Source organism: Aotus nancymaae, unplaced genomic scaffold (assembly GCF_030222135.1).
Source record: "Aotus nancymaae isolate 86718 unplaced genomic scaffold, 86718_ANA_hifiasm-v0.15.2.pri h1tg000029l, whole genome shotgun sequence".
NCBI lineage: Eukaryota > Metazoa > Chordata > Mammalia > Primates > Aotidae > Aotus > Aotus nancymaae.
The window spans coordinates 28,565,854-28,697,626 of record NW_026988442.1 but is presented as its reverse complement, the minus strand read 5'-3'; the positions used below and the strand labels follow the sequence as shown (position 1 = coordinate 28,697,626).

Here is a 131,773-nt window from a genome sequence, read left to right as displayed (position 1 = left end):
AGACAATCAAGCTAGCAGAAAATAGAACAGACACTAGAATCAGACATCTGTTCATTCAAGTATCATCTAACAGCTAATAGGTCTTGTTTATATCAGAATATTCAGCCAGAGAGTGAAAGAGGTAGAATCTTAAATGAGATCAGACACATGCAAAGCACTTAGAAGAGGGCCTGGTATGCAGTAAGTGCTCAATAAATGTAAGCTGATATTATGGTTGCTAGCATTGCTATTACTCTTCTTTTAATGAGTACTTACTACTTAGGCAAGGTGCAAAACACTTTCTATACATTATCTTTTTACCTCCTTCAGCAACCCTGATAGGAAGATTCCATCATCACCCCGTTTTTACTTATGGTTATGATTATTATTTTGGGGTGTGACAAAAGAGAGATGGGTAAGAAGACTGGAGTCCAAGCTGACGGAAAATTCCCTCAGGCTGCTGGAGCTCTGTCTGAGCAAGGTCACAGCAAAGAGCAGTTGTCCTGAGTGACATCCACTCAGAGATGTAATGATTTTCCTTGAGGCTTTGGGTACCCCTATAACCACCCTCATAAAGCAATTATTCTTATCCAGGAATTCATGGGGGAAGGGGGATTAATTAGCCTTTCTCAGTGCCCAGATGTGCCAAAAAACCTGAGTAGGAGACTCAGTGGGATTATGAATAAATGATGACAGGTATTACGGAGTCCAAGAGGAAGAAAAAACCCTGACTTCAAGTGCACACGTCCCTTGCCAGCACCTTTTAAAGGGGATATCACTTGTATTTACACGGATGAATTGGGTTGACTTGACCTCACTCAGCGTCTAAGGAAAACATCTCAACACTTCTCAGCAGAGGACTTCTGCAGAGAGGATTGAGCCGAAAGCATTTTGAGAGGGTGTTACCCTGGGAGTCGGGTGCTTGGGTGCTGGTACTTGCCTGCCCACTCACTGGCTGCCCAGTGGGATCCTGTTCCCCTAAATCAGCTTTTTATTTCCCCATCTTTAAATAAATGGCTGTACTTGAGATCTTTTATTTTATTTTATTTTTATTTTTTGAGACAGAGTCTTGTTCTGTCATCCAGGCTAGAGTGCAGTGGTGCAGTCTCCGCTCCCTGCAACCTCAGCCTCCTGGGTTCAAGTGATCCTCCCACCTCAGCCTTCCAGGTTGCTGGGACTACATGCATACACCACCACACCTGACTAATTCTTGATTCTTTGTAGCGACGTGTTTCACCATATTGCCCAGGCTGGTCTCAAACTCCTCAGCTCAGCCAGCTGCCCACCTCGGCCTCCCAAAGTGTTGGTATTATAGATGTGTACCACCACAACCAGCCTGTACTTGAGATCTCATTGGGGTGGGGTATCCCTTCTCTATAGAATATTCTGCTTTTTATTACTTTTTGCCCTGTTTCTTATAAGTATATATAGGGCTCAAGTAGATTACAACTGGCCGAGTGCAGTGGCTCATGCCTGCAATCCCAGCACTTTGGGAGGCAGAGGTGGGCAGATTTCTTGAGCCCAAGAGTTCAAGATCAGCCTAGCCAATACGGTGAAACTGCATCTCTATTATTCTAAAAATACAAAAATTTGCTAGGCATGGTGGTTTATGCCTGTGATCCCAGCTACTCAGGAGGCTGAGGTGGGAGGATTGCTTGAGCCCAGGAGGTCAAGGCTGTGGTGATGATGTCACTGCACTCTAGCCTGGGTGACAGAGTGAGACCTTGTCTCAGAAAAAGTAGATTATAACCTTCTGGTCACTGGAAAGAGGATTATATCAGCTGAGCTCTTTTGGATATAGATGACGCAATCACGACTCAACTTGGCTTAGGTAAAAAGGAGAATTTACAAGCTCGTGTAACTGGAAAATCCAGTGGCACCCAACTTTCCCCTGTAATGGCTTTATTTCTAGGTAGTCTCTCCTCTTATGATGGCAGAAAATTGTTAGAGAAGAAGGCTATGTGCCTTCAAATAACTTATAGTCTTTTCATTCAGAAAATGAAAATTCTAAATCGGGTGCCGTGCAGTCTGGGGAAACAGAGAGAGGCAAGATGACCTCTTGGGAGTCCCTTGGCTTTTGCATGCAAGAAGCACAGACTCAAATTTATACCAGGATCAGGCAGGTAACGTAAATAAGAAAAGTGAGGCTGGGCGCAGTGGCTCACGCCTGTAATCCCAGCACTTTGGGAGACTGAGGCAGGTGGATCACTTGAGGTCAGGAGTTTGAGACCAGCCTGGCCAACATGGTGAAACTGTCTCTACTGAAAATACAAAATTAGCCAGGCTTGGTGTCACGCGCCTGTAATCCCAGCTACTTGGGAGGATAAGGCAGGAGAGTCTCTTGAGCCCAGGAGGCAGAGGTTGCAGTGAGCTGAGATCACACCATTGCACTCCAGCCTGGGTGACAGAGTAAGACTCTGTCAAGGAAAGAAGAAAGAAAGAAAGAAAGAGAGAGAGAGAGAGGGAGGGAGGGAGGGAAGGAAGGAGACTTGAGTGAGGGGCTTTAGGGAGAGGTGGAGACTGTAGCAAACAGGAGAGCATGTCCTGCTTTAAAGGAGCAGCTGTGACTCGGGCAGCCAGTACCCTGTGCCAGCCATAATTGCCATACTACGCAAGAAAGTAGTTCCAGTGTTAATCAGATCCTTTCATTTTTCAAGTGATGTTATAAATCCATATTTTACGTAAACTCCTCTGATATTTCAATATTGATTCAAATTTTTAAAAATACTATGATGGCCAAACAACACAATTCCACAGTCCACCAGCTCATGCCCTCTGCTATTTGGAAGAGGGATTGCCTAGAGGGCTGCAACACTGCTTACGTACCAGTCATTTCTGTTTCTTTTCCCCCCCAGTAACTTTTGCAGAATAGCCATTTTTTTTTTTTTTTTTTTTTTTTTTTTTTGAGACAGAGTTTCGCTCTTGTTACCCAGGCTGGAGTGCAATGGCGCAATCTCGGCTCACCGCAACCTCCGCCTCCTGGGTTCAGGCAATTCTCCTGCCTCAGCCTCCTGAGTAGCTGGGATTACAGGCACACACCACCATGCCCAGCTAATTTTTTGTATTTTTAGTAGAGACGGGGTTTCACCATGCTGGCCAGGATGGTCTTGATTTCTTGACCTCGTGATCCGCCCGCCTCAGCCTCCCAAAGTGCTCGGATTACAGGCGTGAGCCACCGTGCCCGGCTTTTTTTTTTTTTTTTTAAGATATATACAAATGTCAGTTGAGATATTGAGATCTTAAATGATCTCAGGGTGTCTCCTCATCAAAGCCTTGGAGTTGGGGAGAGGGCCAATAAGAGATATCATTGCCAAATTTATTTCTCTGTACCTTATCCCAACTAATAGAATTGGATACCCTTGAGGTCAGAGATGTGTCTTATTCATAAACTTCTTTATTTGTTTTATTTTTATTATTTTTTTTTTTTTTTTGAGAAGAAGTCTCGCATTGTCACCCAGGCTGTAGTGCAGGGGCGTGATCTCGACTCACTGCAATCTCTGCCTCCTGGGTTCAAGCAATTCTCCTGCCTCAGCCTCCTGAATAGTTGGGACTACCGGCATGCACCACCATGCCTAGCTAATGTTTTTTGTATTTTTAGTAGAGACAGGGTTTCGCCATGCTGGCCAGGATGGTCTCGATCACCTGACCTCATGATCCTCCCGCCTCGGCCTCCCAGAGTGCTGGGATTACAGGCGTGAGCCACTGTGCCTGGCCCTTGTTTTTAATTTTTATGGTTACATAGTAAGAGTATATATATTTATGGGGTACATGAGATGTTTTGATACAGGCATGCAAAGTGAAATAAGCACATCATAGAGGATGGGATACCCATCCCCTCAAGCATTTTAGCTTTCAAGTTACAAACAATCCAACTACACTCTTTATTTAAAAATGTTCACTTAAGTTATTATTGACTATAGTCACCCTCTGTGCTGTCACATAGTAGGTCCCATTCATTCTTTTTATTTTTTTAAATCCATTAACCATCCCCACCTCCCCCTCCCCAAGTTCTCACTCCACTTCCCAGCCTGTAGGAACCATCCTTCTACTCTCTATGTCCATGAGTTCAATTGTTTTGGTGTTTAGATCCCACCAATAAGTGAGAACACGTGATGTTTACCTTTCTGTGCCTGGTTTATTTCACTTAACACAATGATCTCCAGTTCTACCCATGTTGTTGCAAATGACAGGATCTCATTCTTTTTTATGGCTGAATAGTACTCCATTGTGTATATGTACCACATGGTCTTTATTCATTCATCTGTTGTTGGATGCTTGGGTCGCTTCCAAATCTTAGCTATTATAAACAGTGCTGCAATAAACATGAGCATATATCTCTTTGATATACTAATTTCCTTTTTCTGGGAGGTATATACCCAACAATGGTATTGCTAGATCATATAGTAGCTCAATTTTTAGTTTTTTTGAGGAAGCTCCCAACTGTTCCACAAGCTTCTTATATGCCCTCAAATAAGACGGTTTATTTATTCATTCAAACACATTTGTCCAACAGTTACTTTGTAATAGGGGTTGTGCTGGGCACTGAGGAACAGTATGGCAGACACCGCTGGCTGCCCCCGCAACTTCTGTCTTTACTTCTTCCTTATTAAAGGAACTTGAATTTTGTCAATACAGAAATAATCTCATCCTATGGGGTGAATCCTGTTCCCTTTGCTAGTGATTGGTCTCGAGGTGGCTATATGACCCAGTTCCAGCCAATGAGATAGTAGGGGAAGTTGGCAGTAGGTGGCAGGATTACAAAAAAAGAGAGAGTGAGAGAAATGAGAGTTATATTGGCCATCCTTGTCACCTCCTTCTTCCTGCCTTTCAACATAATTTTATGAAGATTGATGCCTGGTGTGATAGCAGCCATTTTGTAGCTATGAGGTAACAATCCTGGGCGCAAAAAGCCCACATATATAGGGAGGGAGAACAAAAGGGTGGAAGAAACCTGGGTCCTTAATAACATAGTTCAGCTGCTGAATCAACTCTCATACCATCCTCCTCTTAACTTTTTATGTGAGATAAGTAAATATCTGCATTCTCTGAGTCTCTATTAATTAAGCATTCTGTTACTTGAGATGAGCAAGACAGACCAGCTTCTGCCCTTAGGTGGCCTACAGTTACCAGACAATGACAGCTAGTGATGATTAAGTGCTTTCTACAAATTCCTCATAATAACCCTATAGAGCAAGTACTCTTTTTATTATCACCCTATATTTCAGATGAGAACATTGAGGCTCAGAGAGGTTAGGGCACTTGCCCAAAGTCACTCTGCATGTAAGTAATGGCACCATTCTGACTCCAAAATCCTCCTCTGAGCCACAGGTCACACTGCCATCCTGAGCCATTTGGCACCAAATCCTTGTTGAGTAAATGAACAGACAAGTAGTCGCAACATGGCTGTTTGTTAGCTGAAAAGTGACAGAGCCATTCCCACCGCCTGCAGTTGCAAGCTCCAGGTGTACCCAGATGTTCTTCATCCAAATCTGGAGCCATACTTGGTAAAAATTGGGCCACTAGTGGGTAAGAATCTGAATGATGTGAAATATCTAGCACTGGTCCTTGGGCTAGGGACCTTTACCTTCCATTTAATTAAACTAAGGTTTCTCAAGCTTGCCATTATTGACATTTGGGGCTGGAAATTTTTTTCTTTTTTTTGACACAGAGTCTCTCCTGTCATCCAGGCTGGAGTGCAGTGGCGTGATCTTGACTGCAGCCTCTGCTTCCTGGGTTCAAGCAATTCTCCTGCCTCAGCCTTCTGAGTATCTGGGACTACAGGCACATGCCGCCACACTTGGCTATTTGTGTTTTTAGTAGAGACGGGGTTTCACCATATTGGACAGGCTGGCTTCAAACTCCTGAACTCAAGTGATCTGCCTGCTTCAGCCTCCCAAAGTGCTGGGATTACAAGCACGAGCCACCGCACCCATCAATAATTATTTATAGTGGGGGGCTGTGCTGAGCACTGCATGGTGTTCAGCAGCATCCCTGGCCCCAACCCGCCAGGTACCAGTCTCCCATCAGAGACTTGTGGCTGTGAAATTGCCCAGCCATCCTTGCCACTATCATCCCAGTCCAAATCCCATTACCTTTGCCCTGGACAATTGGAAAAGTCTCATTGTGGGTTTTCCTTCCACCATCTTTTGTCCTCAAATACTTCACAGTGCACACAGCAGCTGGAGCCATACCTCAAAACGTATCAGTGCATGGGACTTCTTTGCTTAAAACACTACCATGGCTTCCCATTACAATTCGAAAAAACTCAAACTCCTCCCTTAACCCTGAAAATACAATCCCAGACAGGCAGTGCATGGCTTGGTCCTGGCATCCATGCATTCTTAGAACACACCAAGCCCATCCCCACCTTAGGGCCTTTGCTTATGCTGTTCCCTTGCCTGTACCTCCTTCCTCAGAACTTCATATGGTTGGCTTTTTCTACCCCCAAGTTCTCAGTTTAGACATACTGCCTCCTCCAGGAAGTCTTCCTTGACCACTCTATCTTAAGTTGCTGACGTCTCTCTCAGTTAGGCTCTATTGTTTCCTCCTGTTTACTTTTTTCACTGTGTTCATCACAAGCTGAATGATCTGACTTATTTACTTGATTATTAACTATATCTCCCACCAGGATATAAGTCAATGAGTGCAGAACTGTCTGTTTTATTTACCCTGTAGCTCCAGTATCTAGAGTATTGTTTGGCACATAGTAGGTTCTCATTAATGATTGATTGAAGAACAGCATTTCCAGACTGGGAAACACCTTTGCCTTCCATGTAATTGATCTAGGGTTTCACAATCTTGTCACTATTGAGATTTGGGGCTGGAGAATTCTTTATAGTTGGGGGCTGTCCTGGGCCACGCATGGTGCTTAGCACCATCCCTGGACTCTACCCACTAGATACCAGGATGACCACTCTCCCTCCCCTCTGGGGTTATGACAATTGAAAATATCCCCAGACATTCTAACATATCCCCTATTTGTTTTGCAGATGAAAAAACATAATAACATCAAAATATCTGTCTTACTCGTTTTTGTGGGAAATTACTTTCCTTGGCTTTCCAAGCTGATTGGAAGGTTTGCCCTAGATTTCTTTAGAGGGACCTGCCTGTCCACATTTGCATTAGTCAAGGTTCCTCAGAGGAACAGAACTAATAGCATAGATGTATATGTGAAAGGGAGTTTATTAAGGAGAATTGACTCACATAATCACAAGGTGAAGTCCCACAATAGGCTGTCTGCAAGTTGAGGAGCAAGGAAGCCAGTAGTGGCTCAATACAAGTCCCCAAACCTCAAAAGTAGGGTAGCTGACAGTGCAGCCTTCAGTCTGTGACGAAAGGCCTGAGAGCCACTGATGTAAGTTCGAGGGTCCAAAAGTCAAAGAACTTGGAGTCCAATGTTCCAGGGCAGGAAGCATCCTGCACAGGAGAAAGATGAAGGCCAGAAGACTCAGCAAGTCAGCTTCTCCCACCTTCTCCCGTCTGCTCTATTCTGGCCATGCTGGCAATTGATCAGATGGTGCCCACCCACATTGAGGATGGGTCTGCTTCTCCCAGTCCACTGACTCAAATGTTAATCTCCTTTGGCAACACCCTCACAGACACACCCAGGAGCAGTATTTTGCATCCTTCAATTCAATCAAGTTGTCACTTAGTATCAACCATGGCAACATTCCTTAGGGTTTCACTGGGCAGAGGAGCTGTGGGTATGCTTTGGTGACAGATTGGTGATCAAGATTAGGAGATGAGGGCAAGGGAAGAGAAACTGTCCCTTAATAAACTTACTAAAAAGTTTGTAGAGAGTATTAAAGGTCCATAAATAGCTAAGTCTGCCCTAAAAAAAGAACAAAGAAGAGATACAAGGGCTACAGGCACTAAAGCACACTATAAAGCCCTAACAATGAACAGGACCACAGTGCATAAGCACAAGTAGCCCAATAGAGCAGAGTGGGGAGTGCAGGAGGCTTCACATGACAAGGGCGACCCTCAGATCAGCTGGGGAAAGGACAGGTTATTTCACAGGTGGTTTTCAGTAAACTAGCCAACTATAGGGAATTAATGAAGTTGGCTCCCTACCAAATAACACACACACACACACACACACACACACACACACACACACACACACCTTGTTAAAGACCTAAAGTAAAAAATAAAAATACAAAATTAATAAACAAAAATGTTTGCAACTTAGGGGCAGGGGAGGACTCAAACAAAAACTTTAAAAGCACAAACCATATAGCCAAAAATAGATGATCTTGATCACATTAAAAGGATTTCTGCTTAAGAAAGGACGCCATAGGCAAAGTTAATAGATAGGTGACAGAGCAGAAGGAGATTTCTGCAATGTCTAAAAGTCCGCAAGGGACTTAAAATCTACATTATACAAAAGGAATCCTGATAGAAAAATGGGCCACTATGTGCACAGGCAACTTACACAAGAGAACAACAAGCACATGAAGAGAGTGTCGGACTCATTAGTAATCAGAGAAATGCAAATTTAAACATACTGACATGTTACTTTGTACATGTTAGACTGTCAAAACCTGGATATCTGGATAATAACAAATGCTGGCTGGGATGTGGAGCTGTAGGAACTCCCAACACTGCTGGTGAGATGCATCCTGGAACAGACATCTTTCGGGAGACTTGGGTGTGCTTAGTTAAATTAAGTGCATACATACATACTCTGTGATGTGTCCATTCTAAACCTGCAGGAAATGTTTTTAAAAAAATAATCACACTGGCTCATAAACAGCCATGTGGGAGGATGTCCATGGATGTATTCGTTGCGGTGGTGGGAGTTGGATAGGGGGTAGACAGTGGAGAGGGGACATTGTGTCATCGTGAACAACTGTGCAGATATTAGGAGCAGCAGGCTGGGTGTGTACCCACAGCAACATGAATGGATCTTAGAGAAAAACAAATAGGATGTGATGTATAACACAAAACATGTATGTAAGTTTTAAAACGCATGAAAACATCAAACACAGTTTTCAACAACTCATACATACAAACAAAGCAATATACAGGCCAGGCACAGTGGCTCACACCTGTAATCCCAACACTGGGAGGCCAGGGCAGGAGGTTTACTGGAGCCCAGGAGTTTTAGGTTGCAGTGAGCCATGATCATGCCACTGCACTCCAACCTGGATGACAGAGTGAGTCCCCATCTCTATGAGCAAAAACAAAAACAAGCCCAAACAAAACAATACATGATTGACACATGACAATCATTTCCTATGGGCTAGAAAGGGTAGCAGGAGGGGAATGCAGATAAAAGGGAATTTTAAAATGAATAAAATAATACAGAAGAAAAACAAGTATCAGGTTTTCTGTCTGTTCCTGGCCTTGGCAAGAGAGGTGTGTAGCTCCATGAGGTCAGGGACCATGTCAGTTATTCATCCTCAATTCCCAGCACCAACACCCATGCTGAGGCACATAGTAGATGCTCAGTAAACATCTAGAATGATTCCATTAATCAGTAAATGAACTGATGGAGGAAGGACTTTGCAGAGAGGCTGCTCTGGCATTTGGATAGCCTGTTGATTTTGGAGTCAAACAAGAGATTCCCATATCTGGTTGTGCCAGCACTCGCCAGTAAGATATTGGGCAAGGCACCTTCTCTAGGAGCTTCAGCTTCCACATCTATAAATAACCTCCTCTGTTATTTACAGATATGGATGCTGACTGATGTTACACCTTCAGAGGACTCTTTGTAGTAGGTGCCCAACAAACATTCATCCCCACTCCTTGGCTATATGAATTGGAGAAGAACTGCACTTCTAGGTGTTATTTTAGCTGTACCTGGAAGGCACAGTAATGCCTGTAGTGATGCCTGCAATTTCACCATTGGAAATTGGAATGGAAATTTCACCATTGTAGAGTCATTTTTTTCTTCTCATCAGGAAGGATTTACTGCTTTCTGCAGCCTCCTGTGGGAATGCCCAGATCTCTGGGGAAAGGTTCCCTTCAGCAGCTTAGGCTTATAGAGGGGCAAGCTGAGAACCCTTTCTGACCCTAGGAAAGCCAAACTGAAGCAGGAGGGAATGTGATTGTTCTCTCTCACACCCCACATCCAAACTATCAGAAAATCCTTACAGCACTACCCTTGATACAGACCCTGCGTGACCACTTTTTTTCCACTACCACCATCCTGGATCAAGCCACCATCATCTCTTGCCTGGGCAACTACAACAGCTTCCTTGCTGGTCTCCCCACTCCTACCCCTGCTCCCCACTGTCTGTTCTCCAGAGTGTCCTGAGTCTAACCTAAGTCACTCTGCTCAAAACTTCCAGTGACTTTCCCGGAATAAAAGTCAAAGCTCTTGCCATGGCCCATATAAGCCTGCAAAGTTCCTGCCCCACCATCATGGTCCCTCCTGCCTCCTCTGTTCCAAACGCTCTGGTTGCCTTGCTGTTCCTTAAACATAGCTCATTCCCCTTTCCAGCCCAGGGCATCTGCACTTGCTGTTTCCTCCACCTGGAATGCCCTTTCCTTATTTTCTCTGTGGCTAGTCCCTTCTTATCGTTCAAGTCTCTATTCATCTCCTCCGAGACACCCTCCCTAACCACCCTGTGTAAAACTAGCAGCTTGGTCCCTTTCCACGCCACCATGATGTTCCATTTCCTTTATAACACTCAGCGTAGCCTGAAACTCTCGTTTTAAAAATTCACCTTTTTAGTTGCTTGTCTTTCTCCACTGGTCTACAAGCTCAGAGAAGGGGGCAGGGCTGAATTAGGGCAATAGGTCAGAAGTTTAGGTTTTAGTATAAAGCAAGGGAAAGTCCTGGGAAGGTTTTAAGCAGATGAGAAACATGGTCCAATTTATGAAATGTAGCAGTTGTTCCAGTGGCCACAAGGAGAATGAACTGTAGGAGACCAAGGCAAGAGCCAGGGAGGCCAGGTTGCAGGGAGACAAGACGATGGCACATTGGACAAGGGTCACGATCATGGAGATGATAAGTGGACAGGTTAAAAATATATAATAATATTATGTGCAGCTCTATGGAAACAAACCCCTTAATTTTGGAAATGAAGAAAAGGACCAGAGAGGAACCCTTGCTGGGACCTGTATCTTGTTTAGTTTTTGCCCTCCAAGGCAGGGAGCTCACTGCTGTACCCATCTCTGGCACCTTTTTTTTTTTTTTTTTTTTTTGAGGCAGGGTCTCACTCTGTTATCCAGAGGTGCAATCACAGCTTACTGCAGCTTCGACCTCCTGGGCTCAAGTGATCCTCCTGTCTCAGCCTCCTGAGTAGCTGAAACCACAGGTACGCACCACCATGCCCAGCTAATTTTTTAGTTTTTGGCAGAGATGGGGTCTCACTATGTTGCCCAGGCTGGTCTCCAACTCCTGGGCTCAAGCCATCCTCCTCCTGCCTCAGCCTCCCAAAGCGCTGAGATTACAAGGCCCAACTGTGGCATCCTTAGGAAACCCTTGCCAGTCTCTCCAGGTACCTCCTCCAGTTCTATATTCATTTCTGGTATTATCTGATGGGTTTTGCCTCCCCCACTGCATAGGGAGCTCCAGGGGGAAGACTTTTCCTTCACAGAGCCTGGCATTCTGCTTGCACATAGGAAGCTGTCAATAACCAGATGTCCAACTTAACATGAATAAATGAATGAATGAATGAATGAATCACCAGACTATATAAGCCAGCTCACTCCTCACTCTTCCTCCCACCTCGCTTTATTTTTCTTCTTAGCGATTATCACCACCTGTCACATTGCATATGTACTGATGTGCTCATTGTCCCTGCCCCCCCACCCCCCACCCCCCACCCCGTTAAAATCTAGAATGGAAGCTCATGAAAGCAAAGGCTATTTACAGTTCGGATCTGCCCCCTCTCACTCTCTGACCCTCCTTACTGCTTCATTATTTCCCCAGGCGCTTGTCACCACCTCATATATCCTTTTGCTTTTTTGTTTATGATCTGTTTCCAACCAGCTCCACGAGGGCCGGATGTTTGTGTTTGATTCACAGCTGTATCTCAGACGCCTGTCACCGTGCCCCGCACCGCGCCTCGCACCCGGGAGGCGTTCAACCCACGTTGTTTACGGGACGAAGGAAGGCAAGATCGCGAGGCCAGCAGTGCAGGTGTCCTGGTGGAGAGGGATGCACGGCCACGCGCGTCTCCTTTGCCGGAGCCCAGAGCCCGCCCCCGGCCTCCCCGGCAGGCGGGGCCGGGCAGGCAGGAGTTAAGCGGCGCGCGCGCTTCCGACCCGCAGGTGGCGCCGTCCCGCCTCGGTGCCCGGCTCCGGGCGCTCCGAAGTGCGGGACAGAATTGCAGCGAGCGCGGAGCCGAAGCTCAGCCCGACTTGTTGATCTCGCCCAGGCAGCCGCCGCCGCCGCCGAGCGAGCAGGAGGAGGAGGAGGTGGAGGAGGCGCCGCGCGGCCACGGTCCTGCCCCCGCGCCCCCGGCGCCCGCCCGCGCCCCCCGCCTCGGAGAGCGCTTCCCGGCCCCGCGGCGCCTGCAGCCCGGCCGCGTCGCCTGCCCGGCCAGGGTAGGCCCGGCCCAGCCCGGCCCCGGGACCGCCGCTGCCCACGGGCGGGGGCGCCCGGGCGGCCGGGACGATGCGCGGTCCCTGGCCCCGGGAGGCGGCCGCCCTGGGGGTGAGTGTTGGGGCGTACGGCCTTCTCTGCGGGTGCTTGGGGACACGGGCGGGGGGCTTGCCTGCCGCAGCTCGGCCTGTTGGTCTGCCCAGGCTCCGTGGATCCAGGCTGGAGGGGAGCGGGGTGGGGGCAGACAAGGGCTGAGGCCGGGGAGGGGGCGCGATCCCCATTCTGGGGCGAAGGCGTGAGCCCTACATGCAGGCAGTGCTCAGGGAAACCCCCCGAAATCACCAGTGCGCGGTAGGAGGGCACGTTTTGAAAAGGCCAGAAAATTTAGCTCATTTCCCCGCCTCCCACCTCCCCCACCCCTTCCCTTCCAAGCCCGGGGAAAGGCGCAGAACCCGGAGTTATAAAAAGCCTTCGCAGGAGAGGAGCGAGGAGGAGAGGAGGAGGAGGAGGAGGAGGAGGAGGAGGAGGAGGAGGAGGGAGAGGGAGAGGAGAAGGGAAGGAGGAGGAGGAGGAGGAGGGGAAGGGGGCGGGGAAGGAACAAGGGGAGGACAGAGCAGGCGGATCCCGAGGACTCTGCCCGCTCCTCCTGCGGTAGGGTTGGGGGCACAGAGGGAGGGGCGAGTTTTCCTCCTCGCAGCTCACCTCGTAGCTGGAGCGACCTCAGGAGATGCTCCGGTGTTTGGGGAAAGGGGTCGCTCCAGGGCAGAGGCACTGTTGTGCACACCCCGTCTGTTGTGATCTCGGACAGGTGGGCACCTGGAACCCCAGAATTCTCCCAAATCTTTTAAGATTTAGAAAGAAACTCACTGCCATTCTCCCACCCCCAAAATCGTGATTATATCGAGCAGGGGAAGGAAACGATGAGAACTCCTTTTAAAAAAAGAAGGAAGAAAGAAAGAAAAACATAAAGTTTTCATGCAGCTCCCCCTCTGTCCCCTTGGCGGGGCCAGGCTCAGGATTCGATCAGGAGCCCTATAGAGAAGCAAGTTTCAGCACTCTAAAGGGCGGACAGTGCCCCAGGCGGCGGGGTTGCGCCTGGGCCGCGGAAGCCCGGGGTGGGGCCTGCCTGGCTCCAGGGGCATCTCTTGGGGCCCTCTCCCCGCCCTGAGGGGCGGCCCCTCCCTGCATCCATGGGGTGGGGCGGACTTCAGCACCGGCGGGAGGGACAGCGCCCATCCGTCCTACCCCACTGAGCCGCTTAAGCGCAGGGAAGGTCAAGGCCGGCTGGGAGCCTGGTGGACAGGTTAGGGGGGCGGCATGCCCAGCTCCCCGTTTGCTGACCCGCGTCCGCTTTCGCTTTCTGCCTCGCAGCCGTCGGGATGGAGGTGAGAAGACGGCCGTGACGCGCGCCCGCGCTGCCCCCTGCACCCCCAGCAGCCCACAGCGCTCCCTGCCCCCCTCCCCTGCAGCAGCGGGCCTTGCCGTCGAGTGACAGCGGCCTGGGGGGGCAGGGGGGGCGGGGGCGGCCGGAACAGCGATGCCGGCGGGCATGACGAAGCATGGCTCCCGCTCCACCAGCTCGCTGCCGCCCGAGCCCATGGAGATCGTGCGAAGCAAGGCGTGCTCTCGGCGGGTCCGCCTCAACGTCGGGGGGCTGGCACACGAGGTGCTCTGGCGTACCCTGGACCGCCTGCCCCGCACGCGGCTGGGCAAGCTCCGTGACTGCAACACGCATGACTCACTGCTCGAGGTGTGCGACGACTACAGCCTCGACGACAACGAGTACTTCTTTGATCGCCACCCGGGCGCCTTCACCTCCATCCTCAACTTCTACCGCACGGGACGACTGCACATGATGGAGGAGATGTGCGCGCTCAGCTTCAGCCAAGAGCTCGACTACTGGGGCATCGACGAGATCTACCTGGAGTCCTGCTGCCAGGCCCGATACCACCAGAAGAAGGAGCAGATGAACGAGGAGCTCAAGCGCGAGGCCGAGACCCTACGGGAGCGGGAAGGCGAGGAGTTCGATAACACGTGCTGCGCAGAGAAGAGGAAAAAACTCTGGGACCTACTGGAGAAGCCCAATTCCTCTGTGGCTGCCAAGGTGAGTCTGGGATCTGGGGGCTTCTGGACTGGGGGGATCTGCCTGCATCCCCATATTGAGGACTACGGCTGGAGGACTCTGGCTTAGTTCCCAAAGATGAAGATTAGTAATGGGAAGGGGACAGGACTGAGTCCCCAGAGGTGAGGACCAACCCCCTCAGACCTTTCCCATGTGGCACTCGTCACTCCATCTTTTTGTTATCCAATACTGTTAAACCCCTACTTTGTTGAGAGAGGGTTTTACAGGGACCCATAAAAAGCCACAGCAAGAAGATGGACACTGATGAATAAGAGAGAGAGCACAGAGAGACAACAGAGGCTTGCTGGGTGGAGTAGAGTTTGGTTCCCTGTGAAGTCCCAGACTTAGACTGGATTGGGTCACCCTGTGATTTTAATATCTCCATATTTATAACCTCACTTTGCCCCAGGAAGGGAATAAAAGCAGCTTAAAGACACACTTACAGGACATTGAGATACTGTCAGGTAGTTTAAACATAAGTAAGAAGGGACCCTGAGGGGTGGGTGTGGACCCACATGACACACGCAGTTTTGGTTGTGGATGCTTGTGGGCAAGGGGTCACCCCCTGGTTACTTGTTTATTTCAAGAATGGTTTGGTGCAGCTTGTAAAGATGCTTCGGCTCTTGGAACAAGATGTAAATTTCAAAATAGGAGAGAAAAATGAGGCAATGTGAAAAATAAAGGAGGAGGAGGAGGAGGCAGGAATGAGTTTGAACACACAGAGTGGGCCAGAGAGTCCTTGGTGCTGCTGGGTAATGGCAGGGGCTGTAGGGGACTGAGGAAGGCTTGGGGTGTGGGCCAAGGCAGGGCGGGAGGGCATTGGTTGATCAGCAACTTCTCCGCGTCAGACTGGGATTCTGGGTTGCCTGGGAGAGATGGGGCCTGTCTTCATGTGCCCAAAGTGCTGGGTGCTGGGAGCAAATGACAAAACAGTGTGTGCAAGGCTACAAAAGAGGTTGTGTGAGGTTCACGGGGAACCCAGAAAAGAGAGGTGTTGATGTTGAAATCCAACAAGACCAAATTGGGAAACATGGGGAGAATGTAACTGAGTGTGGGGTCTAAAAAAGGGGTCAGGTACATAGATTTGTAGCAAAAGAAACAGGAAAGTACATATCCGGCCATATTTTACTAGGTAAGCTGGCTCCTCTCCAGCCTGGCCTCTCACTGTGGGGTCTCTGGCTCAGTCTCTGGCTCACTGAAGGCCCATCTTCAGGTCCGGTTTGAAGGGGGACTCCGTGAGGTCCCTCCTCCAGATCTGGCCACCCAAAGAGAGGCCCCTGAAAGTGGATGGAAAAGGGGTGGCTGGTAAGAGGGGGGGAGGGAAACCCACGTGTGTTTTTCATTTCCCTGTTGGCCCTAACAAGGATGTAGAGGTTCCGGGGCCTGGCTTCCTCCTCTGAGGCTGTGGGCCGTCTCTCTCCATAATCCCGCCCCCGATTTTGTGTCCAAAAAGCCTCCTCTTAAGACAGAGTCACTCACCCTTAATCAGCTTAGGATCAACAGACTTATTTTGCTATTTCCAGGCATGACACAGGTTCTCCCACTCCACACCCCATTTAGGCCCAAACATGACTCTCCCTCCCTGTCTTGTCCCTAAGACATGAGAACAAGGTACAGGGAATTGGATGATTTGCCCTCCTGCAGAAGAAGCAGGCACAGGGCCATGTTTGGGTCTGGCAGCAAGACCCAGGAGCTGGGACTTGCAAGAGGTGCTGTTTGGGAATAAAGAACCTCTCCTTTCCCTTGGGTTAATCCGCTAGCAGGGACAGCCTCGTGACCTCTCCATGATCCCAGTCTGGGGCTGCCGGCTCACATTCCTGGCAGATGGACCATCTAGGATTTTCTGCAGCCAGAGCTGAAATGGGGAGGCAGGCAGGCTCACTGGCCCTCAGAATAGAAATCCTGGCTGCCATTGATCAAACACCTACTGTGTATGGAGTCTAGCAACACAACTCTGTTATTATCCCACCTTTCGCAAACAGCGAGGCTCAAATAGGTTAAGTAACTTGCCTAAGGTTATACCACAGGCAGACAGGAGTAGCCAGAAATCCAAACCCGGGTGTTCTTTCCATAATGATCAAGTGCCGCAGCCTTCTCCCCAGTCTCTCTGCTTCCACTTTTGCCCCTGCAATCCATTCCCCACATAGCAGCCAAAGTGAGCTTTTCAAAATGTAAATTGGATCACATTATTCATCTGCTTAAGATCCTCCAGAAGTTTCCCATCACACTCAAAATAAAATCCAGACTTTTCATCCTGGCATACAAGGCCCTGGCAGAATCTGGCCCCCATGACCTCTCTGAGCTCATCTCTTTTGATCTCCTCTGGTTCACTCGGCTCCAGCCCCACTGGCCTTGCTGTTCGGTAAACAGGCCAGGGTTTATCTGGCTTCAGGACCATTGCACTTGCTATTCCTGCTGCCTGGAATGCTCTTCCCCAGATTCCCCCTTGGTCCACCCCTTCTTCCCCTTCCTCATTTGAGCAGGTCCCTGCTCACGTGTCCCCTCCTCAGACAGACCTTCCTTGACCGCTGTTCAAAACAGTTTCCCTCCTCTCACTCTCTGTTGCATCATGCGTTGTCTTTCCTGCAGAGGCCTTAAGCGCCATCTGAAATTATATCTGCTTCTTTGTGTTTCTCTGTTTCACACCCACAAGAATTTGAGTGCCATGAATTGATTCACTGCTTGATTCCCAGCACCCATCATGGTGCCTGGCACCGAGGAGCTCCAAATAACTGCATGTGGAATGAATGAATGAATGAATGAATGAAGCAAGCAATCAGTCAGTCATTCAGGGTTTGGGGACCTGTCATCTCTTCTCACTGCCCATCTGCAACCCAGGTCCCTGTGCCTCTGGCCTCCTTTCAGTCATCTGCACTTTGCCCACCCCATCCCCACCCATCCCCCCAGCTTGGATGCCTTGCTTGTCAAAACAAGCAAGGCCTGTGGAAATTTCTTAGCACTCACAGACTGACAGGACCAAATAGAGGCTCATTTCCGGGTGGTTGTAAGGTACAAAAGTGGCCATATCTCATCTGCTGAAGAGCAAGGACGGATCTGGTTCTGCGCCGCTCCCCACTTCCCTAGTTTTTAGCTTTAGGCAGTTTCTCCAACTTTCCAAGTCCCAACCTTCCACCTGTAAAATGGAGATAAAAGGCTCACCTTGCAGGGTCTTCATGAAATCACATTTGTCAAAATTTTGCTCAGAGCCTAGCACATAGCAGGTGAGGACTGTTTTTATAAATGCTAAGGAAAAGAGTCCTTTTTCTAGGGCTGGGTGGGCCGAGTTGCTGCAAACCCTTTCCTTCTGATAGCAGCAGTGCCAGGGAGACTGAGCTGACGCTGTTAATAATTGATGGGGTGTTCTGGCAACTTGGAGGCAAACCAAAGCACAGGCCCCAGGCTTTGCCATCAGGGGAGCGAAAATCAAAACCCATTAGGCAAAAGGCAGTGTGATTGATTCTTGTTTAGAGGAAGGGGTCAGCCCCATCAGGGTGATAGGATTGCGGTGCTGAGGATACCAAGGGGTTTTGGCTTTCTTGGAAAACTTGACAGGCTTTTCTCAGTAAGAGAGACAGGGAACTGATTTGCCAGCTCAGGCATGTCTGTGATCCCTGGGATGGTCTCAGGGTTAAAGCCCTGAGATAACTTCCTAATTTCCAGAGTAGCTGATGTTTGTTGTGCTCAGCACTGATTAGTGGTACTTTATTTCTGCTATCTCATTGAAATTCCTCTAACAATACAACCAGTTAGTATGCTGGTTAGGGATGCTTTGGGCTGCAGGTAGCAGAATAGAAAACTCAAAGCAGCTTCAGTAAGGAGGAAGATGCATCATTTAACATAATATGAATTTCTAAGATAGCTGGTTTTTGATTGAGTTAATGGCTTAATGATGCCACCAGGATTCCAGATTCTTTTCATCTCTCTGCTCCTCTGTTCCCTAACCCCTGCAAGTGGCTTGATCCTCATGCTTGATGCTTCATATCACAAGATGGCTGCCCAGTTCCAGCCCTCAGATGTAAATTCAGTGATGTTTAACCCATGAAGGGAGGCATTTTCTCCTATGCTCCACTTTCTTTTCTTTTCTTTTTTTCAAATGGAGTCTCACTTTGTCACCCAGGCTGGAGTACAGTGGCACGATCTCAGCTCACTGCAACCTCTGCCTCCTGGGTTCAAGCAATTCTCCTGCCTCAGCCTCTTACTGAGTAGCTGGGGTTTGCAGACATGTACCCCCATGCTCAGCTAATTTTTTGATTTTTATTAGAGACGGAGTTCCACCATGTTGGCCAGGCTGATCTCAAATTCCTGACCTCAAGTGATCTGCCCACCTTGGCCTCCCATAGTGCTGGGATTACAGGTGCAAGCCACAGTGCCTGGCCCACTTTCTCTTTTTTTCTGAGAGGAAACCCTTTCCCAGGAGCACCCTAGCAGATTTCTTTTAAAATCCCATTGGCTAGGACGGGTCACATGCTCATGCTCTAGCTATGGGGGAACCTGAGAAAGCAAGTGTCTGGCATTTTCAGATGAGGGAAGGAATGAATTTGATGAGTGGTACAAAGACTCTTTCACAGAAGAGGAAATGGAGGCTCTGAGAGGTGAAGTCACTTGCCTGAGCCCACACAGCTATGTTCTCAGTAAATAGTTGTTGAAGGAATGAAAATGGCAGAGCCAAGGTTTGAACTCAAGTTCGTCTGGTCCCTAAGCCTGTGTTTCTAAATCCTGGGACCTTGGGTGGATCATTTTAGCTCTCTGAGCTTTAGTGAATTCATCTGCCCGATGGTAATAATAGTCATGGCTCCGTTTCAGGGCTGTTTTGATGATTCAATCAGATTTCTGATGTGAATGTAATTTGTAAATGGAAAGTATTTTATAAGCATCAATTATTATTGTGTTCAAAAGGGGGAGTGGCCTTTATTTATCTACTTTTGATTTTTTGACTTTTTTCTTTTTTTTTTAGAGACAGGGTCTCACTCTGTCACCCAGGCTGGAGTGCAGTGGTGCAGTCATAGCTCACTGTAACCTCAAACTCCTGGGCTCAAGTGATCCTCTTGCCCCAGCCTCCTGAGTAGCTGGGACTACAGGTGCACACCATCATTCCCAGCTACATTAAAAAATTTTTTTGGTAGAGACAGGGTTTTGCTACATTGCCCTGGCTGGTCTCAAACTCCTGGCCTCAAGTGATCCTCCCATCTAATCCTCCCAAAGCACTGGGATTAATGGTGGGAGCCATCATGCCCAGCTTAGAGTGGCCTTTGTTTAGGAACAGTGGTCAATATTTTTCCCACCACAGACTTGATTAAGAATCAGCTGTGGAGTCCAACAGATGCAGTTGATTTCTTGTCTCCATTGCTTACCACGAATATGACCTTGGACAAGCCCCTTTCCTTCTCTGAGTGTCAGTTACCTTATCTAGGAAATGAGAATTATAATGGAGGCAACGATGATGGGCCGTTAGGAGATGTCCCTGATGCAAAGAGCCTAGCCCAGCACCCAACTCATGGGGAGCATTCAGTAAGTGGCAGCAACGATTATTAGTGTTATCACTGAATTCCTCTGCTCCAGCTACACGTCTCTAGTGTAATGAGGTTCCAGATTCCTTGATCTGAGCCACAAAGATCTGTGTATTATCATCAAAAGAAATGAGGGAACCAACTCAGAATCCATGGGACCCTTTCAGTGTGATGAGTCATCTGCTTAGGCTCTTGCTGGCCCCAGCTTGGTCAACGCAGATGCCTGTTTTTATCCTGGCAGATAATATGCCAGCGATTCTGAATCCCAGCTGTGGGGTCACACAGACCTGGCTTTGAATCCCAGCCCAGTCTTGTCCTAGCTGTGGACTTTGGCCAATTTGCTTCACCTCTCATCACTTCCATTTCCTAATCTGTAAGTGAGGGTGACAATAAAACCCATTCCACAGGGTTGTCTGAAGGATGAAGGATGATAGTGATGATGCCTGATAAATCCTGCATCCCCACTCGATAAAGAAACCCAGAGGCCCAGGATGCTCCAGTGACCTGCCTGAGACCACATAGACCATCATTGCCTTTCAGACCCCCTGAGAGACCAGCTGCCAAGAGATGATCCTGGTCAACACCTGAAGTAACAGAAAGATCCCTGAGCATCAGTGGGTACTGGTGACGGGGCTAGAAGGGCCTGAGAATGGCCCCTGATCTTTCACCTACTTGCTGTGTGAATGTGAAATGCTTAGGAAGAAAAAGAGCTGGTCAAATGAGCAGGTTGGCCAAAGCTTAATTAACTGGAAGGGAACAAGCATACATTAGGCACCAACTCCATACCCAGCACTTTGTGTACTTCCCATACTTGATGACATCATCAGGATGAGAAGCGCTTGACCTTAGTGCTGGATTGCCCAAGTTCAGAGTTTGGCTCCTCTTCTCACTAACCGTGTGATTTGGGTCAACTATTGCAGCTTTCTGTGTCCTGCTTCCTTCAGCCAAAAGCAATTTTGGGCCAATCACTGTGTCTGTCTCACTAGATTGAGTTAAATGAGTTAACGTATACAAAGCTCTTAGACTAGGGCCTGGCACATAGAAAGCCCTCAATAATGATTAGGATTTTTTTTTTTTATTGTCCTCTCATGTAATCCTCCTGACAATGCTGCAAGATAAATAAGCTCCTTTTCAAAAAAAAAATTGCTCTTATTTTAAAATGATACCTGCTCATTGTAAGGCTAGAGGCTTTCTCTGGCCACTGGAGTCCAGTAAAGGCAGGGCGCTAACACCCCAGCGGGAACTAATGGGATATCACCTCCTGGCTGATGGGGAAGGTGTATATATGCTTCTCCCCTGGCTGGGGGTGCAACTCAGAGGTGTCTGTTCTACACTAGTCCCCAGAGCAGCTCCAGTTGCTCACAGCAATTACTTGCTTGACAACAGACCCTGTTTGACCTCTTTCCCATCCCTGTCTCATGTTCCCTCTCCCCTTTAGAGTTTTCTGGGATCACTTATCATATAAGCCACTGTACTCAGAATCTTGTCTTAGGGTCTGGTTCTGGGGAAACCAACCAAGGCTCTGTGGGACACCTCATTTATTCAGAATGGCCTGCTGCTGTATTATAAACAGCCCCCGATAGAGACAACTTCTCTTGGGGGTTGTCATAAAAGAAGAAATTCTAGGTCTGGCAGGGCACAGTCAGCGTCATCTCCGTCTCTTGGATAATATGAAAATCACAGCAGTGGCAGCAACAGCTAACACTGAGTGCTTACAATGTGCTTGCCTGGCACAGTGCAAAGGGCATTAAATGCCCGTCACATCTGATTTTCACAGCCCCCTCATAAGGGAGGGATAACTATCCTCATCTGACAGCCATGGAAACTGAGGCTCAGAGAGGGGAAACGTCTGGCCCAGGGTCACACAGTGAATAGAAGGCTGGGACAGATCCCACCCAGGACTCCCTGACTGCCCAGCCCATGACTTTGACCTCTGTGTTGTATGAGTGGCCTTCAGAAAGTGAGAAGCAAGATCTCAGTGTTCCCTTCTCATGCTGGGGCAATGCTGAGAGGTAAGAGATTTTTCCAGAATCGGATAACTTGAGAGTGTTCCTAGCTCTGGGTCTAGGATGGCTTTACCCCAAAAAGCTCCTGGATGGGACTATCGGAGACACAGATTTAGCATTGAGCATTATTTTAATAGATGCATACGGTCCTACCTTTTCCCTGAGGTGAAATCATCTTGATTTTGGTGTCTCCGGCAGGAGTGGGCATGACCAGGTGGGGCCGGGGACTGGGAGGAATCTCTCAGGCCTCCATATTGGTAGTGGGTGGGGTGGGAGCTAGAATTCTCATGTTAATATCCAGGGTGCCAATTCTCTTTAAATGTTTTCTCTGATGACATAAATAACAAACAAGACATAACGTTGCCATGTGAGACATACTTCTGTAGGCCTGGGTTCAAATCCCACCTCCTCTGCTTCCTGGCTATATGAGCCTCCAAGACATCTCACCTCTCTGAGACTGGGAGGCGGGGATAATACCTGGGCACCTCACACAGTAGCACTTCTCCGTGCTGGCTGCACATCAGGATCACCTGGACTTTGCAAAATACTCATGCCTAGGCCCCACAATTGAAACACACCCCCAAGTGGTTTCTTTTTAGTTCTGGTAAAATACACATGACATGAAATTTGCCGTCTTAACCATTTTTAAATGCATAGTTCAGTAAAATATATTCACATTGTTGTGCAACCGAGCCCCAGAACTTTTTCATTTTGCAAAACTGAAACTCTGTGGCCATTAAATGCTGTCTCCCAGGCCTACCTCCGAGGCCCTGGCAACCCCCTTCCACTTTCTGTCCCTTTGAACCGAACTGCTCTAGGTACCTCATGTAAGTGGAATCACACAGTGTTTGTCCTTTCGTGACTGACTTATTTCACTTATCATAATGTCCTCCAGCTTTGTCCATGTTGTAGTGTTTCAAAATTTCCTTCCTTTTAAAGACTGAACAATTTTCCATTGTATATATACACTACATTTTGTTTACCTATTCATCCATTCACAGACACTTGGTTGCTTCAGCCTCTTGGCTATTGTGAATAATGCTGCTATTCACAGGGGGTTCAGATATCTCTTAGAGTTCATGCTTTCAATTCTTCTGAGTTTGGATAAGCAGAGACCAACTAGAATTTTTAAAACTTCTTTTGGGTATATACCCAGAAGTCAAATTGCTGAATCATATGGTAATTCCGTTTTGAATGTTTTGAAGAGCTGCTGTACTGTTTTTCATAGTGACTGTGCCATTCTACATTCCCATCAGTGGTGTACATGGGTTCCAATTTCTCCATATCTGTATTAGTCCATTGCTATAAAGAAAAACCAGAGGCTGGGTAATTTATAAAGAAGAGAGTTCTTTATACATTCACAGTTCTGCAGACTGTACTAGAAGCATAGTGCTGGCATCTGCTTCTGATGGGCCTCAAGAAGCTTACAGTCATTACTGCAGAAGGCAAAGGGGAAGCACGTGTGTCACATAAAGGGAGAGGGAGCAAGAGAGAAGCCAGGTTCTTAAACAAGCAGATCTCACGTGAACTCATTACCGTAGGGAGGGCATCAAGCCATCCATGAGGGATACACCCCCATGACCCAAAGGCCTCCCACTAGGCAGGCCCCTCTTTCAACACTGGGGATCACATTTCAACATGAAATTTGGAGGGGACAAATAGCCACTATATCAACATCCTTGTCAATGCTTGCTATTTGTTTGTGTACATTTTTTTTTTTTTAATAGCTATCCAAGTGGGCATGAGGTGGTATCTCATTGCAGTCTCAGTTTGCATTTCCCTAATGATTAGTGATGCTGAGCATCTTTTCATGTGTTTTTTGGCCATTTCTATATACTAGCACCCCCTTTTCAGGATGCCTAAACCTCAGAAAGCACCAAACACTATGTATCCTACACATAATACCTATGATAAAGTTTAATTTGTAAATTAGGCAAGGTAAGAGATTAACAACAATAACTAATAATAAAATAGATTACAACAAACTACTATAATAAAAGTTATGTGAAAGTGATCTTGCTTTCTCAAAATATCTTACTGTCTGTAATATTTTTGGACCACAGCTGGCTGCAGGTAACTGAAACCTTGGAAAGTGATATTGCTGATAAGAGGGGATTACTGTATTTTCTTTGGAGAAATGTCTACTCGAGTACTTTGCCTATTTTAAAATTGGGGTTTTTTGCTGTTGTTATTGAATTGTAAGAACTCTTTATATGTTCTGGATATTAATCCCTCATAAGCTCTACGATTTGCAAACATTTTCTCCCATTCCACCGGTTGTCTTTGTCCTCTATTGATTTTGTCCTTCAGTACACAGAAGTCTTTCATTTTGTTGTCTGTTTTTACTTTTGTTGCCTGTGTTTTGGTATTATACTCAAGGAATCTTTGGCAATAGGGGGAAATTGTAAAGCTTTTCCCCCATTTTCTTCTGAGAGTTTGATAGTTGTAGGTCTTACTTTTAGGTCTTTGCATGTGGTATGTAAGATAAGGAACCAGCTTCATCCGTTGCATGGGGATATCCCCATGTTCCCCACACCATTTGTAGGAAGGGTCAGGAAGGGCCAGGAAGCCCAGCCACAGAAGACAACATGGGATGGTGGGAATCAGAGGTGCTAAGATGTGGAGCACTGAGTACAGTGCTGGGAACAGAGGGAGTCGCCGTCTGGAGCAGCTGCTGTTATTGTTGCTGGGATAAGGGGTGATCTGTGACACACCCAGCATGGTTCACCCCTTCCTCTTCCACTCAGTACAGCTTCACAGAATGCGAGTGAGAGACAGTGAGATACAAGTGTGAGTGACACGTGTCCAGGTTGTAGCCACTTCTTGCCACCCCACCGTTGTCTTCCTGACCCCATCCTCTCCCTCCCAGACCATTGCAGGAGCCTCCAGTCCCATCTGCGGCCTCCAGCCTCACATCCCCAGTCTGGTCTACACATACAGCAACTCATGCCCCTGCTCAAAACCTGCCTATGGCTCCTGCCTCACTCAGAGAAAAAGTCTAAGTCCTCAGTCCCACTCATAGGGCCCATGATCTGTCATCTTCTCCCTTTTCCCAGGACCCTTACAGCCTCCTTCCCTATCACTCTCCCTCTCTATCACTCTGTTGCACCCACAGTGCCCTTCTTGCTGTTCTAGGGACCCTCTCACCTCAGGGCCCTTGCACTTACTGTCCATCCCTTCTGCCTGGTATGGTCTTCCTGCAGACGCCACAAGACTCACCCTTCAACATTGTTCAAGTCTCAGTTGAAATGTCATCTCAGCGAGGCCATCCTTGACCACGATATATAAAATAGCACTATTCATTCCCTGTGGCTGCTTTATTTATCTCAACCTGACGTGTAATTATTTAATTGCATGATTCCTTTCTCTCTCCCCCACTTTGATATAAGCTTCAAAGGGCAAGGGTTTTGTATGTTTTGTTCACTGTTGTATCTTCAGTACCTTCCATAGAGCAGGCATGAAATACAGCCATTGAATAAATGAATGAATGATGTTATCCTAGAGATAATTGGGAATACTAATTGATGAAAAAGGAATTTGTTTACAAACTTTGGGCCTTTCACGCTTATTACTAACACATTGCTAAAAGTCTGACTGTCAGCTGCTTCTGTCAGGCTCTGGATGAAGAATGTGTCTGGCTTTTCAACCAGAGTCCAGTTTCTCAACCTCAGTGCTACTGATATTTGGGGATGGAGAATTCTTTGCTGTGGGGCTGTCCTGTGCATTGGAGGATGTTTGGCAATGTCCCTGGCCTCCACCCACTGGATGTCTTTTGGAGAATGGGCATTCGAGAAAGATGGGATGAGCCAATACTAGGAGAATATTGCATTATTCCAGGCAAGAGAAGAAAGATGATAGCCCAGAAGAAGGTGGTGGCAGGGAAGTCGGTGAAAAGTGGCTGGACTCTGGATATAAAGTGTGGAGGCGGCTTCTGGGAAGCCACAACCCCCCGCCTCCACCAGTGGTCACAGACACCCAGGCTGTGCAATGGGTCTTAAGCCTTGGCCCTTTTTTTTTCCCAGCTGTGAGTCCTTAGGTCACATCGCTGTTTCCTCATCTGTAAAATGGACCTAATCACAGCACCTACCTCATAAGGAAATTGTAAGGATCCAATGAGATAATTATGGCAAATAATAGTAACAGACACATAATGCCCAACAGGTCAATAATAAGCTTTTAGTATCATAATTCGTTGTGTATGTTCATTCAGTGGAATTTATTGAGCACCTACTATGTGCTGAGCACTGTGCTGGGGACACAGCAGAGATCAAAACAAAGATCCCAGCTCTCATGGCACTGATATTCCAGTAGGCAAAAGAGCAAGACCATTAAAAAATAAACATAGATATAGATTAGACCAAAACAACCATGAGAAAGAAATCATGAGACTGTAAGACAAACAGGGAAAGAAAGATGAATGCTAACTGACTATTTGAAGTTACTGAGGAATGAATGCTGTTTTTTAGGTGTCACAATGCTATTATGACTATGTTTTAAAATCTTTATCTTTTAGGAACACATACTGAAGTGTTTATGGATGAAATGACAAGATCGAATCATGATGTAATTTTTTTTTTTTTTTTTTTTTTTTTTTTTTTGTTTGAGACGAGTCTTGCTCTGTCACCCAGGCTGGAGGGCAGTGGTGCGATCTTGGCTCACTGTAACCTCCGCCTCCCAGGTTCAAGCAATTCTCCTTCGTCAGCCTCCTGGGTAGCTGGGATTACAGGCGCTCGCCACCACGCCCAACTAATTTTTTGTATTTTTAGTAGAGATGGGGTTTCACCATGTTGGACAGGCTGGGATTACAGGTGTGAGCCACCGTGCCCAGCCTGTGGAGACGTTCTGGATGACACTGTGGAGAAAGTTCTGCAGGGAAGAAGGGGAGTGCTGGGGCTTAACCAGGCTGGTCAAGAAAGGAGAAGGTGCTAAGTAAGCAAAGACCTGCAGAAAGGGAGACAGGCATGCGGGCATGTGGGGGAAGAGTGCTCTGGGTGGGGAGAAAAGCAGTGCTAGAGCCCTGGGACAGGAGCGGGCCTGCTCCAGGTGTCAATGTGGTTGGAGCAGAGTGTGCCGGAGGTAGGAGAGTACGAGGTGAGATCGGAGGTGCGACCTTGTGGATCACTGCTGAACTCTGACCTTTCCTGGGAGCCTCTGAGTTCCCAACATGGGTTCCCTGCTTCCAGCCTTTTCCATCCAGTCCAACCTCTGCAGAGCAGCCGGAGACATCTTTCTCAAATGCAGTCTGCTTACCTTAACTATCCCCTACCCAAAACTTCCATAGGTCCCAGTGCCCCCGGGATACTCCACGCTCTTAGCCTGGCTTTCAGGCTCCCAGCTCACCTCTCCACTTTCATCTCCTCCCTGTCCGTTCTCCAGACACCTTCTGCAATCACCACACTGATGTTTCTGCATTCCCCAAATACTCCAGCCATCCTCAGTGCCAGTCACCCTCTTGCCCAAGCTGTTCCTCTGCCTTTCACCCCTTTCTTTCTCTTCTCTGCTTGCAGCCTCTCTCTCTATACCTTCAAGGCTCAGCTTCCCCACCACCTCCTCTGTGAAGCCTTCTTTAACCACCCCCCGCCCCCATACCACCACCTACACTTCCCTTCAGGCGGCACTGACTGCTCCCTCCTCTGTGCACCGGAAACCTGACGTTCATACCTTCCTCGCACAAAACGTTGTGAAGATTTGCTTGTGGGTTGTTCTGTGGATGCCAGGCCTGGCCCACAGAGAGATAGGGAGGCTTAAGCATGCAGGCTGTGCAGGCTGACTGCCTGGGTTCAAATCCCAGCTCAGCCACTTTTGAACTGTGTGCCCTTTGGGGAATGATGTGACTTCTCTGGATTTCAACGTCCTGATCCGTAATTTGGAAAGCCTCATAACAACCGGGGTTGTTGGACAAATTCTATATGAAACACTTGAGCCGTGCCTGTGGCACTCAGCAAGTGATCAGTATACTTCACTATTACTATTGTTATTGCAGGTAGGTGTTAGTAAATGTTTGTTGAGTGAATAAATGAGCAAATATGCATGATATTGTGATGACTGATCAGGGGATCTTCCTTAAAAGGTGAGGGTGTCGCAGGTACACCCCCCTCCTTCTACCTTCCTTGTCTCTCTACCTGCCTGCAGAAAGAAGTGGCCTTTTGCCTTCCATTTACAGAGAGGAGGCACACAATTAAGTTAGACACTTGAAGTGTTCCCTCACACCCTGGCTGTTCCACTTGGGGTTTTGTTCATTTTTGAGACAAGGCCTTGCTCTATTGCCCAGGCTGGAGTGCAGTGGCGCAATCATGGCTCACTGTAGCCTTGACCTCTTGGGTTCAAGTGATCCTCCCACCTCAGCCCCTTGACTAGCTGGGACTACAGGTGTGCACCACCAGCGCACCCAGCTAATTTTTGTACTTTTTTTTTGTAGAGACAGGGTCTCCCTATGTTACCCAGGCCAGTCTCAAACTCTTGGGCTAAAGCAATCCTCCCAACTTGGCCTCCCAAAGTGTTGGGACAAGCATGAGCCACTACGCCTGGCAGCTGCTCCATTTTTGCTCTGAAATGAGACTGGTTTCTATCACAACTGCCCGCCATGGCCTGGCAGACAGACACTGTCTTTTAGCAAATAATGCTACACCTGCCAATTCCACACCATCACTTAAATCCACCAGGTAACGGGTCTAGAACCAAACAGTTTCTAAAAACAGACCATCAATAGTCACTGATCGCTCCCTACAGGCCATCCCTGAGTCTTTCTAAGGCTTTGTGTGATCCTTGGAACCCTTGAGCTTAGCCAGCCCCACCTCTCAGAGTCTTTGTAGACTCAGTTGTACTGAAGCGGCAGCTGATGATTGCCCTGTCAGGGACATATGAGAGGCAAAAGGAAAGACGGAGACAAGAGGAGGTTGAACCAGCCTTTCATTTGCTTATCACTTGTCTGGAAGTCCCACTGTCTCTGTGAATGGATCGAGTTTCTTTTCTCTCTTTTCAGTGGGTACATTTGCACATCCTTTATTGTTCCTTGAAATAGTGACTGTAATTTGACTCAGTCACTCCTCCTGTTTCCGAGATAGTTCTTTCGGTTTCAAGTTGGCTTCCTTTCTAGGCCTCTCTGGTCCTTCTAACTTTAGGCGGAAGTATGTGCATGCTTTGAGGACCTGTTTCAATCCCACCTGTTGTTTGTGTGAAACATTTAGTGCATGTTACTGTGTGCCAGGCAACCTGCTAGGTGCTTGAGAAGCACATATGTATCTATTTGTTAGGAGTCTTCTAGTTGCAGGTGACAGAAAGGCAGCTCCAATGGACTTAAGCAAAATGTAAAAAAAAAAAAAAAAAAAAAAAAAAAAAGGAAAAGGCTTGGGTTGGGTAAGGTTTCCAGCAAGGTTGGATTAAATATATCATCAGGACTTAGTCTCCTACATCTCTAAGCTCTATTCTGCTTTGTCTTGGCTTCTCAGCAGAGTATACCAACATGGCTGGAAAGATGGCTCCCTCATATCCAGGCTTCCTTCCTGGGGAAAAGCAAATCTCTTTTCCAATAGACCCAGCAAAAATCCCAGGGCTGATTTTCTTTGGCCCAGCCCTGAGCCAATCACATAGCCGCATCCAGATCACATGTCAAGGGCTGGAGCTGGGATGGGATTGAGAATGGGAAAGAAGTGGTTTCCCAAAGCAAAACTGAAGTCCTCTCACCAATAGCAGGGAGAATAAATGTAAACCAGCAGAAATAACCCATGGTCATCATAGAGTTTATAACCCACCTGAGGGAGATTGCCATTAAACAAATTAAAAATTAAATGGAAGAATAATTACACTAAGTGTAATATGTCTGTTGGAAGGAGAGAAACAAGGTGTTCTGATAGAGACTAATGGGGCAAAGTCAAAGAGGGCTTCTCAGTGTTTGTGACTGTGACCTTTTCTGGGAACCTGAACTTGATGTCGGTCCTGCTGAGCTACAAGAGTGATCCTTCTTCTATGAGGTCCCCATTCCACCTCTCCTGCACTGTTCAGTGTGCTCTCTCTCGTATTCTATTTTCTTAACTTGTTTCATCTCTCCAAATAAAACAGGATGTTCTCAAAGTCTAGGACTGTGCCTTACTCACTTCTGTGTTCTAAAGCAGGGTGGGTGGGCTGCCTGTTTTGTAAATAAAGTTTTAATGGAACACAGCCAAGCCTATTTATTCACCTGTCATGTAAAGCTGCTTTTGGATGTATGGCCACCATAAAGCCTAAAATGCATTTATTATATAACCCTTTATAGACAAAGTTTGCTGACCTGTGTTCTGAAGTTGCATCAGGGCCTGGGGCAGAGGAGGGGCTTATAGGGTGTTTGTGGGTGGGAGGGAAGATGCAAGCTAGCTGTGTGACCTTGAGTGAATCACTTAATTTCTCTGGGCCTCTGGCTTCATCTTGCAATGCCAGCCAGCCCCTTCTCATTCCTCAGACCTCAGCTCATAGGTCCCCTCTTCAGAGAGGCCCTCCCTGACCTTGAATGGACAGTTTGGACTTGGTAATGTTTACAGTCTTCCCATGATAACGTGTTTCTCTGCTTTATTTTAAGATTAGGCCCACTTGGCATGGGGGGCATCTTTCCCTTTCTCTGCACCAGTGTTTTTTCTCCTTTTACACGCCATCTCCCTGGTAGGGTAGGCAGAAAGAGCTCTGGTTTGGAACTCTGGAGGTCTTAGTTCATAGTCCCAACATATGAGCAATGAGACTCTGGGCAGACCCTTCATCTCTCTAAGTTTCCATTTCCTTGGCTGGAAAATGGGCGTGGTGACTTTACCAAGCAAGGCTACTGGAAAGGCAAGGTACTCACCTGTGCCATAGAGCCCAGCACTGTGCTGGGCTGAGCACAGGTGCTTCATTCAGGTCAAGTTGTTTTTTCTTCCCTCCTTCCTCTCCTCAAGAGAGTCTACCTCTAACCTTTAGTCCAACCCCTGATGATACCCTTGCCTGCTCGAACCCTTCCTGCAACGACTGCGTCAAGGAATGGCTGGAGATGAAGTGTTAGATACTCCTCCACCTCCCCACCCCGAAGCCCCATCACACTCCCCCATTCTTTGATGGAGCATCCATGTTGCATAAAGGTCTATGCAAATGCAACCCAAGGGAAGTCCCCTTGCTCCCCTCCCCAACCCAGGTTACTGTCCCCCAGGCCCCTCTTGCATAAAAATTTGGGACCGTGCTGGCCTCATGCCTGGGAGAATTGGCCAATCCAAAGAGGTGGTTTTTCCAGATGGATGAGAGCAGTCCTTGGGGGCAGAGTGTATGGGGGCCTGGGTGTCCCTAATTACCAAATGACCTACTGGCAGGGCCAGCTACAGAATTCGTGGGGTTCAATACAATATAAAAAGGCAGTCCCCTTCTTCAAAAGTAAGAAATAATTTTAGATGGTGATAGCAGAGTAGCAAACCAAGCATGGAACCCTTGTGAGCGTAGGGCCCTGTGCAACTGTGCATGCTGCACACGCATGAAGCCAGCTCTGCCCAGGGGGCAGAATGATTCAGAGGCCCTTATGGGTTGGGAGGAGAAGGTCTTAACCTCCCTGCCTAGGCAAGAGCTGGGGCCTCAGACTCTGACGGCTGCCGGAGCTGGGTAGGCCTTGTCACCCAGTGAAGCACTTGCTGGAAGAACTGTAGCAGGGCAAGTTCAATGAGGATGCCAGTCAACACACAGCCTAATGTGCCTATTCCATGCCCAGCCACTTCTCAGGCAGGGAGTGGAGGGGGCTAGTGGTGAACTGGAGCACAAGCCCCCCTGAGGAGGCAGCAGCCATTCAGCTCCAGGGTGGGTCTCGGCTTAGCCAGAAATTTTAATTTTTATGGGAGATGTCCCAATTTTTCAATGTTGGTAAATGATTTTTAAAAATCAAAAACATGCCCAAGTGCAGGGTCTCATGCCTGTAATCCCAACACTTACGGAGGCCAAGGTGGGAGGATCCTTTGAGCCCAGGAGTTTAAGACCAGCCTGGCAACTCAATGAGAACCCATCTCTACAAAAAATAGCCAGGTGTGGTGGCATGTGCCTGTGGTCCCAGCTACTCAGGAGCCTGAGGTGGGAGGATTGCTTGAGCCCAGGGGGTCGAGGCTGCAGTGAGACATGATTGTACCACTGCACTCCATTCTGGGTGACAGACCGAGACCCTGTCTCAAAACAACAACAAAAACCCCAATAAGACTGTGACAACTGTCTTTGCACGTAACATCTGTGTGTGAGTATACCTGTGGGAGAAATCTCTGGAAGTCAGATTTTATAATAGATTTGTGAATTTCATATTTGGATCCATATGACAAAATTGCACTTTGTAGACATTGTGCCAATTTGTTCTCCCACCAACAATGTGTGAGGGTGCCTGTTTCCCTACAGCTTTGTCAGCACCATGTATTGTGAACTTTCTGATTTTTTTTGTCACTCTAATAGATAGAGGCCAGTATCTCGGTATGGTTTCAATTTCTATTTTAAAATGAAGAGTGAAGCAGAGTACCTTTTGCTTGTTGAGTGAACATAGCATCATTGTCACGTCAGGAAGCTCCATTGTTTTCTTGTCACAAAAAATAAAAAATAAAAACCCTTTCAGTGAGCCAAACAGAATATGTTTGGAACCATATGCAGCCCTTCTGGTTTTAATTTTTGACCCTTGGAGAATAGAGCCTTCGAGTGGCTAGAAATGTTGGTGTGGGGCATTTCTTGCCTATGAGGCCCCCACCTGGAAGAGAGGAAAGGGACAGAGCTTGGAAGACAGAAGCGATAGGTCCCCTGTATTAGTTAGGATTCTCCAGAGAAACAGAATCACTAAGAGATTTGTTTATTTCTTTATTTATTTGAGATAGGGTCTTGCTCTGTCATCCAGGCTGGAATGCTGTGGCACAATTATAGCTCATGGCAGCCTTGAACTCCTGGCCCCAAGCAATCCTTCCACCTTGACCTCCAGAATAGCTAGGTTACAGGTGTGAGCCCCCATGCCCAGCTCCCCAGTAAGACATTTATTCTGAGGAGTTGGCTCATACAAGTAAGGAAGCTGAGAAGTTCCACAATCTGAACATTCAGGAAAAAGCTGGTGATGTAATTCGGTCTTAGTCCCAACGCCTGAGAACCAGAGAAGCCGATGGTATAAATCCCAGTGCAGGGCAGGAGAAAACCAATGTCCCAGCTCAGAAGGCAGGCAGGAAGCAAAAGGGGCAAATTCCTCCTTCCTCTGCCTCTTTTTGTGCTATTCAGGCCCTCAGAGGCTTGGATAATGCCCACTCACACTGGGGAGGGGTAGGTACTTTTCCAAGTCCACCGATTGAAATGCTAATCTCATCCAGAAACACCTGCGCAGACACACAAATGAATGTTTAATCTAGCCACCCCATGTCGCAGTCAGATTCACACATAAAATTAACCATCATATCCCCGCTTCCCTCTTCTTATTTTTGGCATCAAGCACAATCTAGGGCAGCAAATCTTTGTTGAATGAATGACTATCCCCCACAAGGCGGGACTTGGCTCCAAAAATCAAGGCAGTTAATGCCCGATGGAGGCCAATACAAGTTGGGGAAATTCTTAGGCAAATTGTAAATTGGTTAGCTAATGAGTTACAATGCCCCACACCCAATCTCCAACCAGAACAGCATGAAAAAGCTACTGCAGTGGCTAGAAAAAGCACTCGATGTTCAGTCAGCAAATTGAACTGGCTCCAGGCCTCAGGTTCCTAACCTGTAAAATGGGAATAACAAGGGGTGACCCAGAGGATGGATAAGATGAAACATGTAAAATGCGCAGCAAAATGTCGATGTGCAACAGATGTGAGCCAGTGTTATTTGTGTTGTTAGTTTCATCATCATCATCATCATCATCATCATCATCATCGAAGCATTTGGCTTATTTCTAGGGGCTGTGGGCGTGTGGGAAAGCTTATTGTGCAGAATTAAACTCTGCATCCTGTGGAGTAATGTCAGCTCTACTATTTCAGGCTGGAAAGCTTGGGCATTCAGAGATGCAGTAGAGATTAGGGGGCCCAGGATTGGGATTCTGGTGCTCAAGATTGCTGCTGTTGTGTCCAATATTGTAGCACCATCATTCAAGGTCACAACTCTGAGGTTCAAGGTCAGATGACTGTCATCCAAGGTCAGAATCCTCTAATCCATCATTGGAGCCAAGGAGTCCATGACCAGAGCATTGCTCTTCATAATTAAAATCTAGCTGGCAAGGTCACAATGCCGATGTCCCAGGTTTGAACCCATGTTCCAGAGTTGGAATTCTGAGGTCCAAAGTCAGAACACTTTAGCAGTGTTCATGATCAGAATTTTGGCAGGCACATTCAGAAGGCTGGTGTTTGAAGTCTGATGTTTGGAGTCAGAACTCTTATTCCCTGCTTGTTATATTGGGAGTCTCATCCCTTCCATGTGTCCTTAACCCTTCATCATCCATCCTCCTGGCAGCAGTTACTGAAGAAATGCAAACCACAGAAGATCCCCAAACTCCCATTTAGCCAGTGGGGTCCTGATATTTAGGCCTCTCTCTCTTACTGTGCCTGATGACCATCCACTCAGATCGTGCTGATAAAGGTGACAGGATCCTCAGGGAGGCGACCAAAGTGTGGTCTCCCTGCCCCACCCCTGCCAAAGACCCTGGAACCTGTTGTCAACTCTGTTTAAATCCTCCCTTAAAACCCATCTTGTTGGCTGACTTGGGCCAGATCCAAGGAAGCAGCTCTGCCAAGCCCTTGGGGGGCACCTGGATGATCTCACTGCTCCATCATCCAAAGAAGGGCAAACGGTGTCAGGCAAGGGGCAGAACAAAGTGCCAAGGGCTTGTGGCTTCCCAGCCCGGGAGCTGGGCTGGCAGCAGAACGTCGGGAAGTGGAACCGTTTGTTGGTCACTGCGGTCACCGCAAATGCACTGTTGGTGCCAACTGGGGAAGAAGTCTTATTGCTCATGGGGTGGAGGGGCCTCAAAAATGATCTTTATACTGTATTTATGATGGTGCGAGTAATGAGTGCTCAGCAGAATAAGGGCAGGCAGGAGGGATTCACTGAGTCACGTACCCAAGGAAATGGTTGTAACACACCTCCCCTCCCTAACTCTGTGCTCCATTTCTTGTCCTTCCTTTATTTTTTTCATAGCCCTTTTTGCCACATGGTATATTATAGGTTTGTCTGGCTCTTATCTGTCTCATCTCACTACCATATTAGCTCCATTAGAAAGGGACATGGTCAAGTTTTACCGCTAACTCCCCAGTGCCCAAAACTATGTCGCGCATATAGCAAGTAATAAATATTTGTTGAGTGGATGAATGAATGAATGGATGGATGGATGGACGGATGATTATTACTCCTTCAGAGACAGTGTTAGAGTGTTTTCTGAGCTCCCAAATCATTTCATGCAGAGCTCACCTTCACGCCTGTTCTGTCTCCAGATTTTGTGGATGGGGTGAGGAGAAATGGCAGGAGGAAGAGGAATTGGTCACTCCATGGCTTCTTGTTGCTCTCGGGATAACCTCCAAATATTTTTCTGGCCACCATGGCCCTGGAAGTCCTACCACCCTACCTTCGTATCACATGCCCATTATCTTGCCCCTTTTTTCTCCCAGCTACACTGGATAGCTTTCTCGGAACCTCAGCACATGGTGCTGGGTCGCACCTCAGGGCCTTTGCACATGCTGCCATCTGATTAGGACGATCTTATGGCCCCCACCCTGGCTCCCCTGGACTCCCTTACTCATACTTCAGGGCTCTGCCTAAACATCCACCCCTAACTTCTGGAACATGATGTCAGTCCCTCCACGATAGGCCCTGGTATTTCTTGCAAGAGTTTATCCATAGATCCCCTTGGTCACTGCTTTTGGGTTGCAGTGTTCATCACTGTGGGGATAAATCTTCCCTGAACTGGAGGTTCCTTATGATGGAGGTAGCCAGAGCCCTTTCCCTTTCACTAAGAAAAATGCAGAAACTTGCTCCTCCTCCCAGAAATGAGGCATTCTCGCTCTAGCGGGGAGGAGGTTTGGTCTCCCAGGAAGATTTCTTGGCTGCCCCCACAAAGCCTATCCCATACTGGCCCCGTGACAGTGGGGTTCTCTATTTCCTCTCAACTTCCAGCTATCCAGGCTAAGTCTAGGGCTTCCCCCAGGACACTGCAGAGTTTAGAGGATGCAATTTGCCTCTAAAGACAACCGCAAAATAGCTAACACTCATATATCATGCCTCATTTAACCCTCATGACGTCCTATAAGGAAGGTATCATTATTATTATCCCCATTTTACAGATGTGGTAACTGAGTCCCAGAGAGGTTAAATAACACATGCAAAGGTACAGTTAAGAGGTGGCAGGGTAGCATTTGAACCCCAGCGGTTATGCCCAGAGCCCAGGTCCTGAACCACCACACCCGCCTCCCCTGCCCTCCCCTTTTCCTCCCCACAGCCTTCTCCTCACTTGCTTCTTCCTTTTATTCTTAGTCTCCCTGCCTTTCTCTTTGCTTTTCTTCCTTTTCTCCTTAAGTAACTCAAACTCCCCAAGTTATTAACAACCCCAATTGTATGGATGCGTTGTTCTATTTTTCAAATTGCAAAAATCCTAAGAGCAGTGGAATTTTTTCACATCTTTATGACATAAGCAAGGGTGGATGGAAAAGGTGGGAGTTTTCTGTTTGATTTGCTGCAGAATGGGGTGGGAGGAGAGGGTAAATTTCCTCACAGTGGCCTATAAGACTCCACGAGGCCAGGCTGTCTACCTCTGACTTCATCTTCCGCTACCATCTCCTGCCTCCTTGTGTCCAGCCATGCTGATCTCATACTTACTGTTATAAATTCCTCCCTGCGCTGGGTCTTTGCACATGCTGTTCCCTCTTCCTGGAATGCTGCTCCTCCCTTCTTCACCCAGTTATTTGCCTCCTCACCCTAAAGCTCCCAGATAGAATGCCAGCTCCTCCTGCAAGCCTTTCCTGATCTTTCAATAGGTCAAATCCCCCAATTACGGATTTTCAAAGTTCTCTGTGTTTCTCTTGGGCGGCCTCCGTTCCAATTGTCATTTCACATAGGTTTAAGCAATGATCTGATTAGTGCCTGCCTCCCCATATGGGCTGTGAGCTTCCCAATAGCAGGACCTTGTCTGCTGTAGGCACGTCTTCTCCTGCACCTAGTACTCTGCCCACCTCCATGCAAATCTTCCATAAAGTGTTGTTGGATAAATGGATGGATGAATTCCGAGGTTGGTCAAAGTTGGCAGAAAGCACATATCACCTTCCTTTGGTTGCAGAGTGGCGAGATGGTCTGAAATGTCCAGCTCAAACTCTAGCCAGAAGTTTCGTATCAACCACCGATAGCAACAGGGCGCCAAATTCTTTACAAGTGGCCAAATACATTCTCTGGTGCCCAGAATGTGTCGAATGATCAGTACAGGGTCTTCTCTCAGCTTTTCAAAGGTGCCTGTTTGGGTTATAGTTTATGAGGTGCCATTACATTTTACTTAAGTAAACCCTGCATATGAAGACTCAAAACCTAGGAAACAGAAGTTCCGAGGGAGATTTTAAAATTAAGAATCCCAGGGAATTCACCAGAAATGTGATTTAGCGGGAAGTTGCACTACCTTTATGGGCAGGTGGGCCTGGTTGAAATCACCTCCACCACTAATGCCTGTGGCCTTGGCAAGTCATTCCCCATCTCAGCTGACATTTCTTCCAGATTCCATCCTCCCAGCATGAAGGCCAGTGGAGAAAATGGCTGCTTTTTCCTGGCTCTTCCCATGAAAGTCCCAAGACTAGCTCTGACTGGACAGACTTGAGCCACATGATCATCCCTGAACCAATCCCTGTGGCCAGAAAGGGTCATGAGTGAGGGGACCAGCTTGGGTCCGAGGCCACCATTAGGTCCAGGGGAAATACCTGAAATAGGATTTGCTTAATAGTCTTCTTTAGATTAAGTCATTAATTTTACTGAATGAAGTTGTTTTAACAGGAAATTGATATCATGAAGAACTGGTGCCATTTGCCATAAATCATGTCATAAAATTCCAGCCAGATGCTGAAGCCTGACACCTACTCTCTGGGTTAAAAGGGAAGATGTGTGTTAGAGAGGTGTTAAAGTGTCATAGCTTCATAATGGGACTTTCCCCTTCAGGGAGTCTGGAGGTCTGGAGACAATTGGAAAGGGTAGCACTTTCTCACTCTGAGAATCAATGTAATTCTGATGTCTTGCCCCCGGGCAGCTAAACCAGTCTTGGCTGCGCATGAGAATCAGCTGAGGATCTTTGAAAAATCCCAATGTCAGACTGCCCCCCAAATCTGTTAAATCAAGATCTCTGGGGATGGGGCCCAGGGATTGGTATTTTTCAAAGCTCACGAGGTGATTCCACTGTGTGGCCAAGGTTGAGAAACCCAGATTTCAATGCACCTAATAATGGTGGTGTGCACCCCACATCGCTACCCACAAGGGTTCAGCAAGTCCATTGGGCTGCAGGAAGGGGCTTATTGGAGACTGGGGTGCCCTGGCTGGCCAAAGAGTATCGCAGAGAATGGGCTTCTGTTTCTCCAAAGCGTTAGCTGAACAAGAATCAGGGAGAATCATTTAACACTCTCAAATGGGAAGAAAACACTTGTCTATCTCCCAAGTCCAGAAGGATTTGATCCCCAAATGAAATTCAACTCTAACTTGGATCCTACCCCCACTGTCTGGATCCAACTGCTTGTTACCTGAACCAGCTGTTGTGACCTTTCCATCTGTCCATTAACAGTCCCAGACCTAGCTCTGCTGCTTGCCAGCTGTGTGGCCTCGGGCAAGGCACTCAGTTTCTCTGGTCTTTAGGTTTCTCATTTGCATAATGGGGGCAGGCTGCTGGGCTCTGTGATCTTGAAGGGCATTTCCACTTGGGAGCCTGTGAGTCGTAAGAGGCAGCCATAGGCTCCTTAACTGACACCCAAGCCCTGGGTCAGTTCTCAAACCCCAGGCAGTTCAGATTCCGGGTCCATCGTCCAGACCACAGAATCAAAGTCTCTAGAGGTAGCCCAGGATCTGTATCCCTAGCAAGGATCTCAATTGATTCTGATGCAGGTGGTCCTCAAAACACTTTAAAATCACAGCCTATGCCTTGGTGTTCACCATAAAAGCCCCTTATCCAGAGATCCAGCCCATACGAAACATGCCCTTCTTTTTGCAGGTGAGGAAACTGAGGCTCAGAGAGGCAAGTCCTTCTTCACCCACGGTTCTGCAGTGAGTCCATGTCAGAGCTGGGGTTCAGACACTGACCCTGTCTAACTCCAAAGCTGGTGTCCTTCCCCTGTCTATGTGACATTCTTCTAACTTAGTATCTCCAAAACTAAGCCCTATGTCCTCCCACTGGAAACTTGCTCCTGCCAATTTCCCCCCATCTCAGTATCTCTTTCCAGGCACAGAGGCCAAAAACCTGGGAGTTACTCATGACCCCTTCGTTCACACTCCGTGTGGGACCTCTGCATAAATCCCAGGGCCCTGCTTTCAAAGTGTATCAGGCTCCAACCCCTTCTCGTTATCCCCATTAACACTCCTGACCAGGAGTCAGCACACATTTCCTTAAAGGGCCAGATAGTAAATATTTCAGGTTTGCAGGCCAGGAGGCAAAATTAAGGATATTCTGTAGGTGCTGACATAATCACTTAAAATGGAACCATTTAAAAATGTGAAATCTGCTCTCAGCTTGCAGGTTGTACAAGCAGGTGGCAGGTTGCATTTGGCCTGTGAGCCATCATTGGCTGACTCCTGCTCCAGACCAGAACTTCTCAACTGGGGGCGATTTTTGCCCCTCAGAGTACATTTGGCATTGTCGGGAGACATTTTTTGCTATCATACCAGGTGGGATGGCACTATTGGCACCTAGTGAGTAGATGCCAGGGATGTTGCTAAACATCCTATAGTGTACAGGACAACCCAACAACAAAGATTTATTCAGCCCCAAATGATCATAGTGCTGAAGCTGAGAAACTCTACTTTAGGGCCGGGCATGGTGGCTCATGCCTGTAATCCCAACACTTTGGGAAGCTGAGGCAGGAGGATCACTTGAGCCCAGGGGTTCAAGACCAGCCTGGGCAACATAGTGAGACCCCCATCTCTACAAAAAATAATTTCAAAAAATTAGCCGGGCATGGTGGCATGATCTGTAGTCCCAGCTACTTGAGAGGCTAAGATGGGAGGATCACGCTGGCCCAGGTGGTCAAGGCTGCAGTAATCCATGACTGCACCACTGCACTCCAGCCTGGATGAAAATGAAAGAGTAAGACCTCCACGTTCTTACTCAAGCATCATCGCTGTAGGAAGTGACACCTTCCCTGACCCTCCATTTTCAAATGGCAGTTTCCACCCTGACTTCCTTTTTTTTTTCTGTTTTTTTTTGAAACAGAGTCTTACTCTGTCGCCCATGCTGGAGTGCAGTGTCGCAATCTCGGCTCACTGCAACCTCTGCCTCCCGGCTTCAAGCAATTCTCATGCCTCAGCCTCCTGAGCAGCTGGGATTACAGACACGCGCCACCATGCCCCAGCTAAATTTTTTGTATTTTTAGTAGATATCAGATTTTGCCATGTTGACCAGGCTGGTCTTGAACTCCTGGCCTCAAGTGATCTGCCGCCTTGGCCTCCCAAAGTGTTGGGATCACAGGTGTGAGCCACTGCGCCCGGGCCCCTGCCTTCTTATATCCCTTCCCTGCTTCATTCTTTTTTTCCCACAGCAATTATTACCTCCTTCCCCTCCCCATTCCTGGCCCACCTAAATATGTGCTCCCTGTGGGCAGGGGTTTCTCTTCTGTTTACTGAAGTATCTCAGGACCTGAATTAGTGCCTGGCACAGAGTAGGTGCTTCATCAGCATTTGCTAATGAATGAAGTTAGTGCACTTCTCTAGGCCTCAGGTTCCCCCGTGTCGAATTTAGCCCCCAACTCACGCACCTCCAGGTGCTGAGCTAGTAGATTGTTTGCTCACTGTAGAGTGCTGTGCCCAGGTGAGGGAGTTCAGCTTGGCATGAGTGGTGTTGAAGCGTGACCCTGCTGTAAGACCTGCTCAGAGCCAAAGCATCCAGGTCCTTTAGCAGCTGGGATCAGGGCTGTGGCCAGGCCCTCACCTACGCCAAGGCCCCTCCACTGGTACGTGCTCTCCTGCACCTTCTCACAATCTCAGGTCACACCATCCTCTCCACGGCCTCTTGTGGGGCCTCCCATGAGACCTGGTCAAGCCACGTTGTCTTTCCTCACCTTGTAACTGCATCTGCCCAGCCTGGTCCTCGAGCCAGGACCCATTCTGTCTTCCCCTGGAGAGGTCCCCTGTGTGGGTACATCAGCTCAGAGAGCCTGAAAGCTGCAATTCTGAAGTTCTGCCCTCAGTGTCTTGAAGGCTCTAGAGTCCTACAACCAGAATAGGTATAGCTTGCACGCTGTGAGCCTCGGCGTGTGAGCAGGGCTGTTGTTCTGTTCATACACTGGATGCAATGGTCTGTGATGGAGGGTGCTTGAAACTGAATCTTAGTTCAATTCAGTCTTTCCCTTTTCTTCTAAGGATTGACCCTAAGTTTGGGAGGTTTAGGTAGTGATGAATTAATACAGTAAGAAGACAGCTGACCAGGTGCAGTAGTTCACACCTGTAATCCCGGCACTTTGGGAGGCTGAGGTGGGCAGATCATGAGGTCAGGAGATTGAGACCATCCTGGCTAATATGGTGAAAACTCGTCTCTACTAAAAATACAAAAAAAAAAAAATTAGCCAGACATGGTGGCATGCACCTGTAATCCCAGCTACTCAGAAGGCTGAGGCAGGAGAATCACTTGAAACCGGGAGGCAGAAGTTGCAGTGAGCCGAGATCACGCCACTGCGCTCCAGCCTGGGAGACAGAGGGAGACTTTATCTCAAAACAACGAAAAAAAGAGGACAGCCAACATTTTAAAATAACTAAAAGAGCATAATTGGATTGTTTATAACACAAAGAATAAATGTTTGAGGGGATGGGCACCCCATTCTCCATGATGTGGTTATGATGCATTGCATGCCTGTATCAAAACATTTCATGTACCCCAGAGATACCCCTACTAAGCACCCACAAAAATAAAAAATATACGCATTTTAAATTTAAAAGAAAGAGGACAGCCAGAGTGGCGGACACTGTGAGTTCCTCACCTCCGCTCCATTTACGAGCTGGTGCACCCACACCCCCCGACTTTTGTCCCACTGCCCACTTCTCACAACTCCCGCCTCTCACAATTGCCCTTGGCCCATAGGAGTCACCTGCCAGGGGATTTTAACCTGTGGCAGCTCTCCCCTCCTCCCACCAGGCAGCTGTGGACACGATGAGTCGGGTACAAAAGTTCAGCCCTCTTTCTGCAAGGTGGGATCAACACTCTGTACAATTCAGGCCAAAGCTGGATCTCAGCTGAGGCTATATCCTGGCTTAGCTCCTTCCCTGTCCTGTCCTGCTTCTCTCTCTCCCCCATCTCCTAAAGGTACTTCCTCAATGAATCATGTGCCTAAGAATCCCTGTCTCAGGCTCTGCTTCTAGGGACACCCTGACATGAACGGAGGTGACCAGTGTTATTTAAAACTGACCCTTATGCCCAGGGGCTGGGGACTGGCAACCAAGAGGGAACCTCAGGCTGGGATGGTCTCCCCCATCCTAGCTTCACCATCTTCCTGCCTTTTCCCCTCCATCTTTAAGGTGGCCTCTCATTGGCACTGTCCCCACACCCACAGACCCCAGGCCATTCTCCATTGTCCCTGCTGGGCTGAACAGCTTGGCTGTTTCTGCTGACTTGGAGGGAACAATGACCAGAGTGGGCTGCAGTCCAAGTATTTGTTCATGAAGGGCTTTGAAAGGCTGGCCTGGTCCTCCCTCCCCACCTTCTTTGCCAGGAATGCTCCCCATCCCAGCGCAAAAGCTCTGGCAAGCCTTGTTTCCTCTCAGCCGGCATTTTCTGAGGTTTAGCTTGGCAGCCGTCCGTGCCGACCTTGGATGGCTTAATGAAGTTGGGAGAGGCTCCATGCCAGCTCCCCATTAACATGGCCTTTGAGAGAGCCTCAGGGGCTCCCAAATCTTTTGGCTTGCTCAGGTCTGAGGGTAGAGGAGGTGAGCCAAGCAAGGGAGAAAACAATAGCTTCAATGGTGTTAAGATGCTGTGTGACCTTGGACAAGTCACACTCTCTCTCTAGGTCTTGGGTCCCCCAACTGTAATGGGAGGGCATTGGGCTGGGTGATTCCTCCCAGCTCCTTGTTGTACTCGTTCATTGGAAAACACTTTTTTAGTGTCAAGTATGTGCCAGGCACTCTTCTAGGTGCTAAGGACATAGCAGTAAACAAAACAAAGCATCTGCCTTGTGGAATAAAATATCCCTAGTTGGGGGAATAGAAAGAATGTGGGATTTAGAATCAGAAGACCTGAATCTTTTGCTACTGACTTCTGGGCCTCAGTCTCATCTGTAAAATGGGGCTGTTCTGAGCATCAGTGAGATAGTGGATGTAAATGTTCTTGGTAGTAATGATATGCAATACTTATTGAGCATCTACTGGGTTCCAAGGCATGGTCATAATCAGTAACTCTCATAATCCCCTCATAAGGAGGGATAATGGTGGCAGGTGAAGGCTCTGGAGCTGGACTGGGTCCAAATCCCAGTTCTGCCCCTTCCTGTGTGACCTCAGACAAGCTGCTAGACCTCTCTGTGCCTCACGTTCCTTTCTCATAAGACAGGTAATGACGATACCTGGATTATAGGGTTGCTGGGAGGACAGAGTAGACTAGAACCTGCACAGCCCTTAGAACAATGCCTACTGCATAATAGGCACTCAGTTAATACAGGGGAATTATGAGCTGTATGTTTTTATTATTCATTCCATTTCACAGAGGAGAAAACAGATTTTCAGTTCTTGTCTGAAGCCACTCAGCAAGGGAAGCTAAAGTAGATGTGAAAGGAGCCCCCGACAGCAGCTGGACCCAGTATCAGGGGCTTTCCCCACCTCCGTTAGCCCCCTGGACCCAGAGAGGCTTAGCTGAGCTGCAAGCTGAGGCCAAGGGATTTACAGTTCAGAAATCCCATTTCTGAATGTGTCTGAGTATCCGTGCACATGTGTGTAAGTGTGCGTGGCATGCACACATCTGAGCATCCATAATAGGCATCGCCAAGAAGGACACATCATATGATCCCGTTTATGTGAGACTCAAGAACAAACAAAACTCAACCATAGTGAGAGAAATCAAAACAGTGATTGCCTTTGGAGGTACTGACTGGAAGAAAACCCAAGAGAACTTTCTGGATGATGGAAATGTTCTGTACCTTAACTGAGGTGGTGGGTACACAGGTGTATCTATTTATCAAAAGGCATTGCACTAAACACTTAAAACTCGTGCATTTTATTATTTGTAAGTTATACCTCAAAAAATAAAAGAGCACTGGGGAAGAAAATATTAAGAGATCTAATTTACTGAGGAGTAATTAACCACGTGCCGGGCACTGTTCTAGACGCCTTACAGGTGTTCTGTAATGTAATCCTAACACAACCCCATGTAGCATGCCTGTTATGTACATGCATGCTCTCCATCCTGTGTGTATGTATCTGAGGCTGCTTTTTAGCCAGCATATGAGTGGTTCACAGAATGCATGTGCACACGTGACACTGATTCATTCCTATACTTGGGGGCTAAGTGGGCATGTATGAGGGTGCACGTGTCCACAGATCTGTCCATGGGAATACATTTCTGCCAGCACCTGTTTGCTCCCCACAAAAGCATTAATGAACCGTGCTTCATGCACCGTGCTGGCTGGCAGTTAGATGCTAACAGCATGCATGCAGGGGCCCTGGTCTGTGTAGACAAATCAAGCACTGTTATCAGACAATAATGGCAGGGGATCGACAGCCAGCCGCCTGTGCCAGGGAGGGGTGGGAACGCATGAGCACCGGGCAATTAGCATCTCTAAAGGGTGTCTCTGCTGAATGGTAGCTAATTTGCAGACAAATGGCCCCATCAGCCAAACTCAGCAGTCGCTGAGTGGGGAATGCCGGGTCTCTCCAAAGATTTGTGAGTTGCTGCTGTTGGTGCCAGCTTTTGCACTGGGAGGAGCTCACACCTTAAGAGACGATAAGGGTGAACACAGCCTGCCTGCCCATACCAGCCCCGCCTCTGACCTCTCCACCCCTTCCGAGGATGGTTGGCCTTGCGACCTCGGGAGATTGTGGAGGCTCAGAGAGGGTGAGCAACTTTTTAGAGTCAAACAGCCAGTGGGCCACCAAGCCAGCAACTGAGCTTGGGTTTCCAGACTTGCAGGCAGTGCTCATTTCTCAACATCATCACTCACTCACACGACGCAGCTTTCACAATATTTTTGCCATTTCTTTTCACCCAAGGTACTATTAGTTTCTTAGTATTTTCCCTCAAGTGGCTCCCTTTATAAATTTTTTAAATTATTTTGTTTTATTATGGTTATTTTGAGACGGAGTCTTGCTCTGTCGCCCAGGCTGGACTGCGGTGGCACGATCTCGGCTCACTGCAACCTCTTCCTCCCGGGTTCAAGCGATTCTCCTGCCTCAGCTTCCCAAGTAGCTGGGATTACACGCACCACCATGCCCAGCTAAATTTTGTATTTTTAGTGCAAACGGGGTTTTGCCACGTTGGCCAGGCTGGTCTCGAACTCCTGGCCTCAAGTGATCTGCCTGTCTAGGCCTCTCAAAATGCTGGGATTACAGGCGTGAGCCACAGCGTCCGGTTCCTTTTTAAATTTAAACGTTTAAAAAAACCAGTATCCGATACCCGTAAGTTGAAGCAGGGGTGACCAACTGCCCCTGCCTCCATTTACCTGTGAACTTTCAGTTTTAAAAACTGGATGGTTCTGGCACACCGGATGGAGTTGATCACCTTAAATTGAACACAGGTTTAAAAATGAATACTACGAGAATAAACTAGGTTATTAAACTCGAACTGGCAGCTCTGAGCCTGGAGCCTGCCCTTACCTGTGCTGAAGGTGGTGCTCTGTTAGGATCCTGGAGCATCTCTTTCCGGGTATTCCCAGGACAAGTCCCAGGGTTCACTCTGATTGGCTTGATTGGGGTCACATGCCCAGACTCAGCCAATGGTTGTTGCCAGGAGAATGCACAGTTCTGATTGGCCAGACCTGGAGGCAGCGGTGAGGCCAGGCTCACCCAAGCCACATGGCCTGAGAGCTGGGAAGGGATAGTCCCCCCAAAGGGTGAGACGGTTTCTTACCAAAAAGAAGCCCCCTTTCCCCCAGATATGAGCAGCAGGTGACTCCTCTGCCCTTGCAGAAAAATCTCCTTTTGCTGTCCCAGGCTCTGGCTCCCAATCTGCCTCCTGCTCCCTGTGTCTCTTCTTCCCTCTGGTCCTCAGTCTCCCCATTTGTGAAATGGAGGGTTGCTCTGAATCATCTCTAAGTTTCTTCCAGGTTTTGATGTTACGTGATTGGTCTTCCCTGGAATGATTATTACTGGAGTTTGGTGGTAGCTGTTACTGTTTTTCTCCCTCCCATTTGTCCAGAGAGAGATGAGAAAAGGGAAGGTCTTACAGCATGGTGAGAAGAGCATAAGGCATTTCAAGGTTCAAATCCCAGCACTGATAGTTTCTGGCTGTGTGATTTCGGGCAAGTCACTTCATTCTCTGAGCCTCAGTTTCCTCATCTCTAATATGGGAAGAACAATAGTATCTATTTAGAAGAGTCATATTGAGGATTAAAACTGGCAAAAAGTCTTCAGTAAAAAAGATTGTTGGGGTGTATTTGGATCTTTTGGGGTGTATTTGGGTGCAAGAAACTGAAAGTCAAATGAAACTGGCATGGCCAATAAAGGGCATTTATTGCATAGTGCGGCTGAAAAGCCCAGACAGTTTGTTGCAGGGGTAGGGAAGGGATCATGATGCCATCGTTGTGTCAAGGCTTTACTCTGCTTTGTCCTCCTCTGTGAGCCAGTTTTGCTCTTGGGCTGGCTCCCTTCATGGGAATCCCAAAGGCTGCAGCATTTCTAGGCTTCACACATGCATACCATGTCATCCAGAAGAGATGGGAACTCCCAGCATTCCCAGCCAAAGCTCAGAAGTCAATATATTGTCCCAGCTTGAGTCACATGCCCCACTCAGCAAGCTCTCTAGCTGGAGGATACCATGTGCTGACTGGCTTATCCCTGGGGCAGGAGGCAGTATCAGCTTCCTCAGAACCACAGGGATCCTTAGAAGGTAGTTGGGAAGGGCACCTACATGCTGGGAGTGATGCAATCGAGTGTTGAAGATCACCAGGGACTCTAGCGCTGAGGCTCTAAAAGGGCTCTCTGGACATCTCCTGTCCAGAGCTATCATTTTACACAAGGGGGCCACTGAGGCTCAGAGAGAGCGGCTGATTTCAGGAGGGTGTCACTCAGAAAATAACAATCAAGATTTGCCTTTGGCTGATTGCTGTAAGACTCCAGTGAGATGAAAATAATGCTTTGAGAAAGAAAGAAAGAGAGAAAGAGAGAGAGGGAGGGAGGGAGGAAGGAAGGAAGGGAAAGAGGAAGGAAGGAAGGAAGGAAGGAAGAAGGACTCAAATAGATAGCAGACTTACTAGGTCCTAGATTTTCTGCACGTGTCGTGTCATTTAATCCTTGTAGCCACCCTGGGAAGCGGGTTATGTCGTGACTCCGGTTTACAGAGGGGAAATGTGAGGCTGGGAGAGCTGAGGTGACTTGCCTGGAGTCACACCCCAGGAAGCAGTACCACAGGGTTGTGAATCTGGCTCTGTATGATTTCGTATGCACCTACTGTGTGCTAGGTGCTTCCCAGGCCACCATCTCTTACTTGAATGGTCAGTAGTTCTGCCCATAGGATGGGATGTGTTCTCAGGAGATGTCAGGGATCCCTTCTTGGCCACCAGAAATGGTCTATTTTTCAAGTTGTCTTTGCCAGCTGGGCCTCTATGACTTCTTTCTTGTTCTTTCTTTCTTTCTGTAACCTGGTCCCCTCCTCGACCCCGAACGTTTTCTGGCCTGGGAGTTCCACTAAGAGCCTCCGATCTTCCAGGTACCTGGTACTCAGCCCTGGGACTGGATGAGGAGGTTTTTCCTGGAGACACCCAGGCCTTTGTCTCCCTGGGCCCCAGGGCTCCGTCCCACCCCTGGCTGCCCCCTCTTGGGCCCCTCCCCAGCACTGGTTTTGTGCCAATGTTTGGGCTGCTACAGCCCTGGCCAGGCTCGAAAAAGGAATTATTTCTGTCTCTTGCATAGTTCTCAGCCCAATTCCCAAAATGGGAAGTGGCCTGGGAGGGCCGCCCAACCCCCACTCCAGTGGAGGAGGGAGGCAGGGAGAACTTGGCAGAGCTGAGACACACACACACCCACAGCTCCTTCTCTAGGCCTGTGGCCTGTAGAGGTAGGCCAGGCGCTTCAGATGGAGATGGGGGATGGCTCTTGGGGTGAGGTGGGGGCTAGTGAGGTGTGTGGGGCAGGTGTGTGGACACCGTCCCCACAGCTGGAAGAGGACTGAGGCTAGAGAGAGGGGAGACTCAAGTCCTGACTAGGGGTGGGCAGCTAGCCCACCCAGAATGCTTCGCTCTTGTCTGTTGAGGCTGGGCCTCCTCCGTCCTCTTCCAGGATACCTTCCCTCATTGTTGAGGGGCTGTGTCAGGCTCTTGAGAGAGGTGTTGGGATCCCCAGTTATTCTGTGAGCTCAGGACCCCCAGTCCCATTTCCTAACATCCCTCATAGCATCCAGCTCTTGTCTCTGCCCAGCCTGGCTGTCATAATGGCCAGCTGCATCACTGGCCAGGGGACAGGTTGGGTCCAGCGGACACTGTCTGACTGACTTGTCCACCACAAGTCTGAGGGCCTGACTGACAGGATAGCTGACTGACTGGGTGAATGGCTGTGCCTGCCTGTCTCCATGTCTGACTGAATTTCTCTCTGAGACAGACTATCTCTCTGTCTACCTGGCTGCAGCTCTTGTACCTGACTAATTAGATGCAAAACAAGTTGCCTTTCTCTCCAAATGCCTTTCGGAGTGTCTATCTGTCTGTCTGCCTGCCTGCCCGGGTGTCTCACCAAATAGATGACTGATGACTGACAATCTGCCTGTCCCCATGTCTGATCTGCTGACTGTCTGTCTTTCCAGGTGTTTGCCTGGCTGTAATTAGATAAGTAACTAAGCCTAGCTGTCCATCAGTCTGACTGACTGACTAGCTGTCTCCATAGCTGACTGACAAGATGGCTGACAAGATGGTGTCTGTCTGTCTGTCTGTTTTTCTGCTGGGTGTCTGTCGTATCTGACTAATAGATGAAGAAGCCTGTCTGTTCATCTCCTCCTCTGACTGACTGACCATCCACCTGTCAGCCTGGTTGTCTGACTGCAGGCCTGATCGAATGGCTGAGTGACATCTGCCCATCCGCCTGTCTCTGCGTCTGGTGGACGAGATGGTTGTCTGGCTGACCTACCTGTTTCCCACTTCGGTGTCCTAATGACCAGCTCACTGGATACTTGACTCTCAACTCTCCTAACTAGACACAACTCCAGCCTGTCCCAGGTGGTCAGAAGGGCCTGAGTGACACCCATCTGGAAGCCCCCACTCAGCCTCAGCACCCACACCTCTCCCCCTACTCCAGGGCTCCCTGGCCCAGAGGAACAAAAGTCATTTTCCTGCCAGAGCAGGGAGGGGGAACTGAGTGGAAACGCCTGCCCATATGTTCCTGGTTTCACGTGTTTTCACTGCCTGAAGATAGGGGTGGAGGGTGAGCCCTGTGTTCCTCATCCCATCCACACCCCTGTTTTCAGAGGTCTTAAGGGGGAAACATCGAAGAGGCCACAAGGACACTCCCAACATGTGAGGCCCTGCCCGGACCCTGCGACCCTGGAGAGCACCTTGGGGAACCGTTTCAAATTCTTCACCTCTGTGTTGCTCAGATACTGGGGCAGATTCTCAGGACAGGGGTCAGGTCTGGGGCAGCCAGCCACCAGCAGGAGGACGGGCTCCCTGGTCAGCATCAGCAGACATCCACCGCCTCCGCTTGTCAGGAACTCCACGGTCTTTCAGAAGGAAGCCAATCTTAGGGGAGTAAGTAACACTTTGCCAAGAGGGAGGGCACAGTCCTTCCTGCTGGCCACACTTCCTCCTGATAATAAAATTCTGCTCAGCTGCTGGGCCAGCTGCTGTCTGACCTCCCTCCCTTAAAGACAGAATTTGCTGATTGAATTTTGTTTCAGGAGAAACATGTGTGTGAATAAGTGAGGAGAGAGGACAGAGAGAAATAGGAAGAGTTTGGGAGCCTCTAGATGGAAAGCAGCCTCTTGAGAATTTAGCTCTAAATGATGCCTTCCCTGTCTTTTTTTTGGAGCCCTCTAGATCCCCCAGATGGGCCCTGGGGGTGACAGGCTGGGTCACCCCTGCACAGGCCAGTGGAATCACTGGTCCAAGCTCTGGGGTAAGGTGGGAAGAGGGCATTCTGGGAGTCTCTGGATCCCTGGGCAGTAGACAGCAGCAGTTGGAGATGGCTGAGCATCTGAGGCCAGGGCTGAATTCAGTGTATGACCAGGATCAGAAATCAATATGTGACCAAGGTCATGGCTCACCCTAGAACCAAATTATGGTTGATTCTATGACCAGGATCAGGGATCAGTCAGTGATGAGGACCAGGGCTCAGTATGTATCCAGAATCAAGGCTCAGTCTGTGTCCTGGGTCAGAGCTCAACCAATAAGCAGGGTCAAGACTCAGTGTGTGATGAGAGTCAGGACTTATTCTTGACAAGGATCAGGGTTCAGTCTGAGACTGAGGTCAATATGTGATCTGGGGCTTAGATCCTGCTAGCAGTTAGTCTGTGATCAGAGTCAGGGATCGGTATGTAACTAGGGTCAGGGATCAGTGTGTGACCAGGGTCAAGGCTTAGCCTAGGACCAGGATTCTGAAGGAATGTGTAGCCAGGGTCAAGATTCAGTGTGACCAAGGTTAGGACTCAGTTTGTGGCTCATTCAGGGGTTGGAATTAGATTCAATCTGGACACTTGGGCTCTAGGAGGAACCCAGATCCTTACAGCTGAAGGACGGGCAGACAGGGGACCAGCGTGCAACTGGCTGCCTCCTGCTCACCCCATCCCCTCTTCTGCTTGGGCTCTGAGGGCAAAACCAGGACGCCTTAGGAGCCCCTGGGACAGGGGAAGATTGGAGAGTGTCCTCCAACCCTTACAGGTTCTGCTGCATCTGGGGCCAGAGGGTCATCCTCATGTCTGGGGAGGACATGAAGGCAGAGGACTGGCTCTGATAAGCAGGACAGTGAAGGAGAAGAAGTCATGAAAGGAAGTAGTTACAAGCATGGCGTCTGTAGCAGAATACCTGAGTTTGAATTCTGGTTCTGCCACTTATTAGCTGTGTGACCTTCAGCAAGTTACTCAATCTCTCTGTGCCTTGACTTTCTCATCTCTAGAATGGGCATAAAAATAGTATCCATAGAGTTGTAGTAAGGATTTTAAGTAAGTTAATACATGTAAAGTACTGACAATGTGCCTGTTGGCTCTATGTATTCAGTCCATTTTAGCTGTTTTATTTGCTCTGAACCCATGAAGAGGTCCCACCTTGTGAACCACCCAGGCTTGGAAAGAGAGGGCTGGAGCTCAGGCTCTGACCCCCAGCAACTCCCTAGACCTGCAAGCCTCCCCTCTGTTAGGTTCCGATGCCACCGTAATCCCCGGCTGTTGTCATTGTAACACTAATGACATTTGCAGTTACTTCTCTGATTCCTGTGTCCCCCGCAGCTAGAGCAGCTGCTCCCTGAGGACCAGTGTTTTATCTTTCTTGCTCACTACATATCTTAAGCACCTAGCAGAGCACCTGGCACACAGTAGGTATTCAAAAGGCAATTAATAAATGTTTTATTATTGTGACAATAATAAAAGCAACCATTTGCATTGAGCCAAACACTGCTCTTTGCCTTCACTCTCATTTTTTTATCCAGTCTTTTAAAAACTAATCATTAAAATAAATGCATTCAGCCGGGTGCGGTGGCTCGCACCTGTAGTCTCAGCACTTTGGGAAGCTGAGGTGGGTGGATCACTTGAGGTCAGGAGTTCAAAACCAGCCTGGCCAACATGGTGAAGTCCTGCCTCTACTGAAAATACAAAAACATTAGCCGGGTGGCAATATACCTGTAATCCCAGCTACTCGGGAGGCTGAGGCGGGAGAATAGCTTGAACCTGGGAGGCAGAGGCTACAACCAGGCTCAGAAGGGTTAAGAGTCAGCTGGGTGTAGTGGCTCACATCTGTAAGCCCAGCACTTTGGGAGGCCAAGGTGGGTAGATTGCTTGAGTCCAGGAGTTTAAGACCAGCCTGGCCAACATGGCAAAACCCCGTCTCTACAAAAAATTTAAAAAATTAGCCAGGCGTGGGGGTGCATGCCTGTAATCCCAGCTACTTGGGAGGGTGAGACACGAGAATCGTTTGAACCCAGGAGGTGGTGGTTGCAGTGAGCCAAGGTCACACCACTGCACTCCAGCCTGAACAGCAGAGCAAGACTCTTTCTCAAAAAAACCTAGAAGGGTATCCAGATGGGCCTAGAATCCACATCTCCAGAGCTGTGTTAAGGCAATGGTTCTCAACTGGAGGTGATTTTAAACCCTAGGGGACACTTGACAATGTCTGGGTCATTTTGGTTATCAAACCTAGGGGGCATCTAGTGGGTGGAGGCCAGAGATGCTGCTAACCATCCCAGAATGAACCTGAGTGAGCCAACCCAAAATGCCGATAGATTGAGGTTGAGAAACGCTGGGTGTAGGGCACAGATGTTGGCACCAGACTTCCTGCAGCCAAAACCTGGCTGCCACTTACTGGCTGAATGACCTCGGGCAAGTTGATCAATTTCTCTGTGCCCCGTTTCCTTATCTGCAAAATGGGAATAAGAATAGTCCCTCTCTTCCAGACTAGATATGTAAATCACTTTGGAAAACACTCAGTATATGAGGCCATAACTGGAATATTTGCCCCCAGAATCTGGGTGTCAGAGCTGGGAGAAGATGTGCCCTACAGAGAAAACAGGGCAGTGGCCTGTTCCTCCGCCACAGCCCAGCCTCCCCAGGGAATGTGACCTCAGTCCACAGATAGAAATAGAAGCTCCTGACGCTGCTGACCTCTGTTCAGTCAGGAATAGAGGAAAAATCACTCAGAAGGCTGTTTCCATTTTGAGGTCTGAAAAGCAGCTCCCAAGAGACCCGCAGACACTGGGATTTTCAAGAAGCCTAGTATTAAAGGATTTTAGGAACCAAGCCATCCATTTGACAGATGGGGAGACTGAGGCCCACAGAGAGGGTAGGGGGCAGGGCTTGCTCACACAGCAAGATCGTGACAGATCCGAGCGGGGATGCAGCCTAGGACAAACACGGGCCTCGCCACAGCTCAGCCCAAAGGCCCTTCTCAGGTGCAGACCAGCACCTGGGTCAGATTCATTCTTCCCTCTTTTCCGAGTCTCTGGAATCCAGCCTGCCAAACAAGCAATGTCCTGGAAGTGTTTAAAGCACAGCTTTGACATCAGACAGACCCCGGTACAAATCCCCATCCCGCCAGTGGCCTATGCTGACTTTGGGCAGGCCATGTACCATTCTCTGAGCCTCAGTAAAATCGACACCATTGTCGTTTGCTGTTGAAAGGATTAGAGACAACGTGTGGGTACACTCCCACATTGCTGGTGGAATGCACATCAGCCAGACCTCTTTTCAAGGAAATTTGACAAACTCTAAGAACATCGAAAAAGCATCTACCCAGGCGTTCAGCAATCCTCCTTCTGTAGCTAAACCCTCACATGCAGGATATGAACAATGTGCCTGGTTTGTCTCTGTAGTATTAGCTGAGATAGCAAGAAGTTGAGAACGAGCCACACCAAGAGGGGCCTGGTTGAAGGCTCTAGGGAGCATCTGTACAAGGTCTTAGACACATTCATTTAAAAGCTCAGGGCAGCTCTGTGTGTACCTATTTGTAACAACCTCCAAGATAGATTAAGTGAAGATGTAAGATCCTGAAGGGTAAGTGGAGTATATGCTACCATTTTAGTGGGAAAGAAAGAACATAGATAAATACAAATGCTTATGTAGGCACAGCACTTCAGTTAAAAAGGTGTGTAGCTGCAAGGATGAGAAAAATCCAACAAATGATGGCTTGAACGCCATAAAAAAATGATGAGTTTGTGTCCTTTGTAGGGGCATGGATGAATCTGGAAACCATCATTCTCAGCAAACTGACACAAGAAGAGAAAAACAAACACTGCATGTTCTCACTCATAGGCGGGTGTTGAACAATGAGAACACATGGACACAGGGAGGAGAGCATCACACACTGGGGTCTGTTGGGGGAGAATAGGGGAGGGACAGCTGGGGGTAGGGAGGTTGGGGAGGGATAACAGGGGGAGAAATGCCAGATATAGGTGACGGGGGAATGGAGGCAGCGAACCACACTGCCATTGCGATGTATGTACCTATGCAACAATCCTGCATGTTTTGCGCATGTACCCTAGAACCTAAAGTGCAATAAAATATATATTAAAAAAAAAACATGGCTTGAACAAACACAGTTAGTCCGGAGCTGGGCAGCCCAGCACTGGTGCAGCTGCTGAAGGCCACTCCGGCATCTTCCTTTCTTTTCCACCATTCTAAGTACGTGTGTCTGATCCTTACCATCTCAAGGTGGCTGCTCCTCCACCTCCAGGCATCAAGTCCACATTCCAGGCAGGAAATTTTTTTAAAAGGGCAAAAGTAAAACAAAAACATAAAAGTCTTGTTTTCCAGGCCCTTTGACTTTTGAGGGAGTGAAAGAAATGCCCTTCCCAGGGGCTTCCACCCGCATCTTGTACAGGACTGGGTCGAATGGCTGCTGCTAACCACAAGGGAGTCGGGAATGTGAATGTTTTTATCTGGGCATGTGGCCACCTGTGAGCAAACTGGGGTTCTGCTGGCAGGGAGGAGGTGGAGGATGGATATTGGGTGGGCAACTAGTAGGGTCTGCCATTCCTAGTCCATCACTGGAAAGTTCCCTAAGAAGCAGAATAGTAGTCACTTCTGAGGCAGGGAGCTGGTTGACAGGGGACAGGGGTGGGAGGAGATCCCCCTTTGAACTCTATACCCTTTTGTACCTTTTTGATGTTCAAGCTGTATGCAGGTACTGCCCTTCAAAATTAATATAATTTATTTTAAAAATGTAATTTTAAAAAACGAAATGCAGGATGGGCACGATGGCTCACACCTGTAATCCCAGCACTTTGGGATGCTGAGGTGGGCGGATCACCTGAGGTTGGGAGTTCAAGTTCAGCCTGGCCAGCATGGTGAAACCCCCATCTCTACTAAAAATACAAAAATTAGCTGGGTGTAGTAGCACATGTCTGTAATCCCAGCTACTTAGGAGGCTTAGGCACGAGAATCGTTTGAACCTGGGAGGCAGAGGTTGCAGTGAGTCAAGATCATGCCACTGCACTCCAGCTTGGGTGGCAGAGTGAGATTCTGCCTCAAATAAACCAATAAATAAATAGATAACAAAATGCATACAAAGATGCCTGGAACATAACATGCACTCAATAAAACTGGCTTTGCTTCTTTCATCACCTGGCTTAGCATCAAATGCAGATTGAATTCTCAGCTCTGCCACATCTCAGTTGTGACCTTGGACCTGTTTCTCCAACTTTCCGTGTTTCTGTTTCCTCCTGCATGTGTCATGAGATGTAGGTCAAGCATACTGTTTTAGTGGCTGGCAGGAGAATTCCTCCCTGGGGCCCACTTTTGTTGGGGAGATGGCTTCTTAAGGCCTGTTGAAATGGGAGAGCCCCATGCGATGTGGGTGGGTGGGGCCAGTGTTTCCCGGAAAGGGAGCTACCTACCCAATACCCCTTACACTAGCCACATGATAATAATGGAGCCAGGACGGGGCATGCTGACTCTCACCTGTAAGTCCAGAACTTTGGGAGACTGAGGCAGGAGTATTACTTGAAGCCAGGAGTTTGAAACCAACCTGGGCAATATCACAACACTCCATCTCTACAAAAAACAAAACCAACAACAACAACAAACCCTAAAATTTAGCTGGGCATGGTGGTGTGTGCCTGTAGTCCCAGCTACTCAGGGGGCTGAGGCGGGAAGATGGATTGAGCTCAGGGGTTCAAGGCTGCAGTGAGCTATAATAGTGCCACTGCACTCCAGCCTGGATGACAGAGCGAGATTGTCTCTAAAAGAATAACAATCTGCAGCCGTAAAAAAAAAAAAACGAGATTACATCCTTTGCAGCAACATGGATGCAGCTGGAGGCCATTATCCCAAGCGTATTAATGCAGAAACAGAAAACCAAATACCACATGGTTTCACTTAGAAGTGAGAGCTGAACATTGGGTATATACGGACCCAATGTTCGTATGGGATGGGAACGATAAACACTGGGAAGTCCAGAAAAGGGGACGGGGGAGAGAGAGGGGGACAAGGGCTGAAAAGCTACCTGTCGGGCACCGTGTTCACTACTTGGGCAATGGGATTGCTAGAAGCCCAAACCTCCACATCACAAAATATACCCTTGTAGGCACGGTGGCTTACGCCTGTAATCCCGGCACTTTGGGAGGCTGAAGCGGGTGGATCACCTGATGTCAGGAGTTTAATACCAGCCTAGCCAACATGATGAAACTCGGTCTCTAGAAACTCGGTCTCTACTAAAAATACAAAAATTAGCTGGGCATGGTGGCAGGAACCTATAATCCCAGCTACTTGGGAGGCTGAGGCAGGAGAATCACTTGAACCTGGGAGGTAGAGGTTGCAGTGAGCTGAGATCGTACCTTTGCACTCCAGCCTAGGCAACAAGAGTGAAACTCCATCTCAAAAAAAAAAAAAAAAAAAACCCATGTAACAAACCTACACATGTACCCCCTGAATCTAAGATAAATAAATAACAGGAGTGAACACTCATTGAGTGCCAACCATGTACCAGGCACTGTTCTAAGTGCTTTTACAAACATTAACTTATTAAACCTGGAGAAGAATCTTACAAGGTGTTTACTACTATTGAGTCTTCAGTTAAGTCTGCCAGAATGATAACATATTCGATGCGTTGAGTTTCTCATGGAAATTGATGACGGAGACTAAGACAGCATTTATGGCAATAAAAATCTCTGCAAATCGAGGTTCCATGGACTGAATTACTAGTCCACAACTAGCATCTGACCACTTCACACCTCCGCCTCCATCCCCTGGGCCGAGCCCCCTTTGTCTCTCGCCTGGTCTATTTCAGTAGCCTTGTTACTGGTCTCCAGGCTTCCATCCTGCCCACGTCCACCCCCCAAGTCCATTCTCTACTCACAGCCAGAGGGATCTGGCACATCCCTCTTCTCCTCAGAGCCCTCTGTGGCTCCCACTTCACTTAGAACCAGGCCACAGGTCTCAGAAGGACCTCCCTGGCCCTCCAGGACCTAGCCCCCATCAGTTCTCCCTCCTTTCCTCTTAGCTTCCTCTGGCTCCTTAGTGCTCCCACCCCAGGGCCTTTGCACTTGCTATTTCTCCTGTTGCAAATGCTCTTCCACTCAATTTCTATGCCCATCCTCCCAACCTTTATCTCTTCATTCAGGTCTCTATTCAAAAGCTACCTCCTCAGAGTGGCTTCCTTGGACCACAGAGCCTCTCCTCCGACTAAAGCAACTCCAGTTCTGGCTAACCCTAACCCAGCCTGCTTTATTTTTCTTAAAGTTAAATTTTACTTTTCATATTTCTAGTCAAACTGTACTTTTATGTGTTCCCTTGTCTCTTCATGGTTAGCTTCCTGAGCAAGCAGGGATTTTATGCTGTTCACTTGGCTCATATTAGATGCCCTATAAATATATTTTATTTATATGTATACATACATACACATATAACAGCTTTATTGGGATATTATTGAGATGTACATTCACCCATTAAATTAAAGCTATGATTCACTCCCATAAAGTGTACAATTCAATGGTTTTTAGTGCATACACGGAGTGGTGCAACCATCACCATAATCAATTACAGAACATTTTTATCAACCCAAGAAGAAACCCCCCATCTCTCCCCACCTTCATCCCAGCCCTGGGAAGCCACTAACCTAATTGTTATCTCTCTACGTTGCCTTATTTCCAGACATTTCACGTAAATGAAATTATACAGTAAGTGACCTTTTGTGACTGGCTTCTTTTGCTCAGCATAATGTTTCCAAAGTTTTAGATCTGTGTTCCAGCATGCATCCGGACTTCGTTCCTTTTTATAGCTGAATAATATTCCATTATGTGGATGTACCACATTTTGTTTATCCACTCATCAGTTGATGGATATTTGGGTTGTTTCTGCATTGGGCTATCATGAATAATGCTGCTATGAACATTTGTGTACAAATTTTTTATGTGGACATATGTTTTTCTTTCTCTCAGTATATACCTAGAAGTGTAACTGCTGGATCATATGGTAATTCTCTGTTTAACCTTTAGAGTTAGACTGTTTTCCAAAGTGACTTTGCCATTTTACATTTCCTCCAGCTAAATATGAGGGTTTCAGTCCTCTACATCCTTGCCAGCACTTGTTCTGTCTTTTTTATTCTAGCCGTCCTAGTGGGTGTGAAGTGGTATTTCACTGTGATTTTGGTTTGCATTTCCCTGATGGTTATCATAGTATTTCTTGAAGGAGTGGATTGAATGACATGCTGTCAGGAGAGAGTCCACACAGGTGTCTGAATGGCTGAGCACCCTCCATGCCCTCCAGGCCAGGAGCAGGCTGAGGTCTGAAGCCCAGGTGGTCCCTAGGAAGGATACTCTCTGAGGCTGGGCAACCTTCCAGATCGGGCCAGGTGGTTGGACTAACCCTCTGTGTCATCTGGTGGCCAGTCGCCAGCTGGGTGTGAGCATCCCAGGTGGGCACCAAGTTATGGCACCCTCAGCGGAGCCTGGGCTGCTGACTGGCAGCTGTGACCAACTTTGCAGGCTGAGCTCTAGGAATTGTGATATCGCTGCACTCCCTCCCAGCTCACGGTACCTTTGCAGGGTGTGGCCTCCTTTCACCTGCTCCTCAGCCTTTGCAAGAACTGCTGTTACCTCCTTTTTTACAGCTGAGGAAAGGGGGACTCAGAGAGGTGGCTTACTGGCCCCAGGACACACAGCATCACTGCCCACCTTTCCGAGATCTGTGTGTTTATTCTACAAATAACTATTGAGTGCCTTTGATGTGCCAAGCCCTGTGCTAACTTTGGGGTTCCAGAGTAACTAAGACAAAGTCCCTGTCCTCATGGAGTCCGCCCTCCGGTGGGGGAGACAGATGGCACACAAGTAGACAGATATGTACTATAATATCAGGAAGGGACAAGGACAGTGGAGAAAGCAAAGAAGAAAAGGGAGGAGCTGAGTGATAGGAGAGGGGGGAGACTGCAAATTTAGATAATGATAATACTCATACTTCTGCAGTGTTTAGCTTGGAGGCTATGTTGGCCATAAGCACCTCCACTTCTGCCAATCCCAAAACCATAGGCCAGGAGCAAAATAAAGGATCACTCTTTCTGGGGGAAGCTGGAGGAGGGAAGAGAGAGAGGAGCCAGGGCACAGCCCCCTGGGGAGGGATCGTTCTCACCCTCCAGGTGTCAAGCCGGGCCCAGTGGTCCAGCTTCCACCCTGGTGAGGACAGGCCTCATCTGCCATGGTACGCCCTGCACTAGGGGAATGAGAGGGTGAACTAGTACTTCTTGGGCACGTACAACATACCAGGCACTGTACTAGGCAAAGGTGGAGTTGGGGGAAATCACACAGCATCATCGTCATGGCTGTCCCCTCCCCGGCCACTGCCATGCCCATCCTCCCAGCTGCAAGCTGACAACAGGCTTTGTCATGGATGTGCAGCCAGTGTAGTAGCACCAGACGCCATGCTCAGAAGGGCCCCATACTTTGTTTGAAGCTCTGCTGTCGCTGTCATGAAATTCATAATTTTTGAACAGGGCGCCCCGCATTTTCATTTTACACAGGGTATTGCAAAACCCAGTGTGCCTGGTCCCAGCAGTAAAGGAACAAGGAGGTCTCCAGCTCCCTACCCTTGCTGGAGCCAGTCATAATGGCTGCTTTCTTTCCACTGGAATTTAGAGGCATTATTTGATCCATCTGGTTTAATCAAGTGCCTTGTGAGTTTTCTCAGAGGGTCAAGAAAAGCATTTGCTCTTTAGAGAAACCAGGGAGTCCAGGAAGATGGGACAGAGAAGGGCCTGATGGTGCATTTAGCTTGGGGGGCCTGTGGGGAGCATTACAAGGGACTCTATCCATTGAGATTTTCAAATACCTCACCTGCCCGACTCCCAGGATCCCAGAGCCTCCTGAAAAGGAGGCAAACACCACTCTGTGGCCAAAGCTTTTTCCGATATTATTTTACTTCATCCTGCTTGGGAAGGCCCGTTTGCAGAGGATGAGACCAAGCCTTCCCGTAAGGCAATGCTAATTGCTTAGGGTCCCACGGTTAGTGGGAGGAGGGGAAGTGGGGAGCTGGGAGAAGAAATTAGGGCCATGTGATGAATTTTGTGGGCCCTGGGCACTTATGCCTCTCTCCATGAAAAAAAAAATGCAAGCATTCTATGTTATGGCTGCACTGGTATAAAGATGAATATATTAACATCACATACGGTATTACATTTTCTTCCAGCTGAAAGTTATTTTTTTCTTTCAATTATAAAAGAAATAAAAAACATTGAAGAAGGGGCCCTAGAGGTACTGTGAACCCCAGGCTGTGTCTATTGGGCCTGATGGAGAAGTCAGCCCTGGCAGGAGGAGAGGAGGGGAAAAGAAGGAAGATGGAGAGGAGAAAAAGGAGGTAGAGGAAGAAGAGAAGGGCTGCGTCGCTTAGCAAAGGCGCCAAGATCTGCAGTGAAATGCCACCGGCAGCAGCTCAAAGCATGGCTCTCTGCTCTGAACCCAGGTGTTTGAAGTTTTGGTGCCACCTCCCCCTGAGACGCCCTCTTCCTACCCACCTGGCCCCATCTCTCCACTCTGCCTACACCTAGTAACCCTGGGAGCTTCATCTGCCCCAGACATCACCTGTCCAAAGCCGGTCCCTGTTAGATCAGATCTGCCCAAGGGCCTTGCATGGGATGTGGGACTGCGACCACACTCTGCCGTCACTCCACCTGCCCCGTGCCACTGCCTCTTCACAGATTGGACCTGTCCTTCCTGATTTATACCGTCATCCTGGCAGGCATCAACTGGCACGAAGCCAGCGGCGCCGTTACCTTTTGCTGCCATTAACGCGGCTATTTACTCCATGGAAAATGACCTTAATTTACAAGGCATTATAACTAATACCGGATGATTACGGTCATTAATATTTATGGATTGACACTCCCAGGAGGGGACCTGGGTGCTAATTGGCACTCCTCTCTGTTCCTCTTTTCTCAATGAGATTTCTTCTGATTTCCGATGCTGTTCCAGCTTTCAGCCTCTTAGTTTCAAAGGAAAATACCGCACGGTGCCCTGTCTTATTTCTGGCTGATTCTCTTATTTCATTCCCTTACTTCCTTCAGGTTCTGTAGGCAGCCTAGAAACATGCCTGCTGTCCTGGGGGTTCCTGGGTGTTGGGAAAGGACTGGGGTCCTGGCTGAGGGGAATTTGGCGGTGAGGAGAGGCAAGGGGAGGGAGTGTATACTTCTGCTTAGAGGACGTAGAGAGAAGAGAGGCATCAGGGAATGTGTACATTTGCCCAGAAACAAAGCACTGTCTCAGACTCCCACACCTTCCTCCATCTCTAATCAAAAATGTTCTGGTCTTTTTATATAAGATGGAATCTAAATCAACCCCTCCCAACGCCCCATCTCTGGGTTGGTTGAACAAATGGGGGTGTTTGGGGCATCTGCATTTGGGGCCCAGATTGGAGAAGACAGATCACACTCCCCCTTCTCACTCTTAGGTTTTGGGGGGTGCCAGGAGCTGATGTTGCCTGGGCTGAGAAGAGAGATGTACTTGTCATCTCCTCTCCTTTTCAGGTGGAAGATGTGTTACAAACAGCAGCATGTTGCTATGGTAACCAAGGTGCTTCCTTCCAAGAGAGAGGGAGAGTGTCCTGTTTGTGGTCCCTGCACGGCCTCACCCACTCACACCTGTGCCCCATCAGCTGGGGCTGGGCTGCAATCTGAGACTGTTTCTTGGGGGCCAGGCAGGCCTGTACGAGAGTGATGTAGCCAGGAGGGCACTGGGGTGAAACGGGGCACTTGTGTCCTGACAAAAGGGGCAGCCACTGCCCAGCTTCAGTAAATAGCTGCCATGTCGGAAAATGAGCACATGAGCACAGTGCTGACAAACCTTCTGATTGCCAGAAAGAAGTGGGAAATTTGGATTATAGGCACACTGTCCCAATTATTTTTATTGTTGGCAAAAATGCAAATGATTTTTTTTTTTTTTTTGAGAATTAAATAAACATGGGCCAAAAAAAACGTGTCTGTGGACGGCCATTTGGGTTGGCCAGTTTGGTACCTATTTTGTCATCTGAGCAGGGTACACACTCACAGAAGGTGGCCCCACTCAGCAGCCCTCTGGGGTCCCAAGGTAAATGAATTGAGGAAGAAAGCTTTCTAAGGAGATAAGAGGTCGGAAACGCTCAAATTCCCAAATTCAGAAACTTGGAACTGGAACTGTGCTCACCTGAATCGTGAGTCTCTAAACAATTGTTCGGGATCCACCAGTTGACATTAATCTTGAGTTAAGAAAGGGGTACATGGCAGCTGGGTGTGGTGGCTCACCCTCACTTTGGAGGCTGAGGTGGGCAGATCACTTAAGGCTGGGAGTTCGAGACCAGCCTGACCAACATGGAGAAACCCCGTCTCTACTAAAAATACAAAAATAGTTGGATGTGGTGGTGCACACCTATAATCCCAGCTACTTGGGAGGCTGAGACAGGAGAATCGCTTGAACCCAGGAGGTGGAAGCAGAGGTTGCAGTGAGCCGAGATCGTGCCATTGCACTCCAGCCTGGGCAAAAAGAGCAAAACTCTGTCTCAAAAAAAGAAAAAGAAAAAAAGAAAAGAAAAGAAAGAAGGGAGGAAGGGAGAAAGGGAAGGAAGGAGGGACAGAAAGAAAGAAAAGAAAGAAAGAAAGAAACAAAGAAACAAAGAAAGAAAGAAACAAAGAAAGAAAGAAAGAAAGAAAAAGAAGAAAGAGAAGGGAGGGAGGGAGGGAGGGAGGGAGGGAAAGAAAGGGGCACGTGGGTTCCAGCTGTGTCTGCCCCAGTTTTCTGTGTGACCTTGAATCATTTTCTCCCCTTCTGTGTGATTTAGTCTCCCCATCTGTACAATAATAAGATTGAACCAGATGTTTTCTTGGGGTTTCCTCATGTTAACTGATATCCTCCTTGGCTTATTCCAGATTCATTGTCCCCAGCATTCACTCTGTGTGACTCCCAGGAATTTTCAGGGTTGGGGCTTCAGTCTCCAGAGAGGGATTCCTTCCCCATTTTAGTCCCTTCTTTACAACAATGTGTTGAACAACTGTGGTAATGGGCATTGAATGGGAATGGGGATAGAGAAGTGAATGGGACAGGTGAGGTCCCTGGCCATATGGGACTCACATCCACTAGAAGAGGCAGAAAAGAGGGAAGGGCTCATGTGCATTTTCGTTCATCCACGTGGCCTGCTGGTTAGATTGACTTATTACCTGGATTGATTTAGCCACTGTCCATCTTTCAAGGCTCAGCTGAGCTATTATATCATCCGGGAAACCTTTCTTAACCAATTCCCCCACCCCTTTCTACCATGTGCCCCCATGACCAGGATTTTGTTCTAACTAGTCTAAAGCAGGCACTATTGACATCTGAATGATTATCTGTTGTGGGGTCTGTACTGTGCACTGCAGAATGTTTAGCAACATCCCTGGCTTCTACCCACAAGATGCCAGCAGCAACCCCCTCAACACACACACACATAATTATGCCACTGATGATGTCTCTAAATGTCCCTTGGAGGGCAAAATTATGCCCAGTTGCAAACAGCTGATCTGAGACAATCATAGTGGCCCCATTCCTTTTGCTCATGATGGTCTCAGTGTGAATGTGGTCGTGTCTTCACCTGATGGCCAGGGCAGAGGCAGCTATCTTGTGTCCATGAAGTAAACCAGCCTAGGAATGAAGCCAGTTCTTCATGTCTTCACCTGATGGCCAGAGCGAAGGCAGCTATCTTGTGTCCATGAAGTAAACCGGTCTGGGAATGAAGCCAGTCCTCTGAGGGTGGTAGAGTAGATGGTAGAGAGTCTGGATCCTTGACAATGTTGTCAAGTCCCTCAGTGATGGGTAACCCTATTTCAGGACTTTAGGGTGTGTGGGATCATAAACACCCCTAACTGCTGGAGCCTCTTTTGGTTAACATTTTCTACTTCTTGAACCAAGAGCATTCCTAGCTGATAAATCATAAATCATACTTCAGATCTCAGCTTAAATGTCAACTTTCTGAGAAAAGCCTCCCCTATCTCCCAATGGAAATTAGGCACCCTTATTATTCAGAACTTTTTTGGTAGCATTCATCTCAATTTATGCTTACATTTTGTGTGTCTATTGAGGCCCATCTCCCTTCAGTGGACTGTGAGCTCCATGAGGAGAAGGACCTCGTTTTGTCTTTTCTTCCACTGTATCCATTGGCCAACACAGTGCCTGGCATACAGTAGGCTTTTGGTAAATATTTGTTGAATTAATGAATGAATAAAGAAATGGGAAAATAAATAAATGGGTGGATGGATGAGTAGATGAATATACAATTTAATGGATATATGAGTGGACTGATGAATGAATGAATGGATGGCTGGCTGGATGGATGGGTGGGTGGCTGGATGGATGAGTGCGTGGCTGGATGAATGGATGGGTAAATGGATAGGTGGATGAGTGGATGGATGGATGATAAATGGATGGGTGAGTGAATGATGGATGGATGGATGGGTGAGTAAATGAATGGATGGGTGAGTGGATGGATAGATGGATGGAGAATGGATGGATAGATGGATGGAGATATAAAAGGGTGTATGTTTGCATCTCTGCCTGTAGACTTTGATAGAAAATTCTCTGCAAGTCTGCAAACTCCAAAGTTGAACCTAAAGCTTCAGAATTGAAAGGCCCCACAAAAGCACCCTATTTAGTGCTGAAAAAGAAATCACATCATCTGCTTTGACCCCAATAGTAGGCAATTTCAGGGTTTTTTGAGGAGTGGTGTGGTGTGCCAAGCACTAGAAGGAAAGAGTGGTGAAAAACAGTGGGGATGTAGACTAGGATCCCTGGGCAGCTGGGGCGCTGAGAAAAGGTGTTTGGCTTTGTTCAAATGAAATCTGATGAAACGTGAAGCACCATTACAGCAGAGGCAGGTGGCGATGCTCTGGCTGAAGTCCCCACCAGGACAATGAAGGAGTAAGCTGGGATTTCATGGAACAGATGGGGAAGCCAAGGCCCACAGTGGTCGAGGAACTTGCTTGGATTCCCTCAGAAAGTGGCCTCAGGCCTTAACTCTGGGTGTGTCCCATGTACTATGATGTAGCTGAGAAAGCCAAGAGCTGTGTGACCCTGGACAAGTCATTTTATCTCTCTGAGCTTCCATTTCTTCACCTGGATAATAAGGGTGATGGTACTACTCACATTCAGCAAGGTTGTTGCATGACTTCAGTGAGATAGCACAAGCAGAGCCCCGAGGCACTCAGTGGTTCCCAGTTATTATAACGAGTTTATTTTCTTGTCTCTGGTTGGAATATCTGGGAGAGCTACCTAGAGGAGGTGTCCTACAGATTGCCAACTCCATAGGAACAGGCGCTCAGGTGAATCCTTGGCGCTTGGGGTTGAAATACTTTCCTGAAATTCTTCCTGGGACATCCAAGAAGACAGCATGGAGCTGTCCATGGTGGGGACCCTTCCTCATTTGTGTATTCCCCTGTCTAAAACTTTCTTGCCATCGAAATGTTCCTCTTGGTCTTTTTTTTAAGGGTTTGATTGGACTATAATTCAAATGCTATGAAATTTACCCATTTAAAATGTATAATCCAATAGTTTTTAGCATATTCAAAAAGTTGTGCAGCCATCATCACGTTTAATTTCAGAACATTCTAATCACCTTAAAAAGAAACCCTGTATCCATTAATAGTCACCCCCCCCATTCTTTTCTCCCCTCATCCTCTGGCAACCACTAATCTATACTTTCTGTCTGTTTAGATCTACCTATTATGGGCATGTCTCATAAGTGGAATCATACAATTTGTGGCCTTTTGTGACTAACTTCTTTCACTTAGCAAAATGTTTTCAAGGCTCGCCCACAGTGCAGTATGTATCCATTTTCGTTCCTTTTTATGGATGAATACTACTTCATTGTATGGATAGACACATTTTATTTATCCTTCATCAGTTGAAACATTTGGGGTGTTTCTACTTTTTGGTTATTATGAATAAAGCTGCTATGCACATTCATGTATAATTTTTTGTATGGACACAGGTTTTCAATTCTCTTGGATATATACCTAGAGGTGGACTTGCTGGGTTATATGGTAACTCTGTTTAACATTTTTGAGGACCTACTCTCTTGGTCCCCTCATCCCAAATGTTGTTGTATAATTAAGGTCAGAGTTGTCCTTATAGACCAAGGTTTTTACTTCCCGACTGGATATTTCCAATGTCTCTTCCTCTACCAAAGTTTAAGAGATGTCCCAGCCTGCATCAGGAAGACATGGATTCAAATTCAGTCTCTACGTAGGTTGTATGAGTAGATAGGCAACTAAACCTCTCTGAACTCCCATTTCCACACCTGCAAAATAAGGACAAAAGCAACTCTTGGCTGCAAAGACAATCATGACAGTCAAAATGAGGAATGTGTGTGAGAATTCTTTGTGAAAGCTGAAAACAGCAGTGGAGATGTTGTTCATTCATCCTATGTATATTTATCAAGGGCCTATTATTTGCCATGTACTATGTTCTGTGACGGGACACGATGTTGACCGAGACAGACAAGGTACATGCCCTCTGAGATTTTATGTTCTGGTCTTTTTGGTCATAGATTGCAGCCAAATGGTCTATAATCCTGAACAAACTATGCTTCCTCTTCAGGCCTCAGTTTTACCATCTGTAAAATGGGTGGTCTGGATCCACCCATTTGCAGTAGAATTTCTACTTCTGCTTTCAGCCCAACAGTAAAATGAGCACAAATGTCTTACATATTGCAGACTTCCAGATTCTATCCCTCAGGGGATAGCGAGGGTGGGCTCTTCCTAGCTGCTCAGGATAGTCAAAGAGGGAAGATCAAAAAAAAGGCGGTCCGTCTGGGATGGACATGTGGACTGGGATGAGCTACCTTCCCCCTCACCTCCACGTCTTCTGGAACTTAATGATAACATCATCCCCACGTGGCTTCTGGCCTAATTGGCATGATTCCATTGCATCTGCTGGTTCTTTCCCGTAACAGAACCCAGCCTGGTGGTCCAGACCTGGCTGCTGGGCCGCAGCTGAGAAAAGGGCCCCCTGGGAGTGTGTGTTCCTCACGAAGAACAAAGATGTAGGCAGCAGCCTAAAATAGACACGGAAAAACACTGCTTTTTTGTTTTCTCCCTGGAAGGGTGGCTGAGTGATTCGAGGCAGGGAACCCAGAAGGTCTGCATTGAAAACACTGTTATTATAAGATAGTCAGGAAGGACTGGGCGCTACGGGTGCTGGTAGAAGACACTACCTTTCTCACCACTGCATGCTCTCTGGGCTGGAGTTGGGTCCCAGGAGAACCCTGAACCAGACTTAATATCCAGAATAATCCTCACTCCCACTGCCTAACACCACAGCCAACTCTGGCAGGTCCTTTCCCTTCCTCTGAATCTTCTATGGCTCCCTATTAACCTTAGGATAAAGTGAAAGTGAATTAACAAGGCCTTCAAAACTCCCCCAGGTTCTGGCTTCAAGTGACTTTACTGGCCTCTTCCCACTCCAGACTATTTACAGGAAATCCCAAAACTTGTTCTGAATTTTCATGCTTCTGGGCCTTTGCTTACCCAGTGCCTTCACCCAGAATGCCTGGATGAGTCCACAACTTTAATTCTAACTGATTGAAGCAAAACAAGGAGGAAGGCAGAGGGGATTGATTGGCTCATGTAGCTGAAAAACCCAGAGGTACATGGCTTCAGGCTTGGCTGAAAAAGGTGCTCAAATTATGTTTTAAGGTTTCTGTTTTCCTCCGTTACCTGGACCTTTTTTCCTTTGTATTGGCATCCTCTCAGGAAGCTCCCTCAAGTCATAGCAAAAATGGCTCTCAGCAGCCCCAGGCTGGCATCCAGTGAGCCTGGCAGCTCCAGTGGGTGCCAGTAGCTCCTAAGAGCCCTGTGGTTCACATGCATTGGCCTGGATTGTGTCATGTGGCCACCTCTGAGCCAACCACTGTGGTCACGAACCACATGGCCACACCTGGAGCCATTTCCTGGGGATCAGAGGAGGGATGGTGCCAGGGGAAAATCAGGGAGTTGTTACAGATAAAGGGCAAGTTGATGCTGGGCAAAGAGCAACAACAGGTGCCCACGACAATGCCCATAGCTCTGGTCCACACTCAGCCAATTCCAACTTTAAGCAAATTTTACCAGGAAACAAAAACCCAGGGGAGGAATGATTAGAAGCTCTTGTGGGCAAGACTCATCCTCTGGTCTTGGTTTACTCGCCCGAGAAAAAGGTTAGACTTGAAGCTTTGTCCCAGGTCTTTCCTGTTTGACATTAAGTGAATTGCATCAAAACAACCCTGCCCTGTCTCCTCAGTTTCTGATCGAAGAGACCTGGTGAGTCAGGTCAAGGAATGGACTGTCATTAAAGACCAGAAAAAGCTTGTTTTTAGGTTTCCAAGCATTGTGTTCTGTTTTCTAGGCTCTGTGTTAAGCACTTTTCCTGGTACATTGTTTTTGTTCAGTTTGCACATTAACTCTCTGAGATTCCATACTGCATGTGAGGAAACTGAAGCTGTGATCACTGAAATGAGTGAGGATTGCAGCCCCATCTGCCTGACTCTTAACCGCTGTGCTGCACTCTCTATCCCAAACCAAAGACCCTTAGAGACCTCAGATTAGAGACCTGGGCTACAAGCACAAAGACTCCCATAGGTGAACGCGGCCACATGAATGAATGAAGAGGGCCACGTAGGGCCTTTGGAGCTAGAATGTTCATGCCCCGGCCAATTGCTGTTACAGATGCAGAATGTGCTGCTTAATCTTTTTTTTTCTTTTTTTGAGACAGGGTCTCATTCTGTCTCCCAAGACGGAGTGCAGTAGCACAATTGTAGCTTACTGCAGGTTCAACCTCCCAGCCTCAAGCGATCCTCCCATCTCAGCCTTCCGAGTAGCTGGGACTACAGGTGCACGCCCCCACGCCCAGCTAATTTTTGTATTTTTTGTAGAGACAGGATTTTGCCCCGTTGGCCAGGCTGGTCTCGAACTCCTTGGGCTCAAGTGATCCGCCCTCCTCAGCCTCCCAGAGTGCTAGGATTACAGGCATGAGCCACCACACCCAACCTTTGTTTTTCAAGATAAATTGAAAATTAGCATTCTAAAACAAAATCTCTCAGTTTTATAAATGTTAGCAACTGGTTCAATTCTTGAAACACTATTTAGACCAAACAAAACAGATCTGTGGGTTAGATTCAACTTATAGGCCACCAATTTTCAGGCTGTCTCTCTTTGCTACATACAGATGGGGGAAACTAAGTCACAGATATATGTTATAGTGTGTGGAGATATATATATGTATATATATAAAATCACTCAGGCTGAATTAGGTGGCTTCTCCTAGAGTGGTCTTAATAGTATGTCTCTGAGAAGGGGACATATGAGCAGAAACCTAAAGGGAGAGCTTCCCTTCTGGGGGAAGAGCTTTCCAGGCAGATGGAGGAGCAAGAGCAAAGACCCTGAGGCAGGAAAGTGCTTGTATGTTTGAGGAATGGCAGTAAAACTAGTGAGCTAGAGTGGAATAAGGGAGGGGGACTGAAAGGAGATGAGGACAGGAATAACCAAGTTCACTTTTACACAGGGCCTGTAGGACCCTGATTTTAATTTAGAATGAACAACTGGAAGGACAAATTGATGAACGGATTTATGAATGAATGAATGGATTCCAAACTGCTTTCATGGGATATTCGTGTTTGGTGTTAGTGTGTGGGTGTGGCTGGTTTGCCCTAGGTTCTGAAGTTATCAGAATTATCTTGGAAGATGATCTTTGATTAACATTCCCAAGTTGCTGTCAGGCTTCAGAGGTTGTGACGGCACTTGGGTAGAAGTCTCTGGGAGATCGACTGTGAGAGAGACAGGCAAATTAAGAGGAACAAAGGCAGAAAGAGATGGTGCTTACCAAAATACCCATCATGCCAAATGTGCTCATTCCCACCGGCCAAGGACCCCAGGTTTCCATGGAGGACTGTGACCTGGACAGTGAGCCCATGAATCTCCCTTTTCACCAAGTCCTCATGCCCCTCCCATCAATCCCTGGCCAACCCATCGGGGATGCCGTGCAGGGGGCCTGCTCCTGTCCTCGGCCGCACTCAGCCTGTGAGACTATTTTGTGCCTTGTTTCAGGCACTGGCATCCCAGCTGCTGGCAAGCGACTCAGATGGGGTTGCCATGGCGACCCTCGGGCACGGATTTCCAGAGATGCTCCCTGCATCCTCCCGAGCCTGCCACTGCTGATTGCTGGGGGAGAGCGTGACTCACCGTTAAATATATCGCAGTCGTCCCAAATTGGCTGCTCAGCCCCAGCAGCCGGATGTAGGGACAGGCAGCATCTGGGGGTGTGTGGGTTTGGGAAGCTGAGAGGCACGACCTTCTGTGTACCTTCAGGGACTTCAGCTCCTGTCATTTCCAGCGGTTCTCTTCTCCAATCCCCTACTCATATCTCCTGCCTTTCCCACTCAGTCTGGGTATCCATCCTAGCTTTGTTACTGGTTAGCTATGTGATCTTGAATAAGAAGTTTCAATTCTCTGGGCCTCAGAGTCCTCATCTGTAATATGGGGGTGATGTGAGGATGACTGAAGAACTATGAAGGGTCTGAGATTTTGCACTGCTCACAAGCTAATGAATTAGCCTGCCACAATTCCGTACATGACAGCAGAAGACATGAGATCCTGGGTCAGAGACAAAGGACTTCATTAGTCACAATACAGCAGGCAGCACAAGCTTCATATTTGTGTCAGTTCTAATTGTCTCCCAAGTTCCATGAGAGCAATGCAAAGCAACCCACATGCATTCTGCACACACAGCAGCAGATCTATGTCACAATGGAGGATCCCAGAGCTTACGAAACCTGCAATCTTATAAGGGGTCTATTGGCAAATCTGTCTAGGCCTTTGTCTCAGATGGAGACATTATTGTACTGGTTGGGAAACAACTCGATCCTCTTCCTTCTGCTCCAAAGAGAGGTATTGTCTCTGTCCTCCAAGTATGTTTGCTATACAGATGTCCTTGAGAAGATAGTCTAGAACAAAGCTCTCAGTGTCTTTTGACCTGAAGACATGCAGGCATTGGAGATACCCATGGAGAATTGCCTCCCAATACCACTTCAAAGGGCATCTTGGAGGAGCCGGTGGGTTCATACCTGTAACATGCTTTGCATCGTTGCCTGGCACGTGCCTGGCACTTAATCAGTGTTAGCAGTTGTCATTATTACTCTCAGCTTTTATCGCTTCTCAGCTAGTATGAACTCAGAGGCCTCCTGTTCCGGGATTTCCCCAGTTAGGTGACTAAGAAAATCACAGCTTCCATCCTTTCCAGCCAGTACATATCCATTTATCTCCATGTCCCACGATGCTCTAACAGCCCCCCCCCCACCCCTTGTCTCCTCCCTCTGACTCCCCTCTGTTCTTTTTTGTTAAACAGCTTTATGGAGGTATAATTTATATATCATAAAATTCATACATTTTAAGTGTGCAACTCAATAATTTTTAGTAAACTTACAGCATTTTGCAGCCATAGCTACAGTCCAATTTCAGAATATTTCCAAAAGAAATCCCATGCCAATTTGCATTCACTCCCCACACTCCTTTCACCCAGGCCCAGGCAACCACCAAGCTGCTTTCTTCCTCTATGGCTTTGCCTCTTTGGGACATTTCACGTAAATGGCCCCATACAGTATGTGGCCTTTTGCATCTGGTGGCTTTCACTCAGGATCATGGTTTTGAGGTTCATCCATGGTGTAGCATGGATCAGTAGCTCATTCCATTTTATTGCTGAGTAGTATTCTTTTGTATGGGCAGACCCTAGTTTTTGCCCTGTCACCGTCACTGGATTCCTGAAAGGAGTTTCGAAGATCATGATGATAAAAGCTCTTGTGCACCGTCAGCTGTAGAGGAGACATTGACCGTTATTGCTCACATCACTCCTTGGAGCTTGTCCTGCCATCCTGGCCCCTTGGGCTGTTCTAGCTAATGTAAAATAAGGCAGAGAGATTTGACAGGCAGAGTTTTAGAGACTTTTAAAATCACATAACAAACCCACTTCTATGAAAAGCACGCAAAAAACCAGTCCAAACCTTACTCCAACAAAAAAAAAGAGGCATTCATAGTTTTTTTTAAGAGATGGGGTCTCATTCTGCTACCCCGGCTGGAGTGCAGTGATGCAACCAGAGCTCACAGCAGCCTTGATCTCCTGGGCTCAAGAAACCCTCCCACGTCAGCATCCCAAATAGCTGGGGCTACAGGCATGCGCCACTGCACCCAGCTTCACAAAGATTTTGTAGGCTGAACTTCCCCTGTCTCTTCCCAGCTCCATCTCCATGGCAGCCCCACACAATAAATAAAACAGGAAAGGAACAGAAGGAGAGGTTTCTGATGCTTGCCTATAGAGTGGCCTTATTTCCTTTGATATTCCAAGTAGGACAATAACCACCAGGTAATTCCATGTTCCATGAAAAATATATAAGATCCTGAATTAAGGGAAAACATCAGTTCTCCACTTTTGCCACCTCCACCCTGGCCATAGAGGAACCGGAGGTGTGTTTGATTAGCAGAAGATTCTATCTCAAATAGGGAAGACTCCTAGACTGTTCTCAGCTATTCTCACTGACAAGGCCAGGGAGTGCCAGAGGGAAGTCAGCAGATGATGTTTTCTGACCTGATTTATTAGCCTTCCTTAAAATAACCCCCAGGTCTCTCTGTTATTATTAAAATCCTACATCTGGATTTTGGGTTCCCACAGGGCCCAGGAAATTCTTTCCAAGTTGGGAAGATGTTCTATTTCTCTATAGCCACATAACACACCACCCTCCAAAACTTAGTGGCTTAAAACAAAACATTTATTTGCTCATGAACCTGCAGTGTGGACAGGGATGGGCAGGGCTGCTTCATTTCTGCTCTGACACAGCCTCCACTGGGACGGCTCAACTGGAGCTCACTTGCTCACAGGGCTGGAAAGATGTCACTATCTGTCAGTTCCTCTCCATGAGGTGGCTTGAACTTTCTCACAGGAGGCATGTGGGTTCCAGGAGTGATCATACCAAGAGTGATTATACCAAGAAGGAGGAAGTCAAAGATACAGGTTTCTCAAGGTCTGGGTCCTGAAACTGGCACTGTGTCATTTCTGCTATATTCTACTGAACAAGCAATTGCAGAGCCCAAACTCAAGGGGAGAGACAAAAGCCTTGTGTCTTGATGGAGGAGTGTCAGAGAATATGGGGATTATGTTTCGAGACTCACATAATTGGCAAGTCCATGGCATGTCAGTAGGTCAGAAGGTTTTAGAAGACTGTTACACCCTAAGGGCTCATCCCAGAGCAAGATGATTCTTAGAACTTCGCATTGGCCAAAGTTGGTTTGGGTCAAATGTCATGTTGCCTCGCAGGCCAAGTGTGAAGTGATTCCCCAGCTTGTCCATTCTCTGTCCTCAGGCCAGTGTCCTTAGTCCCCACCCCCTTGAGGGGCTATGCAGGAAATCCAGACCTTCTTGCCCAGCCTTGGCACGTGTTTTCTCAGAACTGGGGAGACCCACAGGTGAGTCAGCAGGACATCATGCACATGGCAGCTCTGGGTCCCGAGAGCACCTGCTTTAATTGAATCCACAGAATGTTTCCAAACACATCTTCCCTTGCCTCTCACCAAAGCTTTTAGGGGAAAATGGCCAGAGCTCTCTGGATGTCTTCCAGGAACACAGACAGTGAGTTGTAACCTCAGCCTGAACTCATGGTGCTGCATGACTGGTCACCTCTGTCATTTGAGAGACCTAGAATCCCTGTTTTTTTCAGGCCCTGGCCAGCAGACCTGTGCTTATCTGCATGGTTGTCTTAGCAACAAATTACCAGTGCCAGTGTCCTTTGAAGATCTTTTCTTGGATTCAGGGTGAGAAGACCCGAGTTTGAGGGCTGCTTCTCCTCTAGGGGTGTGAGACATTAGGCAAGGTATTTCACTTCTCTTGGCCTTGGTTTCCTTTTCTGGCAGGAAAGTTTGGAGCTCACAGTTTCCTTTGAGCTCCACATAGTTCTCATGGTGTTTGTTTGACTACCTTGAGGAAACAGAGTGTACCTTGCCTTCAGCCACAAAAATACACTGACTAATGGGTATTGTTGCTACAGCCACCTGGACATGTGGCCATAAGCTGCCCAACCCATGGTGGAATGCTGGGTTTGCCTTGCATGGAGAGAGAGATTCATGAGACATTTCAGAGGACTCTCTGTTGGCCCAGAGTCCTGAAGAGTCTGTATGGAGACCTGGAACTCATTTGCTTGTTCTTTAGTTAGTATGTACTGTACACCAGCCCCTTGCTAGGCATGAGGAACACAGCAACCAAGAAAAAGAACAAGGACCTGTGGCTCCTGAAGCTTGCATTCTAGAAGGAAGAGAATAACACTAAGTAAATAAGAGGACAAATATATAATATCTATGCATATATGTAAAATGTCAGGAGTAAGGGGACTGGTATTGATGGGGTGTGAGTGCAAAAGCCCTGAGGCCGGACCATGCCTGTTGTGCTCCAGGAGCAGAGGGGAGGCCAGCATGGAGGAGAGTGAGTAAGGGGAGGAGTAGAGGGGGTAAGGCCAGAGAGATACAGAGGGGCCAGGCTCTGCAGGGCCTTGTGGACTGTTCTAAGGGCTTTGGCTGTTGTCCTGACTATACTGGGAGACAGGGAGGTGTTTTGAGCAAAGAAAAGTGCCCCAGTCTGGCTTAGGTTCTAACAGGATCCGTGTGGATGAACGTGGAGCATGTGTAGGCGCCAGCATGGAAGCAGGAAGACAGTGAGAAGGCAACTGCAATCATTCAGGTAGAAGAGGACGTGGCCTGTCTCAGGGCAGATCTCTTGGGGTGGTGAGAGGTGGGCATGTTGCAGGTGCCTCCTGCAGGCAGATCTGGCAGCTCTTGCTGATGTGGTAGATATTCTGAGACTCCCTGTGGCTGGTGGCTCAGTGAGCCTCCCCCATCACCAGCCTCAGCAGGACAGTCTAGACTAGAGCCATCCGCCTCTTCCCTGCATTCTGCCTGCCTGGTGATGAGGGGCCTCTCCCATCCATGCCCTGGGCACGGAGTCACTGAGCTAGGCCCACCCTGGGCTTCCCCAGGTGGTGAATCAGAGGGAGCTCTGGATTGGAGACTTTTACTCTATGTGTGACACGCCTTAGCTCTGTGGCCTTAGATAAGTTCCTTCCCCACTTGGAATCTCAGCTTTCCTGTCTGTAAAATGGGAATAATGAAACCAACACTGCTACCTCCTACGGTGGCTGGGAGAATCCAGTGAGATACAGGCTTGCACAGGGTTTTACGACAGCGAAGGGGGATGCTCGTGAATGGGTTAAGTGTGTGTACATTATTAATAGTAACATTTCGTCCTTTCCACCTTCCCGTGGGCTGTTGGGAAACTTTAACCTTGATTCAGATCAGGCCATGGCCACGCTCAGTCAACATCTCTCACTTTGATTTAGTGGCTAAAAATCCTGGTCTCCGGAGTTGTTGTAGATCTCCTAGCTCGACGCTGTGAGATCCTGTTTCCAGAGGAGGCAGCTAAAAACCATAGACATTTCCTCCAGTCCGCAGCAAGACCAGCTTCGCAGGCTGGGAATTCTCTCTTGCCCATGTTCAGCAGAGCTACATCCCCAGGGGGAGGCGTGGCCCTGCCTCTGTGCCCTGGTGAACCTGTCCCATCCCCTGGGAGCACCTAAATTGGGACTGTGGGCTGCTTTTCCTCCTGAGAACTTGGGTTTACTGTCCCTGTTCTCGGGCCTCCCTGTGTCTCTCGCTCCCTAAGGAGAAATAGGACAGTGTCCCTCCTGAGGAGAAAAGCCTGGAAGACTTCTATTTTTTGAGACTCCTGGAATATTAATTTATAAAGAAAACAACAAAATGAAGACATCCCTGAAGCTGTGGTCCATTTAAGATGTAACGTTGAACAAATTGTGACAACCTGCACAAAATGACAAGGTCCTATAAATGTGAGACTCACAAGATAACCCCAGGATGTATTCGATTTGTTTCTATATTCACATTTGAAACCCCCAATGTTCTCTAGGAGTGGTTCAGTATGGGATGCGAGAGTAGCGCTGTTTGAGGAATGCGCTGTTTTTTCATTGTTATCATTCTGTCCCTGTTTGTGTACATAACCCACTTAGAGATAAGGTCAGAATTCTAAAAATACTGGAATGCCAGTTTTCTGAATAGGTACTATGTTTCCCCAGTATGAAAGTCAAAGCTTTCAAAAGGGCACACAGGGAGGAGTTCCCTCCCTCCCTGTCCCCCAGCCACCCCACCCTCCTCCCCAGAAGCAGCCACTGCTGCCAATTTCCTGTTGTCCCTTCCACAAATAACACGTCCATGTATAAGTGACCGCATATATGTGCATATTCTTTTTTCCTTGTTTTATTGAAAAGAGAGTTTGTTATACATTCTGTTCTCATGGTGCTTTGCTTGCTGACAGCATACCTTGGGGACTCTTCCTTATTTATGCATATTGAGCCATCTCTGTTCTTTTTTACAGCTGCATAGTATTCCTACTTACAGCTGCATGTAAATGACCCTCTGTTGAGTTAACGTTTTCCCTGTTGATGGACACTGAGGTTGTTTCCAAACAATGCTGTAGTGAATAATTCTGTACCTACATCATGAAAACTCTTGTTTAAGATCCTTAGAAGCCAGCACATAGGTCATGCCCATAGTCCCAGCTACTCGGGAGGCTGAGGCGGGAGGTTTTCTTAAGCCCAGGAGTTCGAGGCTGCAGTGAGCTATGATTGTGCCATTGCATTCCAGCCTGGGAGACAGAGTGAGATCCTGCCTCTAAAAATAGCAATAATAAAATAAAGATCCTTAGGGATTGTGAGGTCTGCAAGGAATGGCACTCCCTTTTGTCCGCCCTAACCCCTTCCTGGGAGCTGAGGTTTGAATGAGGAGGGCAGTCACAGAGTGGGGGAAGAGCATTCCAGGCAGAGGGAGCACCGTGCAAAGGCCTGGGGTAGAAACGAGCTCAATATATGGGAGAACAGCAAGAAGGCTATGGTGGCTGCATGGGACCATGTGAGAGGGGATGAGGTTACAGAAGCCTTTACAGGTGAGCCATGGTGAGACGAGAGTGAATGAATGAATGAAGCCTCCAACACAGTAAGTGAAAAGACATGATATTCCTAGAGACAGGCCTGGTCCTCCCCTGACTTTTGGTTACTGGAAAGCCTGGCAGCCCCTCCCCTGCTGGATCCCCTAGACCTTTCCCCAGCATCACCCACAGAGAGGAAAGAGCCGTGTGCCCCACCACAAGGCTGGGGCTCACAACCCCCACCCCCTGCAACACCTCAGTAGCTTCCTTCCGTGGACTTGGCTCTGGTCTCTCGCAGTACCCACGCTGGCCTGGGCCAATCACATTTTAGATGGATGGGAACTCGAGGGGCCACCGCTCCAGTTACCTTGCTGTATTTACATTCCCAAGGAGTCTGCTGCTTCCCTTATTCCTCCCTCAGTCCTTGCATGGCCAGACCCCCTGTCTCAGCTCACAGGTCACCTTCTCAGGCCACTGAATATCAAGTTGCATCCCCACCTACTCCCTCCCACCACCTACCCAGCCTGCCCTTCCCCTCGACGTTTAGAGCCACCATGAAGCGCTATGGTTAACAGCTTGAGTACCAAAGCCAGGCTGCTCCAGCGGAACCGGGAGAAGCTGTGAGCAACCTGCTTTCCAGCTCATGGGGCGAAGGTGATAGAGCTTCCACTTCTCAGGCTGGAGCAAGAGTCAACAAGTAAATGTATGCAAGCCATTCTGAACAGCACCGGGCAGATGGTCCTCAAAAGGCTTAGGTGTTTGCTTTTCCACCTGGTGCTGATCCCTGTCTTAAATGATCTGTCTTTGTTTTTTAATAGAGACAGAGTCTCACTGTTTGCCCAGACTGGAGTGCAGTGGTGCAATTATAGCTCACTGCAACCTCAAACTTCTGGGCCCAAGTGATCCTCCTGAATCAGCCTGCCAAGTAGCTAGGACTATGAGTATGTGCCACTACACCTGGCTAAGTTTTTGTTTGTTTGTTTTGTTTTGTTTCTAGAAATGGGGTCTCACTGTGTTACCTAGGCTGGTCTCAAACTTGTGGCCTCAAGAAATCCTCCTGCCTTGGCCTCTCAATGTGCTGGGATCACAGGCGTGAGCCACGGTGCCCAGCCGATCTTTCTTTTTATGCATTTATGCGTGTGTTGTCTGTCTCCCTCTGAACCGTGAGCATAGGAAGTGTGTGTTATCATTCAGGTTCAGCTCTATGACCCAAGTGATATTTAAACAGGCCTTCAAGGAAGAGCTGGAGTTAGCCCAGGCAAGAGGACCAGGGAGAGAACACAGCCCATGTGAGACCCCCAGTATCGGACTGGTGTGAGCAGCAGGGAGCCGCGTGGCAACAGGGGTGCTGTTAGTGGGACTCAGATCCCGTAGAGCCTTCGAACCTCAGTGGGAAGTGTGGATTTACTCTGAAGGCTCTAAAGCAGAGCAGTGACAAGATTAGATCTTATAGAAAGATCCTTGGGATTCTCTGGAGGGAGGAGTCAGAGGAGACAAGAGGGAGAGCAAAAGCAAATCAAAACATTATTGCCTTTCTAGAGTCAGACAGACTCTCTCCCTCTGCTCGGGCTCTCCCTCCACCTTTCATGAACAAAACTGTAACTCATCTTCACCCTCTGGCTGGCCCTGGCGCCCTTCCTCTTGTACCACTCATTATTTTAATTAAACTCCGGGATCTGTTTTACTAAACTGACAGCTTGCTTAGGAAAACCAAAAGAGGAGTTGCCCAGAGCCAAGAAAGGGAAGTTGCCAGAGGATCATGGAAAGGTTTCTGTCTGCCCTGTGGCAGAGGGGGCCCCTCTCACCCAGGTCCGACACTTAAAGGGGCAGCCGTGCGCTACGCTTAAGGATATGAGTGCTGTGGTGACCTCTGACCTCCATCACTTACTGGGAGAGTGATGCAAACTCTGAAGCCGCTTTCTCATCTATAAAATGGGGATAGTAATAGTTCTCTTACAGGGTTTTGTGAGGTTTAAATGAGTTAACACAGTGCTTTTCAAACTCATGGTCGTAAAATCAATCTAAGGGATCACAACCACCATTGAAAAACCAAGAACAGAAAGTATCAGAGTGCATTATCATGAGGATACATCTTGTGGGTGGAGCATTCATTTCAGGGTATGTGTACTCGCTGGGGTTTTTTTAGAACTATATTTATTACTCTGGTCCCCAGTCCAGAAGGCTTGAAAGCTACTATTAAAGTACTTAGGAAAGTGCATGCAGCAGGTGCTCAAACTGTGTTTCTGATATTTCTTGTGGTAGCAAGAAAAGATTTTCTTTTTTATTTCCCTGCCATGTTATTGGGTTTTGTTCCATCTTACTCATGGGGAGACTGAGGCTCAGAGAGAGAAGCAGCCATCCCAAAGCTACAGGACCTCACTGAGCTGTGAACTGTGTCCTGACCCTGCCTGAATATGGCCTGAACTCCCATCCAGAATCTTCGTGAGGTCAAGGGAGAGTTCTGTGGCTGCCAATGGCATAATGAGAGTTCCAGGCAGCCAGGGTCTGGCAGGACGCAAGGCAGAGCTGGGTAGGATGCTCTGGAGCTGGGCTACCCTTGGCCGTGGCCCTGGAGACAGCATAAAGCCCTGCCCTGGAGACCTCACCTCTCAATACCTCCACCTGCCCACATCCCACACCCCACAGTTACCAAGGGAAACAGACACCAGAGGGGAAAGGCTGCATTTCCTTGCTTCCTCTTGGGCTTTCCAGAAGCCAATCCATCTGGAAGAGCTCTCCACATAGGGCAGGGGAAAATGAGCAGCTGAAGCAGGGCAGATCTGCAAACTTCTGGGACTTTCAGGAAGATTCCATGAGGCAAGGACTGGGAACCAGTGCCTGGCTGAGAGGCTGAGGGACAGGAAGTTGAGGTCCCAGCCTCGGTTCTGCTATGGTGGGGCTATGTGCCTGGGACCCAGTTCCTTCCCTCTCCTTTGGGCCTCAGCTTCCACATCTGTACAGTGGATCCCATGACCTTTAGGGGCCACACCACTCAGATGTCTCAAACATGCTCCCATGGAGTCTATGTTTCTAGTTCTGAGAGGTGTCTTCAAAATCCCCACTAGGGAAGGCATTGTATACTCATTCACCCAGCAAACATTTATTGAGTACCTCCTGTGTCACAGACAGCTAGGGTTGCATGAGGGATCAAGGCAGACATAGTCCCTCTCTTCTCAGGGAGACTTCATTCCAGTGAATGAGACATTACCAAGTCAAGAAGGAAATGACGAGTGTTCCCAAAACTCTGAAAAAGGGTCATGGGATAACAGATGAGAGTAAAGTGGCTACTTTACCAGCGTGGCCAGGAAGGCCACTCTGGGAATGACGCATGAGCTGAGCACTGAAAGATTCAGAAAGACCTGCAGAGATCTAAGAGAGGAGCATTCCTGGCAGGAACTGCAAGTGCAAAGGCCCTGAGGCTGGACCCAGTCCGGGATATTGGAGGAGAAGCAAGACCAGCGGCTACAGCAGGGTGAGCTCAGCTGGTGGGGGTGAGCAGGGAGAAGTAGCCAGGGCCAGATCAGACAGAGCCTTGAAGGCTGTGTGAGGCCACTGGAACACCACTGGGGGCTTTTGAGGAGGGCAGTGGCAGGATTGATGCATGCTTTCAAAAGAGCATTCTGATTGGAAGACAGACTGCAGGGCAGAGGGAGGACACAGGGCTAGCAGTGAGAAAGCAGCTGCAACAGTCCTGGTGGGATATGTAGGGGCCCGGCCCAGGGTGATGATCGGGGAGGCAGGGAGAAGTGCTCAGACTATTCTGAAGGTGGAGCCCATGGGATTTGCGCATGAACAGACAGCAGTCGAGGAGGGCTCTTGGGTCATGGCCTGAAGATCTGGGAGGATGGAGGCACCATTTGCCAAAAGAGGCAAAACTCAGTACAGAGCAGGTAGTCGGGGAGTAAGAGCTACATGTGGCCTCGTTAACTTTGAGAAGGCTGAGAGACATCCAAATGTCAAAATGAACCTCCTCCCACCCAGCAAGGCCTGAGAGCCCAGATAGAGGGTGGAGGGGAGCCTGCCTCGTGGTGGAGATTAATGCACATGACCCAGTTCTGTCTGCCTGAGGCTATTTGGGTCACCTGGACTGCAGGTCCTCACCCCTCTGAGCCTGTCAGTCACCTCCACCCCACCCCACCCTGGCCTGTCCTTTTCAGTCTCTGCATCCTGCTGCCAGGAGAATGCTCAGGGAGGGAAACTGGAGCACTCCTCTCCCACTGGCTCCTCCATGAAACCCAAATTTCCCTGTCCCTTTGTCTTTGCTCTTACTGCACCTTCTGCCCAGAATTCCCTTTCTCCTATTCCAGTTTCACACATCCAAATTCTTTTCATCCTTTTATATCAAGCCCAGAAGCCTCCAAGAAACTTCCCAGTTCCCACATAGACTAATAAGAACCATCTTTTGAATGCTTACCGTGTGCCGGGCTCTCTAAGAAGTGTTCTGCCTTTCTGATCTCATCGAATCTTCAGAGGCAGAGATTATCATCTCCGTGGTACTCATGAGAAAGTTACGGTTCAGAGAGGTAGTCACTATCATCATATGAGCAAAGTGGCAGAGTGGAATTTGAACCTATGATTTCTGTTATGTTTCATAAAGCAACTTAAACATAACAGAAATCATAGAGTTCAAATTCCACTCCTTCTGCAAAAGGTGCTCTGGGCTTCTTGAGGGGGTAGATGGAGTTTACTTAGTTTTTGTATCCCCAGAATCTGCCACAGGCTCCCCATAAATGCTTGCCAAATGGATGGATGGATGGATGGATGGATGGATGGATGGATTGGATGAATAGATGAATAACATATGAATAAATTGATAGATTAATGAACATATAGATGGTACATAAGTAGACAGATGGATGGAGTAGGAAAAGAGAGATAAGAGAGATGTGAGAGAAAGAATTTCTATCTGGAGGAAGAGGGAAAGAGCAAGTGTCAGGCACACCCTTTTGTGCCTGTGGACACGTAAAGCCCCAGCCATCTGCTCACTTCTGCCATATCCATTGGCCATGCCTAGCTGCAAGGGAGGCTGGAAACAGTCTTTATTCTGGGCAGCACGTTTTCCAATACGCATCAGTGGATCTATAACCCTAAGAAAAGGAGAGGATGGATAACAGGGACATGCTCTGTGCCACTTAATATCCTATCTCAGTATTTTTTTTTCCTTCATAGCACTTATCACGATCTGCTATTATCTTGTGTATTTGTTTATTGTCTGTCTCCTCTACTAGAAAGTAAGCTTCATTGTGGTAAGGAATCTTGACTATCATGTTCACCACTGTATCTCCAACAGTACAAATGAATGGAAATTAATTAATTAATTAAGGCAGCTTGAGCTTTTTCCTTCCACACTAAATTTTTTCAGATTTTTCTTTTGTCAACATATAATTGTACCCTTGGGGAGATGTCAGACATGTGGCTGTCATCATGAATGTGACAGTGCCGAGAGGGTGGCAAGTCCCTATTCTACAAAAATACAGTTTAGCTGAATGTCACTTAGGGAATGTCATGTCAAAATAATGTAATAAAAATACCAAACATGAATAAGACGGAGGAGAACGTTGGGAAGTTGAAGGTCCTCAGCGGGCCCGCAGCAGTCAGATCTAATTACTCAGGCAAGCTCACCCCTACCAGATAGGGTCAGTGCAGGAAAGGGGACTGCAAAGCCTGTCCAGGGCTGCGGCTCAGGTGGCTAATGGGCCTTAGAAGCCCCCTTCCACCCTCTAGGCTCAAATAACTGTCTTTCCTGCCTGACCAACCTAGCCTTTCCCACCTGGGCTCGTGTGGAGGCAAAGAGATTCTGGTTTTAAAAGATGAGGTCACTCGTTCTGAAATGTAGCATATCTGTGGCCTATGTGGCTTCCACAAGACAATATACTGTGGTTAATAACAGGGGCTCTGAACCCAGCTCTGCCTGAGTTCAGATCTCTTGCAACAGAGACCAAATGGTCCACAAAGACTAAAATAGCTACTACTTCTGCTGTGGGACCTCACCCAAGGATCCCAGTCTCTCTGAGACTCCGTTTCTTCATCTGAACATAGGGCTACCTATCTCATCAGGGTCCTTTGAGCTAAGACATGTAAAGCCTCTGGAGTCGGGGGGCCAGCAGTCCAGGGCCTGGGGGCCATATCTAGCCCACCCCTTGTTTCGGTACAGCCCTAAAGCTAAGAACAGTTTTTACATTTTCAAGTGGCTAAAAAACATCCAAAGAAGAATATTATTTCGTGATATGTGAAAACCATATAAAATTTAAATTTCAGAACCATCAAGGTTTTTTGGAACATCGCCGTAACTCACAAACTCATTTCTGTTTATCTACGGCTGCGTCTGTGCTGCCCTGCAGAGTTGACAGGTTGTGACAGAGACCATGCGGGCCCCGAAGCCTAAAATATTTACTGTGTGACCCTTTTACAGAAAAAGTTTGCTGAGCCCTGGTTTAGAGAGCATTCCCTTATTCACGCCCTTAGGGAAGCAAGTGTGGCATGGAGACCAGGCTGCATTTATTACACACCAACTGTGGGCCACCCCTTGGGTTAAGCACATTACATTTTTCATCCCTTTTACAATACTCTGAGGTTGGTGTGACTATCCCCACCTTATAGATGAAGAAACTGAGGCTCAGCCAGGGGCAGTGGCTCACGTCTGTAATCCCAGCACTTTGGGAGGCCAAGGCAAGTGGATCACCTGAGGTCAGGAGTTCAAGACCAGCCTGGCCAACATGGTGAAACTCCATCTCTACTGAAAATACAAAAAATTAGCCTGCATGGCGATGGTCACCTGTAATCCCAGCTATTTAGGAGGCTGAGGCAGGAGAATGGCTTGAACCCGGAAAGTGGAGGTTGCAGTGAGCAACTGCATGATTATGCCACTGCACTCCAGCCTGGGTGACAGAGCAAGACTCTGTCTCAAAAAATAAAAGAAGAAGGCGAGGCGGAAGTGGAAACAGAGGCTCTAAGAGGTGGTGGAAGCTCCTCACCCTGGCCTTCAAAGCTCTGCCTGATTTGCCCACAATTGCCCAGCTGAGTAAGGGTTACAGCTGAGATTTGAACCCAGGGCCTTCTGATTCCACTGAGCCCACCCCCTGCTTCTCACACATACTGCGTGCCCTGCTGCCTGAAATAGCTCTGGGAACATGCCAGCAGCTGTGTCTCTCCAATGCAGGGCAGAGGAATCACGTGGAAGAGTTTGTAAAGATGTGGACTCCTGGGTCCTAGCACAGACCTCCTGAATCATTATCTCTGCAGAAGGCTCTGGCATCTTCACGGCTAGCAAACTACCCCAGTGGATTTCCACGCCAGGAGAGTGGTTGGGAAGAGGAGGGCCCCATAGGCTCTAGCTGCCAGAGAAGGCTTCCTGAGGAACAGTGGGCAAATCAGGGAGAGGAAAGGCCACTCCAGGCAGGGGATCCTGCCCAAGCAAAGGGAGGGAGGCAGGAATGAGGCTGCTGTGTGCAGCGAGGTGTCACTTGGCCCCTCCTGACGCAGGGACAGGCTGCATAGAAGCCAGCCAGGTTTCGGGTGTTGGGTGACGGTTGGATTCTCCCATGAGCCCTGATGCTCCCAAGAAGTAAGGCAGCTCATCCTCTCAGGGCCCAGAGCCTCCTCTCCCTCTAGGTCCTTAAAATAAATTGCAAGCTCCTCACCCCGGCCTTCAAAGTGCTGCCTGATCTGCCACCCACCTGCCTCTCCATTATCGTCTCTAACCGCTTTCCTTTGCTTCTTCCACACCGGCCACACTGGCCTCCTTTCTGGTGCCCAAACACAACCGTTCTCATCTCAGGGCCTTCGCACACACTGTTTCCTCTGCCCCATGGTGCTCGGCCTCAGACCTCTGCTTAGCAGGCATCCTCAGAGGGGCTTTCTTAACCCTCTGCCTCTCTCCCACTGGCACTCTCTCCATTACCCACTAACTCCCTCCCTGCCATTTAATCTGTTTGATGGCTCCTTTGCTGTCTTGGGGACAGTGACTCCCAGAGCCTAGCACAGTGCCTGGCACACAGAAAGCACTCAGGACGTGGCGACTGAATGGACATGGAATGTGGAGCGTGTCCAAGCCAGAGAAGGGCTGAACAGAGGCTCTGGGCTTCCCTCTTGGTTACATACTCAACACCCAGGGGCTGCTGGTTAAAGGCTTAGGATTATAAAGGCCTGAAAGTGGGCAGAGGTGCACTGGGGAGAATTCTCCAAAGATAAAACAAGGCAGTCAGAGTGGTGCGCCTTCCTCCACCCTCCAGAGAGGAGAGCACACTGTCACCTTCTGGAATCCACAGGGCATCCCCTGCCTCCACGGACCCAGGAGGTAATGGCCACCCCAGGTCCCCTCATTGAATAAGCCCTGGGCCAGCCCTCCACATCCATGTTCCCATCAAATATTTGCAGTTCCATGATTAAGGAAGTCTCACTGTCCCCTACTGCAGACGGGGAAAGTGAGGCCTGGAGCGGTGAAGGAATTTGTCCTGGGTCTAGAGTGAAACTCCAATGCTGGTACCCAGTGCAGAGCCCGTTTTTCCACCATTGCATTGTGGCTGTCACCTCATTTCCCACCATTCGTACCATTCTTCCATCCTCCCTAGTGTAACATTGTCAGAAAGTCCTTCTGAGATCTAACTCAAAGCCACAGCACATCACCAAGGGAGACGATCTCAAAGACAGCTTCTGTTTCCATTTCCGACATAACTTTGTGTCTCAATTCAAACCAGGAAGACTTGAATGTTGAGAAGAGCAGCTATAGAAAATCCAGACCCAAAGGAAGTCAATCGTCAGAAACAAAACTGCAGGGAATGGACTGGCGAGGGTGGGGGTCAGGGTACCTGGGTTCAAATCCCAGCCCCAGCACTCCCTTTGCTGTGCGACTTTGATCAAGCTAGTGACACTCTCTGTGCATCTGTCTGCAATTGTGGAAAACAGGGGTCTTAACAGACAGGCACCTATGTCCAGGGTGCTGTGAGGTTTGACCTAGAAAAGTCAAAATGTGAGCTGGAGAGGCAGGCCTTGCCCTGGGAAGTGGAGGCTAGAGGGAGCCAGGGCCTAGCGGGGAGAAAGCCTGGTGACGGTGCAGTCAGAGGACAGCTCCAGACAGCGCAGGACAGCTGGAGATCAGTCACCAAGTACAAAGACCACAGGGTCCTAGGTCCTTCTTGGGAGCCAGAGTGGCCCAGAAGAAGGACTTGACTTTTAGGTGGGGCTACTCAACCTCAGCACTCGTGACATTTGGGGCTGGAGAGTTCTCTGCTGTGGGGCCGTCCTGTGATTGTCGGGTGTTTAGCAGCATCCCTGGCCTCTACTCATTAGAGGCCAGTACCAACCCCACACCCAGTGTGACAACCGAAAATGTTTCCAAACATTGCCAAATGTCCCCTGAGGGGTAAAATCGCCCCTGGTGGAGAATCACTGCTTTTAGGTGGCACCTGAAATTCTGGCATCTAATTTACAAAGTCAGTAACCTTCACACAGGCCTCAGACATACATGAGCAGCTCAAACACCTCCTGGCCTCCGGCAGGTAACAACCAGGAGCAGTAGAATTCAGCCCAGGAGCTGCCAGTTTGAAACTTCTGTTCCAGGAGGTGAGGCTGACCCTAGAGATCATCTCATTGTAAAGATGGGAAGACTGAGGCCTAAAGAGGTAGAAAGACTTGGCCAAGGTCGCAGAGTGGGACAGTGGCAGAGCCAGGCCTAAACCAGTCCCAGTTCCCCATCTATAAAATAATGGGCTGGAGCATGTGGTCAGTGGCTGCTTGGCAAACTCTTCTCCCCACAAGACTCAAGGGGCGCTTCCTGCAGGAAGTCTTCCCTCACCTGCCCCCACTAAGGAACGTGTTTCTCCCAAATAATGGGAGGATCCCTGTCTCCCTTTCCTCTCAGCTTTGCATCTGTCTCTCCACTGCCAGATGGAGGAAGATTAGGTCTTACTTGCTTTCACAGACCCTCTCTGTGCTGACCCAGGGCGGATCATCTTTGAGCCTTGCCATAAAGTTAAAATGTATTCATTTTTATTTGCCTGTGATATATATGAAATATACAGCCCTTCACTCATTTGATCAGTGACTAAAACACACCAGGCACCACGCTAGGCACTGCAGATATAGCAATAAATGCAGCACACACAATCCCTGCACTGGAGCACTCAGCTTGGTTGGGGAGATGGGCATTACAGCTAATTCAACAAATAACCAAAGCTAGTTCATAGGGCCCAGAAGAGAGTGGAAGAGTGAGGTGCTCAGGATGCAAAATTGAAGGAGGAGCCCATTCTCAGGGTGGTGCAAGTGCATTTCGGTTCTGATAAGTGCTGCAAAGAAAAAGCATGCAGATTCTCTGAAAATATAAGCGGAGAGCTGTAGCCTAATCAGGGAGGTAGAAGACAGTCAAAGAAGGCCACCTTGCGTGGGTGAGACACAAAGACGTGCACCTTTCGAGGTCATAGTTCACCACTCCCAAAACCCAAGTCCCCTTTATATATAATACATGTTTTGTTAACTTCTCCCACCACTTCGTACTCTAAAATGAAATTCGCAGATAATACACTACATACTTAACTTCAAAAAAAATCAACATAATTCTCTAACTTTAGTAGAATGAATAATTACAAGGATGTCTGCATTAAACTTGTATGTGTTTCAGTATGCAAATACCTGGTAACGACGATGACACCAGAAAACACCGTGAGGTTGTTAGACGCTTCCACTATACATAGAAGCGCCATGAGTATGACCGTGACAAAAATAGAGAGGTACAGGTGTGCTGGCAGTTCTGCTATCACAAGTGGCACTGCCATCAGCTGCGTGACTTTTCCAATACAATGAATAACTCCTGGTAAAGTTCTGAACAGAAGAAAAGTCCAATTCTTCCCTTGCTTTACCAAGCGTTGCCATTTCTGGAAAATTCAGCATAGATGAAAACATTAGCAAAAGATATTCGGTGGGTGTATATATAAAATGGAGTTCGCGTCTACAATTAATTCATACCAGTTACTGTTCACCTACCTGAGTATCCACTGTGACATTCCAATACTGAGCAGACAAGAGAAGGTTATCCATGAGCAGGGCTGCCTCGGGCATTGCAGGTCACCCGGTGTCCCCAGCCTCTGCTCACTTCATGCCTGTGGCATCCTCTCTCATCCTTGTGACAACTTCACACATTTTCAGAGCACGCCCTTACGGGCAATGCCACCCTGCTGAGAATCACTGGATCCAACCTCCAGCTAACAGTGGCCCCTGCTCAGAAGATCTTGTTTGTTATCTGTTGATCTTCACATTCTTAATGGTTTGTTTACTTACACTGTCACTATCAGGGTCCTTTGCACACTACGAGTGGCTTGTCTTTGCCTCCAATTTGTGCAGATCCCTGGTAATTATCCTTGGAAGCAGAGAAGGCAACACAAGCGCAAATAAAGATTCCCAAGGCAGCAGCCCCTGGCTGAATCCGCGGTGATTGTCTTGGCCACTCCTGCTTGACTCCGTGGACATTAGCCAGCTCCCAGGTGTGATGACAGCCAGAAACCAGCAATCTGTGCTGTCTGGAACCCCTGCTGACTGTTCCTTGGAACCTGGACCAGAACAAGCTCTTCTACATGCCAGAGACTTTTAGCTAGAACAGAGTTTCGCATCTGAGTATGAGAGCTGAGAAGGAAGAGAGACAGAGAAAAATCCTTTATTTTCTCTTTCACCTGTTGGCCTTTCCCTAACCGTCCCCTACGCCACCCTCTGCATTAGCTGGTTACCTTTCTGCCTCAGAGAGGCCACATCTGGGATAAAATGCATCATTGTTTGGCTTCTGAGTTCCCAGTTTTCAGTTCCTCACACTATAAAGGTAGGAATTTTCAAAAGTAGGTGATAGATATTCATCTTACATAGTTATCGTTGGAACCAAACCCATAAGGATGTGATGTTCATCTTCCCCATCACCTACAAGGTAATGTTCTCATTCCCATTACAGATGAGAAAGCAGAGGCTCAGAGAGGGCTATGACTTGCTCAGCCCCGCACTGCCTGAGTGGTAGAGTGGGGTTTGTCCCAGATCTGCCACCCCCAGAGCACACCTTTGTCACAGCCACCGCACTATAAAGTCATTTTCCTTCTCTCAGGGTGGAAATAGCTGTTTACCCTATTTTCTATGAACAGATTTCCAAAGATGCCTCCAGAATGTGTGTGATCAAGTCAGTGAATTCAAGAATACAGTGCTTATTACAGAACTTAGTATTATGGAACGAACTTACTATTAGCCGGCCATCCACCCGCCTGGCTCTAATTAAAGGCCTGTCTGTCTTCTGTTTTACAAATCATGGCTTTCTGGAGCCTATAATTTCACCATTCCTGCTGAAGTCCTAGAGCACTGGGGGTGGAAGAATGGACTCCCCACGTCTTATTGAGGCTGGTGAGATCGGGACAGATACCATTAGCATGGCCTTGGGTTCAAACCACTACTCTGCCACTCAGGGAAAGGACTAAAGTGAATCAAGGTATGCACTCACCTTGGGCACAAAAATCCAAGATCAGGCCGGGCACCTTGGCTCATGCCTGTGATCTCAGCACTCTGGGAGACTGAGGCTGGCAAATCACCTTAGGTCAGGAGTTCAAGACCAGCCTGGCAAACATGGTGAAACCCTGTCTCTACTAAAAATGCAAAAGAAAAAAAAATTAGCTGGGCATGGTGGCGAATGCCTATGATCGCAGCTACTCGGGAGGCTGAGGCAGGAGAATTACTTCAACCCAGGAGGCAGAGGTTGCCTGCTGTGAGCCGAGATCACGCCACTGCACTCCAGCCTAGGCAACAAAGCAAGACTCTATCTCGAAAAAAAAAAATCTAAGATTAGTATTAATCTTTCCTTCTTCCTTACACTCCCGTATGGCTTAGCACACCACTGTTACTGATCCTGTCTTTATTTAAAATGTAGATATTTTGTTCATCATGGGGTTTTTTACATTGTTTTATTTTTGTAAATGTTACATTAAAGTATTATTTATCTTGGGCTGGGCTCGGTGGCTCACCCTTGTAATCCCAGCACTTTGGGAGGCCGAGGCGGGCACATCACAAGGTCAGGAGTTCAAGACCAGCCTGACCAACATGGCGAAACCCCGACTCTACTAAAAATACAACAGTTAGTCAGGCGTGGTGGCGTATGCCTGTAATCCCAGCTATTCAGGAGGCTGAGGCAGGAGAATCGCTTGAACCCAGGAGGTGGAGGTTGCAGTAAGCAGAGATTGCACCACAGCACTCCAGCCTGGGTAACAGAGTGAGACTCCGTCTCAAAAAAAAAAAAAAGTGGTTGAGAGAATCAGGCTTTTGTTTGTTTGATCAATCTCCCAGGCTCTTTGCAAATCACTAAGAGCCAAGAAAATGTTTACATCCTGGGGAAGGAGTCTTCTCAGCAGCACAGCAGGAACAAAAACCTGGAGGCTGGACTAATTCTTCATTGCCCAAGGAGAACAGGGGAGGGACAGGGAGAGTCAGGTAAGAGACAGGGCACCAGCTCAGGAGACCCTAAATCCAGTCCTAGATTTGCCACAGCTAGTCACCTTGACTAGTCACTCCCACTCTGGCTGGTTCCCAGCCTCTCAAACCAGAATGAGTAAAAGGAGAGGGTGGGGCCAGGAAAAAGTGTTCAGGCTTAGAAATTTTAGGTTGTCTTTTTCATTACATCCCCCATTATGCCAGTATACATAAGTGCTCAAGCACTTTTTGTAATCAGAGAGCTGTGTAGCATTTAGTCAAGCCCAGGCTGTGTTCCCTGAAGGCAGGGGTTGAGGACAGCTCCAGGAACACCCAGAGAAAGTGGTGGTCAGTTTCTGCTTGGTCTGTGGACTTGAACTTGAGGGTTGGGGGTGGAGTTCAGACACAGACAAGACAAAAAATGGCTGAAGAGCTTTGTGTACCTACATGAGAGTTGGGGTTCCTCGAGGGGATTGGGAGAGGTTGAGGGACAGGGAAAGGAGTCCTGGTCCTAAACAGCTACAGATTAATTCAAACATGCTCTCTTTGAGGAAGGAGTCCAGTGACGGTCACTTTATTCATAGCAGCTGACACAGGCCATGAGGGATCAATAAATAATTGATGGAAAGAAAGATAAATACAACAAAGGAAGGGAGGAAGGAGAGGCTGGATGGATGGATGATGGGAGACTAAGAGATGCTAGATTCTGGATAAGTGGATGGAAGAGGGATGAATAGAAGAATGGAGGATGGGTGGAAGAAGGAATGGAGGGAAAAGTTCAGGAGAAGGAAAGAAAGAGAAAAGGTAAATGGAAGGAAGGAAATGGATGGATGAATGGAAGGAAAGAGGGAGGAGGCAAGGTAGGAAAATGCATGGATGGACAGGTGGATGGGTAGGTAGGTGGATGGATGGATGAATAGAGGAAGGAAGGAAACCGATAGATGTTAGACAAATGGAAGAATGGCAAGTTGGGTGGATGGAAGAAGGCCTAGTTATGCCTCTGAGCAACAACCCATTAATAAGCATTTATAGAGTGCCTACTCTGTACCCAGCCCTGTGCTAGGCACTGTGGCAGAGATAGAAAAGTAAAGTCAGGACCCTCCTTGCCAAGGAATTCACTGTCTGGTTGGAAGTCTCAAAGGCTGAGTCTGTTGCCCAAGGCCGCTCAGGTAAGAAGTAAAATCCACAGCAGTGCTTCAGTTCTGCTCACAGACTGGGCTCCTCCACTCTGGTCTCAGAACTCTGAGCAGGACAGAACGATCCTGGCCTGGCTTCGTGTGGGGCCTGTGAGGGAGGCTCTTGGAATGTTCTGGAGCCCACCCAAAGGGCAGCTCAGCGAGGGCAGGAACCACGTCTGTGTTGTTCACTGCTGCGTCCCAGCATCTAGCAGAGTCCGTACTCATACTGAAGGTGTTCAGTGACACCTCTTCAATAAATGAATGAGTAGGTGGGTCTGAGTCCCATTGGCTGTGGCTGCAAGCTGTTCCCGTCACTTCTGCAACCTCTGTTCCCCTGCCCCTACAATGAAACTAACACTAGCCACCTTGCCCCACGCATGGGGGTGTGGTGAAGTTTAGAAGAGAACCAGACAGGATTTTGAAAGTGCTTTGCATATTCAGGAGAGGTTTACAAATGGGAAGAGCGATGCTAACGGCGGAAAGAGTAGTAGAAACAGCATCGGTCATGTAGCAATAATGGCCCCTGTGGTCACTGTGTTAAAAGTAGGATGATGCTGCCATTCCTGGCAGTGGCAATAGAAGTATTCATGAGAATAGTCACTGTACTGGCAATGGCAGTGATGGGCATATTAATGGTGGTCACAAGAATAACATTACTGGGGCTGAGCCCAGTAGCTCACGTGGTAATCCCAGCACTTTGGGTAGCCAAGACAGGCAGATCATCTGAGGTCAGGAGTTTGAGACCTGCCTGGCCAACATGGTGAAACCCCATCTCTACTAAAAACACAAAAAATTAGCTAGGTGTAGTAGTGACACACGCCTGTAGCCCCAGCTACTCGAGAGGCTGAGGCAGGAGAATCACTTGAACCAGGAAGGCAGAGGTGGCAGTGAGCCGAGATTGCACCATTGCACTCCAGCCTGGGCAACAGAGCGAGACTCCATCTCAAAAAAAAAAAAAAAGAGAGAGAGAGAGAGAAAACTCCTCCTCCCCCATGGTTGCAAAGTTCCAAGATCCAGTCTCATTGAGCCATGTGTCACATGCCCATCCCTGTCATTCATGAAGGCTGGGAGGGTTGGTCTATGTTAATTGGACCAGGCTGAGCCACTTCTGGAGCTGGAGGTGGCCTCAGAGTAGAGACATCAGAGGAGGGTGAGAGAGAGGTACAGGACAGAGGACCAGTGGGTAGGGCCAGGTAAAGATGACATGGGTCCCAGGACCCGGTGCCTGGTAATGCTCAACAATTAATGTTTTTCATTGTAAAACATTAATGTGCTATAAGGATAGGGAACAACCCATAGATTGTGGGGTAGAGCAGCCCTGGGCTCAAATCCCAGCTCTGCTACTTGTTAGCTGTGTGGCCTTGGGCAAGGCACTTGACCTCTCTGTCGCTTGCTTTCTTCATCTGTAAAATGGGATGATAATGATGGATTGTTTTGAGTATTAAAGTTGTTGCATGCAAGGTGTTTAGAAGGGGGCCTGACGCATTGTAGGTGCTCAGTAAATGTTGGTTATTATGTTCATTATCTGTTCAGTGGACGTAATGGTGCCAACTTGTATGACTCACTAGGATTAAAAGCTCTTCCCTCCACCTAGATGCTTTTTTCCCAGATCGTCATACAGCTCTATCCTCCAACTTTGGGTCTCAGCTCAGACATTACCTCCTCAGAGAAGCCCTCCCTGACTACCATAATTGATGATGTCCCTACACTCAGTCACTCTCTATCCCATTAGCCCATTTTCTTGTCTTCATAGCACCTTAAGGAGATCCTTGTTAATTTTGCTATTTCCTCATTTGATGTCTGCTTCCCCCACGCAAATGTTAGTTCCTTGAAGACGGAATCTGTCTTGATCACTGCAGTGTCCTCGGGATCTGGAAAAATGTTTGGCATATAGCTTGGCTCCATAAATGTTTGATGAATGAATGAATGAATGAATGCCCCTTCTCTTCCCAGATAACGTTTCTGTGCTGCATCACCCATCAGGGAGGACACTGGGGCAAAGATGTAGCAATGGGGGAGGGGTGCAGAGATGTACACCCCAAATAGCTGGGGTTGGGCTTTCAGGGGAGACCTAGGTGAGTCTGCCGCCCTCTGTCACCCAAGAAGGGCTCTCTTAGGTCCCTGTCCTGGGTTGTCTAGAGGGTCTCAGCTCTGGGTGGCCTAAGGGGCAGGAGTGTTCTTCTTGACTTGAGTCATCCTAGCCAAGGTCAGGCTAAAGCCAGCAGGCCTGGGATTACACACCCTTGCACATCCGGCTGCTTAGCCGGGATTAGTGCAGACTCCACGCCCATGGGCCCAGACCCAAGACAGGGGCCCCGAGAGGGTGAGTCACACACCGCCTCTCCCTCCTACTCTTCAGGCCCTTCCTACCCTGGGGAAGCCTCAAGACCCACCAGAGGCTTGACAGAGTGGCTGTGTATCTTCATTCCTGTTTATTGAATATCTACTGTATACCAGGCCCTGAACGGGGCACTTTACAGACTCTCAGTCAGCCCTTCAGTCTGGCAGACTACGGCTCATTTATTTATTTTTAACATTCAGTTCCTCAATAGTTATTAAGCACCTACTACGTACCAGACACAGGAGTAGGCATGCGAGATACTGAAGTTATGAAGATGGTCCCTGCTTTCATGGAGGTTTTAGAGGAAAAGACAGGCAGGGCATAAATAAATATTTTCATTTTTAAATTTTTAAGTTTTTTTAGAGATGGGGACTTGCTCTGTCACTCAGGCTGGAGTGCAATGGCATGACATAGCTCACTGCAGGCTCAACCTCCTAGGCTCAAGCAATCCTCCCACCTCAGTCTCCCAAGTAGCTGGGACTACAGGTGCACACCACCACACTCGGCTAATTTTTATATTTTTTGTAGAGATAGGGTTTTGCCATGTTGCCCAGGCTGGTTTCAAACTCCTGAACTCAGGCAATCTGCCTGTCTTGGCCTCCCAAAGTGCTGGGATTACAGGCATGAGCCACTGCATCCGGCCATAAATATTTTTTAAGTGCCCTTCAGCTCCTCCAGCCAGAGGTGAAGGAGGCAGGAAGGGAAACTGAGGGTGGGCAGGTAGAGCTTTATCATGCAGTCTCTAGGCCCAGGAAGGATGTTTGTGGCCCATCACCCACGGCTGGTTGTGGGGAGCTTTGCCTTCTGTGAGAGAGCAGAATATGAACAAGCTTTTCCCACAAATGTTTGTTGAATGACTGAATGAATATTCTGCTGTTGCTCAGAAGACTTCCCAAGCTCCCCATTGTCTGCAGAGTCGGGTCCAGACTCCTCAGCCGACGTCCACAGTGCACCCGTGATCTGGCCCCAGGTGTTCTTCTGATTCCTCTCCATCTCAGGAAACACCACCACTATCCTCCCAGTTGCTCAGGACAAAACCTAGGATTCCACCTTGACTTTTTCCCCTCACCCCACACATCTGAGCCATCAGCGATTTAGTTGATTTCACCTCCAAAATACATGTTGAATTTGTCTTCTCTGTTGTGAACAGCCACCATCTCCTGCCTGGACAACTACCCCAGCCTCCTCACTTTGATTCCTGCTTCTATTCCAATCCCCCTGCAGGCTGTTCATAGATGCAGCTGGGGGGCCTTTATTTTATTTTATTTTATTTCATTTTATTTTATTTTATTATTTTTTGAAACAAAGTTTCACTCTTGTTGCCCAGGCTGCAGTGCAATGGCACAATCTCGGCTCTGCTCACTCTAACCTCCGCGTCCCTGGTTCAAGCGATCCAGCTGCCTCAGCCTCCCGAGTAACTGGGATTACAGGTGCCCGCCACTACACCCGGCTAATGTTTGTATTTTTAGTAGAGACGAGGTTTCACCATGTTGGCCAAGCTGGTCTTGAACTCCTGATCTCAGGTGATCTGCCTGCCTTGGTCTCCCAAAGTGTGGGGATTACAGTTGTGAGCCATTGCGCCCGGCCAGAGCTGGGGGATTTTTAAACCTACATTAGGCTACGGCCCTGTGGCTCCCAGGATTCTCAGGTTAAAAACATCCTATTAGGTCTTCAAAGCCTGCCTTCTTTCTCTCTTCAATCTCATCTCTCATGCCCTTTGCCTTCCTCCCCAGCACCAGGGACACTGGTCGCCTTTCTCCTCCTCTTCCTGCCAATCTCTTCCCTGCCCCAGGACCCTTCACTTGCTGTGACGGCTGCCGGGACCCACCTTTCCCCAGATCTTTGCGAGCTGGCTCCTTTGCATTCCTCAGACCTCCACTCACGCAATACCTCCTCAGGGAGGCCTCCAAAGCCACTGAGCTACAGTAGTCCCGTGTCTCCTGCCCGTCATTCTTTATGCTGTAATTCTGCTTTACTGAGGTGTGAGAGGATGAGTGGTGGGGACTAGGAGGGGCTTCAGAGCATTCTAGAAGCAGGAGAGACAAGGAGAAAATGCAGCTGGGGGCTCTAAGGAAGCAGCAACATGGCTTCTCTGCAGCCATATACAGATGGGTGAGGGGCTGACCCAGGCAGGGATCCATCCCCATATTCCTGATCCAGAGCGCCTCGTGGGTCCAGCTCTTGGCCCAGCATTCCCTAAGGAACCCGTGACTGCTTTCCTGGCACTGTTTAATCTTTTCCCTCATCGCTGGCCACACTTCTAATGATTTATTCCTGGGCTCCCAAACCCAGATTCCTGCAGAAGTCAAGCAGGCCTCATAAACAACACACACAGGGTGCATGTGAGATTTTAGAGCACAGGACTGGACTTGACACTGTGCAGTGACAGCCTGGGGTTGCCACAGAGCAGCGTGGACCAAGAATACCCAGAGCTTCAGATTTTTCCTGAGAAGCTCGAATGTGAATTTATAGGGAAAATAAATGTTGGCAACGAATTCACCGTGTGGGCCAAAACTCCCTGCCAGTGGATGAGGGGGGTTCCTCCTGCTGGCAGGGTACCCTGGGGTACGCATTTTCCATGCCTGACTTCATTGCTGCCTGACAACCACCTGTGCCCCATTTTACAGATGAGGAAGCTGAGGCTCAGAGAGAGAATGTGATCATCCATGACAGAGTTCAACCTATATCTAGAACTCATCCACTTGCCCAAAAGCTGAAAAGGTTCCAAACGCTGTACTAAGAGTGATTACCTGATTTGTCTGATTTCATCTTCCAATTCTGCCTGTTTCACACAGGAGACTCAGAGAGGTTAAGTTATGTACCGAAAGTCGCCCAGTTGGCAAGGGCCAGGATTGGAACCCAACTTTGGTCTGAAGTCAAAGTTTGTAGGCTAAACTGTTGACCTCTGTCCAGTTCCAATATGAAGGAGCTTTGAGAAGTTCAAGTGACCACAGAATCCTTGGTGGTACTGAAACAATTATCTGTACAGGCTCCTACTAAGTGTAAGCTCCTGAGAAGTGCTAGGACTTCTGAGAAGCCCTTCTATGGAAACTCGGAGTTGCAGCCAGGACCCTTGGATGACACTTTTTTGGAGAGGGTGGGATCCTCAGGGATTTTGTTCAAATGCTGACATCTGACAGCTGATTCACTTTATGTGTCAACTCCTGGGCTTTGGTTCCTGCTCCTGCCAGACCCCAGTGCAGGCTGGGAGAGAGAAAGCTTCGAGGATTCCAGATGCAATCTAGAATCTGCCCAGCAGCTTGGAGCTCACATGGGAGCTTCCACCAGTGGGTTTATCTCCTCCCGTGCTTCTCTCCACCACTCCTTGCTCTATGGAAGAAGGGCACTGGCATTTCTTGAGGACCTGTCAGGTGCCACACACTTTCTTTGTGATATCTCAGTGTGATTCAGCCCCTTCCTTCCTGTGGGTCCTAAAGCAAGTCTCTCTCTCTCTCTCTCTTTTTTTTTTTTGCCTCAGTCAAATCACTCTTTTTTTTTTTTTTTTTTTTGAGACAGAGTCTCGCTCTATCGCCTAAGCTGGAGTGCGGTGGTGCGATCTTGGCTCACTGCAACCTCCAAACTCCTGGGTCCAAGTGATTCTCCTGCCAGCCTCCCAAGTAGCTGGAATTACAGGCACATGCCACCAAGCCCAGATAATTCTTTTGTATTTTTAGTAGAGACAGGGTTTCACCATGTTAGCCAGGACGGTCTTGATCTCCCGACCTCGTGATCTGCCTGCCTCAGCTTCCCAAAGTGCTGGGATTACAGGCGTGAGCCACCACACCCAGCCAGATCACTTTTTATTTGCCAGGGTCAGAAATCCAGCCCAACTGGCCTAATCAAAAAAGAGCATTCCTCGGTTCAAATTGTTGGAAAATCCAAGGGGATGGCTTCAGGGATGGCTGGATCCAGGTGCTCAAATAATGTCATTAGAAACCTGTCTTTGTGTCTTTGCACAGAGTCCCTCTGCTTTGGCTACATTCTTGGGCAGACTTTTTTCCTCAGAGGGCCAGAGTTGACCCTCCAGCCCCTTCTGGTTAATATCTTGTCAATTCAACAGCCCCTGATGAAAGAGACCACCTCTTTTCCAATAATTTGAGAAAAAGTTCCAAGATGAACCCTGATTGACCAGTTTGAGTCATGCATGCAATCCTCGTGGCCAGGGGGATGAATTATCCTAACTGGTAAGCTTGGCTCTCACTCTTACCCCCTGAAACTGAGGAATAAGGTCAACTTCGCTTAATACATGATTATTACGGAGGAATTATTCCCAAAAAAATGCTGCTAAACTGTCCAAAAGCATACCACAAAAATACCTACCTCCTAGGTACTTGTGAGGATTAAATGAGATAATATGTTGTACCTGGCTCCTAGCACATGCTCAGTTACTCCATAGCTAGCCTTGTCAACTCCCTCCTGAACCCCTGACTATCCATCTCTGATCCAGCCTCAGAGTCAGACAGGTGTGAATTCAAGCCCTAATCCTGCTGCGTGGCTCTGGGCTTGTTATTTAGTGGCTCCAAGCCTCAGATCCATCCTCTGAAAAATGAAGGTGATAAGAGGAGCTACTTCCTGGGGGGATGATGAGTAAATGCTTTGGTACTGTACATGCAGCAGCCGTGCAGTAAGTGGTGACTTCCCCTCCTGCCAGTTTTCTCTCTCTGTGCACACCTGCCCCAGCCAAACTGGATTGACTGTTGTTCCCCACCTCCAAGCCTTTGAATATGTAGTTATCTCTGCCTAGAACACCCCCTACTCCCATCTCTGCCTGCTGGAATCCATCTCTAGCCTTCAAGCCCCAGCCCAAATGATTCCTCCTCCAATTGAGCCTCACCTTTTTGAGACTTGGTTTTCACAAATGCAAAACAGGAATTACGAGAGTATCCACCCCCTGGGGTTGATATAAGAAGTAAATGAGATTGGTCATGCAATGCAGTTGGCGCAGTGCCTGATTTAGTGAGAAATCAATAAATATCAGCTGTTATTATATCATTAGTATCAGACATTCAGCTGCTAATTCAAGCTTGTGTTTTTTGATAGTGCATTGCATAGGAGGGGTGCTCAATAAATACATTGCACTTGGGTAGTCTGGTTCGGGTCATGGCTTCTAAACCCATCCATCCATCCATCCATCCATCCATCCACACATCCCTCCATCCAACTGACCAACCAACAAACCATTCACCTCTTCATTCATTCAGGCAGTCATTTAATGCACCAGTATTTGTTTTGTTTTGTTTTGTTTTTTGAGACGGAGTTTTGCTCTTGTTACCCAGGCTGGAGTGCAATGGCACGATCTCGGCTCACCGCAACCTCTGCCTCCTGGGTTCAAGCAATTCTCCCACCTCAGCCTCCCGAGTAGCTGGGACTACAGGCGCACACCACCATGCCCAGCTAATTTTTGTATTTTTAGTAGACACGGGGTTTCACCTTGTTGACCAGGATGGTCTCGATCTCTTGACCTCGTGATCCACCCACCTCGGCCTCCCAAAGTGCTGGGATTATAGGTGTGAGCCACCGCGCCCGGCCAATGCACCAGTATTTGTTGAGTGCCAACCCTATATCTGGCTCTGTGCTGGGCAGTGGGGATCCAGCCTTGTGAAATAGGCACAGTCCCTGCCCTCGATGTGCTAACCTGGGTTGATGGAGAAGCAGAAAATAAATGAGTAAGCAAACAAGTAAACAAAATGACCTGGCCAGGCATGGTGGCTCACACCTATAATCCCATCCCTTTGGGAGGCTGAGACAGGAGGATTACTTGAGCCCAAGAGTTTGAGACCAGCCTGGGTAACACAGAGAGACCTTATCTCTACAAAAAAAAAAAAAAAATAGCCAGGCATTGTGGCCTGCATCTGTGGTCCCAGCTACTTGGGAGGCTGAGGTGGGAGGACTGCTGGAGCCTGGGAGGTCGAGGATGCAGTGAGCCATCATCACACCACTGCACCCTTTTGAGACCCTGTCTAAAAAAAATGACTGCAGATTGTGACAAATCACCATGGAGGTAAAAACAGTGCAGCAAGAGTGAGTGACTGAGGAAGAGGTTATTTTAAATCAGGGAGTGAGGGACAGCCTCTCTAAGAAGAGAATGCGAAGGATAAGAAGGAGCCAGTCCCAAAAAATTTGGGAAGAGGACGTTCTAAAGAGAGACAGCAAGTGCAAAGGTCCTGAGGCCACAGTGGGCTTGGCATGTGGAAGAGCAGATAGCTGGCCAGTGTGACTGGAAGGGAGTGACCATGTGGGAGAGTGCAGAGGAAAAGAGATCAGAGAGGTCAACACAGGCCGAGTCAGGCGGGGCTGTGCAGCCTCCATAAGAGTTTGGACCTTGCTTCAGGACACCACTGGAGGACTTTAAGAAGGAGAGTGATGAAACCTGATTTCTACCTCACAAAGACTGCTGTGACAGGGCAATGGAAGGGCTGACTCAACTTAATTCAGTCCAGGAAAAGCTGGTGATGTTGCTACCGAGTCCTGAAAGAAGGGAGAAAGCCAGTTGGTGAAGGGGCAGGGGAGGTGGCAGGAAAAGGTCTCTCCAGGCCAGACTTAGGGAGCAGCAAAAGAAGGGGCTGAGGTCTCTGTTGACATTCCTCTTAGAACAGGAAAATGAGAGGCTACTGAGAGTCCAGAAAAGGAGGGAAGAAAGGGTGTGGAGTGGAGCCGGTTAAGCACGTAGGGAACTACTCGAGTCCCTTGGAATGGAGTTGTTTTCAGACCAACTTGTTCCCAGTCCATCGCTAGATTATTCTGGGCAACTGGTGTCTTTTTGCCTGTGTTACTCTCAGATGGGTTGGCAGCCCATGTGTAAGTTATACTCCATATGCTCCATATACTGGAGAATTACCACTGCTAATTCTCCACTATGCTGATTAGAATCTAGGCTAACCACTGCTATGCTGATTAGAATCTAGGCCTGGCTGCTATAACAAAGAAAGACTCAGGGAGAGAAGTATATTTCTCTCATCAGTTCAGATGAAAATAGCCCAGGACTAGTACTGTGGCTCTGTAGAGTTATCATGCCTCCAGGCTCATTCCAGCTTCCTGCTCTCCTTTTCCCAGAGTGAGGTTTTCAGTCTTACGACTCTCAGTAGCTGCTAGAGTTCCAGCCATCATGTAATCATCCCTGGCAGCAGGATGGAGGAAGATCTAAAAAGAGGCAGACTCCCTGCTTTAATGAGATTCTGGGGCTGGGCGGGGTGGCTCACGCCTGTAGTCCCAGCACTTTGGGAGGCCAAGGCAGGCGGATCGCCTGAGCTCAGGAGTTAGAAAACACCTTGGGCAACATGGTGAAACCAGATCTCTACTAAAATACGAAAAAATTAGCCGGATGTGGTGGTACATGCCTGTAATCCCAGCTACTCGGGAGGCTGAGGCGGAGAATTGCTTGAGCCTGGGAGGCGGAGGTTGCAATGAGCCAAGATTGTGCCACTACACTCCAGCTTGGGCAACAGAGTGAGACACCATCTCAAAAAAAAAAACAAACAAACCTAGAAGTCCCACACAACCACTCCCATCTTATTGACCAGACCCAAGCACGTGACCTCCATCTAGCTGCAGGGGAGGCTGGGCAGTGTGGTCTTTAAGCATAGGAGTCATGTAAGCCAGTTGAAGATCAGCATTCTGTAGAAAAGTAGAAAATGGATACTTGTCTCTTGCACACGTGGCTTTCCTCAAAGTGGCCCGAGGCCCATAGAGATCTCACCCCTGAGCCTCAAGAATTGAGAGACTGGGAGGTGGCAGGGCAAGACCCCCAAGGATTCAAGCCAAAGCTCAACATTGCACGACCAGAGTCACCTCCTTGTCACTTTCCTGCACAGTTAATGCCATTATTCCTTACACTCTAATGAGTCAGCCTCCGTTTCAACAACCAGACCAAGGACTCGGAGTGTTGCTGCCCTGAATGGTTTCATGTGGGACAGCTGAATAATGGAAGGGATCTTCCAGGAGAACCACAAGAATGGATGTCCTTATTTTCCAAAGCAGGTCCTTAGTGGGGGATGAAAAGGGAGTCAGAGGAAGACTGCTGCTAATGATACTACCAATAACAGTATGTTCTGCACCCGCCGTGTGTAGCCTGGAGGCGCTCTAAGGTCTGACCCCTTTACCACTTTCCTCTTTTTTTTTTTTTTTTTTTGAGATGGCGTCTTGCACCATCACCTGGGCTTGAGTGCAATGGCGCAATCTCGGCTCACTACAACCTCTGCCTCCCGGGTTCATGCGATCCTCCTGCCTCAGCCTCTCGAGTAGCTGGCGTTATAGATGCACACTACCACACCCAGCTAATTTTTTGTATTTTTAGTAGAGATGGGGTTTTACTATGTTGGCCAGATTTGGTCTCAAACTCCTGACCTCGTGATCTGCCCATCTTGGCCTCCCAAAGTGCTAGGATTACAGGCGTAGCCACTGCGCCCAGCTACCACTTTCCTGTTATTCTCCAGTCCACTTACCCTACTTCAACCACACTTGCCAAACACATTCTTACCTCAGGGCCTTTGCACTTGCTGTTCGTCTCCCTGGAATGCTTTTCCCACTGATGGTCATGTGGCCAGCTCCTCCTTATCATTCAGGTCTCAGCTCAAATGTCACCTCCACAGGAGGCCCTCCTTGACTACCCCAGCTAAAGTAAACCATCTCATAGTCATTCTCTTTCCCCTGACCAGCTTCATTCTTTCATAGCAATTATCATGGCCTGAAATGATCCTGTTGACTTGTGATTGTTCACTGTGTGCCCCTTCCCTCTACAAGATCATCAGCTCCTTGCAAACTGGGATTTTTGCCTGAATTGTTTACTGCTATATCACCAGGGCCTAAAAGATTACCTGGCACATCCCCACATGAATGAATGAATGAATGGATGAATGAATGAATAAGGTAAATCCTTATAAGAACCTGACCATGTAGGTATTACTATTCCCTTTTTATAGATGAGGAAACTGAAGCTCAGAGAGATGAAGTTCCTTGTGTAAATTCAAACAGCCAGTAAATGTCAGGGGCAAGATTTGAACCCAGGTCTTGCTGATTCCACCCTTCTGTTTGGCCTCCTTCCAATGAATAATAATAACAGCTCATTGTAACAGCTCTCACCATTAGAAGTCTTCCTTATATCAAGGTGAAGTCTTCCTCAAGGCTTTAAAACAAACGAACATCTAACATTCATTGAGGCCTTACTGTGTGCCAGGCACTATGTGCATTATCTCGTTGAATTCCCACATGACAACCCTGTGAGGTAGGAACTCTGGTGATCCCCATTGCACAGATGAATAAACTGAGGCTCAGGGAGGTTAAGAAACATGTCCGGCTGGGGGCGGTGGCTCACTCCTGTAATCCTAGCACTTTGGGAGTCCCAGGCAGGCAGATCACAAGGTCAAGAGATCGAGATCATCCTGGCCAACATGGTGAAACCCTGTCTCTACTAAAAATACAAAAATTAGCTGGGCATGGTGGTGGGTGCCTGTAGTCCCAGCTACTCGAGAGGCCGAGGCAGGAGAATTGCTTGAACCTGGGAGGCAGAGGTTGCAGTGAGCCAAAATTGCACCACTGCACTCCAGCCTGGGCAACAGAGCAAGACTCCATGTCAAAAAACAAAAAAGAAACAGAAACTTGTCCAAGGCCTCACAGCTGGAAAATTGGGAAACTGAGAATAAAATGCAAGTCCCGGTTCTTTTTTTTTTTTTTTTGAGACAGAGTTTCACTCTTGTTACCCAGGCTGGAGTGCAATGGCGCGATCTCAGCTCACTGCAACCTCCGCCTCCTGGGTTCAGGCAATTCTCCTGCCTCAGCCTCCTGAGTAGCTGGGATTACAGGCACACGCCACCTTTCTCCATGGCTGCCTGACATACAAAGTAAACAGGGATGCTGGTGTTAACTCATGGACTAAACATCAGTAAAACTTGATTTCTTGTTTTTTTACAGTAAAAGCTAGAAATACCAGTCATTGGATTCTGCACTCCAGTGTATCATATTGTGCACACACTCATATTGGGGACCATCTACTTAGCCTGTTATAAAGCATTTTGTAGGTTTCAAAGCACTTACTCTGTCTCACTGGAGGAGACCAGAGGCCTCACTACTGAGGAAGGGAATGATGTGTATCACTTTTGGGTGCAATCATTTAAGAACAAGTGTGACCTGTCCACACTGTCCCTTCCTCTGCCTTGGCAAGACTGGAGGCCACCTATTGAGGTGATAGAGCCACTAGATCCTTGAGTCACCACCTAGAAAGGAACTATACTGGAGACCCATTAGACTCTCAGTGGATACTGCATGAGAAAGATCAGAGACGTAATGACACTTGCCTCAGGATGCCCAGCCAGAATTAAAAGTAGGTCTTCCAACTATCCACATGTCCATTTCACCTCAATATGAATTTCTAGTGAGACTAAACTGCTATAATTTCATAATAGATGAGAAAGATCTATTGTTAAGCTACCCAAATGCCTCTTTCAAAAAGTAGATTGGACATTAACCAATAAATCTGGCTATTGTCAAAAAAGACCACTCACAGAGCCATTATTCTGACATTAGCCAGAGTGGTACCTAACCCCAGCGTCTTTCTGCTCACATAATTAGCTTCCATTAGCAACCCCAGCCACCTGGTCAAGCTCTCAGAGACTACCCTCTCCAGTCCCCCTCCTGCCGGACTCAGGGGACAAGGGAACTGGTTTGTGGCTGGCAGAACCCGAGGACACTGTCCTTGCCTAACACTTCCTGTGCTTCTCATTTTTCATTCAATACATTGCTTTCTACAACAGGGATGGACCCATGCCATTCATCACGGTTAACACAGACAGTTCCTCCCTCACTTGCTCATGTCCTCAGCAAATATAGGGAATTGGCAATCACCCAGGCAGGGAGGACATTGTCCTGCATTTCTCCCCTCCAGAGACAAGCCTCCTCATCTCCTCCTCCCTCTGCAGGGATCAGTTTCCAGTCTCTCCTCCTCCTCCACCAGAGGCCATTGTCCTCAGGAGGGCAGGAGATGATGACGTCACCACCTCCCAGAATTCCTGCCTTTGGAGTGGCTCGTGGGAGCCTGGCTGGCCTTTCAGAAAGATGTTTCCCAACCCAGGGCTTGTTAAGAGGAGTGCAGTTACCTCAGGGAGATGGTTGAAATGAACGCATAAGTTAAAAACCAGACCCCAGGATACTAGGATAAGAAAAGTCCCAGGTATATATATATATTTTTAAATAAAGAAGGGCATCATAGTCTAGTAGACATCAGTTTAAACTCTCTCTCTACCACTTTCTTCTTTTATCTTTTTTTTTTTTTTTTTTTTTTGAGACAGAGTCTTGCTCTGTTGCCCAGACTGGAGTACAGTGGTGTGATCTCAGCTCACTGTAACCTCCACCTCCCAGGCTCAAGTGATTCTCCTGCCTCAGCCTCCTGAGTAGCTGGGATTACAGGTGTGCGCCACCACACCCAGCTAATTTTTTTATTTTTAGTAGAGACAAGTTTTCACCTTATGGCCAGGCTGGTCTCAAACTCCTGACCTCAAGTGATCTGCCCGCCTCAGCCTCCCAAAGTGCTGGGATTACAGGCCTGTGCCACCATGCCCAACCATCTACTATTTTCTTAATTGTTCCTCTGGACATTTGTTCTCTAAGCCTCAGTTTCCCCAATTATAAAACAGGACCTGTAGGATTGTCATCAGGACGAAATGAGATCCTTTGTTCCATACATATGTATTGAGCACCTACTATGTGCTCTAAGGATTCAAGATTGAGAAAAATCAGATATAACCCCAGCCCTCACACTGCTTACAGTCTGCGGAGGTGGACATTACTGCAAAATTGCAACTTGGACAGTGTTATGAAGAGAAGGACATGGTACTATGAGAGTCTGTGATTGGGGATTTGATCTTGAGCCAAGAAGAATGAGTAGGAAGTAACCACGCGGAGTGGTGGGTAAAGCATTCCAGGCAGAAGGAACAGTGTGGGAAAGGCCTAGTGGCAAGAAGACAGTGGAGACTATGAGTGACCAAAGGAAGGTTACTGGTTAATGTGCCTGAAATGAGAGGGCAGAGAGCAGCATGGAACAAGAGAAGGCTGGAGAGTTAGTCAGGGAGAGTCTAAGCAGCTGTAACAATGAGACCCCAAAATACAGTGAGTGGCTTAAACAAGATGGATGTTATGAGATAGACCAGGAGCTGGCAAACGTTTTCTGTAAAGGGCCAGTCTTACATCTCAGATCCAAGACAGTTGCTCCAGCTCTGCCCAGCACATCTGCCTCCCAGCCAGCAAGGAGGAAAAGGAGACAGAGCTTGTATTATTTCTGCCCACCTTCCATTGGCCAATGTTAATCACATGTCCACATCTAACTGCAAGGGAAGCTGGGAAATGCAGTCTTTATTCTGGGTAGCCCTGGGTCCAGCTAAACTCTATGACAATGGAAGAGGGAAAGAATAGATATTGGTGACAGCTGGCAGTCTTCACAATAGCAGGCCAGAGAGTGGTTTTGGGGAGGCCAGAAAGAAGTCCTGATGGGGAAGGGTGGGGATTGTGCAGGTGGAGAGAATGGAACAGATGCACACACATTGGTGAACTCAAATCGATAAGACTTGGCAATGACAATGGACTGGGTATGGGGAAACGGGATAGGTCAGGATAGAGCAAATGTGATCCCCATGTTCCTGGCTTGTGCAGTCCAAGGCAGATCTTGTCTGGAAAGTTCTTCATACCCTTTGGCAGGTGTTGTCTTCATTATTGCATCATGTGGGTGGGTGACAGCAAACCCAGCTGCCTGCAGAGACGGATCACAAAACAGGTGAAGGGCCTGTGGCACTCTGGGGAGCCGGTTCCTGTCCCAAGGGGTTGCTGTTCCTTAGCTCCAGCCAGTGGTTGCCACTGGGAATGCAGGTTGAGTGAAGCAAAGAATCTGAGAATCTGGATTTTTATGTAAAATCTCCCAATTTTGAAACTCGGTCAACCAAGTAAAAATAAACTCAGCAGCAAAGCCTCTGGGTTATAATGGCTTGGACGCCCTCCGCAGTGGCCCTCCGTCCTCTTTCCATCATTGTGACTGTTTTCTTCTCATGGCGAAGGCCTCCACCTTCATCCTTTGTTGTACAAGCGCAGGATTCCTGTCCCTTTGTGCCCACGAGCGCCCCCTGCAGGCTCCTGATTCCAATGTCTCACCAAGCCTCTGCCAGGGGCCCCTGCCTGTAGGGGATGCGGGCAACCCCATCAGCCTGCTCCCAATCCCCTTAATTGGATCTGTACCAGTGACCCTTCTAATTAAAACTCCCCAGCTGTAATCCCCACTTAAAGCTGGGGGAAGCGGAAGCACCATAAAAGGACCGAAGGTTTGATGGGCCAGCAGCCACCTCCTCCTACGTCCTTGAAAATGTCTTGGGGAAACCCATAGACCTGAGATCAAGTCTGTGGGTCTGGAACTACCACATACAAGTTGCGTGACTCTGGAAAAGTCACTTCATTCTCTGAGTCTCAGTTTCCTTTATTTGCTTGTTCATTCGTCAGCTATATAGGAAGCACCCATCAGTACCAAGCACTGTTTCAGGAGAGAACATGGCAGTGAACAAGACTGACCCAGTCCAGGCCCTTCTGGAGCTGACACTTTAGTGTGGGACAGAGAGGAGAAAACAAAACAATTTCAGCTCAGCAGCACCAGGGCTGTGATCAGAGATGCGCAGGGGCTGTGGGAGCCCAGAGAACTGGCATACCCAATCCAGACCAGGGACCCAGAGACGGCTCGCTGGGGCAAGTGGCCCCAAAGCTGAGGCCTGAATAGGCTGTAGCAACCAGCCAGGAGAAGGGGGTTTGCAGTAAGAGGAAGGGCCCTCCAGGCAGAGGGAACAGCAAAGGTCTGGAGGTGCAAGCACCCACGGTGGTGCAGTTTGGGAATTGTAAGTAGTTCTTCCAGGATTCAGTGTGGAATACAGTGGGAAACAGGGGAAATGGTCAGGAGAGAGAAGAAAGGTGATCTTAATATAAAATCCAGATCTCTTCATCACGCCTCATCAGGCCCGCCCCACTCTCCCCTCTCGCTTCGCAGCCCCAGCCACGCTGAGCTTCTTTGTGTTGCTTGATATACCGGGCTTGTTCCCACCCCAAGACTTTCATACGTGCTGTGCCTTCTGCCTGGAATATTCGCATCTTTTTTTTGAGACAGAGTCTCGTTCTGTCACCCAGGCTGGAGTCCAATGGCACGATCTCAGCTCACTGCAACCTCTGCCTCCTGGGTTCAAGCGTTCTTCTGTCTCAGCCTCCTGAGTAGCTGGGACTACAGGCACGCACCACCATGCCCGGCTAATTTTTTGTATTTTTAGTAGAAACAGGGTTTCACCATGTTGGCCAGGATGGTCTCCATCTCCTGACCTCGTGATCCGCCCACCTCGGCCTCCCAAAGTGCTGGGATTACAGGCATGAGCCACTATGCCCGGCCCAAATATTCGCATCTTTGAATGACACACATTCCTTATCTTTAAGTGTCAGCAACCAGACACCTCCTAAGAAAAGCCTGCCGTGAGCACGCAGCCTCCTATGGACACCCCTAGTGCTTCTTCATCAATCCCCCAGTTTGCTTTTCTCAACAACTCACAGCACATAACACTATCTGACGTCACCTTGCCTCTTTCCTGGTTTATATTTCTGGGTTTTTTGGTCTGCCTCTCACTACCTGTTCTGTGAGGCTAGGAAATTATCTTCCTTATTCATGCAGCACGCTCAGCAACTAGCATAGCACTTAGTAAGTGCTCAATAAGCACATCCCAGCTAAATGCACAGGAATTGGAACTTAACTGGGAGAATGGGGAGTCACTGCAGGGCTCTCAGCAGCTCTGTGGCTTGTTCAACTTCTTCTCTCCTGTGAACTATCCCTGTGTTAGGGGGATGGAAAGCAATGGGCTAGCATGGGCAATGTGGCGAAACCCCATCTCTATAAAAAATACAAAAAGGGAGGTTGAGGCTGCAGTTAGCCAAGATCACACCCCGGCACTCCAGCCTGGGCAACAGAGTGAGATCCTGTCTCAAAAAAAAAAAAAAAAAAAAAAAAGGCCGGGTGCTATGGCTCACGCCTGTAATCCCAACACTTTGGGAGGCCGAGGCAGATGGATCACCTGAGGTCAAGAGTTTGAGACAAGCCTGACCAACATGGTGAAACACCATCTCTACTAAAAGATTAGCTGGACATGGTAGCAGGCGTCTGTAATCCCAGCTACTCGGGAGACTGAGGCACAAGAATCGCTTGAACCTGGGAGGTGGAGGTTGCAGTGAGCCAAGATCACTCCACTGCACTCCACCTGGGTGATAGAGCAAGATGCCGTCTCAAAAAAAAAAAAGAGAGAGAGAAAAAAAGAGAGAAAGAAAGAAAAGCAATGGGCTGCCCTTTATGGAAAGATGGAAAGCAATTTTTATATAACTTGATTGAGCTTTACTTTACATATCATATAATGCACCCATGTCCAGCATACAATTTGATAATTTTTAGTCAATTTTATCAAGCTGTGCAGGCTTTGCCCTAAATCAGTTTCTAGAACACTTTCATCCCAATGACATTCTCTATGCTCATTAACTGTTAATCCCTATCCCCGACCCTGGCAACGACTAACCTACTTTCCATCTCTATAGATTTGCTTTATCTGGACATTTCATATAAATGGAATCATATAATACATGGCTTTCTGTGTCTGACTTCTCTCACTTACCGTAACATTTTCATGGTTCATCTGTGTTGTAGCATATATCAGTACTTCATTTCTTTTTATGGATGAAGAATATTCTATTGTATGGATAGCTGTATTTTGTTTATCCATTCATCAGTTGATGGACATTTGGGTTGTTTCCACTTTGGAGCTATTATGAACAGTGCTGCTATAAATCTGCATGTTTATGAAGAGCAATTTGCAAGCCCTCAGCCCTAGGTGCAGCTTCCAGCTTGCCAGAGCTTCCAGTGGTACTGAAGAGTGTTGACCGCAGTGGGCTGTGTGACCGTGGGCAAGTCGCTTCCCTTCTCTGCCTGAGTCTCCCCATCGTCCCAGCGAGGAGCTTGAGCCCTTTTCTGCATGGACAGTCTGTGCCTCATCCACATTCCTGGAACAGCAGGGAAGTGTGCAGAGGCCATGATAAACAGTCTGTAGGCCTCTCTGTGATCAACAGCCAGAGCTGACAATTAGGATGAGGAGAGCCTGGCTCCAGCACTCCTGAATTTCACCCTAGGGATCCCCACCTGCCAGTCTCTTCTCCCAGAGGACCAAAGCCCCCTCTCCCATCTGGTGCAGACAGGTAGGCTCCAGAATCCAGAACCTCTTTGCAGGGAATCTGGGGACAGCCTCCCTGTCTCTGGTGCTGGCTCCTGCCTCTGCCCCCTGGGTTCCTGGAGTTCTGCCAAAGCCAATTGGGCTCGGATCCCAGAAAAGCAGAGGCCTGTCCAGGCCTGAGCTGGGGCCGGAGGACTCCCAGGTGGTAGCTGGTTCCCTACTCCTGGGGCTTATCCCAGAAACCAAATCAACACAGTCCATCTGGGTCCATGAGCTGTTTAGAGGATGCCTGCTGCCTTAGGCAGTCACTGGGGGTCTACACTCCTACTCCTAGTTTCCAGAAGCAAACAGTACAAGGGTTGGGGTGGGGTTGACCATAAATTATCTGAATATTTATTTATTTGAGATGGAGTTTCCCTCTTGTTGCCCAGGCTGGAGTGCAGTGGCTCAATCTCAGCTCACTGCAGCCTCCATCTCCCGGGTTCAAGCAATTCTCCTGCCTCAGCCTCCCAAGTAGCTGGGATTAAATGCGTCCACCACCACACCTAGTTAATTTTTGTATATTTAGTAGAGAGGGATTTCGCCATGTTGGCCAGGCTGGTCTCGAACTCCTGACGTCAGGTGATCTGCTTGCCTTGGCCTCCCAAAGTGCTGGGATTACAGGTGTGAGCCACCGCACCCAGCCCTGAATAATAATTTACTAACAGTACATATTAAGTGGCTGCTAGGTGGCAAGTGCTGAGTTACCTTCATCTTCATTTTAGAAAAAAGGAAATAGAGGCTCAGAGAGGGGGAGTGACTTGTCCAAGGCCACGCAGCTGGGGAACAATAGCCCTGGGACTCAAACCCAGGTCCAAAATCAGCTTATAAATAAATGTAAAGCTGTGGAGAAATAAATACAGTAAAAGTTAAGAGTGACTGTGCCACTAGCTAAGGGCATTTTGATTTAATTGAATTCTCATTGCAATCTTGCAATGATCCCCATCTTACAGGTGGGGAAACTGAGGCACAGATGGCGTAACTCACATTGGGAAGTTCCCCATGCAGGAAGTGTGGCCCTGACTCTAAGGGCTTCATTGAGTCTGGAAAAGAAAAAGATCTTGCAGGTGGGGCCAGGAGGGATGGGGCAGGGGAGACCCCCAGTGATGCATCACCACACGTGCTGTGTGATGCACATTCACACAGACAGACGCCAGGTGCACTCCAACCCTCCCAACCCAACCCTGAGCAGCAGGCACTCCCCCGACCCCCCAATCTTGTGATCCAGTGGGGCCTCTGCCCCTGCTTTGCTCCTTTTCTAGGCCTCCTTGAGCTGAGGGGAAGGGAGAGGGAGGGCACAATCTGAGGTACAAAAGGGGTGCCTGCCTTAGAATAACAGGCCCCATGGTCTGTACAATAGCTGGGTGCATAATTCATGCATCTGTCAGCAGAACATCAATTATGTGGGCCTTCCCTGGAGTTGTCTAGGGGTTAGAAACTGGAGCAGGCTTCCCCTGCTAGCCTCTGGGGGAAATAGGACCTCCCAGCTCTTAAAGGAACAGACTCCCCAGGAATCCGTTCCTCCCTGTGCAGGTGCCCTCCTGCCAGGAGTCACAAGATGAGAGCAGCTTCTCGTAGGGCTCAGCTTAAAGCCCACTGGCTGCCCACTCTGACCCACTCTGTGTCCCCCACTCCACAATTGTGAGCGGCTGACTACTGGTATATCCCAGAGTGTCTCAGCCTCAGTACTACTGACATTGCAGGCTGGATCATTCTTTGCCGTGGGGGCTGTCCTGTGCACTGTAGGGCATTTCGTGGCATCCCTGACCTCCACCCACAAGATGTCAGGAGCACCCCCCAATCAGTTGTCACGACCAAAAATTTCTGCCAAAATTGCCGAGTGTCCACAGGAGTAAAAATCATCCTGTTATAAACCACTAGTATGTCCTCATTTTACAAATAAGGAAACTGAGGCAGTGAACATTTGGATGCCCAAGACCATTCCACCAATGTATGGCAAGCTAGAATTTCAACCCCAGGACCCACTCTTCTCACCTAAAGTGTGCTGCCAAGATGTTATTCCAACAATCACATCTTTATTTTGATGAATATTTAATACATATAGCCCTGGCATGAAAAATAAACAATTTTGCATATTATTTCTTGGAATAAAGCTAAAATAAAATAAAGAAGGTGAGTGGGCTTTTTTGATGTTTTGTTTTTACCATTAAGGAAGGAGTGGTACAAGTGGCAAAGCACATGCGGCATACTGTCAAAACTGAGCCAAGTCCAGGTGCGCTGGCTCACACCTGGAATCCCAGCACTTTGGGGGCCCTGGTGGGAGCATTGCTTGAGGCCAGGAGTTCAAGTCCAGCTTGGGCAACATAGTAAGACCCCATCTCTACATAATATAGCCAGGTGTGGTAGCGTGCGCCTGTAATCTAAGCTACTTGGGAGGCTAAGGCAGGAGGATCGTTTGAGCTTTGGCATTCAAGCTGTGATTGCACCACTGCACTCCAGCCTGGGCCACAGAACAAGACTCTATTTCTTTAAAAAAAAAAAAAAAAAAAAGCGCAACAAAATGACAATTTAGGGACCCACACATTCTTATTGAAAATCGTACATGGAAACAAAGGGATGAAAAACTGCACACAGAGGTTATCTCTGGAGTGGGAAGGACACACAGGAAGTGTCAGTGTTACTGCTGCCTGCTCTGTGTCTCCATTTGGGTGGTAAGTTCTAGGTGTTCATTTGATTATGGTTCATAAATTATATAAAAATTAGGTCTACTTTTGTATATATCTAACATTCTATTTTTAAGACAGAGTTTTGCTCTTTTTGCCCAGGCTGGAGTGCAGTGGCATGATCTCAGCTCACTGCCACCCCCACATCCTGGGTTCAAGTGATTTACCAGCCTCAGCCTCCAGAGTAGCTGGTATTACAGGCACCTGCCACCACGCCTGGCTAATTTTTTGTATTTTTAGTAGAGACGGGGTTTCACCATGTTGGCCAAGCTGGTCTTGAACTCCTGACCTCAGGTGATCCACTTGCCTCAGCCTCCCAAAGTGCTGGAATTACAGGCATGAGCCACCACACCCAGCCTCAAACATTTCATTTTATAAAGTATTACAGAATTTTTCTTTTTCAATGGGTGTAAATCAAGAAACTCAAAACCTATTTTTTTGAAACATGGCATGTGTCAGACTTGACTATATTAAAAAAAAAAATCAGGAAATTATAGAAGCCCTGAGGCTAGGGAAGCACCAGAGCTGGCCCGTCAGGGCACCAGCACTCTCTTGCCCCCTGTGGCATCCCCATGTCTAGTCTAGTGCCTCACGCAGAGTAGATGACCAAGAAATATTTCCCAGACCGGTACGGTGTTTCACACCTGTAATCCCAGTGTTTTAGGAGGCCAAGGCGGGAGGATAGCTTGAGCCAAGGAGTTCAAGACCAGCCTGGGCAACATAGTGAGACCCCATCATTACAAAAATGTTAAAAATTAGTTGGGGTTGGTTGTGCTGTCCTGTAGTCCTAGCTACTTGGGAGGCTAAGGTGAGAGAATTGCTTGAGCATAGGAGTTTGAGGCTGCAGTAAGCTATGATCACAGCATTGCACTCTAGCTTGGGCAACAGAGAAAGACCTTGTCTCTAAAAACAAAATAAAACAAAAAAACTGAATTCTGGTCCTGACCCTTCTAGATTTATGAACTTGAGCAACAGCCAACAAATACTTGGGGTGAACCTGTCAGGTGTCCCGCCGTGGGTTAGGTGCTGGAGGCACAGAGAAAAACCTCAGAACCCATCCCCATCCTCCCGGTGCTCACAGATTCTAGGCAGCAATAAGCACACTTGCTCACATGCACGCATACGCACACACTACACATGCACTCACATGCACACACACACACTACACATGCATGCACACGCACACACGCACACCCTACACATGCATGCACAGGCTCACACACTACACACGCATGCACATACGCACACACTACACACGCACACACTACACATGCATGCACATGCGCACACTGCACACACATGTATACATACACGCACACACTACACACGCATGCACACACACGCACACTGCAAACGCATGCATACATACATGCACACACTACACACACATGCACACATACATGCACATGCTACACATGCACACACTACAAGCATGCACACACACATACACACACTTGCGCGCACACACACATGCGTGCCTGTGATGGAATATGTGTGGTAAGTATCCCCAAGGTATGTTAAAATGGTGAGGGAAGCCCAAGGATGGAGCCGTCAACCCTGCCTGGAGAAAGCAGGGAGAACTCCAGAGGGAAGGGGTCGCATGGGCTGGATTTGGAAAGATGGATTGGAGTTCACCAGACCACGAGCAAGAAGCTCGGACATGCCGAATTGAATTTTGAGTGTGAATTTTGAGACCCCATGGCAGGAGTGGCCAGAGAGAGGGGTCAGAGTCAACATGAGAAGGACTTGACAACCATGCGTCCTTACTGGGGATTCACTGCAGGGCCAGAAACCTCTCACACTCACCCATGCAGCAATTGGGTTTGCTTAAAGGATACAGCAGGCAGCATCAGAACAAGGACAGGAGGCAAGGATGGAGACCAGGCCACCCCGACGCTGGGTGATCTGAGCGGACGGGTGGTGTGGGCTGAGATTTCCCCTGTGATGATGGCTGGCATCTATTAGACACTCACCATGTGTGGCTGGAAGCTGTTCTAGTACTTTGCTTGTACTAACACATTTAATCTACACAGCAGTTCTCTGAGGTAGATACTGTTATTATCAGCCTATTTCCTAGATAAGGAAACTGGGGCTCAGAGAGGTTGAAGAACTTGCTCAGTGTAAGGAAATGGCAGAGCTGAGGCTTGAACCTCAAGCAGGCTAACACCAGAGCCCCCCCGCAACTCTTAACTGCTGCCCTCTGCACCTGCTGTGACCCTCCTGCGGTCCCCACTCCTCCTTCCTCTGCATCTTCCCTTCATTCTCTGGCTTCTCTCGAAGGTTCAGCTTTCTTTGTCTTTTTCTTTCATTTCTTTGTTTTATTTGTTTGTTTGTGTGTGTGTTTGTTTTGAGATGGAGTCTTGCTCTGTTGCCCAGGCTGGAGTGCAGTGGTATGATCTCGGCTCACTGCAGCCTCTGCCTCCTGGGTTCATGTGATTCTCCTGCCTCACCTCCCAAGTAGCTGGGATTACAGGCGCCACCACTATGCCTGGCTACTTTCGTTTCTTTTTTTTTTTCTTTTTTTCCTTTTTCTTTTCTTTCCAGACAGGGTCTCTCTCTGTCACCTAGGCTGGAGTATAATGGTGCAGTCAAGTCTCACCACAGCCTCAACCTCCTTGGGCTCAAGAGATTCTCCTGCCTCAGCCTTCCAAGTAGCTGGGACTATAGGCATGTGCCACCACGCCCAGCAGATTTTTTACTTTTTGTAGAGACAGAGTCTCACTGTATTGCCCAGGCTGGTCTTGAACTCCTGGGCTCAAGCAATCCCCCCACCTCAGCCTCCCAAAGTGCTGGGATTACAAGTGTGAGCCACCATGCCTAGACTAAAGTTTAGCTTTCTCTGATGTTTTCACGGCATCTCTGTCCTCTATATTTGGAAGATAGTTGCTTGAGGGTTGAAACTGATTCAAGCCTAGATTCTACTTAACATTTAATTCAGGGACTCACCCTCCCTTAACCCACTTACCACCTGACTTCCTGAGCTCAAATTCTCAAAGGTAGGTTGGCTAAGCCCCAGTGTACAGATTGGCTCAGTCTGGATTTTCTATCCAACCTTGGTGCTCTGATCAGTGGCAGCCAGGATCAAATGATACAATCATGGTGACCAGGCTCCCCTTCCCACATAGCAGGGGCAGAGGAAGAGAAAGGGAAAATCTCCAAAAGGAAGATGGGTATAGGGGACCCAATAGACAGGTCTGGGGGCTTGGATTTTTTCATGAGGAGTCCTGGAGATTTATTAAGCAAAGAAGTAATGTGATTGGATTTGTATTGTTGAAAAAACAAAAAGAACCTCAGAGCAATTTATTACATCTATTTGCCTTTCTGCACAGACTATATAGACTGGCCTAGATTCTATTAATTTCAGTGTATATTCTTTGAGCCCTTTCTCTTGGCCAGGCTCTCTTCTGATCCAGGGGACTCAAAGATAGTTAAGTCAAGGTCTTTAGCCCCCAAAAGCACATAGTTCTGATCAGGAGTTAATATGAGCCCAGAATGTCTGTGCCTCCCTGGGAATTACCTGCAAAATCTTGAGTGTCTAGGCATTTTTCTAGCAAAAGGTTAGCTTTCATCTGATTTTTTTTCCTTTTGTTCTTTTATAGAGACAGGGTCTCACTATGTTGCCCAGGCTAGAATCGAACTCCTAGCCTCAAATGATCCTCCTGCCTAGGTCTCCCAAAGTGCTGGGATTATAGACATGAGGCACCATATCCAGCAGCCTTAAGAGCTCATGTTTTTGAGTCATACAGACCTGGGTTAAAATGCTGGATCTTCCACTTACTAGCTGTGGAAACCCAAGTGTCCGCATCTGTTCAATGGAGCTAATAGCACTGAACAGGGTTATTATAAAATGAAATGAACTATTGCATGGAAAGTGCCTAGCATACAACCAACGCTCAATAAAGGTTAGCTATTATCATTAGTATCATCTCTGTGAAGGTAGTTCCCCACCCAATGTGAGCCACCAGTCTAGATCAGAAGTCAGCAAATTATGGTTCACAGGCCAAATTCAGTCCACTGCCTGTTTTTATAAATAAAGTTTTATTGAAACACAGCTATGCCCATTCATTTATGTATTATCCAAGGTTGCTTTCATGCTGCAGCTGCAGAGTTGAGTTGTTGCAATAGAGAAGGCAGGGTTTCAGGGCCTATAAAATGGTTACTATCTGAAAAGGTATGCTTGAACCCTGGGCTTGCTGATAGCTTTAAAACATCTGGACAATAAATGGATCAAAATAAATTCTCTTTTTGTCCCATTCAGTCATTAAATGGCTGGTGAGATGTGAAAATGCTCTTGAACATTGAGGAGTGCCCTGTGTGATGATCATCCCGTGGGGCAGTTAATAACTAAATCCCACTCTCTTCTCCTCACAGATCCTTGCCATAATTTCCATCATGTTCATCGTCCTCTCCACCATTGCCCTGTCCCTCAACACGCTGCCTGAGCTACAGAGCCTCGACGAGTTCGGCCAGTCCACAGACAACCCCCAGCTGGCCCACGTGGAGGCCGTGTGCATCGCCTGGTTCACCATGGAGTACCTGCTGCGGTTCCTCTCCTCGCCCAAGAAGTGGAAGTTCTTCAAGGGTCCACTCAATGCCATTGACTTGTTGGCCATTCTGCCGTACTATGTCACCATTTTCCTCACCGAATCCAACAAGAGTGTCCTGCAATTCCAGAATGTCCGCCGCGTGGTCCAGATCTTCCGCATCATGCGAATTCTCCGCATCCTTAAGCTTGCACGCCACTCCACTGGCCTCCAGTCCCTGGGCTTCACTTTGCGGAGGAGCTACAACGAGTTGGGCTTGCTCATCCTCTTCCTCGCCATGGGCATCATGATCTTCTCCAGCCTCGTCTTCTTTGCTGAGAAGGATGAGGACGACACCAAGTTCAAAAGCATCCCAGCCTCTTTCTGGTGGGCCACCATCACCATGACAACTGTTGGGTATGGAGACATCTACCCCAAGACTCTCCTGGGGAAAATTGTTGGGGGACTCTGCTGCATCGCGGGAGTCCTGGTGATTGCTCTTCCCATTCCCATCATCGTCAATAACTTCTCTGAGTTCTACAAGGAGCAGAAGAGACAGGAGAAAGCAATCAAGCGGCGAGAGGCTCTGGAGAGAGCCAAGAGGAATGGCAGCATCGTGTCCATGAACATGAAGGATGCTTTCGCCCGGAGCATTGAGATGATGGACATTGTGGTTGAGAAAAATGGGGAGAATATGGGTAAGAAAGACAAAGTGCAAGATAACCACTTGTCTCCTAACAAATGGAAATGGACAAAGAGGACACTGTCTGAAACCAGCTCAAGTAAGTCCTTTGAAACCAAGGAGCAGGGATCCCCTGAGAAAGCCAGATCGTCTTCTAGTCCTCAGCACCTGAATGTTCAGCAGTTGGAAGACATGTACAACAAGATGGCCAAGACCCAATCCCAACCCATCCTCAATACCAAGGAGTCAGCAGCACAGAGCAAACCACAGGAAGAACTTGAAATGGAGAGTATCCCTAGCCCCATAGCCCCTCTGCCCACTCGCACAGAAGGGGTCATCGACATGCGAAGTATGTCTAGCATTGATAGCTTCATTAGCTGTGCCACAGACTTCCCTGAGGCCACCAGATTCTCCCACAGCCCTTTGACATCACTCCCCAGCAAGACTGGGGGCAGCACAGCTCCAGAAGTGGGCTGGCGGGGAGCTCTGGGTGCCAGTGGTGGTAGGTTTGTGGAGGCCAACCCCAGCCCTGATGCCAGCCAGCACTCCAGTTTCTTCATCGAGAGCCCCAAGAGTTCCATGAAAACCAACAACCCCTTGAAGCTCCGAGCACTTAAAGTCAACTTCATGGAGGGTGACCCCAGTCCACTCCTCCCCGTTCTGGGGATGTACCACGACCCTCTTAGGAACCGGGGGAGTGCTGCGGCTGCTGTCGCTGGACTGGAGTGTGCCACGCTTTTGGACAAGGCTGTGCTGAGCCCAGAGTCCTCCATCTACACCACAGCAAGTGCTAAGACACCCCCCCGGTCTCCTGAGAAACACACAGCAATAGCGTTCAACTTCGAGGCGGGTGTCCACCAGTACATTGACGCAGACACAGATGATGAGGGGCAGCTCCTCTACAGTGTGGACTCCAGCCCCCCTAAAAGCCTCCCTGGGAGCACCAGTCCGAAGTTCAGCATGGGGACAAGATCAGAGAAAAACCACTTTGAAAGCTCCCCTTTACCCACCTCCCCTAAGTTCTTAAGGCAGAACTGTATTTACTCCACGGAAGCATTGACTGGAAAAGGCCCCAGTGGTCAGGAAAAGTGCAAACTCGAGAACCACATCTCCCCTGACGTCCGTGTGTTGCCAGGGGGAGGAGCCCACGGAAGCACACGAGATCAGAGCATCTGAACTGCCCTGCCTTGGAGGAGAGACTTCTGGGTGAGGTCCAAAGAGGAGAGCTGTTCAGCTTACCTGCCACAGAGCTTTTCTGCATGAACTGTGAAACAGAAAGGCTCTGTAAAGCCCTCAGAGAGAAGAGAAACTCCAGAGAAGGCTCCCTAAGACCTTGAGAGCCATGACAGGTCCATCAGCATGAAGTTGGCCAAGCCATCAGGCACAGCGCCCCCTTGTAACAACTCTGTTGCCCTCTTTGGGAGATGACCTGAGTGGAACTCACAGCCACCACTACTACCATTCTAGACAGGACCGAGGCCACATACTCACCATTCTTCTCTCATGGCTGTCCATCTCAGTCTCGGAGGGCAACATTTCCAGTCCTCCTGGCTTCAGCTGGAGAAGGATGCAGGAACAAGTGGCTGGTGTTGAAAGAGTGGGTTGACCAATTTGGTATTGGATGTTGCCCGGCCACCCCTGGGAACACCTGTCCATCACCTCCTGGATGGATTCCACTGTCAGACGGCTACAGGGAATGATTGTTCACGGGGAAGTCTCTGCGCCATAAGCCACGATCCCAGCGCAAAACCCTTATTCAAATGTCTTCATTGACTTCAGTATTCCGTAGTACCTGAGATTTTTATTTTGAGATATCATCAGGGTGAGTTGCACCACTTGTACTCAATTCTAATTGCCCCTTGGCAATCTGGGAAGGGTTCAGAAGGTGGGCACCCAGCCAACAGCATGAACTCAGAGCATTGCTTTAGGGTTGGAGGAGGAACACGCTTTCTTTACATCACTAGTGTAGACTCAAAAGGTACGCAAGTGTCAAATATGCAAAAGAAATAGTTTATTCAAGGAGACTGTGTGTTACTGAAGAACAGCATAAAAATGTGATTTTTTTTACTTGCAAAAATGAAAGGAAAAAAAATACCCCTCAATACCCTGCATTGAAACGCCTAGTTCAGACTGAATAATTCCTGCTGCAGCAAGGAAAGCACCTATTATCATAGAAATTCTGTTTTGTTCTCTGTGGTTTTCAAGCTAAAAAAAAAAGTTAAAATAAAAAGCACTTTATGTTTTTCAAAAATAAGTTCTGCCAGGGACAGTGTCCACATCTTGCACTTTAAAACAAGCACTATTTCCCGTGGGCCAATCGTTGGGACCGTAGTTGGCTGGTTGCCACCTGCCTGTCTCTGGCCACCATGGGCACTATCGTGCTGGTATTACTGTCTGCCGTATCAAAGTCTGTGGGCTCCTTCCCTGCCCCTCTGAAGCCTTCCCTTAACCCTCATGGGTCAGGAGGGGTTCTTGCCCCTTGGATGGGGCCTCTCATGAAGTCAAGTATACAGGAGACATGCACATCTCAAAAGGACACAGTGACAGTTGGACATTGGGTGTTTTACTCTGTTCTCTTTCTTGTCAACCAGCTATTGGTTTTTCAGTGTCACTGTCTGTACTAAAAGCTCACTTCTCCTTCCTGCAGCCATCAGCGCAGCCAGTACGACAAAAGCAATAAGTATTCGTGTGCATCTTGAGTGGTCCTGGTGTATTTCTTGGTGTTGGTTTTCCCGTCCTAGTTTGATGACCTGGCATTGTCCTGCCTGCTTTTAGTCCAACAGCATGGTGTTGTTAGTCATTCCTCAGTACACTGTCATTGGGTTGAACCACTGATTAATACAATGCTATGATGTTGGCTCACCTGTCAGTAAAGACGACATGTCATTGGTCTGCCTGTCTGTAGTTCAATGGAACGATGTTGTTCCCTTAATGTAATGTTGATGGATGATGTCCCAAGTACAATAGTGTAGTTCATCCTATTCTCAATACAGTAATAGGCATATGTCTTCCCAGCGGAAGAAAGATGTGGCATTGGTTCACCTAGTCTTCAGTCTTAATATCATCTGTTGCTGGTCTGCCTGTTAGTACGATGGTGTGATCCACCTCTCAGTACACAAATATCATGGAGCTGTTCTGCCTGCCCTTCGTACAATGGCATAAGGTTGAGCCACCTGCCACACATATGATGGGATGGGATCATTCCACCACCCTTAAAAACGCGTATCCTCTGCTGTATACAAACCCAACTCATAACACTTCTCAGCAACTCCAGAGACTGTGGATCCCCCCAAGAGGGTGCAGTCCTGTTCTTGCTGCACTAACAGAGAAAACAAGAATGTCACTCTTCCTAGGTATCTTCAGAGTATTCATGCACCAACTGCAAAGGGACTTAGGGGCAGGGAGAGTGTGAGGTCATCCCGTGCCAGCTGGCGAACCAGGCAGAGTAAGCAGCGGCACTCCCAAAACACTTTGCTGAACACACAGTCTGAGCTGGGGGCCTCTTGAGGAACGGCTGTGGGACAGTTCTCCGCCGACCATCTCACATGTCTCTTCTTTGTTTTCATCACCATTAATGTCCACCATCAGCACAAATGTGAAAATTCAGGGAAAAAAAAACAAATGCTTTTTGATAAAAGTAAATAGTTGTGATTTCCAATTCAGATATTTTTAGAGCTAATGCTATCTGTAAAAATTAATAATAATAATAATATAGTCTATTTTACATATCAGGAAAGTGAACATGTTTCAATATAGCCATATATATCGAGAAGGAACTTACCACCACTTCTTCCAATCAAGGCATTTCATTTGTTGGTTGAAGCAGATGAGAAGTGTACAGATTGAAAATGATTTCTTTGTTTTTTTAAATGAAAACCAATTGGTGCAACTCTCCTTGTAACCAAAGGCCCTTTCTGCCTTCTGTGGTCATGTAGGACCTGGCCCTTCCTTCCTTGTGTATTTTGTCTGACCTTAAAGTAGCATTTTATTGAGTCACTTTTGAAGGACGAATTCAGAAGTATCATTAAGAACCTACCTTTTCAGGCTTCATAGCCAGAGTCCTATAGAGTTCTTATAGAAACAGAATAATTGAAATTCAGCATATACTATGCTTAGAAAGTATTCCGTTTGGGTTTGATTGGGTTTTTTTTCTTTTACTTGTGTGTGTATGTATTGGGGGAATATAGCTTTTTTTCTGTGTTCAATTCGAAATAGAGTATTATAAGTTTTCCCAGCCCCTCCACTCGCTAAAAAGGATCATATCCAGATTTTAATATGTATACACCCAACCTGTACCTATGTACATGAATATACATGCACTGGGAAATCTACCTAAGAGTCTTCACTGAGAAATTCACTTGATAGGAAGGTCCTGATAGAGAAGAGGAAAGCAATGGTCTAAAGGCAAATCCTGTTTTAACTTGGCAGTCCATTTCCCATCCATTCCTGAACCAATGAGAGCAGAAAGAAACAAGTCAACCCAAACAAATAAACTAGGGGCTGGACGCGGCAAATGGATGCTGGTCAGTTTGGCGAATTCAATGAAACTCATCAAGAACCCAGCTGAACTTGCGTTCCAACTTCCACCATTATCAGAAAGGGCTAGGGACCAGGTAGCTGTGTGTCCCAATCACACGGGGGAGCATCTGCCACCGGCAGTGAGAGAGGTGGGGAAGCTTTGGAGGAGACAGTATATTCACCTTTTTATCTTTGGGTAAAAGAAAACAACAGGACTTTGGTGCAGTAGATTTCTCAGTGCCTTCTTTAGGAATTCTATCTTAAGCACACTTCAAGGGGAAAGAGAAAAAGGAGAAGAGAACATTTGTTCCCGTGAAGTCCCTTTCTCCAAAGGACTGGGGATCAAGAAGGAAGAAGAGTAAGAAGGAAGAACAACAAAATCCTGAGGAGGCCATTTCTTTTAACCCACCCAGCTTGCCCCTGAAAACTGCTGGTGATACAAACTTTTTCAAACTGACTCCCAGCTTCTCCATGTGTCTTGGTAACTGTAGCCTCGTCTCTGCCCTTTCTCCTAATAAGATCCATGTTTCTAAGGAGAAAAACAAAACAGTATTCTCTTCTGTAAAACTGTAATGTATTGTTGATATTTGTAACTATTGTATATTTCTGTCTTGCTCCAGTCCCAGCTGGAGTGTCTAGTTCATGGACAAGGGGATGTTTAAAATTCACCACGGACAAGGGCCACTAAAGCCAGGTCTCTATCTCTAATCATTCTCCTGTTCTTATTTCTCTACCAACTAATCTCAAGTAACAATACCCCAGGCTTTTTTTCAGCCTCAATTCAAGTAACTTTGAATCAAAAGAGGGCAAGGCAAAAAGCCTCCGGACATGCTTCTTTGGGAAAGGACTTTTCCTGTAGCTACAGAGTGGGCAGGAGGGAGAAGGGGCTCCCCTGAGACCCCAGCAGGACAACGGAAAGCTTCCAGCCCAGAGCTGATGTTTTCTCGCCTATCACTGCTTATAGGACAGCATCCAAATGCTTTCATGTCATTCAGCCCAGGCAACCCAAACCAGTCCTGGCTACACCCAGAAATAAGAGTTACCTCTGCATTTTCTGTTGCCATTTTTCTGGCTCTAGAAGTATCTGATGCGCGACTATGTCACAGAATGTCCACGCATCTCAGAGTAGTCTATTTTTCTGTTCAGATAAAATATATATATATATGTATTTTTAGCAAATTTATAATAGGGCAATTGAGTCTAATCTCTTCTTTTGTAATACAGAACAATATCATAGGAGTTTCATTGTTGGTCATTATCATAGCTGATGTTTTCTGGTCTTTTGCAGTTCCTACCATTGTCTCTTGGGCTGTTTTGGTTTTCTTCCCTTTGATTCTGGTTTCTTGGGAGTGGGGAAAGACTTTGGGGTATGACTTCCTTGTGTAGGCATTTCTTGACACTAGGCCTAGAGTCCGTCAATGCTGTTACTTTTCTCATTCAGTTCTGTGTGTTTCTCCTATTCGTTGTTCTTAAGAATTCAGGGCATGAATGCAGGAATGAGACCCAGGGAAGCAGCGTTACAGATGGCCCTCAAAATCAGGATGGGATGTGGGCTGGTTTCACTTGTATCCCACACCCCTCTAGGGATCTGAAGGGACTAAGTTTTCTCATCCCCAGAGATCTTGGAACCAAAAATCTCATGCAAGCAAACTCATCACTGGCATTTCTGAGATTCAGAACACAAATCAGCTCCTCCTGGCTGGGCTGCTCCCATGTCCAGCACCCTGTGGGTCTGTAACATTCATCAGATCTGAAGTCCAGAGCTTTTTCAGGTTCTCGTGAACCTCACAAGAACATGCTGGGCCTCACATCTCATCGACTTGTTTATCAGTTCCTCATCACCTTGTTTATCAGTTTCTCATTTCAATCCTTTTTTTTTTTTTTTGAGACAGAGTCATGTTCTGTTGCCCAGGCTGCAGTGCAATGGCACAACCTTGGCTCACTGCAACCTCCACCACCCCGGTTCAAGTGATTCTCATGTCTCAGCATCTGAGTAGCTGGGATTACATGAGTGTACCACCATGCCCGGCTAATTTTTGTATATTTAGTAGAGACAGGGTTTTGCCATGTTGGCCAGGCTGGCCTCGAATTCCTGACCTCAGGTGATCCGCCCACCTCAGCCTCCAAAAGTGCTGGGATTATAGGCATGAGCCACTGTGCCCAGCCCATTTTAATCCATTTCTAATAGCCTCACCAAAAAACAGTGGCTAGACACCCTTGCAGCCAAACCCTGAGAAGAGATGTCCCAAAATCTGCTAGCGCATCTCCCCTTCCCTTGCCAGCTGCCTAGCTCCATAGAGCAGGAGGTATGTGACAAGGACAGGGCTTCTTTTCCAGCTTCCACCTATCCATGCCTGGGGGAGTTTTCGGACTGTCCTGACAATTAATTCCACAAGGCAGTTTTCAGCCCTGGGTAGGCAGAGGACATCTCACTATGCAGGATCTTCAGTAGAAAGTGATTCTCGATCCATCAACTCACACAGTAAGATGAAGAAGGCCCAGATAACCTCCAGCTTGCATTCATTTAGGTTTTGGTATCCCACCCGCCTCGCTGTCAGCTGCAGTGCTCAGAGCTCTGCCTAGAATCAGAAATTTGAGCCAAACCAGGACCCTCAAATGGCAGTGAACCCTCCCATCGGATAACTCCCAAGAGGAAGCCAACTCAAATATGAATTTTTCATTCTGGACTAGGACACTAATCAGAGTTCCCCCACCCCATAGACCTCTGATAGTCTGGTTTGAACCAGAGTAAAATAAAACAGACTAGATTTTTTTTAACCTTTGCACAAGACCAACAAAAACAAAAAATTGTCTCCCAGTAGTTTCCTAAGTTTGATGCTGTTTTCATCAAGAAAGAGGTTATATAGTTTGCATTTCCATTCACTCTCTCCGATTTTAACTTAACTTAGATTTTCTCCTGAACTTCTCCAAATGCCAACTTGAATTTGGGTGGGGCTCTGTTAATCGAGGGAACTTTCATCTTCACTTATAAACCTAATTATCTGTTCCTCCCTCCAAAGATCCTGAAAAGATCTCCTAAAGCCTGGCCAGAATGGGGTGGAGTAGGGCAATGAATCTGAAGAAGAAACCACTTAACTGCCAGATGGCTATATGCAAGTTCTCCAAAAATTTCTATTGTATGAAAGGGATGGGGTCAATTTCAGCTCAAATTAAGGAAGCCCTCCTAATAGGCGGAGTTGTCTGACTATAGAACTCAATGCCACGGTGGGCAGTGAGCTCCCTTATACCACAGGTGTTGAAAGAGGCTGGCTAGATGGTATATAAAATGGGCATTGTGGAGGGACCCTAGCATTGCATGGAAACTGGGCTGAACATCCACAGAAATTCTCCCTCTTTGTTTCTTGGTGTGTGTGTGTGTGTGTGTGTGTGTGTGTATGTAGGTGGTTTGAACATTCTGGGCACAAGCTCAAGCCACTGAGGCAAAGGCATGCAGCACAATTAGCAGGAATGCAACTTCTGGGCTTTGGAGCTATCAGAGGGGGTGCCTAAGAGACAAGTCTGCTTCCTTCCAGCTCCTTGTCTTGGAACATTTTAATGACCGTCAGTCACCAATCCAACCCATCCCCAGTGGCCTACCAGGTACCACATTGGGATGAGACTCATACTACCCTCCCCCAGGCCAGCCAAGGAGCAATCCATGCTGTCCCCTGTCCCTGGCTGGCTGTCTTATGGTGCTTCAGCCCCTCCGCCCAGCTCCTGTGCCCTCATGAGCCTGGGGCTTTCCATACAAAAGATGCAATGATATCTGTTCCCTACTAGCCAGCCCCACAATGAACAACTGCCCAGGCAATAGCAAATGGCTCCAATCCAAAAGGGCTTGTTTTTCTGGTAAATCAAACAAGAGATCCCACTCAAGACCTTCAAAACTCCCCCCACCGTGAAAAAAAAATCCAGAAGGATCAAAAGAGAAAGGCAGCTTTTAATCCAGTTTCACAGCAAAGCCGGGTTCTGGCTGCCTTCAAGCAGAATGCCCACTCTCCTGCAGCTGTAGCCTCCTTCCCAAATCAGCCTGCATGCTGCATTCTCCAAGGAAAGCCTTTGACAAGGGAGAGTTTATGTATAGTGGGTTGAGAGGAAGTGAGACTTCAACCTCACAGTGAACCCAAGACTGGTTGGTCTTCTGTTGTTCTAGTATGAGATGGGCAGAATGGTATGTTTCAATGAGCAGAATGAGCAGCAGCCTTCCTCTGAAGCCAAAATAACATAAAAACCAGCATTCAAGATTCCCTCCCAACTCCTCACTGGAGGCTCTGCCCTGCAAAATCACTCAAGCTGCAACAACACAAGGCTGCAACAATAGGACAATTCAAGAACATGGAGGAAACTCCCAAATCTGTCCCGCTAGGATGCCCTCAAGGGCCACGCAGGGATCTTCCCATACTTCCTGCTTCCCTGAGCTGAACCAAGATTGGAAAGAGGCAGGCAGCAGAGAAGATGCCCAAGAAACTTTGACATCTCTACAGCTTGGCTCATGCCCCTTGGGCTTCACTGGGATTTGGGCCTCTCCCTTGGATGAGCTGAGTGTGCCTGAGTGGGTGGGGACAGGGAAGATTCTCCAGACCTATCTTGACTTCAATCCAAGGTCAAAAATTGGGAACCTTATTTTCTGCACCAGGAACTCAGGGTTACCCCCAACATATGCCCTTAGCACCTGATGGTCATCCATCCTGTGTTTTTGTGAGTGAGTGAATGTGTGAATGGTTGACCTCTGAGTGGATGACTGGACGAGTGAACGTGTGAGTGAATGGGGGAGTTAATGAATCCCTACCTAACAGTGAAGGGAAGAAAAATGAGGAGCCCCTCTCCCACTGAAACCATAACTGCCCCATCAAAGTTATCTGTTCTTTGACTCAAGATGACATCTCTATTTGATGCTTGTAGGCCCCAAGCTGATAAGGGCCGCAGCCCTCTCAGAGCCACACTTCCGGGGGCCCACAAGGCAGCTCTGGCCTCCTTCCTCTTCCCCTACCCTGCATTTCTCAGCCTCATGTTGTATTTTAGCTCACGCACGGCCCACGGCGGAACCATCAAGTGGTTTCTGATGGACTAAGCCAAGGGTTCGAAGTTGGGATTTCCCCTGATCTGGGAGTTGCTGGGGCAGAAACATAGGAGCCAACATCTGGAAACTGGATCGCATTCCCTGAGCCATGGGAGTCCAGCTGGATATTAAGGCCAGCCTGCCCTCCAGCTTTTAGAGCCGAAGATCTCTTTTCTGAGCCCCAAAGCCGCCATGATAGCATGCCCCCAGATCCCATCAGCTAAGACCCTTTCCCTCCCAGGAACCCATGGTGTGAGGTTGGGGCTTTTCTGCCAGCAAAGCCATTCTGATCACCCCACCCTTGACAGGGGCCAAGCCAATCACATTAGCCATAAATGACCAATGTCCCCAGCCACTCTTTTCTCGGGGGTGCAATCGTGGGTCCTGTTCATCTCTCGTCAGTTAACGTCTCTAGTCCTTCCCGTAAAGGTGAAATGAGCATTGCGCATTTGCGCAATACACACATACACACACACACAAACACACACCAACAAAAATCCCAATGTCTTTTTATGCATGTGGTGAGATGAAATTGTGATCTTTGTGTGACCTCCAGCTGCTGTCCTGTCATGTAAAATGTGTTCAAATGTTTAAGAATTTCTAAGCAAATGGTCCCTTAATGAAGTCTGCAGAGTTCAATAAAAGGTATGGAAAAAACAAGCCTGGTGCAGTTTGTTTTATTTTTTGGAGGAGGTGAGGCAGGAAGAGCTGTAAGGGGACTTGAATCAGGGAGCCTGTTCCCAGGCAGCATCAACTTCTTCTCTTCCCCCTGGAAGGAGAACAGGAAAATATAACTGGCTCATCACCCCAACTATGCAAGCCAGTGGTAACCCACCCTACATGATATTTATAAATCAAAGCTCCAACTCTGGTCATTTGGTTCTCATGTCAACTGTGCCTGGGCATCTCATTAAAAGCTGTCTCACAATAGAAGGTATAAGCTCAAATGACTACTGGGGCAGAGCAGGTAGCATAAATGAGTAAAGCAATCTAGCTAAGAGACATAAGGGAGTGGTAGTGAGTGTGGTAAACAAGAGAACACACACCCTGTCTAAAGCCGTTTATCTCCAACTGGTTGTCACCCATAGGGATGTGGGCCCAGCAATACTAGATCTTTCTAAGAGAAGTCAGAAATCTGGATTTTTATGGGAAATACCCAACTTTTAAATGTTAGCAACTACGGCTACGCACGTGGCTCGCATCTGTAATCCTAACATTTTGGGAGGCCGAGGTGGAGTTCGAGACCAGCCTGGCCAACATGGGAAAATCCTGTCTCTTCTAAAAAATAAAATAAATAAAAAATAAAAATAAATAAATGTTAGCAACGAATTCCATTTTTTCTAGTCCTATACTGGCCAAATGAAATACATCTGTAGGCAGACCACAGACCACAGCCCATAGGCTGCCTTTCTGTGATCTCTGATTTACTGATAGGGCTTGACAATTTCTGTATTTGTTTTGGGGGGATTTTTAGTTGTTGTTTTTGAAACATAGTCTCACTCTGTCACCCAGGCTGGAGTGCAGTGGCACAATCTCTGCCTACTGCAGCCTTCACCTCCGGGGTTCAAGTAATTCTAGTGCCTCAGCCTCCAGAGTAGCTGAGATTATAGGCATGTGCCACCATGCCTGGCTAGTTTTTGTATTTTTTAATAGAGATGTTTTTGCCATGTTGGCCAGGCTGGTCTTGAACTCCTAGCCTAAAGTGATACGCCTGCCTCAGCCTCTCAAGGTGCTGAGATTACAGGCATGAGCCACCATGCCCAGCCTTCTGTATTTGTTATCTACTGCTGTGTAACAAATTACCCCCCAAACTCTAGCAAGTTGAAACATTTATTATCTCATTCAGGAGCATCTTTAGCTGAGTGGTTCTGGCTGGGGGGCTCTCACAAGGTTGCAGTCAAGACACCAGCTGCAGTCCTCTGCTTGACTGGGATGGAAGACCTGCCTCTAAGGTGGCTCTGCTGGCCTCAGTTCCTTCCCGGCTGTTGGTGGGAGGCCTCAGTTGCTCACCATGTGGACTTCTCCACAGGGCTCTTGCATTTCCTCAGAGCATGGAAGCTGGCGTCCCCCGGGAACAGTGGTCCAAGACAGAGGGGTTAGGAGAAAGGCACCACGTGTCTTGTGGCCTAGTCTCAGAAATCAGAAACCATCACTCACACCAAATCTATTTGTTAGCAGTGAGTCACCAAATCCAGGTCACCCTTAGAGAGAGGGAATTCTGCCTCTTGGGGAAAAAGGATCAAATATTTTGTGGACATATTTTAAATCATTACCTTTCAAAGCCCATTAATTGAAAAGGGTAGTTTCCAGGCTTTAGGATTTCATAGCCCAGTAAAAAAATATTATATTCTTATTTGTCTAGAGATGTAGTCTCACTCTGAAGCCCAGGCTGAGCACAGTGGTGCAATCATAGCTACAGCCTCCAACTCCTGGGCTCAAGCCACCCTCCCACTTCAGCCTTCCAAGTAGCTGGGACTACAGGTGCCTACCAGCATGCCCAGCTTATTTTTTATTCAGCTTACAGAAGTGTATAAGCCTTCCTGACATTTTATTTTGCCAAATAAAGATGTTGAAAAAGTGACTATCAATCATGTACTATACATTATCTTAGTAAAACAAAGGATATTTCAAACACATAAAATATACAATCTCAGAATAAAGACCATCCTGAAAAAAAAACTTGTTTTTCTTTTTTTTTTTTTTTTAGACTGAGTCTCACTCTGTTGCCCAGAATGGAGTGCAGTGGCAAGGTCTTGGCTCACTGCAACCTCCGCCTCCTGGGTTCAAGCAATTCTCCTGCCTCAGCCTCGAGTAGCTGGGATTACAAGTGCCTGCCACCACATCAGGTTAATTTTTGTATTTTTGGTAGAGGGGGATTTCACCATGCTGGCCAGGCTGGTCTCGAACTCCTAACCTCAGGTGATCCATCTGCCTCACCCTCCCAAAGTGCTGGGATTATAGGCGTGGCCCACTGCACCCGGCCTTATTATCTATTTTTATTAGATTAGAGCTTCTCAAACTCAGCACTACTGACATTTAGGGCCAACTCATTCTCTGTTGTGGGGTCTGTCCTGGGTACTGTAGGGTGTTTAGCAACATCTCTGACCTCTACCCACCAGATGCCAGTAACACCTCCCCCAAGTTGCAACAACCAAAAATGCCTCCAGAAATTGCCAGATGTCCCTGGGGATCACAATCACCACCAGTTGAGAAGAGGTACAAAATCTCAAATCCAAAAGGTGCAATGAAAAGTGAAATTTCCCTTACACCCCCAGGCCCCCGTCCCCCTTTCCCTGGAGGCAATTACTGCTACCAGTTTCTCATGTAGCCTTCCAGAGATCATTTTTGCAAACATACACACATACATATGAGCGTGTATGTGTTGTTTTGTTTTGCTTTGTTTTATTTTACCCCATACAAATAATAAGAGTGCCATATACACTGCTCTGCATCTGGCTTTTTTCTTTTAATGTATCTTGGAAATCATTCTGTATTAATACACCAAGAGCCTCCTCATTCTTTCATAAGCCTATGTCATGTTCTATTGTACTTGGTAATTGCCAGTCTCCTACTCCGGAACATTTAAGTTGCTTTCAACTTTTGCTAAAACAAACAGTGCTGAAATGAATGGCCTGTCAGCCA

General features: G+C 47.9%; 1 protein-coding gene across 1 annotated transcript; it reads left to right on the top strand.

The window, feature by feature from the left end:
* Window positions 1-14,015: 14,015 nt before the first annotated feature.
* KCNB1 (potassium voltage-gated channel subfamily B member 1) lies at window positions 14,016-128,791 on the top strand. Its single transcript, XM_012467430.3, has 2 exons — window positions 14,016-14,582; window positions 117,721-128,791. Exons 1-2 carry the CDS (start codon window positions 14,016-14,018, stop codon window positions 119,728-119,730), a joined length of 2,577 nt encoding a protein of 858 aa, XP_012322853.1. The 3' UTR covers window positions 119,731-128,791.
* Window positions 128,792-131,773: the final 2,982 nt, after the last annotated feature.

Bases quoted from the DNA above. Each gene is read 5' to 3' on its own strand.
- KCNB1 (XM_012467430.3), top strand. From the start codon at position 14,016: ATGCCGGCGGGCATGACGAAGCATGGCTCCCGCTCCACCAGCTCGCTG. The intron at 14,583-117,720 runs GTGAGTCTGGGA...TTCTCCTCACAG, and splicing joins ATTCCTCTGTGGCTGCCAAG to ATCCTTGCCATAATTTCCAT.